The sequence below is a fragment of the Indicator indicator genome, chromosome 14 (assembly GCF_027791375.1).
Source record: "Indicator indicator isolate 239-I01 chromosome 14, UM_Iind_1.1, whole genome shotgun sequence".
NCBI lineage: Eukaryota > Metazoa > Chordata > Aves > Piciformes > Indicatoridae > Indicator > Indicator indicator.
Genome location: NC_072023.1, coordinates 12,573,371 through 12,717,549, shown reverse-complemented (window position 1 = coordinate 12,717,549; position 144,179 = coordinate 12,573,371). Strand labels below are relative to the sequence as shown.

The following is a 144,179-nucleotide window of genomic DNA, read 5'->3' as shown; positions in this document are numbered from 1 at the left end:
ACTGGCCCAGTTCCCAGTAGGCTAGCACAGAGTGCTCTGTACGACACAATCCAAGGTTATTAAAGATTACGGAAATCATTGCCATCATTGACTGATCCTTTCTCCTGACTGCAAGAGAAGCAAGAATTGGATGGATGAGTGCAACGTGATCGAGACACATAGGCTTCAACTTCACTTATTCACACCTAAAATAACCCTTATATCTTTCTATGTGGCAGTAAAATGGTTATTTCTTATGAAAACTGCAAATTCTAGCCAGGAGGACTGGCTAGGATCAATCCAATACTTCCCATGGATGGATAATGAGAAGATGCCTCCCTCCTCATTCCTTCTTACCACGCCCTCCACCTCTTTTACCATGATGGTTTGGGATCTGTTTAACACAAGTTTTGCTATTGGGGATTATGATCTTCTCACACCCTAGCCATAAACAACAGCCTTTTCTTTAATTCTCAACTGAAATATTTTTATCTGGTTTTCTCTTTATTATTGACCAGTCTTTTGAACCACCTTCCTAATAACCTGGAGCCATCTTCCTCAGCTTTCCTCAGAGTGGCTGAAGGAGGCAGGACACCAGAAGCATGGCAAGAAAACTCTGTTCCAAAAAAGATTGGCAAGAACTCTGTGCCCTGAATAGAGACTGTGAAATAATGGCTGTGCCTTGCTCTCCCAGGTAGGACTGCAGTGGGTCTATGGGAACAAGCAGCCTCACCACAGAAACATGTTTCAGTGAAGACTAGAGCTCAGCAAATCCTAGGTGAAATTTGTGCTAAAAAACAAGAGACCCTAAAACTAAAATAGATGTTAAGCCTAAAGCTAAACTATACCTCATGGTGAGAATCCCATTCAGATTCTACCTCTGAAGCTATCTGAACAGGATTCAACCTTGTATTAAACAGATTACAACCTGGCTATCCTAATTAGTGGCACTCATTCCACTGGGGTTGTTCTCAAATTTTTTTTTTTCCTAGAAAGTTCTGAATTTCATCCTAACAAGCTATTTAAAATGTGACATTTTTGATAGTATCAGGTATTTGTTCCCATTTTTTGTTGTTCTTTTCCAAATCGTTTAATGTAGCAGCCATTCCTGGGCAGCTGTTCTACTGCCTGAGAGTAGAGAGGATGCTTTGGGCTTCTGGTTTTCCTCATAATTTCATATTGGCAAAGTTTGTTCAAATCCCTTTAAAACCTCTAAATCTATCTGCAAGCCAAAAAGGTGCAGCTTCAGAAGGCAAAAGAAATAAATCTCTTTGAAATGCTAATGCAGTAGAACATTTTCTGCTAGAAATAATCTAGCCTCTTAGAAAAGGGTTTGCTCTAATGAAGATATTTTAATTTATAACACGCAATTATAGTTCAGTGAAAACAATATTGCACTGTCACAGCTTTGCTTCTTGTGCTGTGAAAATAGAAACATCATTATGAGAGAGAAACTGCTGCTTTTAGGAGCGCACAATGTCAAAGACGAACAAAGCATTGAGCTCTGCATAGCTATCTGAAAGGTACAGTTTCCTTTTTACAGTGGCACTTCAGTTACTTTTCTTTAAGCTTTTTTAAAGGGAAAAGAAGCATCTAGCTTGAGCCTGTCAAGAACCTTGGGGAACTGGAACAAAAACATGTACAGGCAATACAACACTTGATACTGTAGCAGCCACTATGCGCATGATTAAAAGCCTACCTACGGCAACAGGCTAGATCTGGTAAGGGAGAAGAGATGCTACGCCTAAATATTGCTCTAACTGAATTATGGATCTGGGAACATGGAAAAAAAGGGGAGGGGGGAAAAAGCTTCAAAAGAAAAATAAAACAATGCTGCTAAAATAGGCCTGATTATGTGGGTCACTAAGTACTGTGTGTTTCCCCTGTAGCATTTCATAGTGGTTACTGTTGCCAGGGGAAGCTTGATCCTCTCATTATGTATGTTTGTCTTTCACATCAGAGCTCCTCTCTTTCTTTCCATGCCCCAGCACTGTAACAGAAATAAAAATAAGGAATGAACCCCCATTATTACCCAAATACCTACAAAGCAGAGGGAGTGACCCTGGCGGGTCGGTGGGTCAGCCCCCTCATCATTGATGCACTTGCTCCAGCAGACCCCTGCCTTTTGTCGCAGGGTCAAAGCCAAGACCTCTGCTGAGTGTCCTCAGTGAAGAATTAACAAGTGTGACAATTTGCAGTCCCTCCCCCCGTAGCCCCAGTCCTGCCTGTGTGAATGCTGTAAATAGAGACATCTGGATGGAGGCCTTTCACTGCAGTAATTGAAAATGAACATGGATCAAGTTCTGGCCTGTTGTATTCATAAATCTTCAGGCTTAATTACATTAAAGGGAAATCTAGGGCCCAGCTCTATGGAAACCACAGATCTTATCTGGCTTTCAGATCATGAATCTTTACAATAACTGGTTTTCCTCTCTTCAGGACAGTCAGATGAGAAATTTTGATCTGGTATTTCCAGCATTAGAAATCCAGCTAAGATCTATAATTGTTCTTTGTGTTTTTCTTTTCCTTCATAAATGAAATGTTTGCACCAATGGGGACCTGGAGGACTTGAATGTGCAAGGCATCAGGCTGCTGTCGTACAGGGCATTGAGGCAAATGATCCCAGAGGGCCACAGACCCCTTCTGCATGGAAATTCAGGAGAGGGGAAATGTGTAGCTAGTTCACTATCACAGCTTTTGTAGGTGCAGAGTTGTTGGTCCTGTTTCCCAGTGAAAGTTGGGACACCACAGGCAAATAGGGTCTGCAGTTCTGCTTGCTTATCTCCACATGCTTCAAAAAAGAAGGAGTTCAGCAGAGGCTTTTTCCACTTGTGCCTTTCAAAAACTTAACTCTTGCTGAAGGAACAAACAGAGGCTGTGAAATATCAATAAACAAACAAGCCAATGGCAAATATTTTGGTTTTCAAATGACCATTTCAAGTTGTTTAAAAAAAACACCCACATTTTCAACAGCATTTTCTGTCTCTGTAATGAGCTTTCATCACAGTTACAGACTCTACAGTGAGCTAGTATGTAACACAATACAGCAGAAGCTTTGACAAAAAAAAAGCAACACTGCAAATGGAACAAACCTACATAAGAGACAAGATATTTTTATGTGAAGTAAGGGCTTTCCTAAACCTTACTCAGAAAAAGATCTGGTGTCCCTTAATTAAATTCTACTTGGAATTAATTTGATAGTATCTAAGTTGACTACTGTGTTCACAGCCACTAGACAATGCCAGTGAGCCACAATATGGTCAAATGAAATTCAACTCTCCTGTTTTTATAAGACTATAGGAAGAACATGGTACAGCAAATAGAAAATCATGTATCTAGGCTTTTATGCACATTCTTAATACTGCATTGTGGTAGAGTTTTAGTTTGGTGGGTTTGAGGGGGTTTTGCTGGGTTTTGTTTGTTTGTGGGAGGTTTTGGTTGGTTTAGAGGCTTTTTGGGGGGGTTGGGGGTTTTTTTTAGTTTTTTTGGTTGGTTGGTTGGTTGTTTTTTTTAGTTTTTTTAAAGCTGAGGAAATATTGAAATCCATCTTGAAGGGGCGAAAAAAGTAACCAGCTTGAAACCAGCACACAAGCTGAAGACCTTTCATTTAAAAAAAAAATAAAAAATACAAGGGAAAAAAAAAAGAGGGGAAAAAAATCTGCCTACTTCCCAATTGCAATTTTGCTTCCATAAAATTTCAGCCTGAAAGAAGTTTAGTATCATGGTTACAAATTCTCCCTTATTAATAACAGGGTGATAATTCTGTCCTCATTCCTCACATCTACAGGTTCCACCCTAACCACACTGATTTCTCTACACCACTTCTCACAGTACAGGCAAGCTCTGTAGCAGTTAAGTGGCAGCAGCTATCAAGCAGGTCCCTCCAAAACAAAAAGCTTGTCCTGTCTTTCAGCTTAGGGGCATACTGCAAGAAATAAAAGTTCCTGGAAAATATCTCCAGAACTGGAAATGAAAGTAGTTCACCCTCTTTAGCAAATCTTCATTTTGTTCCAAGACTTACACAAAATGCTTTGACAGAAAACTATCAATAATGTCTGTTTATCAGATCAGGGTTACTTTTATCCTTCAAAGAACCAGTGCTCCAGCAGCAAATAGTTTCACTGTCAGCATTTACTATTGTATTGACAAAAAGGGCTAGGTAATGGCTCAAGGATTATTTATATGAAACCCAAAGCCAGTGACACTGTAAGTTATGGAAAGAGGACAAGCTCACAAAGCAGCAGCTGTCTGTCTGAATGAGAAGGGACACGCTTTCTGTCAGAGGACTTAGGGACTGCAACCATGATCCAACCACAGGCTTGTGCCTAGGCTCACACATAGTTTCCAAGGCAGAAGGGTGACAACACTGCTAAACAATCCATGCTGCAATGAGGCCAGTTCTCCTCTCTGAAAGGCTTTCTTAGCTAACAGGTTTACTCACATGCTTTTTCTTATTCTCCAGCCGCTCTGCTCCAGGATTCTAAATTTCACCTTCATCTTAATTGTAGGTTTAATTGTTGAACTGTTTAGGTGCAGCCCATTTTATAGAAGCTTTTCTGTCATACGTTTGAAGGGAACTACAAATCTTAGTCACCCTTTCTGTTGCTTTCACTACCATGTAAGAGGGACTACTCTGGCAGTAAAATTAGCAAAGGTGACAGAATCTGGGAGGTTTAACTACCCACGTTGTTAACAGCAGGGGATGCCAAAGTTGCTTTCAAATGTGATATCTCTTTCTCAATTCTGAAACTTTGAAATCATGCAGGTCATCAAGGGTAATTTCTACCACACAGGCTTACTCCTATTCCACTCCTTCCTCTCTCTCACCAGCATTCAGACTCATACTGCCTCCTGTACAGCCTTTTTGACTGAGTGGGTCAGAACTCAGCCCCTGTGCCATGCAGAGAGGTGCCTTTGATACAGGCTCAGGCAAGCCTGGATGGTGGTACTAAAACATACAAATGTCATGCAAATGCTTTGAAAGCAATTTAGTAGTTTTACATTCCTCTCCTTCTGGCAAGGAATACACAAAACCATCAAATCAGTGAAAAAAAAAATTAAACTAACATTATGGATTTAGCCCTGCTCATAACTAATCAGTGTCTGGAGTCTTTGGGAGCTAGTCAGTCTTTATCAGGATATTTTATTTGCCTTAAATTATTAAACAGCCATCACACATGTACACTGCAGCATGTACCATGCCTTGCTGCCTGAGTTGATGCTAGCTGTGAGTTTATTAAAGAAGGTAAATTGATGTCAGTTTGTTGGGGTGTTTTTTTAATTGTACTATGTGGTAACATATGAACCAAGAGACATCCTTTCTGAACAATTGTAGATAGATGTAGTCTATCTGAAGTTTCAGTAAAACTTACTAGAGCCAAAAACCAGAAGCCTCTTCCATCTCATGGAGGCCTCACAGTATCTCTGCATATGCTGAAAAGATCCAGTGACAGCTGGCGAGGTCGTTGTAAATGAGGGAAAAAGAGAGTCTTGTCTCCATTACCAAACAGTAGTAACTAATCACTGTCACATCATGATGTGGTTCTGGACTGTCCACAGGTTTATTGTGGCCATTAACCTATTTAAATATTCTACTTAAGGAGAGGAAAAAAAAAAAAGTCTGGGGCGTTGTCTGGATCCTTAGATCTTCTGCAGTCATTTTATCTGCTCAAAGTTGCCATCAAGTATTACCAAATCAGATCATATTTATATAAAGCAAATACAGTGAGACAAATTAGAGCTTGGATGTTTAGTGTATTACTGTCTATGGTTCTCACGCATGATCTTTTACCCTGTAAGCAATGCAAAGCAGCTTTTGCAGCTTGCTCTGAAAGTCAAACCCTCTGGTATTTACTGCAGTCAGGAGAACTCACCAGGGAGTGACTGAGGCTTTGCAAGCTCACACACCATTTCACCCCACAGCAACCTGTACATGTCACCACACTTTCAGCATGGTAGTACCTTGTGTCCAACTTGCTATAGCACAGGGAGCAGAGAATGCATAAAACAGACTGCAGAAAGGAGGGACAGGAACTGCCTTTTTACTCCTGTTTTGGAGTTAATGCTCTTTTTCGTGTATTTACGTTATCTTGACATAGGGGGTTGATTCCCCCACCGATTTTCTTACAGACTGTCAACTTTGTTGAGAATTATACACAAGCAATGAATTTTTTCTCTAGCCACCACATACTATTTGGAAGTGTCCACAAGTTGTGCCAGGGGAGGTTTAGATTGGATATCAGGGAAAATTTGTTTACTGAATGGGTGATCAGGCACTGCAACAGGCTGCCCAGGGAGGTGATGGAGTCACTGCCCCCGGGGGGGTTCACAAAAGAAGCAGACATGGCACTTCAGGGCATGTTTCAATGGCCATGGTGGTGTTAGGATGATGATTTGACTTGGTGATCTTAGAGGTCTTTTCCAACCATAACAATTCTATGATTCTATTTGAAGTGACTTTCATGAAGTCAAAAAAGAATGTTAACTTAGAGCCATCCATTCTTTTGGTTTGTTTTTTACCTCAAGAAAACAAACTACACGAGTGTTAGACAAAACAATATTATATTTGGCTTATGCCCACACAGCATGAGGCTGATACTCTTCATACACTACATGCAGCCACTACTGTATCTGGAATAAAATCATATCTGGTAACCAAAAACACAACATGACATCCCAGAAGTGAACATCACACCAAACTTTAAACAGAGAAAAATTCTTAATGTAATCAGCACTCTGTGGTGGTTAGATAGTGGAAAGTACCTACATCTTTAGAGCTGATGGCAAAACCCAGTAAATCCTCAAGGAAAACTCAGGAAAGAAGGGAGGGTAAGACACAAGCCTTATCTTCAGAAACCGTGATTGAAAACTGCCATTGGCACAGCACTCCGTGTGATCTTTTGAGATTACATCAGGTTTGCCTGTTAACACAGCTGTAGTCTGTGTGGATGCAGTTCCAAGGATAGAGCCAACCACCAAGCTCAGGTATTCTGAGAAGGAACAGCCTTGAAATCAACCCATGGTAACCTCTGAAGTGGGCTTGTTCAGTCTCCCCAGTACTCTGTACTGCTACAACACTAGCAGTACCTAATCTCCCTAATGTACATCCAGGCAATACATGTTCACATGCCCTTCACAAGGACTTCCATGTCTTGGAGAGGCACCAAGACCATCTATCCAAAAGTGCCTCAGTTTACCCTCCCAGCATTCTCCACAGCTGAAGAAGCCATGCTCCTGACTCAATCTCCCAGACCTGTGTCTGTTTGAAACTGGCTTTGTGATGAACCTGCCACTGAAAATGAAGGAAAAATATACCTCTTGGTATATAGTTTATAACCACTTCAGAAGCTCAGTGTCATTGTGTGTTTTCATGGTATCTAATTCTGTAAAGATGGAGTATCAGATGAGCTTCCTAGGTGCAGCAATTTTAAAAATAATGATCTTTTGTAATACCCAGAGCAGTTATCTCATGGCCAAATACAGCCCATTGGGTTGTTCTTACATTGATGACATAGAAAAGCATTCAGCATAGAAGAAACTGCCAGGAAAATATCAATGAGAATTGGAGCAATATTTTTTTTTCTTCTAAACTGAGCAAGTCAAAGAATTAGATAAAACTAGTTTACCAGTGTATCAACCCAAACTCTTATGCACGATATGCAGTGTATTGCAGACACTCTATGCATCTGCTACTCTATAGCTGCATTTTATTTGGCGCTCTGGAAGTACAAATGCTTCCCCACTAGTGGAACCACATAGTTTCCAAAAGCTGTCTTCCATTGAGAAGACAATTGTTTTCTATAGAGATGAGAAACAAATACCCATGACCCACGTCACCTTGCCCCAGCAGGCTTTTGCTGCGGCTTCCTCTGTGCAAATACAACAAAGTCTGGCAGCAGTCAATCCTGCCAGCCCACACTGAGCCACCACAGAGTGCGTAGCTATTTACCCTTCCTATTAATCTGTCAGTGTTCTAGTCAAACACATAAAACAATATGGTGTGTGCATATCTGGACTAGTCATTGCTAAGTTACTGAGGAGCAACATGAATGAGTGGAAAACCATGCAACAAACTATAACACCAGATTTTTAAGGTATGGAATATTGGAGTTTTCAATTGTCGGTGCAAAGGAAGCAGCCATGGTGTTGGTAGCATGGTGACAATAATGCGAAAGCCAGAAACTATAGCCAGTCTGCCTCTTTCAGCCTACAATAAACGGGTCCTGTTTGTTTTGCTCAGATGCAGATTTAATCCCAGCTCTTTTATAGGCTCCCTGCTCTGTGTAGTCAGGAAACAATTAGGAAACTTGGGATCCTGTTCCTCACTTTACTCCGCACAAACAGACTGCTACCACAGTCCAGAAAACAACGACTGCAGTTACCAGGGATGTGGCACGGTTATATTTTAAAGCATTTGGAAGTTGAAATACTGTTTACTTACAAACCTTATTAGAGAAACCCATCTGAATTCAAAAGCCATGTAGTGGATAACACCGTAGCATCTACTCCAGTGCTCCTTACTTCAATAAATTCATCTCAGTGGGAGTAATTCTTGCCCAGAAAAGCACATTTTAGAGCAAGTCAGTACATGTTGTCAGGCTGCTGAGCTAAGCACAGTGCTTGCCCTTTGCAAAGTAATAATCTTACTTGATGATGCTTCAAAGCTCTGTCAGAGTTGAAAATTCACACTGCCTGCTATCTCTTTAATCCACTTCCTTACCATAAACAAAAGGAAGAGCATACATATGAGAAAGCAGAAATAGAGGATGTAGGTCAAAGGGTATATTCTGAGTGTCAGGAAGACTTTATCTCAAACAGAACAGTCTTTCTGCAGTCAGCAAACTCCCCAGAGCCAAGACGAAATGCAAAAAAAGCATGACTATAGACATCACAAACTAAATGACAAAGTAGAAATAATAGCATACAGGCATTTTCAAAACCCTTGACTCATTCTTTGCTTTATGGTCAAAAATGTTCTCCTTTGGCACCTCTGGAAGAGAAGATAAATTTTGCTTATATGCATAAGCATGTATATAAATATACAGGTCTGAAGCCAAGCAATTCATTATGAACAAAGGCAAATTAAAGAGTCATGGCTGCAACCACTTCCATGCATAGATTTATACTTCTAACTAGGCCCATCAACTTCAGTAATGCTATTTATATATGAAAGTATACAAATGGATAATCCTGAAAGATTTTAACCTCATGATCTCACATTTGATTGGTATTAGCAGAACCACACAAGGCTGTAAAGAATTCCTGGATCGGGCTGCAAACTGGTGATTTACAAAGTGATAAATCGCAATAATTAATTATGTTGTAATCGTCCTAGCCAGTATCCACTTGAATATGAGGTTCATTTTCTGATCAACTTCAAGTTGACCAAAATAGGCCATAGTATACATTTCTCTGGGCTCCTGAAAGATGAATGGTCCAGGAGTGTCCAAAAAAGTGTCTGGAACAGATCCAAAGGCAAAGAAAATATCTTAATCTCAGTCCAAGCTCAAGTGACAACTAGCAAAGCATACAGAAAGCAGATCTACCCCACACAATCAAGCTATCAGTCTCAAGTATTTACAGGCAAAATATCACCCTTCGAGTAAACCACTGATCATGTTGAACTTATTTAACCTCATTGTCATAAAGGACAGGTGAGCACAGCAGCATTTCAAGAGGAATTAGAGAACCACAGTTTAACTGGTACCATAATCAAGGAGCTAAAATCCCTGACTGCATATGGCACTGCAATTTCTTTAAACTTGCAAGGAAATGCCATTTATTCACAACCTTCTTCTAGTGAAGCCCACACACACTAGGTACAGCAGTAGCTCCCCTGCCCCATCTGATGCTGCATTCTAAGGTCTAGGAGTGGTGTTTTTACCAGCACACACAGTCAGAATCAAGTTTGCAAAACGTATCCCAAAGCTGTCCCAAATGAAGGAAAAAAAAAAATTGGTTATGTTTTAGCCAAAGATAACAGACTGCTGTTTAACTCAGGGTAATTAATGCAGTTACCATTTCTAAGATAAGCATATCTAACTCAAAACAGAAGAGGAACACATGCACATATTTGAAACTCCTAGATGTGATACACTCATTGTGGTAATTAGACTTACTGAAAGGGGGAGAAATGCACAGAATCACAGTAGTATGTCCCTGCACAGCAAGTTCACTGAAGTTTTAAGTGAGTCAAAGCCCATCAAGGCAACAGATAGATTGTTTCATGTGTTTCAACTCTACAATTAGGATCTATCTAAGGAGTAAAAAAAAAAAAAAAAAAAAAACAAAACACAAACAGTTATTCCAGTCTTCCTAATACAAGAGATAACTACTAGAAAAGCAAGAATTTTTTGCTAGGAAGCAATGTTTTCAACTATAGTACTTTAAACTCTAGGATTAATAGGACAAGCCAGACCCATACAGGGTTAAATTTCAACAGCAGTTTTCATAACGAATTCTTCTTATTCAAGTATATTCAGTGCTTAAATAAAACTGAAAAGTTAATAAAATATGTTCAAATTGTTTGAGGAAGAGAGAAGATAATTTATTAAGAACAAGTAGATCATGCTGTTCAGTTCCTCCTTTATCATAGCAGCTCCCAACATATTCCAGTTTGCAGGAAAGTTGTACAAAGGAGCTGCAGATCTCAAGCCAGTAATCTTAAAACTACAAAGTAGTTTTACCTCTATGGATCCCTCAGAATTGCAACTCTCTTTCAAGTGATCTAAAAGCCTGCTTGAGTTAAAAAAGTCATGCTTCACTCTAAACTTCCAAATCAATCAAGAGGTAATAGTTCTAAGCATTGAGTAGTGGCATACAAGAGAGGGGTGACTCTGAGTTCCCTACCTTTGTTTAAGGCCCTAGCCAGAATATCAGATAATTTTCCCAGTGAAACATGCAGCAATTTTCTGTGGTTCAGATAAATCATATTTCAATACATCAACAAAATTGCATGCATAATTATATTGATAATTGTAAAAAGGTAGGATGAAGCAGATGAAGTTTGGTAGCAGTTGAGGCTTCTTTTTTTTTTTAACAAAGATTTTAGCAACAGAACTAATGAAGAGAAGGATTTTTTTCTATATATAATTTACTGACATAAAACAGGTTTTGTTCAATTTAAGACTGTAGAGAAAAAAAAAGACAAAATATACAGAGAGAAATGTGGGGTCTTAAGGAGTTGCATACAAAAGGAAAAAGTGGGAACAGAAAAGAAGAATGGCCCAAGGATCTAGAGAAATGTAGTAAGTTATATCATTTTTTTTTTTAGTGGCAAGAAAGTCTGCTCCATACAATATTTTAATTCCCAGCAATAATGAATAACTTTGGCTGTTCTGGGGGCAGAAGAGGTTTCTCCCTGGGCAGAGCTCTCCTGGATGCTAATGAGGACCTTTGTTACAGGTTTTGAAAGAAAATAGCTGCCCATTCTGAAATGAATGGGGGTGTTTACCCCAAGAAGTTTGTGGGCCCTGACTCACAATACACTTACTGGAATGAGAAATCCAGGGGCACAGAGATGCCTATTAGCAGCCTGAAGTTGGTGAAGCCGAGGAGCATTTTTGTAAGTCCACTTTATCATATTTTTTTACTTTATTCCAATATTAAAGAGGAAGAGGAATGAGGTTTTTAACAGCCCAGTATTTAACTAGTTTCTAGCACACAAGCAAGTCTAGACTGTAATACTGGGCCCTATTGGACTGGGTGCTGTATGTAAGGATGCTCCTAGGACTCCAATGCAGGCCCTTGCTTAATAGAGCATGGTGATTTGGTAGCTATTTCAGAGACACACTTCAGAAGGAATAATTGAGTCTTAGCTCCTGCCACAACTTTGCAGAGCAGTACTGATATCCTGCTGGATTACTAGGCTGATATTTCCATTCCTCTTTTCATCTTGTTTCTCTGCCTCCCAAGCTCAGCATCATTTAAATGTTGGCATTTGTACTCAGTAATACTTCTGAAGCTTTTCTAAACTCCACAGTCTCAGATGAGTTAAATAACCCACCATTGTGTACAATTGTGACAGCAGTGTAACTTGAAAACAACGTCTTGCCTCTGCCCCTCTCTCTCTCTCTATATATATATATATATATTTTGGTGCATCCTTTACAGCTCCCTCTTTGCAAACCACAGGTGTTTGCAGGCATAGTGCTCCCAATATTGTAGAAAAGAGTTTATTGTGAGGAGCCTTTTCTTTGCCACTTGTCCTAAACCTGTTTGCAAAGTGCTACATGCGTTCTACCAATCACCATATAAATCAAGGAACAAGAAGTCTTCTGTAAGCCTCCCCAGCAGTGCCACTATGACATTGGTTGCGACAGCTTTGTGACCCTGCATTGTTTTCCTTCATTCACAAGCCTTTTTCTTTGCTTTTCTTGTTTTTTCTTCACTCCCTCAGACAAAAAAAAAAAAAAAAAAAAAAAAGAGTGAAACCCCTATAGGCATTTTTATCTACTGTAAAAGAAAAAAAAGAAGTGTGCCAGGATAATAGATTACAAAAAATAAAACCCCACAACACAATGTGACAGCTACTTTAGAGAACACTGTGTGGACTTACAGTAGTTAGAACTTCAAAAAGCACCTGCAAACAAGCACAGATAGCATAGCAAACTGCCCTTAGGATTTCTTTATTGTTTTTCCTTACATGGTCCTTCTTTTTCTTTAAGTTCCCCCTTGCCTAAAGTCAGTAATGAATTTATGTGACAGCTATGAAGCTAGTATTAAAATTGTGAATAGTGGCTAACAGTGCTCAAGCCCTTAGTGTTAGCATCTTCACACAGCAGTGAATGCAGGGTTGAGCCTGGTGAATGGAACAGGAGCGAGGCAGGCAGCCAGGCTGATGGCCTGGGTTTTCTCTCTTATTTATCTGTACATCAGCATCTGAGGGGAGGGCCGGGTGTGGGGGACATAATGGAAACAGTAAAATGCAAACCAGGGTTCCTTCTTGGGCTCCTGCCAGCACATGCTTTAGAAGAAGGGTTAAGAAATGAGCACAGGAAGAGACTGGGGTCATTTTTGGCTGGTTTTATGCTGGAGAAGGGACTGCAGCCAGGAGATGAAATAACAGGGTGTGAAAGGCACTAGCTTTTGCTTTTATTTAAACGTGTTTGAGTAGACTGAAGGAGTTGTGATCACAGGTAGGTATAGGAGAGAACATACAGGACAGCAAATAGAGGCAGGACTCCTAAAGGTCTCCTCGCAGGGCAAGTGGGAGCGAATTTCTCAGCTTCTCAGTCCGTTTTCTAAACACATGGACACAAACAAGATTAAGGGGGCAGGATGAAGAGAATGAGAGAGATGCACAATGCAGCAAAGGGTTCTGCAATTCTGTGTCTGGGGGCAGAACGGTCCGCAAAGTCTTCTCACCCCCATGCCGAATGGGAAATAAAGCGGGGGGGGGGGGGTAGGGGGGGGGGGGGGGTTGACCAGGAGGATTCACACAGAGAGTTACGGGGAGGTGGCTGCGTCTAGCGAGAAGAAAAACTGTGGGCAAACTTTAATTTCCCCTGCTTGCAGAATGCTTTCCAACAGGGAAGGAAACAGAGCTGGAGCTGGTAGGCAGGGTGAGAGCTCAGACTTCTCTCTTCTAAAAGAGCTGACGTCTCTGGTGAAGAGGAGGGCAAGGGGGAGGGAGGATGTTCTTAGCGGCGAAACCTCAAGACCAAAGTTGAAGCCAAAGAAGAGAAAAGGAGCAATATGATCAATATGGTTTCATTGTCGAGCCCCGCTTACCTCGGCGGGAGACCATCTGCTCCCTGTCAATGCATCACCTGCTTGTCTGGCCTGTTGGCTGGGCAACGCGCAGGCGGGGGGATTACGGGGGCGGGGGGGGCAGGGGCCCATCTGGGGGCTGCACCCCCACCGTCGGGGCAGGGGGAGGTTCTCCCAGGCTAGGTGGGATGCTGGGTGGGCTCCTCGGGGCTTGGCTATTTCCAGCGGAGGGCATAAAACAAGTGTGATGTTTCTGGCCAGCAGGGCAGTTTCAGGAAAGCCCTTCCTGTCTCTGGAAGTCGGCGTTTTGCTGCACGCGCTGAATTTAGGGATGCATGAGTGAGCCTGCCACAATGGATGCTCCGGGAGGAAAGGGCAGCGCATTGCTGCCGGAGTCGCCAAAGGAGAACAAGTCACAGTGCTCTCACCCCCCCCTCGGAATGAAAATTCTGTGTGGAAGATGACATTGAAAGAGTGCTAAAATTGCTAAGTAATTTTAGTATCACCACAAAGTCACTGCCTTTCAACAGGCTGCGTGCAAGGGGGAACAAAACTGATGTCTAGCAATGGCTGCACATAAGGCGCTGAGTCTGCGTGTGTGATCCAAAATTGCTTAATTTTTTGAATAATTTAATACTTTTGATATTAAACACCATCCACTTAATAAGCAGATAAATTACAGCTCCCTGTATATAGGTGTTATACTTCTAAGTCAGCAATACCAGGATCTTGGGACGGCATTACAGCCTCTTGCCTAATAAACAAATGAACCTCTTGCAAAACGTTCTGGCCTCCTGAGTTTCTCATTAGCAAACTTTTTGAACTTTTCTAACCCCAAAAAGGAGTTCTAGGGAACGACAAGGGGTGTATAAACAACAGTGCCTGAACAGCCAAGTAAAACTCTCACCCTTGCAGAGTTTTTCTTTTTACACATCACTCATCACAGGGCAGACTCCCCAGATGAAAAATCTAACAACAATTTTCTTTACAAGCAGTTGTATTTGAATATTGCTAGGCATTGCATTGCAAAGCTATAACTGAGTAGACCCAAGCAACTGTTTCCAGTTTTAGAAATACCTGCTGTTACAAAGAGCAAGCACAATGCAGCAGTGCAAGCACAGAGGGGCTGCAAAGCCTTCAGTAAATGTCACATCACCAATGTTTTAGTGTCACCATAAGCCAAACAGGATAGTATTTAACCCATCCTTCTGAGGTGCAATAAGGGCTAGTAGCCTAATGCTTGTAAAGCTCTAAAGCTGTGAGATGTTTTCATCAAATAATCTTCATGAAAATAACTTACTGTACCTACAAATGAAGCTTATTAGAGTGCCATAGATTTTTTCCAAGCAGTTAAATGAAAACATCCAGTGTATACAACCCATCAAGATGAAGAAAGGTGTTTTCTTGTTAGTGATCACCACTGAAGCACTTTTTTTACATGATGCCCAACTTGCATCTCTGAAATGTTAATGGAGTTTTCTATTGACATGCTGAACAGAAGCAGTACAGGCTTTTAGACATTATAGCTAATAGTCCTCACTGTTTGAATGAATCAATAAGAAGAAACCAGAGTCTTAAAGATGGATATTTGGTTTCCTAGAATATTATTGTTCTTTTACCTATCATACAGCTTAGACAAATCCACACAGAAGGAAAATGGAATATTTATGTTCTGGATTTACTTTGCATTTTAAAAAGTATAATTCTAAGGAGGAAAAAAAAAGGTTACTGCATCAATTACAAGGTAAATGTGGAAGAAATAGCAAGAATCACTTCTAGGAAAACTGAAATCAATCGTTGGATAACTATTAGTGAGAAACAAAAGTAAAGCATGCATCTCGTGACGTGTAAAGTACAACTTCTGCAATCTCTTTACCAACTTGTTTGGGAAAGTGTTTGTATCTCCACTATTAACTTTTTTCTTGGTTTTGGTTTTTCCGTAATGAGTATTTCAAAGGATTCAGTGCTTACAATTCAAAATGTGTAAAGCATTCAGGACAAGAAAGCTACAGGAACATCTTGCTTTATATAAAGGGCTTCTGTTATTTCTTCATTGCTTATACACAGTTTCACAAAGGCATTTAGAGGACTCCATCCACAAGGATGTGATATTCTGAACACCTTTTCCAATCTGAACCTTGGAAGTCTAAACATCAAGACTTATGCTGCAGAACGGGAGCAAAGTGAATATTTCTTTTCACTTGAGAAAATAAGTCATTCAGATCAATGAATTCTAAGGAGTCAAAGGGTTACTGCATCAATTACAATGTAAATGTGGAAGAAATAACAAGAATCACTTCTAGGAAAACTGAAACCAATAGTTGGGTAACTAATAGTGAGAACCAAAGATAAAGCTATAGGATAGTGATGTTGTTAGCTTGAATTCCTCACCAGCATTGTACCTAATGAACATGCATTGGATAACATAAGACATTGATTCATGGGCTCATTTCTCAAACCAGAGTTGGTAGTGACTAGATACTTTGTCAAAGCAATGAAAGACAGGCTTCCTCAGACAATTGTACTATTTGAAAAGGTTTGAACCAATCACGAAAGGACTGGGTGCAGATATGGACCTGGTAATTTTCTTACACTCACCTTCCTCATAGGGAATGGGCACTCTCAAATTGCTGAGTCTGCATGTGCAGGCTGAAATTGTGTCTCCTTTATGGCATCACACAGAATCTATGGAGTGGTACTTTCCTTAAACATATTAAAAATTTCATATGGACATTAGCTACAAAATCGAGAGACCTTTATTTTTTTCTATTAAACAATTCAAAGTTAAAGAAGTCCTTTAAAATTTGATGTCACAAGATAGAATAATTTTAATAAACACAAAATTAATGCACAGGATAACTTTGATTTTTTTAGAATTTGACTATTTGCTTGAAAAACTATCTTGAAAGCAAGCTCCTTGTTGATCTTATAATCAATTTTCTAATTCACTGCTTCAGTCATAAGGCATGACAGAATTATTGAATCAAAGCTGAAAGGAACCTTTTGAGATCACCTGGTCTAGACTCCTTCTCAACCAGGGTACACAGAAGCAGATGGCCCAGGATCATGTAGGTTTTATACCTACACAGATAAAAACTCCACAGTCTCTCTGAGTAGCCTTCACAACAGCCACACAAAGTGTTTCCTTGTGTTCAGACAGAATTTCATATGTTCCAGTTTGTACCCACTGCCTCTTGTCCCATCACCAGGATCAGCATGATATCAGGCTGATAACACCAGATATCAAGCAGGAATTATCCTATCTTCCCTTCCACTTGCTCACATTTATCAGGAGTTTTACTGTTAGTACTCAGGGCCCCCTTTGACATCAAGTCTGCATTAGATACTACTATCAGGCAATCTCTGAAAAGGACAACTTCTGATTCAAACAAGTTTGCATAACTTAAGCCAGTATCCCTTAAGAACAGCAACAGCAATACTGAAAGGATAAACAGAAACAGTTGCAAGTAAAATGGGTAAGATTTCTCAGTAGCACAGGCCAGCTGTATGCAGGCTGTCATGCATATGAATTATTTTAATGATCATTTGCTCTTAGCTACCCTTCCAATGAAGAAAAGATAAGGGGCAGACCTGGATAAAGAAGCAGCAGCAGAAAAAAAAAATGTAGCTGGGGACCATTTGTCATAATCAGCATCACTGAAGAGAATGAAGGGAACCTAGAGTATTTTAAAAGGAGTCTGGCTATAACAAATAACGATCCCATAGAGAACAAAGTGAAAGCAAGAAGCCAAACCAAGATCTTGAAATATGGGGAAAGCTGCAGAAATTACTCCATGATGGTGATACTCTCCATGTGATCCAAAAGAAAGACCTGTGTAGATACAGTGGATGGAGCAGACACTCAGGAAACTACAGAACTTAAATTAATATGTGGATAGGAGCCTGTAGATAGGAGCCATGGACTGGAAGGAGCAGTCTGTTTTCACGAGACATAACAGAGATGCACCAGATGGATTTAGACGTAGCATAAAGATGAAGGATAAATGAAAGACAAGCCTGAAGAATGCTTTGTTAATCACTTCACTTACAGTCTTCCTCATAAGAAGACCCACATCATCCAAAAACTATATTCTGTTCATGCAATCAGGGATGTACATTTTACTGAGGTCTCTAGAGGTAACCAGGGAGTAGCAACAGTACTTCCTTCATACTGCTATTAATTGGAGACTGGATGAGCAGAGACTTCAAAAAATCCATTTCAGAATATATTAGCATAAAAAAAAAAACAAACCAAAAAAACAAAACAAAAAAAAACCCAAAAAAAAAACCAACCCCACAATCCAAAAACCAAAACCATACAATCTTGAGTGACTTGTCTCCAGACAGGAGAAACTTCCTGTCATCCTCAATGCTTTCCAAACTTCTGCTACCCAAGACGTTATTTAGTGTTCCCAAGAAAAACCTCTGAACAACACATTTCAGGGATGTATTTGGTCATTTTAGATTTTCACTTGTTTCCCAATTGATATCCATGATGTTTATGTTATACCCTTGTTTGTTCTGCTGCTGCAATGACTCAGAACTGCACACTGTGTTCACGTGTAGATGAAAATCAAGTAACGCTCAAAAGTCAAAATATGCCAATACTGTACTGTCAGCAATTCTAAAATGACAGGTCACAATAGTAAATGGGATTTTAATTTTTTTGTTTGTTTGTTTTTTTACACCCCAGAGATCACAGGTATAGTCCTGTGAAACCCAGCCTGTATGGAACATGTTATCCATTTCCCCAAAACCATTTCCATCCCTAACACTATTATTTCCTAGAAGTTTATTGTTTGGAAGTACTGTACAAACATCCATAAAATCAGTACTAAATCCTTAAAAGGCAGCAAAATTTCATTTCACCCAACCACACAAACAGTGTGTTATATCCTCATTCACATTTAAAGGATCCATCCATAAGTAATAAAGTATATAATACCAAAGATTTTCTTTTAACTATTCAATTTCTAATAAATTAAACACTGGAAAGATAATAGTCTGTACATTTAAAAGTCCATTTAGAAGAAAATCTACAGTTCCCTTGGACAGATCTGTGCTGTCACCCTTTTACTGACTTTGATCTCTGGGCCAGGATTCACTCGATTTTAGAGAAACCCCAAAATTATTAATTTTCTGTATGAAGCAGTTCAAATTTTACTAGGATATAGCGAATGGAGCCCAGGATGTACTTGCCATCTTGCAAAATTATATATGGTTGGCAAGAAGAAAGCAGATCTCCCTGGTGTCCCCAAATAGCACAGGTCTAATACCATGGTGCAGCCTCTGCTCAGATTGGAATCATGAGTGCGCCAAGATGGAACGACATGAAATGCTTTCAAATATGAAAAATTTGCCAGCACAGGTAAATAAAAATATTTGGGCTGAGTTTAGTGATGAGGAAACACTACTTTGAAAGACAGTGAGCCGAATAATTAGGTGGTAATGAATGCAGAGCTGCGCTTGATATTCCACTTCAGCACACAGGGGGCGAGCACGGGGGATGCAGAGTAGGGTCTCCACTGCTCCTGCCATGCATCATTGAGGCTATACACAGCTTGGCCTCAAGCTGATTATTGCTGCTTTTCAAGAGGTTGTCAAAACATGTAAACTGCCAGCAGGAGACACACTTTTAATAAAACTGCCTAGTCTCCAGTGATGTTTTCCAGTTATGAAAACAGCATGTTTTCACATGCACGTGAGCAAGAGAGCATGTAAAGTAGTGCAGCAGTGTTCCCAGAGAACAGCATTTTCATTGCAAGTAGGCAAATTGGGTGTTTTCATAGACTAATGTACTCCATACTGTCTCTTACATGACAATGAGATGATTCATTGTGAACTGATGAATACATTGTATTTGCAATGTGACTAACCTGAAGGTTCATACTGTCAGTCAGTCAGTCACCTGATTTTTTTCAATTCTTGTGTCTTAGCTATTGTTTTGGATGAGGACAAGCCCAATTTGACATTGTTTGTTGGTGTGTATGTCCACACATATATGTGTGAAAACAGATGAGGACTTCAACACTAAGGTTTTGGAGGCATCAGAACACCATTATCACTCAGTGTGGCCCAGAACCCTCTGGATTCATTCAGGAGTGCCTCCTGACTTTCCCCAAGAGAGAGAGGTGGGGATGGAGCCCAGATGTCCCACAATGCCTGCAAAAGTAAGCTTCAGAGATACAGGGATATAGGTGATGCAAGCATGTCTTATATGTCCTACATCCCATTTCAAAACCAGAAAAAGCATTCAACAAATTTAAAATTCAGTAATTTCCCTGAGATTTAGGACCCTAAATTTCTAAGCCTCTTTAATAATCCTACCCATTTACAGGGGTAGAGGAACAAGACCTAAAGAGGTGCTGTGGATGCAATGGACACAAGAGAATGAAGGCTGCCTTCCTCCTAGGGAAGAATCATGCCTTCCAGCACCTGCAGCAATGCAGATTAGTGTATATATGACGTTACAATTAGAGGTCTAAATTTTGACACAAAGTCTGAAGGCTTGGATGTACACAGCTGTGAAGGAAGCCAGGAGCTCTTTTTTGAAGGCCTTTGAATCACAGCACTTCAATTCAAGAGCGTGGCACAGAGAGCAAGGGTTCCAGTGACATAGTGCATATCCATTTCAGTGCAGGGGAAGAGCAAAACCAGGATAGCAGACAAGCACTGACCTTTACCAAAAAATATGTTTTTTCCTTTATGACACACCTTGTTAAATGTGTCTTCTAGACAGCTAAACACATAAGTGTTATCCTGTTACTGCAGTCTATTAGCATACCTTTTTCTTTTCTTATTATGTTCTCCTGCCTTTCACAGTCACAGACTCAGTAATAGTACCAATGCTTCATTAACTAAGCATGTCTTTTTAATTCTCTGGTGGATGATTTTATCTGAAAACAAGATTTTCATTGTACTGATCAATACTAGTGGGAACAATAACAGTAGCCAGTTCAAGAAGACAAAGTAAAAAGAGCAAAAAAAACCAGCTCCACACAGCACGCCTTTCACAAACACGAGCCAATAAATACCTTTGCATTTGCAGGATTTGTCTTTTGGTCCAGTGTATTTAGGGTTAATTTTACATGGTGTCTTTAACCTCTTCTGTTAACTTCTTTTTCTACCACTTTATTCTTTTTTCATAAGTCATTCTTCTTTGAAGTTTCTTCCACCTATCCTTTGTCTGCTCATTGTATGGGCTTTTTTTTCCCCTGCATTGTCACAAATGTCATAGAACTAGCAAAAGACCATTTAATTTTTCTTTGTTATAGGATTTAAATTCATGTAGAAACATAAGCAGACAGCAAGGGAATTCTTTATTTAAAGGGGAAGGCTTCCTCTAAAGCACTGGCAAAAAGAAAGGGGGTTGGGGGGGGAAGAGAGAACTCTCATAATTTTCGATGTCTGCTCTTTTGTTCTTAGCACCAGAAATAAACCTTCTCAATCTCTGTTGCCAAAGAGGGCAAGGACTCCCATCTCTTTGCATCTCAGAATCAGAAATGAAAACAAAGATGACAATAGGTATACCTACACTAGTATTTCTCTTCATAAAAACTTGCTTTGTATTTAAATTCATCATTTTCTAAGCATTGTAGGCATTTTTTTTCTGCCCATAACAATGCCATGAGTAACCTTCTGTCAGGGTGTCCCATGATTAATAAACTATCACAACCAGACTAAGGTAAGTAAAGTACTGTGGCTTGATTCCTCTGCTGATGGAAATGTTTGTAAACATGGCAGAGAAGAAAAAAATATTACATTATATTGTTATGAGTAGTTAGAAAGGAGAAAATTTAAACACAGAAACACCAAGGAGCCCGGCAAGCACCCATAGCAACAGTTTCCTCTCTTTACTCAGCCAGTCAGTAGCAGGAATTAAAAAAAAAAAAAAAAAAAAAAAAATCAAACTTTTTCAGTGCATTCCTTCATGGAGAAACATGAATGTTAATCAGGAGGCTGATAGGCAAATCAATAGACAATGTCTCTCAGAGCTTTAATTAGCACACATAAACCAGTAATGCTCTCTTCATAAAAGACACGGCTTTACCACATTGGTTTGAGAATCATGCAGCAGGAAGAATCACTAGATATTTTCAGTCTGACTCAATCAGGAGCTCTGATTTAATCTCTACTGTTTTTAATGACTTCAGTTTTATCAGTCAGAGTCCTGTCTTTGGCAACACAGTGGCTTTGCACTGAGGTCCTCCTGTTCACCAATGAGCAGTGCAGTACCCACTGGGACAGCATCCATGGAAGCGCTGGCAGTCTTATATCCAATCTATTTATTAAATCTCTATTTCCAGCTTTCTAGAGAAAAAAAAAAAACTTTTTTTTAAAGAGCTTTTTTAAACACCCTGTTCACTTTTCAGTGGGACTGTGTTGCAAACAGTCTGTCGTTCTTCAATTAAAAGCTATATAATAACATATACACTGCAGGAAATTGCTGAACATGATTTCAGTTTCAGCGTTTCTTGACTCTTACATGTCTTTTTCACAATGTTAATGTTCTTGTCATAATTTGATGTAGTGTTTTTAAAAAGCTCACTCAAAATTAGGAAGAGAAGTGTAAATCCCAGAAGCAGAAGCACAATTGTCTGAGAAGCCATATTTTTGAGACAGTATCACATGCAATTTCTTCAATAAAATTTTATGGACAAAATGCTGAATATGAGATAGCACAAAGCAGAAACTTCCTTTCATCACTGTTCTCATGTCAGTTTGACAGTAAGACTCCACAAAGCTTTGTTCATAGAAACTGTATCACAAGCTGGAGGTCACAAATCTGGCCTCAAGGCAATATATAGAACCATAGAATAATTTAGGTTGGAAAAGACCTTTCAGATCATTGAGCCCATCCACAAACCTAGGACTGCTAGTCCCCATGAACAACATCTACATGTGTTTTAAATTCTTCAAGATACGGTGAACTCAGCTGCTTCCCTGGGCAGCCTGTTTTTCACTTTCAGTGAAAAAAAAAAATCCTAGTATTCAGTTCTAACCTTCCCTTGCACAGCTTGAGGCTGCTTCCTCTCATCACTTGTTACTTGGGAAAGTTCTTCCTATTTCCCTCCTTTCTTCTCCCCATCTAGTCTCCTGTTCTGCCTTTTCTCACCTCTGTGTCCCTGGGGCTGAGGACAGGTAACAGACTGGCCTGATGCAGCATCACAGCACCTTTGGAAAAGACCTTGCAGAAATGCTACCCAGTAGGAGATGGGGAAGCAACAAGGATATAAAGGAGGCAACTTCTAGTCTAGAAGCTTGTGGACTGTTTTCCTCCAAATGAAGTTAGTCAGCGTTCAGCCATACAATGTCAGTGGCTGCCACATCAAGCTCTGGTATGTTCAATTAACAGAAATCATTCCTTGATAAGGAAAGATGTTTATCTACCCACACTTGCCTTTTAAACAGGACTCTTCTCCATTCTCCAGTCTTCATGTTCCAACCCATTACTGATATGCTACCATGCTACCTTGGGTGCTTCGTTTTAGCCAGCACCACATGAATCTGAGTGCTCTCAGTGCTCTGTTCCTTGTACACCTGGCTTCATCAACTGAAGTTATGAATACAATATATATATTACCCATTTTTTTCCTCATTTTAAGCCATATTAGACTTCACAGCAAGGACCATTTTACACTCAGCTTACAAGCAACAAATTATTCCTTTTTCAGAAAGTTGCTCTTCAAAAGAATGAGCACAGTCAGGTGGGCTTTAGGAACTGTGCAATGTTCTGGTAAATTAGGTACACACAAAAGGGCATACAACACTTTTTACATCATTTTTTGGTTAATTTGGTTCAAGTTATCAAAAGCATAATCACAGTGTTTGTAGCCATTAAGATTTGTAGTTCACTTGCAAAATTAATTTTTTCATGTGTTACTGAAATCCTGAAAATAGAAATATGCCTTAAAATGCTTTGCTGATGGTCTAGAAGTATAGTAATTTCTCTAATGTTTCAGATTCGCATTCTACATTTTGCATGAAATGGGAATACAGGTTGTTCTATACACCTTAAAAAAAACAAACAAACAAACAAAAAAAAACCCTGAAGATGTTTGAAACAACTTAGTTTAAGTCACCTTCCCAGATGAGAGTATGGAAAACAAATGTTTCTTCTAAACAGTGGACTACCACACTTACATCTAATCCCACCCTTGTCTATGCTAACATAAATCAGGACAATAACCAAAGCCAATAGGGTGACACGGGGTCAAATAAGTTTGAAATCTGAATTAAGACCACACACTTTTCATCCTCTAGCAACACCCATATCATTTTGCTGTTGCTTCTCCTAAATAGGCCTCATTTTCTGTTTTCAACATTCCAGCATTAGACTAACACATATGCATTAATGGATTTAACCTGAAATGAAACAAAAATAAGTTCAGTTAAATGATACTCTTCAAGGGATAAGTCAGACAATTCATAAGCTCCTGATGCCATTTCCTTTGGTGATATATAGGATTATTAGAATGGTAGTCTTGATGTATATTTCAAAATGTAAATTGCCATTATAAAAATTTCTGCTCTGGTTCATTTTTCACAGTACAGTAAGCTTAGAGACCCTTCTCGGCTTGGCCAAGGCATCAGGGCAATACTTCCTGCAGTCTCTGTCAGCAAAATGTGATTGTCACTGACTCAGTAGAAGGGACATCATGCAAAAGCTCACAGAATTCAGTTATCAATGGTGATTTGAGCCAGGGGCAAATCAAAAAAGAAAAGATTCTAGCAACTATTCGTCGCCCAGAATGGCAATAGACTTACAAGGTAAGAAAGCAGCTCTCCTTTCTGCACTCACTGACATCTAAGAATCTCTGGATATTATTGTATTTTGGGGTCACAAGGTGATACATTAACTACTTCATAATTAAATGCATTTCACATGTTTTGACATGTTTTGCTGCAGTGGAATTTTCTTCCCTTTTTTATTTTCCTGAGACTTTTTCCCATGGCTGTTTAAATTCAGCTGAAAAATGCTAATGGAAAACATTCAGTTGTGGGGCAATGTGTTTCCTTGTTTCAATCTAACTGTCATGGAGAACTTTATTTAGATGTTTTCCTTCTTATATTTTTGGTTGTTGTTTGTTTTTTTTTTTTTTCAATTAGCCCTATGCTTTGTTTCAAGTTTTCTTCCCTTTTGTTTTATATATTGGAGCTCATATCTTACTGGTTTTGCCACACAGATTCCTTCTGCACCCTTGGATGGGAGTTTATCATGCCATTCAACTGCTTATAGTTCATTTTAGGCAGTAGATTTTTCCTCTTCAGCTCAAGATAAAAATCCTTTAAAATCAAAGGCTACTAGTTAGAAGAGCCTGCATTTGAAGTGCCTTGAAGCCTTAGGTTTTCCTTTGATTTCTATGGGTCTCGGATCAGCCTGTACAGTCGTCTTTGTTCATTTATAACCACAAAGAGGAGATTCTCTTTCATTTCTCAGAACCATAGCCACTCAGATAAAAAAAGATACTTTTTTTTTTTTTTATAAGTGATGTTATGGAGTTACAGTTATTTATTGATCTTATAAGCTAAAAGCTCATTATGCATTTCCTTTTAGAACCCTGCTAAGGATCTGAGCAAGACTAGCCTACACACAGAGACTGGGCTGGTCTAACCAAGCTGAAGCCATGTCTGCAGAAGACCCAGTGAACAAAACGTTCCTGTTGGAGCGTGTTGTCAAAGTGAAGCCAAGCACGAGCCTGAGGTGGCTTGCCAAAGCCGGTGGGGTAAATCAGGAGCTGGGCTTGGCCCCACGCGCCTGTGCTGGAATCTGAACTGTCACCACCACATGGAGCCAGGATTGACTTATTAAGAGTTTGACGAGAGGCACTTGGTATTCTGCAAGGAAGGCAGCCTTTGCGTGTGCGTTGGGAATGAAGGAGTTATGGCGTTTCTATGGGTCCTGCCAGTCTTTTATTTCATTCAGCTCTCCACTGCTGCACAGCATGAACTGACTGAGCCCCAGAAGAGGTTAACGAGCACAACAGCCATCATTTGTGAAGAGTGGGAAAGAGCCATGTGCTGCACCAGCTTCTTTTCAAGGCTCCTGATTTTTTTTTGTCTTCACACTGGCACAAGGGCAAGCACCCAGCATAGCTTGTCTTGAAGAGCTTGGCAGCACTCTCATCTCCTGGCAAACCTGATGAAGCCAAATAAAGTAATCTGTCCATTGTCTATTCCTTCGCTTGGGTGACTTTTAAGTTGCGGGAAAAAAGAACTGGGGGGGAGGGGGATAAGACTTCTGGATTTGATCCCCTTTACCATTCATACCATAAGCATCTTGCTTTGGACTAACTGAAATTGTCTATTGAAATCTCACCTATTAAGAAGAAATTATTTTTTGAGACAGCTCCCTCTCCCTTCAATCTTCTCCCCTCTTTTCTGAAGCCATCATTGCATAGATTTATTCTATTCAGCCTTCACATTAGCAGATGTGAATGAGAGAATCTGACTGAGCCTGTCAAGGCAAAGAAAGCCATGAAAGAAGAGAGAGAAGAAACATTACACAACCATAATGGCAGCCACAATGGAAATATGCTGGCGTGAAAACAATTAATGCAATCAGTGCTCTAAGTTCACGGCTTACCCTGAAACCAAGCAGCCCCTGGAAGCACGAAGCTTGTCACAGTGTTGGGGTAAACCCCAAGCCACTGAGGAAACACAAGTAAAAAGGCTTTGCTGCGCATACAAAGCTGGTCTGGCAAGTGACTTCTTTGCCGCAAGCTTTTGCGGCAACTGCCACATGCCAAAGCCTTGCTCAGGGTCCAGAAGGTGGTTGAGGTAACATACCACAAGCTTTGCCTTGCTGATGTATGTATATCCTTGCAAACACAGCATGGGGTGTGAAAGCTGGTCTAAGCAGCCTTTCTCTCCCCTGCCCATCCAAAGACACAAAGTCTTTCACTTCCCAATGAAGCAAAAAGCCAAAATCCTGAAAAGGTTTGCAAATCAGTAGCCCAGGGAAGAGCTGAAATGTTTTCTTTATATAATCTGAAGCGCTCCAAACCAGAACTATACAAATTGTCATCTAGAAACAATTGAAATAGCTGATTTCAATAATTGGTCCTTTCCTGAAAGCAGGCTTTGTTATAATTAAATACCATCTCAGGAAAGACGAAAGAACGTTTTTCTGGAGGTATCTAACTGGCTCTGTTACAAGTATACTCATCTACAACTGACTTCAGATGTCCCTCATAGCAGTTATGAGCCAGAGAGGGCCAGTCGTACAGTACAAAATTTGCATAGCGGAAGTGCCAGTTTCCTAAAGCTCACATTACTAATGATCCATGGTAACAGAAGCAATAACTGGACCAACAAAAATGCACCTCCTCACCAGCCTACATGGCAGCAGATCTAAAACAGGATTAAAATTCATAACCTCATTTGGATATTTTGCCTTCCAGAATTAATATAAACAAGGAAAAGGAAGAGAAGGGAAAGCGATGGAATGATGTTAGGAAGGGTTACAAAGAGAGAACTTCTGCTGACGTCGTTGGTCAGATATATGACCTTCTAAATCTCTAACCATCCACTGGGCTTTACAGGCATGCTGGGGAAGGAGTTGCTAAGGCTCTCTCAGAGCACTGCCAAAGATTTCACCCACCCATTTCCTTCATTTCCAGAAGCACCCCAAGAGGGCAATGAATTCTACCCTTTAGGGCAGCCTGATTTAGTGTCTTCTCCACAGCCTCAATTTTAGGGGCTTTCTTTGACCAGCCGCACACTTACAGCAGCTCTGACACAATTGTCACTACATCTCAAATCTGTTATGTACACATGTATAATTGCTCAACAGGGCATCCAGCAAACTTGTATAGCTCCTATTCCCTATTCTCATATCAGGATTTACTTTTAAAATACCTTAGAAATCTGAATTACAGACTGAATAGATTGACAATATGTTTGGGTGGTGTTTTTGTGGGTTTTTTTTGTTTTTGGTTTTCTTTTTGTTTGTTTGTTTTTTTTTTTTTGGGGGGGGGGGGGAAGGTTATTTCCACAGGAATGATTTGTCTTTTCTAAAATTGTATTTGCATATAATATGTGACAGGTTTCTAGCTGTCTCACCACATCGTACCATTTCATTTGCATCCTGTTTCCTTTTAATACATCAATAAAAACAATGGTGGATGTATTGTGATTCTATTTATAATCTGTGTCCTTATACAAATAGAAATGATTCCTCAAAATGCAAAGGAGATTCATCAGGGTCCTTTTCCTTTCTTTCTTTCTGTTTAAAATAATCTCTTTCCTTTGTAGCTATAAATAAGGCTTCTTCCCTTTTGTGAAGTATAGGGTAGCTATCAGTCACTGATGTAGGTCACAAACTTGTTACTCATTGCAGTGATAAATCACTGTCAGAAGGCAGCTACTGCGGTGTTAAAACAGGGTCCGGTCCCACATTAATGAAGCAAATTAGTCAAGTGGGCCTGCACTATCCCTCTGCACCTGAAAATCCTAAAATGCACAGTTGTTTTCCAGAAGTACAAGTACCCAGCAAGTCCTTTCTCCTTTCCATTTTCCAGAGGAGAAGAACTTTTCCCATTGAGCTCTGAAGGAGTCTGGGTGTCCCAGAGCAAGCTCTGTCAGAGAGCTGAGTTCAGAGATTTTGGGGGACTTTGTTGCTTTGCCATACTAGGTCCGGCCCAAGAATTAATCAGTGAGCCAGAGAGAAAGATGATAAGTGACACAGAAATTCTGGCACTGGAGAAGAAAGACTAACCAAAGATTTTTACTGTTACAGAAAATAAATTAATTTAGAGTCACTGCAAACATATGGTGCTAGCAAAAATACCTCAGCTTGTTAGGAGAAGGTCTGCTGAATGCCAAAAAATAAACCAGGGATTGAGTGCTGTACATCAACTTTCAGATGAAAGTCCCAGCCTCAGCCTTGGTACACAATGAAATTAGTTCATCTATCAAATATTAATTTCACAATGACAAAACTGTGTGTGCATCACCCAGCTACCTTATTGCCCTGCTTCCTGAGCAGTCCCTAAGGCATTACTTAAGTTATCCAAAGGAGCATATTTTCTCCATTTCTTCTTGTTCAGAAAAAGAGTAGACAACATAAACAAGATGTTATAAGCCTGCTATGCTAATTAGATTATTACTGGAATGCTCAACTTCTAACTATTTGACAAAAAAAAAAAAAAAAAAAGCAGAGAAAACGAGGAGAGCAGCAGCAAGCAGCAGTGTTTGCCAGCTCCCTATTATGACAGGGTGTAAATAGAGGTTAGGCTCATGCCTCCGTCTGCAAGGAGGTCACATCAAACCGCTTTCACCCCACAGGCAAGGTGAAAACAAGACCACACAGACAAAGAGGAATTGAGCTTCAGCTGGCATGACTGGAACCAATGCCAGTCAAAGAGTTCATTGAACAGTTCAATCATTTATCTTGACAGGATATGATTCTTTTCAGGCTCCTTCTAGCACTCAGGCACAGCCAGCTCCTTAAATACTGACACAGTATTTAATAGCTCTAATGATCCAATTGAATATTTAGTCTAGAAAATTAACTTTTGATAACAGTGGCTGATATGCCTTCTTATGGCATACTGTGTTTATCAGATGTTATGGTAATTTATCACAGGGGAAAACAGAGTGTTAGCTTTTATGGACAGACTCCTGTACTTCCTTTTAAATGTAAGTTTAGAGAGGACTTTACAGTTGTCCGTACCACACAGGTTGCCAGGGTATGAATTTGACATCCTTAAGGCCAAAACACATACCTCTGTCACTCCAGAGGAAGCAATATTGTTGCTGGACCTCCCATTAAGAAAGGTTTAAATTGTTTTACACATTATTCCTGCTCAGTCTGACTTCCACATCTGCAATTATCAGCAAAATTTAAGATTCTCATAAAATATATTATTGACATAGGGAAAACAGACCTCTAATGAAGATTTAGGTCTCATTTTTCTTGCAGCTTTGGTCTGAATGAGGAATTTTCAAGCTTCACAGAAGTCATGATGCAATAGGGGCTATATGGGGATAAAAGCATCTAAGTTTGCTGTAGAACTTCTTGCCAGATACATCCCATGCTGTAGCACATCACTGTGCAGCTTTATGTGTTTTACCACTGATTTTTAGGGGAGTGCATCCAACACTAATCATTTTCATGGTCCCCTCTGTAACATCTCTAGGCCAATTGGACACAAAGTCAACAGTCTGTTCTCCTTTTTAACCAACGTTTGATAAGCCCCCTGTTTTCTTACAACTAACTGGCTCTCCCTCTAGCTGCTATTGAATAGATTTTTTTAAATACCTCCTTAAGTGACAAATCACAGATTTCCTCCCCTTGTTCTGAGAACATTTCAATTCCATTCAGGGGAAATTTCGCTACTTTCTGCTGCCATGAAACCACTTTTTGGACTACAATGAATACAGTATTCAATCTACCTGATAGATTCATCTTTGGCATCATTAACAGCTTTCCAATAACCACCAAAAATCAGGTTAAGTGAAATGGGCCATCTTACCCAGTTGTACTTCAAATATGCACCTGAATCCAAATCTGCAAAAAGGGCTAAAGGTCCAAAGTGCAACTTGGGCAGCAGTTAAAGACCAGTCCTCACAATGCACCTTAAACCCTATAGCACAGCACTAAATCCCATTCATAACTACTAGTACAATTACAGCACCTGCTTTGAAAAGATACATAACATCTTCATTCAGTGCTTAGAGAACCCAGCTTACCCCAATAGATTGTTATATACATTACTTTTCTCTTCTGAAATTGTCTGCCTATGCTCTCTTTCCACATTACTGCCTCTATTATAAGAGGTAGCAGGTAGTATTTTTACTATTAATTACTTCTTGGCTCTGTGTGATAAAACAGACTTAGCATCATTAATCTCTTACAGAAAACCAGATTTTCCAGAGCTTCATTTTAATACTAACACATTGACACTAGTGCATTGTGGTAATTATTTTTTAATAGCAATAAGACTTAAAGTTATGCCATTTGCTATGTGTTCATGTCAGAATTCACATTTGCCACTACTCATAACAGAAACAGGCAAAATATTTGATCTGATGTTTTTGCATCAACAGCATCAATATGAAAGCTTTCATGAAAAAAACATAATTATGCTTTATATTCCTAGAATAATTTTTTTTAATACTTTTTTTAAAATTCTCTATTTCCCATAAATTTTACATGGTGTTTAGAAAAATAAGTGCTTCTGACCAAACATTTACAGAGATACCTTTTTAAGAATACAGTTTTTCAGCATGGCAGCATACCCAGAGGGGTGGCACATTTTGCAGAGAAAAGATGATGGAAAAATAACCAAAGAGAGATCAGATCCCCCATTTCCTGAATGATTGCTCTAACAGCTAAGCTGTTCAAGAGAAGGCAAGGGAAAAGTAGTACCAGCAACACTCACGGCATGTGCAAACAAAAACACACATAGCATCCATGAACCATGTACAGCCTGAGTTTGGCAGAGACCACACCACATGGGCTACTTTGCACTGCAGGTGGGGAAGAGCTGTTGTACTCTTTGTTGGCAGCCAAGGACTAGAATATCATAGAATCATAGAATAATAGAATTGTTTTAGTTGCAAAAGAGCATTGTCCAGGGAGGTGGTTGAGGCCCCATCCCTGGAGGTGTTTAAGGCCAGGCTGGATAAGGCTCTGGCCAGCCTGATCTAGTGTGAGGTGTCCCTGCCCATGGCAGGGGGGTTGGAACTAAATGATCCTTGTAGTCCCTTCCAACCCTGACTGATTCTATGATTCTAAGTCCAACTCCGACACCTTACTCTGCCAAGTCTTCTGCTAAGCCATGTCCCTTAGCACCCCATCTGTGCATCTTTTAAACACCTCCAGAAATGGTGACTCAACCACCTCCCTGGGGAGCCTATTCTAGTGTTTTATAACCCTTTTCAGGGAAGAAATTTCTTCTAATATTTTATCTAAATTTCCCCTGGTGCAACCTGAGGTCATTTCCTCTCCTCTGATCGCTTGCTACAAGGGAGAAGAGACAAACACCCAAGTTGCTACAACATCCCTTTCAGGTAGTTGTAGAGAGCAAGGAGGTCTCTTCTCAACCTCCTTTTCTCCAGACTAGACAACCCCAGTTCTCTCAGACATTCCTCATAAGACCAGTTCTCCAGAGACTTCACCAGCTTCACTGCCCTTCTCTGGACATGCTCCAGTACCTCAATGTCCTTCTCGTAGTGAGGGGCCCAAAACTGAACACGATACTCCAGGTGTGTCCTCACCAGTGCTGAGTACAGGTCCTGCTTGCCACAGTGTTCTTGATACAGACCAGGATGCTGTTGGCTTTCTTTGCCATCTAGACACACTGCTGGCTAATGTTCAGCCAGCTGTCGATCAGCATCCCTGGGTCTTTCTTCGCTGGGAAGCTTTCCCTAACCATAACCCAAGCCTGCAGTGTCACATGGAGTTGTGGTGACCCAAGTGTAGGACCAAGCATTTGTCCTTGTTGAATCTCCTGATTAGCTTCAGCCCATTGATCCAGCCTGTCCAGGTGCCTCTGCAGAGCCTTCCTACCTTCAAACAGATCAATGCTCACTTCCACCTTAGCATCATCTGCAAACTTAGTGAAGGTGCACTCAATCCCCTCATCCAGATCATTGATACAGATGTTAAAGAGAACTGGCCCAGATACTGAGCCCTTGGGAACACCACTGGTGACAAGTCACCAACTTGATTTACGTCCATTCACTACCACTCTTCAGGCTTGGCCACCCAACCAGGTTTTTACGCATTCTTAATCGTTAGCAATACAAATTAATACACCAACTAACACAGGCCTGGCAAGCATTTATGAGAGACAGGGAGAGACCTGTTCACCTCTCCACCAGGTTACTCAAGCCCATTAAGTGCAGCAAGCTCTTAAACAGATGCTTCACCCCTCTTCAGGCTATGCTCCTTCCAGGCTGGCAGTGATTCCAGACATACACAAACAGAGAGCAAGAGGCCCCCCAGACCTTGGGACAAAAGATGGGTGAAAGCAGGAACAGAGGCGTCCAGGTATTTGTTGTGCTTGCTTCTGGGGCTTTCACTGTTTCTACTGCACAGAGAGAGCAGGGTGAAGAGGCACCCAAATGTTTTGTCATCCATGGAATCTGCATCTTCAGCTGCACTCAGGTAAGTCTTGAATGGATATGGCCATACACTCAAGCACTTCCTAAGTGTTAACTCAGTAAAGAGAGCAAAATCCAATGCCTTTCTAAAGTCATCAATAACAGAATGAGAGAGATTTCTAAATACCTCTGTAAAGGACTGCATGACCAAGAATCTGAGAGATAAAACATCTCAGTGCATCTATCACATGGGAAGCAGTTACAGACAAGCAATCTGTAGCACTTGCTGGCAAATAATAATTCAGGAAATAGAGAATAAAACACATTCTACCAAGTACCATAAATTGTAGTTTCTGCAAGGGATTTTTATGGTGTTATTAAGTTGGACAGACAAGCTCAAGTGGTTTAAATAACAGAAAAAAGAAAATACAACTTTCACAACATTATGTCTCAAAGCATACTTCCTTGTACGGAATATATAGAGCAGTCTCATTCCTAACACATTTGAGATTTTCTGTTTCGTGTTCTGCACATGATGTTTACAGCTCTGTGAAGGTATCTAATTTCCAACCAATCTAAGAGATTACACCAGGGGCAACCTGAGGTTAGAGCAGCAAGACAGTCTGAAACCAAATTATTTAAAGACTGCTCAAAATAATACTGTAATTCTTTCTATTGTGCAACCTTTGCTTTCAAAGGATAGACCAATATGCTACTCACTGGACAGGCTTTTCATAGAAACCAACAAAATATAGTTTAGATATTCTTATCCAACTTTAAGTAAAAAAGAAAAAAATCACTTTATGAGGTGACCTTATTGTGGCCTTTCAATATCTGAAGGGGGTCTACAAGAAAGCTGGGGAGGGACTTTTTAGGATATCAGGTAGTGATAGGACTAGGGGAAATGGAATAAAGCTGGAAGTGGGGACATTCAGACTGGACGTGAGGAAGAAGTTCTTCCCCATGAGAGTGGTGAGAGCCTGGAATGGGTTGTCCAGGGAGGTGGTTGGGGCCCCATCCCTGGAGGTGTTTAAGGCCAGGCTAGATGAGGCTCTGGCCAGCCTGATCTAGTGTGAGGTGTCCCTGCCCATGACAGGGGGGTTGGAACTGGATGATCCTTGTGGTCCCTTCCAACCCTGACTGATTCTATGATATCACTACCACAGTTGTTTAGCTCTGAATGAGTGTCAGATGACCAAACACTCTTAATTTCTCTACCTCAAAGGGTGAAAATAAGTGTTAAGTCTGCACTAACATCTTGCTTTTGGCTGAAGAAGTGATAGTGTGTTGGTGTGAGCTGAAATTCCCCCCCCACCAACAAGTAACCAGGCTAGCCCAGTCTGGAAGCAGATGAAGGCTGTATTTACAAGCAGAGTCTAAAATCTATGATGAAATGCAATGAATATGTACAAATATACAAAATTCACAACATTCACAAATATATACAATCAACAGAAAAGCACAACCGATCTCCCTTTGCTTCCCCCTAAGGGGACCCTCCCAAAGGGGACTCTCTCTCCCAGGAGCTTCCCCCCAGAAGCCCCTGGACAGAGAAGCAGAGTTAGTTAAGCAGAAAGTTGTTAACTTAGCTGCCAAGGTCAGTGTGTGTTATCTTCAGCCAGAAGAGAAGAAGAAACAGCAGCCAGACAGTCCAGCAACTGCCCCCACTGCAGAATGCAGAATGTGCAGAATGCCTACTTTGTTTTGAGTAATAGTTCTTAAACATTTCTATCCAATGGAAGTGTTTAGAACAATCGTTATTTTGCTTTCTTACACCCAATAGTGACTTATTTACACTCTTTCACTTTCTCTGTTTTGAACTTTGCAAGGAAAAATTAAAAAGACAGTTTCAAACCATCACAGATAGATGAAATACAAAGTTTTTATGGCAAGATGATGACACATCCAAGGAATTTTGGCTGAGAAACTGACATAATAGGTTTTCTTTTGCAGCACTGGCAAGAATAGGAATAGGTGATTGAAGATTTGTGAATCCTTTAAGGCAGACAGCCTGCTCTTCCAAGGAGTGTAGATTCCCAACTCTGTCAGAGCTATACCCATTTATATGACTCAGACATCTAAGCTGCAGAGTGCAGTAGCCCTTTATAAAAGCCTCTGAAAGAGATAAGTGCATACAGAATAAAGTTCCTCCAGTGGATCAATGTCTGACCAATACATAATAAAGGAATGGAATAGACATTAGAGAGAATTTTTTGACAAGGAAGTGAGATGCAGAAAGTGTAAGTGAAAACGGAGTTAATGACACAACAAAACAGATCATGTTACAAAACAGTATTTGGTGAGGACAGTTGGGTGAATAGTGGCAAGTTGGGGACAAGAAGCAGTGAATGAAATCCTGTGTTAATCCACACAAACATGGAAAAATAACCATGACTGAAAGACAGTTTTCAAGGCAGATGTAAAGATCTGGGAGCCTTGTGGTTCCCTCTGAAACATCAGTTCAGTGTTCAACAGCAGGCAGTATACACAATATCAAGAATTTTAAGGAGAGCTGAGAATAAAACAGGAAAAATAATGTTATATAGCAACAGAAATCTGAGGCACAAATATCATTAATGCAGCTTGACTCAATCAATTTCCAAAGCAAAAGAGGTGATCTAGAAAAGGTTTTATCACAGAGAAGGGCAAATCGCAGAACAGAGATCCTGATAGACTTCTATATGAGGAGAAACTAGGTAAAACACAACCTTTGTGCCTGGAAAAAAATAACAGGAGCAGAAAATTGAGAGATATGATACAATTCCACAAAGTCACAAAGAGAGTGTTAGCTTATTTCTCACACTTCAGCATGTAGGGACTTGCAACCATATTATCTGACAGGACATCTGAAACAAAAGAAAGATGCTTTTTCATGCAGTGTGCAAGCACGTTGTGGAATTTGCTGCCACAACATGTTATGGAGGAAAATAAAGAATAAACCCCAAGTGAAAATAGCTGCTTACAGGTGGAATCCTGGAGAAGTACTTTGAAAACATTTTTCTACATTTGGCCTGTTTCTTATACTCTTTTGCTAGATGTCCGGTACTGAGCTCTGTCAGGAAGACAAAACCAAATTAAATGGGTCTCTAATTTTTGATGGTGTGGTTGTTGCTATGTTTTTGCATTTTCATATACATTAAGGGTTAAATTCAGAATACTGTCTTCACTCAGGAGTTTTGCCAAGAACACAAATTTGGGCATTTTGCCTCTTAAGCACTGTGGCAGGAATTAGTTAAATCCAAGCTTGTAAAGGACACAATGCTTAAAAACTTCAGAGCTGTCCCTGGGTGCAAACTGTGTGTCAACACAGCCTCTTTTTGCCCTTATTCTTTGGTCCTGAGGTATAACTCTAACTGAAAAATTCACTCTCACTCTACCGTATTTCCTTTTGTTACTTATCAACAAACCTGGAAACTTTCCTCAATAATAGTGTTAAAGTTTTAACGTGACAGATCCATCAATGGAAAAAGGCTGCATTGCCATTGCACTGATCCTGAACTAACATTAGTACACCCAAGTGCAAGCTATAGTCTTTCTACTATGCTATTTTTGCTGAAATTTTGTTTAAAACTACTGAAATGTTGAGAGCATCTAAAGGCAAATGACACACAGGAACCAAGAAATTTTAAGGTTGATAACATACATGGCTTTGTGATAAGAATTTCCAGAAAGAGACAGCTTTTACAACATGACTCAGATGCTATTTACTCACCTAAATAATTACTAGGTTTTCAAAGGAACTCAGCACTCAGTGTTCTGAAATCTTTTGAAAACCTAGTCATAATAGTCACAATGGGAACTGAGCTCTTTTGAAATACTAGCCACAGCTGAGAGTGCCAAGCCAGTGAGAGCTGGATCTCAGACAGAAAACTTGCATTATAACATCTCTTGAAATACTCAGCACTGGTTGATGGGAGCAGAAGAGTGTCTGCACTACCCTCTGATTGCAGTCTGCATCACATGAACAACCAGTAGTGATTTTTCTACTATATTGATTTCCCAGTGGGAAATCTGGGTCCAAAAATACTTTCTCTGAAGGAAGATACTGATTTTGAGGCATACAGTTTTATTTTCCTTCAGAACATCATCCCCATGCTCTGCAGCTTCCAGTACCTTCAGGCAGCTTGTGCTTCCCAACTTGTGAATTCACATGCCCATGGAGTGTATTTTAGTTCAAATCCAACATATTTTCTGCAAGAAAGAGGAGTTTGCTTCTTACAGGCTCTAGCTAAATGCTACACTGGAAGTCTGTGAAACTGAGGTTTGTGCCTCATTTCTCTCAACAACAAACTTATAAGAAATATGAAAGCTTAGCTATCTACAATTAGACAATAAGAAAAATAAGATGCTGCACTAGTAGAAAACAGGAGGGGCATGGTTTATAGGTGACTTGGCAGCATTAGGTAATAGCTGGACTTGATCTTAAAGGTCCTTTCCAACCAAACCGATTTTGTGATTCCATGTAAATGTGTTCCCACTTTCAGAGCCCGGCATGTCTCCTCTGGGTTGCAGTGGAGTTCCCCACGCAGGGAGCTGCCTCTCGTACCACAGGGACCCAGGAAAGCCTTCCAGGTGGTGCTGCCTGCGGGTTTGGGGCAGAGGGAGGTTGAAGCCGTGGCTTGGGCTCTGCTGCCCTCCTGTGGTCCCGCGAGGAGGGCCCGGGCTCTCGGAGGCAGGGGGCTGTCGAGGGTCCTGGATACGCTTCCCTCCTGGGACTGCCGCCTGCCCGTATCCACTGATCCCGGTGCAAAACAGCCTCAGAGCAGGGCAGACTTGCCCCCGGAGATGCCAGTTAGAAAGCCCACCCTTGTCTTTCCCCCTCCCAGCAGACTGCTGCAGGAAAGACTTAAGAAAAACAAATGCCTGCACCAAACTGAAAAGCGATTAGGAAATGACTGGAGAAACTGCATTTTATTCTTCTCCTGAAGATACCCAGGGTGATTCTTTTGAAGGCACTGACACACCCATAGTGAAAGGTAGAAAGGAGAGAAGATGTACCCAAGGCAGAAGGGAGCGCAGCTCCTCCTCCTCCTCTTTAAGCAGTGGTGCCAAAAACACATCCTAAGCTTCTTTATCCCAAATCCACGTCTATTTCTTAGGGCAGAGGTTTTCAACCTTTGGTGGCTTACAACCAGCTAAGACAGGCCTGGCAGCACTACACGTGCTGCAATATCAGATGTCCCTGTGGGCAACTTGCTGCCCTTGGGTCATGGCTTAGGGATTATCATGCTGCATGTCCACATTGCGTTACTCATCCAGCACAGCACAGACCAGATCCCTTTAGATCCAAACCAAGGCAAGGACGAAGACTATGAAAGATGGCAGTGGCTTATTCTATTTGTGGAAATTATACCATCTCTTCTTATGCATGATTTCTTTTTCAAACAAGTTTAGAGATGGCATTTCCTAGAGAAGATAAATGGCTGAAATTGATTCACTGTAGCTGTAAACACGCACATTTGGATGATGTTATAAAGGGAGCACTTAAAAGGAAGGGTTAAAAAATGAGCAAAGGTTGATTGCTCCACATCATTATCTTCAATTCAGTTCTATTACTAGTAAATTATTAACTATATTAAGCTAACTTTGTTTAAGTCTGGCTGGTCAAAACAAAAGCATTACTATGAAAACATACAAGCTCTACATAAACCCAAATTACAGCAAACTCCCTTCATTGTGTGGAGCAAGGAAGGAAGTCAGCAGGTAATAACACCACAGTGACAACACAGCCTCTGCTGCTTCCCTCTACTCCACAAGCTCCCTTGCCTTATGGCATCTGGATTTGCCAAACGCCCCAGTCCTACCATGGCCAGCAGCTAAGATCTGAAATTTATGTGCTGCTCTCTGTCCTTCTCTACCATGGGTTTAGAGAAATCAATATAACATTTACAGCACCAGAATTACATCTTCTATGTCCTTCTGTCCATCCCAAATCCTGAAATCTCAGGGGTTTCATAGTATTTTGGCCTGACACTCCACAACTTTAGCAGAACTCCAGAAGTAGAAGTCACACATATAAACAAACTCAGTCTTCTTCCTGTCTGGATGTTTATAAACTGGAAAATAGGTTTGCTTGAAAGTTGACATCAAGACCCATCTGAGCTACCCTCCTATCTTGTGTAAGCTCTTCATTTGTTCCTGGTTCTTGATATCCTTTTATTATGTCTTAAATCTGAAGCTTCTTACATGCTGACATTAAATAAGCAGGCAGATACTAATTCAAACTACAAGTTTATTTTGGTGCATTTATCCAGTAGCTCATAACTGCTATTTATTTCATTCCAAAGCTGTGTTATACTCCATGACATATGAGATTTAATGATTCTGAAGAGCATTATATTGCTAGAAAGTGCTACAGTGTTCAAAAAACTCAAGATTTTGTGCCATGGCAGGACCTTCTGTATTTTTCAAGCTGGCAGTAGTGTGGGATCAGAGTCTATGCATGGCCTATCAAGAGCTACAAAGCAGGAGATGCAGAGTAGAGACAGGGACACAAAGATAGCTTTGGTATTCTTCTACGCCATCCACATCTCCAGTTCCAGGTTACTTCACTTCACCCCCATGGCACCCCAAGGAGCCCTATAGCTTCATCCCCCTGTACATCTTGACCTGCATGTCTCACAGCTGAACATGAGGAAGGATTCCTACAAATTGAGGACTTATATAAGTCTATATCCTCCTGGACCTACAGGACACAAGGCCTTACTTATGGCTTGAACATGACTCTCATTTTTTAAGCAACATCTTATTACAGCATCAAAGGGTAGCTGAGGCACCCATGAGCAGTTCCTGAATTTGTGGTTGTTCATTTCAGAGCATGGCACTTATTTTAAGCTCAGCCTTATAGGTCCCCCACCTATTACATTGTCCAAGTTCGCACCATGTACGCTACTCTCCTCGTGTCTCCCTCACAAAGCCCTCTCCACTATGGCCTCAGCTAGAATGCCTTTTGTTTACAATTTCACCAGCTGAAAGACTCTTTTGAGAACAACAACAACAAAAAAAAAAAAAAAAAAAAAAAAAAAAAGAGAGAGAGAGGAAAGAAAGAAAGCTGAAGAGGCCACTATTAGGATCTAATCTATGGCTAAGACCACCCCTTGACTGGCAGTCTGCAATGCCATCAGCTGTATGCAGCATGAACTCATTTGGGTTTAGATCAGCTGTCTGTGGCTTCTCCCTCATTAACATTGATAAAAGCGATGGCCTCTGCCGGGCGTGAGGCATTCCTCAGCATACCAGCTGCAGCTCTATCTTCATGCATCCTCTGGGCTTGGAGAATTAATTAGTTCTGATAGTCACCATGTTTCAAAATGATGGCTGTCATAACCCCACAGATAAAATTACACACCCCTAGAATTTTCTACATTGCCCATTCAGACTCTCCATAGGCCACCGTTGGCTTCCTCAGATGTATGGCACTGGAAAGATTTAACTTGCCAACCCTTTTTTTTAAATCTCTTTGTTATGTTCCAATTAAGCCTGTGTTAATCAAAGGCAGTATTTCCCAAATATCCCCCCCCTCCCCCCTTTTCCCCAAGCCTCCTCCTAGGCAACTTGATGGTTTGTGCCCCCCTCCCTCCCACCTACAATTAGCATTCAGACATTTCTCTTGGCAGAGGCTAAGCTTCCCTCCTCCCCCTAGGAAGCTTTCTTCTTCTGAGCACATTTTATCTTTCTCTACCCCTCTGCAAGGTGCTTTAGCCAGTTTCTGAACAAAGAGCAGAGTGACTTTCCTCAGACATGTGGAGCCTCAAACTGTATTCAAACACTCCCAGGACAGTTTTCCTGCTGGGACTAGCTCTAAAACAGAAGCCACATACAGTAAAAAACAGTAATTCATTTATTTTCTGTTGCTTACTTTCAAATTACTAACTAAGGATATTAAATTTAGCTCAAGACTGCCCTCACCCTCGACACTCTCTAAGACCTCACTAATGAAGCTGATTCCCTGGGAGAGACCTTAGCTGCAAGTAGGGTGAGATGTACCAGAAAAGTAGTACCAGATTTTGTTGTGCAGAGCTCTTGAATGTTCAGACTGCAATTTCTGTTTAAAAATAGTCTTCTTTTTTATTTCTTCCTCTAAAATGGTGCTTTTGTCTTATGCTTGCTTATGAAATGGCTGAGCTTTGTGCAAATTTCTGAGAGGTCACCATATGCTGTTCAGCCATCTCTAGTTCAGAGAACTTGACGTTCAGAAATTTCAAAGGAATGATATACAATAATCAATTTTTTAAATGCAAGAAATTATGCATTTATCCAAACTGAGGTGAGTTCTGAAACCACATATCTGTATCTCCAGTGTTTTTTTATTCACCTTCAATGTGACTTCATGCTCCAGACACCTTTCTCTGAGGAAGAACCATGAGCTTATTGTAACGCTGAAATAAGTTGCAGCACAAAAGACTGTTTTCAAAAACAGCTACATAAGTTTACCATCATGTTTTCTTGGGTTGGTTGACGTTTTCAGCACAGAATCAGAAGAAGCAATTTTGAAGAGAAACAGTATGTGGATGAAGAATGTAGAAAAATATCCAGCTTACATCTACTTAAAGTAGGAGCATCCAATCCAGGAATGCAGAGCAGAGGAACAGCAGAGCAGAGGAAGGCTGTGATGCACACAAGTGTATGCCATAGCACATGGTATTTGTAGTATTACAGCATACAAAGTGACTCCTGCTAGTAAAACTTTTTCACTGGACTGATTGCAACCTGAAGGTTGCCAGAAGTACAGAGGTGACTAGCAGCTGAAATACGCATCTGAGTAGCTGGGATATCCCCAGGGAGGCTTTGCTAGGCTTCTCCATGTCAAACTGATCCCAGCTTTCAGCTAGTTTTGTGCTCACACTCATTGTTACTCCCACAGTCCCTGATCTCACTTCCCTCACCTCTACCAACATTATTTAAAAAATAATTAAAAAATCCAAGGGGACCAACTCTATAAATACATTTGTACTTTGATATTTCCTATTTAAGGCTTCCAAAATTTCCACTTTTTTTTGGTAGGAACTAATGAGACCCAAGACCTCTCCACCACTCCAGATGGGCACAGAAAGAGGCACAGCACAAAGCTAAAATAAAATATCCTGCTAAAGCCAAAAAAGTCAGAGTAAGAAATGCAAGAGCACAAAGGTCTCAGCTGAGCTGTATAAGCAGCAAGATAATGTGTATGTGACAGCTTGCCATGATGACCTTGGAGAAGGACAGCCCCAGAAATATGTGGGCTCCATGGATAGCCACTACAGGATACAAACACATCCAGGACAGGAGCTGGAGGATGGCCAAGACAAAAGTCAGCACATATGCAGTGATACACAGGGTAGCACACTGACAGGTGAAATCCCCACTGGGGATCCCAGAGGTGTCCATACCCCTTGGTGCATTGTGACCCAGGGAACTGGCAGGGGAAGGGAAGGAGGGATGAAGGTTTCAGGCTCTCGATACCATCACCATCATGCTTCTAAAAGCAGAGGGCAAAATCTGACAGTCAGGGCTTCCATACCTCAAGCACTGGCCAGACCACCAAGGCAATTTCCACCTGAGCAAGGTGGTATGCCAGGTCCCTGGCTGGCTGACAGGTACACTGCCACACTGCACATGCTGCTTTGAGCACTAGGGTGTCTCCTTCCCACCCCTTAGAGAGCCCTGTCCCAAGTGCCAAGGGACATATTAGCTTTTTGAGCAGAAGCTGGCCAGACGGAGTTAATGCTAGAGCCTGGCACAGTATGTATTTAACCTCAGTAAATGAGGAAAATTCCTGTCACCAACATGAGAAAAGGGTGGTCCAGTCCCTCCAGAGCAGAGAAAGCAGCCATCCTGGTGGTAAGCAGGGAAGCCACATTCCAAAGGGAGAGGAAGGAAAGAGAAAAAAGGTTTACTTTACACAAATGCCTATACGGGAGGTAACAGCAGATAACAAGAGAGCTGATGTGTGTTGCTTTTTATCTCAATCTACAGCACAGGAAAGGGACATGCTTGATTTACAGCTCCTTTCATCACTGCACTGCACTTGCCACTGTAGTGGCAACAGGCAAGAAACCCAGCCGACCCCTAGCTGCTGCTGTAGAAGCTGTCAGCTCCTGCCCCCACGCACACAGGGACCAGGCATACATGTTTTGCAGACCATGTAGTGCAGACCATGCCCAGGCAGCCACCCTGTGCACACCCCAACAAGGCACAGCTGCAGAAAAGGGAGGTTAAGATTTACTCCCAAACAGCCAATAGAGGATGGGATGTGGAACATTGGCTACCATCACATGGGAGAAGAGATTCTCTGCAATTCTGCTGTTCGGGAGAAAAACAATCCACCAGGCCAGATCGCACATTGTCTTCAAAACCAAAGCAATGTGAAAGACCTTGACCTCAGAAAACAGCACTTCTCAGGGCCACACAGATCATCAGCATGTACATCATAAGCCCTGGTTGCTATCTTGTCTGTATAAACAAGAAATTATTTATGTTCCTCATTGTATAGCAGAAAGTAACAGGATCTAATGAGGGCACAGGAAACATCTCACCCTGACATCTCTTACCAGCAGTGTTACAGTATTCAAAGCATATAACAACAGTAGAGGAATTTGTGTATCACCAACAAGATTTTAGAAAAACAATATGGGATTCAAGATGATAGGTTACAACTGCATCAAATATTGCTTTCGTGGTCAAAAGGGGAATGCAACATCCAGCCAGGACTGCAAATATGAATCTGGAAGGAAGTGTTATATTTACAACCACTGTGGACTCTGCAAAAGCCTGACCTAGCATCAAGGAACACCTTTGTGTTAGGGCACCCTTATGGAGTGTCTTCAAACCACTGAAAAACTGTTATGTTAGGGGTCCAAAGTGAAGTTGGAAAACTAGCGGCCACCAAATTATAGACGATCCTTGAAGTCCCTTCCAACCTGGTATTCTATGAAACATGGAAGAGGCTGTGCTTACACAAATGACCAGAGCAGCAGCAAAAAGTAGCACTAGAAAACAGATGAACAACTTAATTTTGGCAACTTAAAATGTCTGCCTGCTCATCCTTCTTCATCGCATCCAAGTAACACAGCTGAGTTAATTTTCCTGTGCTTAGCTCCACGAAATAAGTCCAAATGATTTAACAAATAGAACAAAAATAATTTATAAAATTAAAAAAAAAAAATCCTCTTTTTATCTGGCTAGCCAAAGATGGAAGATGTTCTTTTGGCCTCCTGAGATATAGTTGGTAGCACTTCTCCCAGAACTACATTCAGGAGACCCACCCTTACGTTATTGGAGCTGATAAGACAACTTCCAGAGATTCTTTGCTCTGCCTGAGATCGTTTGAATAAATGTAATGATAACAAGCACAACAGTTACTCCAGTCCCCTATCCATGCCCACCTAAAACAAAAAAACATCTTCTGTCATAACAGTTCAGTGTCCTTGGTTTTGTACTGTCAACAGCTTCAGAGAAAGGGATAAATGAACAAAGTCCTGTCAGGATATCCTGTCATTCAGTTAGGAAGGGTTTATTCAGCTTTGCAGAGAAAACTTTCAGCAAACACTCTGCATTTTGGAATTTTTCCTGCCTGCAGGCAAGCTTCACATGCTGTATCCTTCACTCATTTTTCTTGAGGAAGAGAAGAGTCCTGTTAAACTCTTCACCTAAGGATGCAGAAGAAATAGCATCTCTAACAAGCGATCAGCTCATGTCAGAATTTTAGTTCTCATGTGTAGAGGGCTCTGAAGGAAAAAAAATTTTATTCTTCACAATGGAAAAAAATCCTGCTGTTTTATTGTTTCTGGCTTTTTTGGCTGCAGTGAAAATATGTTTGATGTCACAAGTGCCAAATGAGGTAAGACACAGCTTTTTATTTAAGTAACAAATTATTATGTGTTGGTATCACACTATAGGGATGGGGGTTGATTCACTGTTACAGAGAGAATAGCTATCACATACAGAGAATAGTTATCTGGTAGAATAAAACCCCACTTTAACAGTCACTGATGCATGTGACACTGAGTTGTAAGTGAAGAGCTCTGTAATTCAGTCCTCTGAAATAGCAGAAATGCATCTGTTTATTCCACAGGAGAATTTGACTCAACACATATGGCATGAGAGCTCCACAAAGTCTCTAAAAAGTGCAAACGTGGCAAAAGCAATTAAAGAAAAGCAATAGAAGTTCTGATAAATCAGAAGACGAAAGCAGTAATTTTTCCATAATGGAAATTAACTGCTCTACTAACCACAAGAAGGAAAAGCTATTTCAGACAGGTGGGCAGGAGGGAAATCTGAGGAACTGAGATATTGGAAGTGATTGTATAAAGTTAGAAATTTAAGAAAAATATTTGTGGTGCTTTTTGTCACTACAAAGCCTATGGATTCCACAAAATCTGTTTTTGCCACCCTTGTAGAGAGGCAGGAAATGTTGGGATCAGAAGCAGAAGCTCAAGTGAGACATTCACTCATTTAAACTGTACTAAGGATGAAGTTTTAAATTACTGTGATCTGGAGGGAAAAAAAATATCTTGTAGAAGAGGAGACAAAAGCACAGGGAACAAATAGGGAGGGAAAACCACTTGTGGAGATACATGATTGTTTGGTTGGGTTTTTAATGTAAAAATCCTTTGGAAAGTACAAACAGGTGGTAAAAAAAAAAAAAGAAGAAAGAAAGAAAAAAAGAAAGAAAAGAAAGAAAGAAGGGGGAGGGTGAAGAGCCACTAGCAAATAACTTTTTTTCATTTTCTCTTACCACAAAGAGTGAAAATGAGGAAAAGAGAGAAAGTGGAAATAACCCCGCTATTCTAAAAAAATGTGGTTTGTATCTGGTGCTAAGGAAAGCATATAACTTGTTTTTTGTCCCAAAACAAACCAAAATTTTCTGGGGTGCCTTTTCAATAGCAACTTCTGCAATGAGATGATCTCAACCACCCCTATCAACAGCTTTTTTCACTTCTGAACCTCAGTATGCTACAAGCCCAGCAGTTTATCCAGCCTCAGACTCTTAATGATTTATCCCAAGCACCTGCCAGGAGCAGGGCTTCAGGAGTGTACTTGGTTAAAGACTCAGAAAAATCAGCCAATGTCCAGTTTATGGTTGCTCAACTCTAACAGTACTGGTCTGATTTAGTGGGAGTGCACATAGAAGTTAAGGTGCCCACAATTTGCTCTCTGTTGGTTCTTGCTCTGGTGCATTAGTTTAGGATAGACTGTGAAGGTGGTGGAGTGGTGTTGAGCATAAGGGTTTTGAAAGGCTTGAAGTGTTCAAGCCCCCTTGTGCTGGTGCCTCATGCACTGGTTTTGAATGAGAAGCAAGGTACAGAGATGCTCTGGTTTGAGTTTGTGGGGACCACCTTAGACCTGAGGCCAGCAAAGCCAGGCCCCTACAGACATACACACATGCACACACACACAGTGGGCAGGTACAATTATTCAGCATAAACATTATTTCCTCACATTGGCTTAATAATGGATTCAGGCACTGCCTTAATTGACTATTCAACTGCTTAACTGAAATCCCATTCAGAGAGTTAATTTCAATTCTATTGTGTCAGACAGGAAATCTCTCATGGTCAATATTGCTTGAGTTAAAACTACCTAAATGGATCCATACTTAGAGAACATCAGATAAATGGTTATCTTGGAATAGAAAATGGAACACTTCACAGTACTTCCTCTCCAAGAATTATGATTACATTTATTGCACTTAGTTTTTTAAAGATTATATTTTGCATTAGATCACTTCTCACTATTTTCCCAGCTCCTACCATTCTGTAATTTGTGAATTGTGAAATTATTTCTACAAATCCTCATCAGGAAGAAAGAAGATGAAGACAACATTATATGGAGTTCAGCAAAGACTTTTTGCTTTAAAATCGGTCAACTGTTCTAGTAGTAGGAAACAGACATTATTTTTGGTGTATAGACATTTTCAAATCTATCATTTCTACAACCACAATATACGTCACCACTGTGATAATACCCTAAGCCCTTTCTCCTTTTTGCCACCTTCTCAATCACTTGTTAGATTTGCATTCTTGAAGCTGGGACCTCAACAGCAAAGGGCTAAAGCCCCTGGCATTTGAGCTAGAGGACTATGACCAGGTTTCCCAAACTAGGCTGGCTCCATCTGGGGATTTCTCTAGGTTCAAAAAACAGGAAGCTGTTCCTCTCAATGTATTTTGATGAGGGCAGGCCCAAAACTCCTACCAGTTTTGAATGCAAATCCAGATGTCATTCTTCTATGATAATTTGAAAATACCAGCCACGGTCCTTTAGTTCAGTAGGGTGGCACAGATAATATGGAATCTGCTTTTGACAGGAACAAAGGCTTGTGATGTGCTCTGTGTGCACAAATCCATGAGCAACTTCCTTCACACCTGTGTTTAGCTTTTGCTATTGAATGGAGAAAATATTTGTCTGCACTTGTCTTTCTCCATCCTGCTCTAGGTTTGCAAGACAGCTTCAGAACTAACACTTTGTAAGCTCCTGCTCTTTAGGTAACCTGGCTTTTAAGTCTGCTGAATTTAGTGTTTTCTGATGAAGCAGTCTTAGGAGAAACATGATGCTTAGAAAGGTTTATCCCGCAGTGGTTGGACATATTTTGTGCAGACAACATACTGCAATGCCAAGTTTAGCTCCAGAATAGGGAGCTCCAGCTGAACAGGGTAGAGCTTGGAGCTGTGAGGACAACAAAGCTAAGCTAAAATTGCTATTTTTCGGTAATGTCACTGGAGGCAGAGATAAACCAACTCTGAGATATTTTTTCTTTCTTTTTCATTAATCTTCTTTGATTACAGATTAAGAAGCAATGTGATCAGAAGCTGATCATTCGAATGAAAACTGAATGTGTCCCTTGCTCTTCAAACTTCGAAACCCAGTGCCCTGCTGGTTACACCAAAATGACCAATAGGAGTGGGATACCAGACTGCAGGTATCTCTACTGTCAGAGCTTTTCTCCATTAATATTGCTCTCCATGAAGTAGAAAAATGTTAATTCATATTACAAATGCTCTATTTCATGCTATTTTCTTGTCATTTACCATTGCCTTAACCAGTTCCAGTACTCAAGCTTTGGTCAGAGTACTTCAAGCCTAAAATTAATCAACATATTTATATATCATGCATATAATGTATTATCATATAAATAACAGATTTTCAAACTGCCATATTGGGGAGAGGTGTGGGGTGAAGAGCAGGAAGAAATATCTCAAACAGATTTTAAATCTTGCCTTTCAAATTTAAAAAAAAATAATTCCACAACAATCTTTTAGGGAAAATGTAACTATTGTGAGCTTACTTAGTATTTAATGAACCTTGATATTAAATAATTTCTAAAATGATAATTAAAAACTTAGAGAAAAAACGCTGTGTTTAGGCTATAGAAGTAAAAAACAAACAAAAAATATAAATATAAAATGCATAAGAAACAGCTCTAAGTATCTTTTTAGACCTTGATGTGTAACATATATTTTAATGAGGAAAAAAGCAAGATCAATACAACTAAGTGTAAAGAGGTCTTGTCTGGAACTGAAAAGATAAGAGGAGGTTAAGAATTTCACTTTTCCTCACAGAAGGCTTTTAATTATTTTAAAGCTGCTCTTAAAACTTCTTTTCCTCAGGTATTATCTAGAAACTAAAACACACACACTTTCTTTTCCGGGATGTCGGCATCATTGTATGAAGGAGTTTGAACAACCTGAGTGCTGCCAGGGCCACTGGGGCCCAGACTGCATGGGTAAGCTCTAGTTTGTTTTGTTTGAAAAGATTTTAAAGTGAACCACTGGTTTGTCTTCTCTTCAGAAAGTATTGCCATGAGAAGTTTGATGCTTAGATTTTATTATAGGAGTAGAAATAAACAGAAGTTTTCAGTCAAAACTCAGAAGATTTGGAGAAGAACACATATTCAAAGCTTCACTTAAAAAGAAAATTTCATAGAAAAAAAAAATAAATCAAGGAACCTCCTTGGTTTTGAGATTTTCAAGACAATTCATCTCAAACTCAATGCCTGAAAAATTGCTTTTCATTTTGGAGCATCTGCACAATGGATTTTAAAACTTAAAACTTTCAAGCCACAGGCTCAACTGTTTCATTTTAGGTCAAAAATACCCTCATCTGAGTCTGAAATATTTCCCAATCTCTTGAATTCTTTATTTTTTCGATGCAAAACTCGAAACAGTTTTCCCCTCCAATTTTTTTGAGCCTCCACTGAATAAGGCCATTCCTGAACCAGGGGCAACCAGGACTACTCCGCCCACTGCACCTTCCTCAGGAAAAGCTTTTCAGCATCACCACAAGCGCATCAAACCCCAGGCTACTGAACTAGGTATCAAGATCCACAAAGGAAGTTTCCCTGCCCAAAGAGAGCATTTCCTCCTTTATTTAAAAGGGTAAAGGTATGGTTCAATATCCATGAAGTTCACAAAATAAGTGTGAAAGCTATTTTAGTGTGGCTCAAGCTATGACTTAAACACCAGGCATTTATCTACTTATGCAAAACAGTCAAAAATCCAACTCACAAAAGAGATGTGCTAATAGCTGAGTATGTCATGTGTAGTCTTACCTTCTTCTGAAGACAGCTACTTGTGTAGTGATTTACTAATTTTCCATCAAATGTAGGCTAAGTACCTGGTAGAGGAAGGCAACACTCCATGTGGTTGTCATCCCATGCTTCAAGGTGCTCTGGAAGGCAAGAGGAGAAGCATCAGTATTTCTAGAGAGGAGCAGAGCTCACTTCTCCTGAGCTAGAGCATTGCCTGAACTGCTACATGAGGCTGCAGAGGCAAGGAAGCCATCTCTTCCTTCAGACAAACTACCCAGCCCCAAAAAGCAAAGCATCAAGGTCTCAGTGTTGTTACTGGCACCACTGGGAGGAAAATAGTTCTTTGCCCTAACAATATAAGCATATTTGTTGCACCTTGAAACGTTTGGAGAAAGCCAGTCCTTCCTGAGGCCAGGGAAAAATCCTTGACTAGAGGCTTACTTCACATTCAACAACTGATGGCAATGACAGAATTAGGTCTTAAATAACACTCTGACTTCCTTAAATGATAGCACATGCTGAAACAGTCTGAATGAATGCTGATGTTCTCCTTCTCCTTTCTACAAAATGCCCTAAGCCAACCAGTCACCCACCCATCCCTCTGTAAAAAGACATCAAGGGAAAAGGGAATGGTACAGCAGGGAAAAGGTCCAGGGAAAAAGAACACAGCATTTTAACACTGCCAGTACAATCTGATCACAGATACCAAAACTGACGGAGCTCAGATGCCCCACATGTGTAGCAGATGAGCTTAATGGGAAGTACTCCCTACCCCAGCTGTGGGAAAATATTTGCATGGCTCCAAAGAAAAGCCTGAGTATCACCTGAAAGGTGCACATGTATGGGTAACTGAGTAGAAAGCACTGTAAGAATAATGGGGGGGAAGTGAAAAGGAAAAAAAATATCAAGAAGAAAGATAATAAAATTAATTCTATCAAATTATAGGTCCAAAATACATCTTCCTTCCAACTTCTACTCACTGCCTCAGCCTGTAAGGAGTCAGGCAAAGTAATCTGAAATACCACATTTGAAAACACTCAGGAAGCACTGAATTAAACTCTGTGAGGGGAAAAAACCCAATAGATTTAAGCTATTTTAGCCTAGCTATAAAAATTTGGCCTAGTACTCCAGCAGCTGTAAGAGCTAAGAAGCATCACCTCTTTTGTAATACTTTTCAAAAAGTACCCTAAACAAAAGCAAAGGTTTCACTCCTCCCTGGCACTAGGGTGGTAGCAGGTGACTGTGTCAGCATCGCTCCAATGTCCCAGCACTGCCTCCTGCAGCCCCCCTGGCCAGGGGAAGCACATTATCTCCCTGACCAAACTCCTACAATATGGTAATTTGCTAAACTTCTGATAAAGCTGTCCCTTGCCACTGTTATCAAAACACAAGACAAGAGGTAGTGAAGACAAGAGGAAGTGTAATGAATGCCAGCTGACATAAAAACCTGATTTGTCAGCAATTAAAAGTATCTTTTCATAGAAATCATGCCATGCACTCTGAGTCTTTTCTTTCTTTGCACATTCCCAAAAAACCACTGCAGGTAAAATTGTTTCTATTCAGAGCAGATACTAAACAGGTTGCATCTGTGTTAGTCCTAAAGATGAAATCTACCTATCACATGGTAGCCTGAAAGCAAGATTCACTAAAAGCCACTTTAAAGTATACACATTTGTTACTTTACCTCATTTCTACTTATTTCATCTCAGTCCTTGATATATATTTTTATTACAGCACATATGAGATAAACTGCACTAGAAGTTTCATCTTTAAATTTCATGAGGTTTACTCAGAACAAACAGATCTCACAGACTCAGCATTAAGGGATAAATTAAGAAATATTAACAGACTGGTGTATTGCCAAAGCCTTCCCTAAATGTAGGTGTGTGTGTATACACACACACACACACATCCACTTATTTGCCCATCACTCTGTCCAAATAAAATTCATTTCCATGAGAACTTCTGCATCACTTAAACACTCTAAACCAGGATTAAGTTACTCAGAGGGAGCATAAATCCAATGCTGCCCATCCCTACCCACACAGAACTGAGACTCTTTTTAAGCAATAAATCTACCAGTAAGATGCAGCAGGGAACCTATGAGGGCAGTAGGAGTTTGATGCATTCAGATACCACCTGCATCAGGATTATGGTACCTAATGGGAACTCCAATTACAGGAAGGAAGGGCTTATGGAAAGAGGTTAATAAATCATTTCCCCAGAGAGGCTGCACATCTATAAAAAATAAGGATATGCTTAGAGGCAGAAAAACTTGACAGAAGAATCTAAGAGTCACTGTTATATGCATTTCTTATAGGCAACCTTTTAGTAAAAGTTTGAAAATGGACCTCAAAAACTGAACTCTTTTGATCTGGAAATATAGTCATTGTTTTTTAACCTCTCCTTCTGATTGAGGTTTTTGGTCAGACTCTTGTCTCACCTGGTATATCACTGCCTGTAATCATAGATTTAGTGCCAGAGGATCTGAAAAGCACAGCACATCTTTGGCATGTGAGTTTTACTAGTGGCCAGAGCACAGCGGACAGAAGTGGGTTGTCAGGCAACCAAATTTCAGTTTCTAAGACAATTTGAATCAAATATGAGTCTTATGGGAGGTAGCATGCAAAAAGAACTTCTTACATAAAGCAAATACAATTTGTGTGGAAAAGAAAAAAAAACCTTATTTTTACTTAAATACAGCATCAAATATAATTCTGCCAGCAAATTTTCCATCAGTCAGGGTTATATTAGAATACAGAAGCAGCAGTCAGGTAAACCACTTCTAACAAAAGAAAAAGATAATAATTCAGTGTCTGCAGATAGGGAAGGATCATCAGGAACAGAATCAATACAGCACTTTAGGATAAGAAAAGTATTTTGGGGGCAATCCTGTGATTACAGTCACTAACATAAGTTCCCAAATTAGAGAGGGTGACAGTCTCTGTTCTAGCTGAGATTCTAGTGATGAGATTCGAGCAGCTGTAAATCAGCAGCTGTCATTTGAAGCTCATGTCTGCAGCTTCTGAGACTGATACCTCTAATGTACAAAGGGAACATAAGGGTCAGAGTGAGCTGACTGATGGCTTTAATATTGTCATTTCTAGCCTGTCCAGGAGGAGCTGCATCACCATGCAACAAGAGAGGACGCTGCTCCCAGGGTATAAATGGGAATGGAACATGCACTTGTCAGGTACATCCTTTCTATTAAACAAAAACAATAACAAAACAAACAAAGAATCAAACAAACAAACAAAACCCACATAAATTCTTCTAAGGAACAATGCATACTCCATTGTATAAACACATTTTTTAAAGAATTTCAGAAACAGCAGAGAAGACCTATTTGGAGTCCTTTTTTTTTTTTTTTTTTCCCCTTGGATTGCACTAATCCTTACACTGCTCCTTCTCCAGATTTGAGCATGTTTGGGTGAAATTTTTTAAAAGTTCTGTCTTGTCTTCCTGAAACAGGTGTTTTAATTTCCTCTGTTTTTTAGAATGTGCTATTACTTACGACTTTGTGTCCTATTTAGAAAGTGCTTATACTTGAGACTGAACTCTCAGTACAACCTTTTTGTAAAGCATGCAACATACAGTGCTTACTAACTTCAACCAAAAAGATTTAAAAAAAGAAAAACTCTAGTCTTTTCTTCCTCTCCCTCTACTGGTTAATCTTTTCATTACACCAAAAGTACATCTGAGAACATGGTAAAAAGAGACGAAATAAAAAGTAGTCAGAAAATGCAACCTAACAATTGTAAGAATGATTTGTGCATTAAGATTAGTTACTGTTCTTGTTGCTGACTTGATATTTGAAACATCTGATTTGAAGTGTAAGATCTAAAGAATATTTTTTAAAGAGGCCTGGGGACGAGACAGGGTGGGTGTTGAAGATCATTCAAAAGACGTTTTCTACACTGCAGTAGTAATTTCTGATTTGCTGATAGAACCTTTCATGTTATTTTCTTTTGGCAACTGTTTCCAGGCTGCTAAGTATATATCTTTCCATATAGAGATAGATGAGAAAATTAAGTTTTGATTTCCATTCTGTAATTCACAGGAAGGGTTTAGTGGGACAGCCTGTGAAAAATGTGCTGCAGATAATTTATTTGGTCCTTACTGCAGATCAGGTAAGTTTGAGCTTTCTTTATTGAAGTGGGGAAAAGAAGTGAGTGAAAGTCGTACTCAGACACTAAGTAATCACAGAGAAATGGGCAGAGCATCTAAGGGCTTCCCATCAAGAGCTGTTGTCTGCTTCAGGGAACAAAATAGGAAAAGAAAACAGGCAGCTACTCAATTCCTCACTGACAGTAGGCTGGATTCAATTCAGGACTCCACAGACAAGACTCTCAGTGCACTGCTCCAAAAATAATTAAAGTAAGGCTTAGAATCACATGTGTCTTCCTCCAGGTATGCCTCCCTGCTAGCCAGTTATCATGTTGTTCACCTTTCACTCTAAATTATGGATTTGCATTTACTTGATCTAAATACAGGAGGTTGTTATGGGACTTAAAATATTGGGTGGGAACATACCAGATTTCCAGCAGCTTACAGTGTTTTGGTATGGTTTTTAAATACATCAACAAATTGGACCATCTGTACGAAAGCATGTGGCATTTACAGCAGTATATCTGACTCAAAAAAATTTCGTTTTCAATCAGGCCAAAAATCTTTCTAGCTTGGTATCCCATACTGGAGGCTAACAGTTAACAACTAGAGGAAGAGTGGAAGCAGCCAGAGACTGCCTTTCAGTTGCTGTATTAAAAGGCTCCTCCCAGATCCATCCTCCATGAATACCACCTTGTCTCTAAGTCAAATTTGGTTGTTCTCTCCCCAGTATTCTGTGCCATGCATATGTAGCACAGCTGTATATATTGTGTAATATTTTCCAGTTTTGCCTGGATTTTTTAAATTATTTCTAGTATTTGATTTACCTGTCCCTGCTGAACATTAAACTGACAAACCAGAAAATTGCCTAGAAAATCACACTAAGAAAATTCTCTTTCTTAAGTGTTAATAGTTGTTTATTTCTAAGTAAAACTCTTTTTTTTTTTCCCTTCAAGAGCTACCTAAAGTTGTTTCTACAAAAGAGTCACAAATGAGTCACAAATGTGACTCTATTTAAGTTACCCATGTTGGCTTTCTACACCAGTCCCACACAACTGCTGATTCAAAGGCCCTTTTTCCACCAGCTGTCCACTGGATGCCAGTGTTGATACACAGAAATGTAATTCAGCCAACATTTGCAGGAAAAATAGGGTACTTGAATGAATTCAACATCTTAAATGTAATTCTTTTCCAATAAGCTGCCAGAGGAATCAGCTACATATGAATTTAAGCAACATTTTGCACTTCAGTTTTCTGATATTCGAGCTCCTCCAAGTTCTTCTAAGCACCTATGCTGTGCATTTGTGACTAACTGCTTTTCAGTCATGCCTTAGACATTTTATAGTAGGACCACAAACACATGTAGAAGATTACCAGTTAATTAGTGCAGGTGATTTGCATGATTACACACAATGTTTGCAAAGGGAAGAGGATACGCTACATTGCTGCAGCTTAAACATGAAGTCAGCAACACAACTCTGTTCACCTTAGAAATTTTTCCAAGGGTAACTGCAAAGGGCCTTTTAAAAAAGTATTACCATAACTGAAACAGTTTTCATTATAAAGGTTTTTTGGGTCCTTAAGACTTCAAAACCCACTGATAAAAGGGTCTCATAGTTGCCTGGGCTCTGAATACAGCATCTTGTGCTCATATTACCACAAGGCCAGAAATGACAGGATACAGGAACAGATCCATAAAATAGCCTGAGATCTACACAGTGATTAATTATCAATTTAACTAGATAAATTCTGTGTAACAGGAGAAAAAAACTCACAAAGCTCATGTCTTCTGGAGGTGGCTGAGAAACAAAATTGAAGCAAAAATTAGCAATTTGCTAAGAGGTATAAAAATGGTCTATATTACACATTCTATTCAATTTTGGCTCAAGACTCTATGTCAAATTTTACAAGTTTTATGGCATTAGCAACTAGTTAGTTTGGTGCTTACAGTGTGTGTCCTGAAGATTTTCAGGCCCCAGGCTATTAATGCCGGCAAAAATCCAAAGTTAATTGACTGAGGTATGCAGCTGTGGGTGTTGATCTTTTCTTTTTGGAAGCCTACAAATTCAGAAAACCAGGTCAAAGCTTGGTTTTGGAAAAGCTGTTGGTCTGAACACTATATGCTATGGGTAACCACTAACAATGTCTTTTAACACCATTATTATTCAGTAAAGCAAATCAATCTCTCCATCTCTCCATCTAGTTTGTGACTGTGTTCATGGAGTATGCAACAGTGGAATTACAGGGGACGGAAGATGCATTTGCTTGTCTGGATACAAAGGGGTCAGGTGTGATCAGCGTAAGTAGATTGCTTTTCATATACAGTATACTCAACAGTTCTGACACAGAATTATTAAGGATGAGTGTAAAATTAGTCTCAGAGCAATGAAACACAATAAACATCATCACTGATGCCAGAAAAACGATGACAGCAATGGTATCGATGGTCCCTAGATCAGGCGTACGCTGAACTAGTTCACTGATGAGCACAATGCCTCCTGGCACAGTGTGCAAACACAGCTTAACCTTTCACCCTCTGTCCCTCAGCAATAGCTGAATGTGAGGCCTTGCAGTGCCCTGCGAACTCCAGATGTGCTGCCTCAGGTGAGAATGGAAGACAGCTGCAATGCATGTGTCTGCCCAACTACCATGGAGATGGTACACAATGTGAACGTGAGTAATTTCCATGTCCATTGAGTTATTTTTATACAACAGCATTAGTATTATAATTTAGATACTGAATGTGTTTTTGAACCAAATTTCATCATCTAATGATTCTTTCTTTGGTATCCCAAAGTAGTCTCATCCGCACAAACTAGATTCCTTCAGGATGGAACTAAACCCTAAAACGTGCTTCAGAAGCCCATCAGTCCTATTGAAATATATTGCAAAAAGGCCAGTCCATGCAACCAGACTAAAGCTAGTAAGCCCCTTTAAATACACAGTGTTGACAGGTGGGTCATCAGTGCTTACAAACCCCTTCCCATTGCATCCCCCTACTTGAAGTTCAACCCCATCATCTGCTTCCATAAAAATCAACAACAGCAACAAAGGGTTCATAGTTATTGAATATCCATCATGTGGCAGCTCAGCTTCATCACTAAACATAAACTCTTCAGACAAGTAAAGATCATTTTAGCCTTCCTGTTTTTCACTGAACAAAGGTAATAGCATCTCAGCTGGAGGTAAATATCTACTTTAAAGCCGTTTTTATAGACTACTCGCCTTGCCCTTGAATGTTCAAATTAACTATATTACAAGAGTCTAGATTTTTGTTTCCTCTACTTGCACTGCATCTTACTGCACTGGTTCTTTCTTCTAGACCAAGTAATAAAGAAAATGGTTGTACCTCCTGCTGAAAACACTATTTAGTAAATGTTGTCTTTAATCAGGTCAGAAACACAGTACTCATTATCCTGCCTTGGAATACTTACATTAAATCTTCCTGATCCTAACTATGGTGTTATCCTCTCTGAATAGGCTTCATCATCCAATAGCAAGTCCTCAGAAAGTCATTCCTCTGGGAATGGGAGGTTCTTCTTGTAGGCAGCATAGGCAGAGAAATTATATCAACCAGCACAGAAGGAAGATGCTAGAGTCCTTGGAATTCATATTGATTCAGCCCTCAAGGGTGTTGGTCCCCTGTCCTGGTACCCTTAGATACTGGAGTCACTAGTTAAGCTAGTGTGTTTTACATTGGACTGGCTGGGAAGCAGAGGACAAGTAGCACTAGTGCAGCTAAGTATGTAAGAGGGTAGGAGTAGTTGCCTCAGACCCTGCCTGGAAGTAGAATAACTTATAGTTGATTTGAGCGTATGAATGTGTGTGTGAATGATTTTCAATGGAACAGAAGAGAATGCTTGAAAGAGCAAAACTGAGAATTGCGATCTCTCACAGTCCCAGCTGAGGAGGAAGAACAAGAGGAAAGGGGAAGACAGGTGAGTCTGGGGCCTGCCACCTTCTAGATATAATATGTGCTTGACCATATCTTAAGCCAGACATGAATATGTGAGAAGGAGCTCTCCAAACACCACTGGGTTTGTAACAAACAAAGATACGGCCAAAAAATAGGTTCATGGAAATAACTAGTGAGCTCCCAGTCCAGTCCTGAAACTACAACAGAGTGGATGACTCAACTAAAGTACTTGTTGGCCAGTTTTCTGCATAGCTGAATGGATGACATTATATTGTTTAATTACCTGAAAGCAAGCAGCGAAGGTCTATTGTATTAAGCAATATTTTCCAACTGATATCACACACGCTTAAAGCTTGTATGGCCCTCGTATCACCTACCTGATCTTCTCTAGTTAAAATCTCAGACAGCAAGGAAGTAGTTCTGATATGTTAATGAGCACATTACATGTTTAATCTGTTTATAACCCAATTTGCCAAGTTAAGAGCTCATTTCTGTTCAAAAGAAAACAGTTGGTTGCTACATTGATATAAACACATTCCTCCCTTCTGTCTTCTTGCTGCTGCAATACTTTGGACCTGGCTGTTATGAGAAGTTTAGTCTGCCTGGGCTTTGTCTGGCACAGAGGTACTCTGGCAAATCCTCATCTCCAGTTTCACAACTGTGGGCGATAATTCACTTATTTCATTTATCTTTTCACAAGCTATCAACCCTTGCTTCAAAAAGATCTGCGATCCTAATGCTGACTGCATTTACCTTGGACCAAATCAGCACAAATGTACCTGTCAAGAAGGTTACAGAGGAGATGGTCAAGTCTGCTTACCCATAGACCCCTGCCAAGCAACAGATGGGAATTGCCCTGCACACTCCACCATTTGCATATATGATGGTCCAGGAAAGGTTGGTGTTGAATAGGTGCCCCAGCTATTTCTTAAGTCAGCTGCCTAGGAAGGAATAATGCTCTCTCTCCAAAAAGAAGCCATGAGAGTTGGTAGTTTCTCTGAGTGGATAAAACCTAGAAGGAATTTGTCTAAATATAGCTAAGTTTTATACTTGCATATGGACTCACCAGGCATTTAACTAAGGCTTTGGAAGCTCACTGTCTCTAGATTCTAGGTCTAGAAAGTATGCCAAAATGAACAATTTGTGTCTAATTTTTCTATGCCCTCTCTTTCTAATTTAGTCCCACTGTGAATGCAAGGAGCATTACACAAACTTTGTACCTGGGAAAGGATGCAGCATGACAGACATCTGTGAGACAAACAACACCTGCCATAAAAAAGCTAAATGCTCAATGGTTGCACCAGGACAGATTACGTGAGTCTTTTTTGCTTGTTGGAGCCTTCACCCAGTTTACCCTTCCTCCCCCCTAGGAAAGAGGCTGCTAAAACAAATGCAATGGGTTAACACCTCCTGAAGTTACCACTAATGGTTTCTTTATCAAGGACAGATTCCAAGATTTAATGAGGTTAGGGTCAACCAACTAGTCTAGTGTTTGATTTCATCAGTCCAATTGCTAATACCTGCCAGATTTTATTTTTATAGCACTCAGAGGTCATTCTACCCCTGTAAATAAAAAAGCTGGAGACCTCTTTTCTGTTCCTTAGGGTAAGCAGCATCGTCTGGCTCACAGCTAAAGTCTTCCAAAACAGTGTAACTGCCTCTTGGCAGAGGTCCCTGGCACACACTATCTCTTCAGCTGTGCCTGGGAAAATGCTATTTGGTGTGGGCCAGAAGCACACCAGGCAGCACACTAAAAAATAATCAGCATTAATTATCATGATACAGTGCTGGAGCCCTGTCTCTTTTAGTATACTAGTACTAGAGAATCTGACCTCCATGCTGTGAAAGTAACACCAAGCTCAGCAGAGTCCTCAAAATCACAAGACAAAAACATGGGAAACTGTAAAACCTCTGGCTGTTTGTTTTCCTGTACAGAGCTTTGCTGCACAGATGTTAGGAGGAAAGTCAGTTTTAACACTAAACTTACAAAGCTAACTTAAACCAAACCATATAGATGATGTGTTTCTATAGCCCAGTAACAGTTAGTACTACGCTTAATGGGGTGTCCCCAAAATGTTAGCTTTCATGAGCTGAAAGTTGGGGACATTAGTTTTAAGTTGGGAACAAATTATTTATGATATAGATCTATACAGACAAAGTGTTCCCACAGGAGATTATTCACATTGCCAGTTTGTTTTGTTTTTTCTGTTAAACTGTTCTTCAGCTCCTTTGAAGATTTTTTTCTTCTCTGCTCAGAAATGGAAGGGGCCATGTACATCAATAAAGTACATCAATAGTTACCCATCAGAAGAAAGGGGTCAGCTCCCAAGGATGAGCTGCTCCTCTCTCCCACCTCTAAACCTTTCATTTGGGTTCCACAGTCATACCCTCTGCCCAAGAGATTCCCTTAAAAAGGAGATGGCTCACCATCAGAATCATATCCTAAAAATTTGAGATGCTTAGACTGTTATTTTTACCCAGGACCAGGAGGAGTCAAAGCTTAAGCCTCTTGGCCAAAATCCCAGCACCCATCTAAATCTATAGGTAGCCCTCCAGACTGCAGGAACTGTAAGGATTTTCAAATAATATTGCTATGACCAGAAGAACAGCCATGATAGAGACCATGCACAGGATGATTTGGCATCAGGTTGATACTACTGTGTGCTGTGAGTGGTGGATGTGTGCTTGTAACAGCAGCATAAGGGACATCTTCTGCTTGTGTGAAATAACATTCCTTCTCAAACAATGCCTTTAGAAAAAATACCCAGAGAGATGAATCATGGACAGGGTTTATATGAATATTGATCATGCTGAGACTTAATTAGGAAAGAGACTATTAAAAGGCAGTGTTTGACAACATATGCCTCCTAAATCTAGTTAGGGTTTCTTTCCGTGCAGGCAGCATGTTGACAATTGAAGCATGCTTCAATTTTAGCACTGAAGGTGAGTTCATGACTGAGCTGACAACTTCAGCCAGTCTCCCAGGAGCAGCTGCTTTTCTGAAGACTGCAGAAGAAAGCTGATATTGACAAAACCAGCAGGCATCAATGGAGTACCCATGGGACAGTCAGGGTGTTACAAATGAGATGCTATTTCCAGTGCAGAGACAGCATCAGCATAAAGCATACATCTGAAAAAGCTTAAGATTCTGTGCTTCAGCAGCTTCAGAAAAAATAGATAATGTTAAAGAGCAATTGTCGTTTTCCAAAATAATTAAAGGTCAGGGTAACAAACAACCACTTTGCTTTGGTGAAAGGACTGATACCTCTGCCTGCCTTTTCCTACCAATCCCATTGGGCTATCACAAGTATTGATGAGCTGCCATCATCCCCTTCATGCATAACTACCATTAACCTGCTGAGTCTCATGGAGTGGGGTTTCACACAACTGCCAAGGGTGGCACCACACACCTTATATGCTGTAGCTTCTCCTTCCCACAGGCAGGCATTCTCGGTGGCTTTCTGGCCTCCAGCAACCACAACATTTGGAAAACAGAGGCTGCAACACAAACGAGGATATTGTGTACTCCACGTTCAAAAACGACCTGCAAAAAAGACCAGTGATTCCTGGCTCAGCATGTCAGACAAGCAGCCACCAAGCTGCCCTACACACTGACATACCTTACAGCATATAGAAGCAAAGGTTACACTAAAATACACGGGTGCTTCTTGAAAGTGCCTTCTAAGAAGCAATTAATTAAGCCTGGAGGTGGAGCTGGAGTCCCTCTGACACTACAGAGCATCATCACAAAGCTAAAAGGATGATCCCTTCACAGGTGTACATGCCAGGCAGGCTCCGTGGGAAATGGGTTTGTGTGCTATGGAAACATCATGGAGCGCCTCCAGGACCTGAATGCTGAGGTGGGAGGACGATGGCAAGGCAAGCTGACATCTGCCTTGTTGCTCATGGGTAAGTGACCACACACAAGCAGTGTCAGCTCCTTCTGAGTGGCTTGATCTTGCCGGGTCTTGCCTCAGTGCTTCCTGCTGCAGGGAGGTGCTGCTGACAGCATGACATAGCACACATGCTACTTACTGCAGGCTTTGCTCACCGTGCCATATGGATTCACAGATTGCATCCAGTTGGAAGGGACCCTCAAAGGTCATCTTGTCCAACCTCCAATTAGATCAAGCTGCCCAGGACCACATCAAGTCTGATTTTAAATGTCTCCAGGGACAAGCAACAACCACTTCTCTGGGCAACTTATTCCAGTATTTCACCACTCTCTTTGCAAAGAACTTTCTTCTTATGTCTAATCTAAATATACTCTGCTCCAGCTTCAAACCAATACCCCTCATCCTATCACTACAAGCACTTCTAAACAGTCCATCCCCAGTCTTCCTGTAGGAAGAATTCCTGTCTGCTAGAATTTCCAAGCAGAAGTGATAAACATTCCTACAATTTGTCATATATCATTTAGTGTCAACAGAGGGGAGGTTATAACCCCCACCCCATGAAGATTCATGCCCACCAGCCTGGTATGCATGTCATAGAATATGGAGTGCCAGAAGCATTTTGAATGCTTTGTTTGTACCAAACATGCAGCAGTGCCTGGATTTCGCATTCCATCTGCCTTTCTCAATTAATTGAATTTTAGAATCTTCAAATATTGTTTTTCTTTTGCATACCTGGCACAGATTACACAGTCCCTTCCTCCAATGAGATTTTCAAAATACATTTAAAGTTTATTCTTTTTTCCCCCCCTCCACCCTCTCTTCGAACAAGGAAATGCCTATGAATGGCCGCTGAGTACTTTGGGACCATTTACCGTGCTTGTAGCAACAAACAGAGGGCTCAAAGGTACAAATGTAAGTAAACTACAGGCAGAGTTTTAAATAGAGGGGGATTTAGCTCCTTCAGAATTCTTCTCTGTGCCAAATGTGTTTTGATGCATGGCTATGCCTAAGGTTTCTTCACTTGGTTGAGACAGGGTCTGAATTAAAATCTGAATTTTCAGCACCTTTTTTGTAAAGGTGATTTTTTTAAAAAAAATAGTTTTAGTTAAAAAAAAAAAAGGTGGCCTGATATAGAAGTTTTGAGCATCAGTACCTTCCCCTGAAGTCAGGACAACTCTGGAGGTACTTAGTGTTGATGCAGGGACATAAGGATTCAGTATGACACAAACTAAAACTAGGAGTAGTGTCTATTTTCTTCAGACCCTATCATATCACTTCAGAAGAAAACATTTCAGAATGTAACAGCTGAAGGAAAATAAAAAGTATTCACCATAATATTATTTTTAAGTGAAGCCTGTATTGAAATAAATCTCTGTTCTTCTGCTCTTCTAGATAAAAGATCTTCTGAATAATAAGCAGAAAGCACAGTACTTTGTGAAACTCCATGTAATTGCTGGTCAGCTGAACACCAGTAGCTTGAATAATACTAATGTAATATATACTTTGACTGGCAAGTCAGGAGAGATTTCAAAGGGAGAAAAGGTAAGTGGCCTTCCAGCCTACCTCAGCAAGAGTACAACTCTCTGTTTAGCCAACAAGGAGTATGAAAATTCTTTCTGCAGTGAGACATCAAGTTGCAAATAGCTGCTGAATTTGGAAAAGCCATACACGAAGCCATGTGTTACAAGGAGCTCAAGCGAAATTTTAAACCTATCAGCAAGCTCCCCACTAAAATCAGTGAAAACAGGAATGACTTTTGTAATGTATCACCCCTGAGTGACACCAGCAGTCTAACACAGACTGCTCCAGAAATACTTGTTAAAATTATGTCACCTTGAAGTAGATCAGTGCCATCTGAGGAAAGAGATCTATGTTATTTCTCTGCTGAGTACACACTCCATTTAGAACAGGAAAATATCATTGCTGTCTGAGGCCTGTTGGTTTCCTGCAGGCTACAGTACAATGCAGATTCAGCAATATTTTGTTGTTTAAATCTACATATAATATAAGGAAATGGGCTGTAGTCCTTTAAGTTTACAGGGATTGACCCTTTCAGTACAATTACATTCTAAATCATTTCCTGGCAGACCTTTATTACTTGTAGTCATCAGACCCCTTTTAGGCATACTGCTCTCCCCACAGGTCCTGTTCCTGCTTTTCTTCTGAACTTTGCTGTCCTGAAACAAAATAACGTGGTCCTGATCCAAAGTTAAGGGAATTTTTTTCTGTTTCCTTGATAAGCTTTGGAAGCAACCATTAGCCTTCCCAGATTTAGATGTCTCAGCTGTTGGTAATGGAAAGAGGAGTTAGACTTTATTCAACATTCGTACTCCATGGTCATTCCATAATAAAAAGCTCAGTGTCCCTTGCCTGGCTTCTTTCAGGATAATCAGTTAAGAATTAGAATCCAAGGAGGAAAGAAGAAAGGAAAAATTTTGCAGGGTAATATTATTGCATCCAATGGGATTTTGCACATTATTGACAAAGCCATGGACATTGTGGAGCCAACATTTGAAAGCAGCAAAGAGGTGAGCCATGAACTATATACATGCATCTTTTTAAATCGTTTCACATTAATTCAGTGTAAGAGAGGATGACTGACAGTAGCCAGACAAACTCTGCTGAGCCACCGTGTATCAGCTCAGAGAAGCAACAAGCAATGACACAGGTTCCACAGCAAACAACTGCTCACTCTTCTGCCAGGCTAGTCCATGGAGGATTTAGCATTTGAGTAGTTCCTTGTGAAACTGTCAGTCACAATTAGTACACCACACTGACTTCCAGTCAACATTCTAAAAGAGGAACATCTGGACAGATATCAGGCAAGATTTGCAATTCCTTCCCACAAAAGAATAACATTATAATATTTTATAATTTTAATGTGAAAGGCACTTTGGTGCCCTTCTTAACATAATTCCTTGAGAGTTCACTTCTTTATATATTTCATTTTTCAACTCTTTCTCATTGGGAATGAAGAGGTAATAGCACTTTCCCAAATACACACTCTTTGTATGTTCTATGACTACAGAGTGTTTCACAATAAGGACAAACTATAAACCAGTATGGCACCAGGTCAAGAGTGCTATCATCTCAGCCACTTCTAGCCATCCAAACAATAAGGAAATCCTAACATAGTCAAACTGCAATAACTCAGAATCCTACAGTAATTTAAAAAGTGTCTTTATAAGACTTGGTACTTATTCCATGTTCCCAGATAAAATAAATCTTACTTTCATCTTATTTCAGGAAACCATAATGTCAGTACTTCAAGATAATGAAAGATACAGCCAATTTACATCTTTGATAGAGGTAAGGATCCAGGAAGGCAATTCCATAAAGCTATTTTCAGATGTTATTCAATACTAATATGTCATTTCACTTTTATTTTTAAACCAAAACAGAAGACTGGCCTGGGAATGGATTTACAGCAGGACAACAGGCCTTACACAGTCTTTGTTCCAAGTAATGAGGCTTTGAGTAATATAAAAACTGAGGCTCTGGATTACCTGCTTTCTGCAGAGGTATTGTCTTTCTATAATGCAGATCTTAGATAGTAGGTATGTATTTAGATATATAGCAGATGCACACATACATTGTCCAATGGTTGTCTAAGCTATGTTCCTATCTTCAATTAAAGATCAAGATGACACCTAGGGAAGGACAGATTTTGGGGTCTCCCATCATATAAAGGGATGACAGTCCCTGACACCAGGTCCACAATCCTCTTGCCTGAACAGCATAGCCCCAACAGCCACATGGCAAAGCCTCAAACCCTCTCCTGGAAGGTGTCACCCTTGGTGGAACAGTCAAAAGGAGCAGATGCCACAAGGTCCCCATCATTGCCAGTGGGGTCGATGGAGATGGATATTGGAGTGTTCTCTGGACACCTCCTGCCTCTCCTAATACACATGACAAGCTGTGAAAGATGCATGCCAAAGGTGATGCAAGAATGAGAGCGCAGAGTGGCAGGGTGCATGCTGCAAGCTGAGCACTGACACAGAGGTTTCTGGTATACCAGCCAGCAACACCATTCTCACCCCCATACCCTCTCAGCAGGCCAGGTTGGATCTGAGTGACTCATCTTGTGCTAAAACTGTCTCTTCTTTTGCTTCATCAGGGTTCATGGAAGTTGCTGGAGCTGGTTCGATACCACATTGTCTCTGATACTGAGGTGAGCAGGACCACTTTACTGATCTGGAGCACAAGAGCATTTTCAAGCCCTTTGCCATTCTGAAGGCAGGGGTTTTCCAAGAACCTCCACCCAATGCTGCACAGGAAGGCTGTCCTGTAAACAGCAGCTATGCTACTGCCTTTACTAGGGGCAGTCACATAAAGGTCACTAAGAGAGAACACAAACCTTTCACCCCAGGGTCACTCATTAAAAATTAAACCTTGCTAGGAGCCATGAGGTAGTCCTTGAATCAAGGCAAATCAAAACCATTTTGTGTCACACTAGTGTGTTACAAGCAAGTAACTATTCCCACTTTAAAATATAGATGATGGGCACATGGTACAACTGGGGAAAAAAATTAAAATATATGATCATCCTGAACCTGAGACCCCAGGCCTGCCAGGGAGCAACAACTGCTGTCAGGTGTACCATCAGCTTGGCAGGGCTGCAGGAAAAAGTAACCAGAAAAGTATTGGCTGCTGTTGAAATTGAGCTCTCCCTCTGAGCCTGTTCTGTTAAAATTAGTCCTCTGTTTATCAGAAAGAGGTGGCTTTGTCACCCTCTAAGCAGCCTGTTTTTTCCTTTTCCTACTGGAAAAAAAAGAGCAGAACCCAGCAATACCAGAAAGGCTAGAGAAGACTGAAGTTCATTCCCATCCCAGCCCCTGCTGTAGGGAAGGAAGGATGTGCTCATATCCTTCACAAAAAGACCTATTCAGTGTCCAAGGTGGAGGTCACTCTCAGCACAAAGCAGGATCACAGAGAGCAGAGGCATGAGATCCACATGTGCCTTTGTGGGCTATCAGTGCCACCATTTCCACAATGGTACAAGGATGCAAACAGAACTACTTTTAGGAAGAGGTGATAACTTTACTTAGACTAGCTGCCATAATTAGAAGAAAAGTTAATATTTTGGAGGGGACAACAAGCACTTCACGTGCAGCAATCAGCAAGCTCACACAAAATTCAATCACTCTAAGTTTCTTACGCAAGCAGGTTAGTCAATGCAAGGTTGCCCATGTAGCTAATAAGGTCATTTGCTCTCCCTAAAGGGACAGGTGGTATTTCTTGTCAAATCCCCATGGATTGGAATGAATAATGATCTTACCTTTCTTTCAATCAATTTATATTTATTCCAGCTAGAGATTGCCAGCCTTGTCTCAATAGAGTACATCAGAAGTATGGCGAAGCAGTTCATTTATTTTAACAGGACCAGCACTGTAAGTCAAAGGCAGGTTTCACCTGCAAGCAGCTAGCTCTGATCTAGACAATCATTTGCATGCAGGGGGAATGGAAAAGGGAGGAGGGGGAATATTATGAAAGGAACTTCTTGCTATAATGAGGCAGAAATTTTCAACTTGGTTGGACTGGATGATCTTGAAGGTCTCTTCCAATCAGATATATTCTGTGATTCTGAGTGAATCTGTAACTTGTCAGTCCCATGTACTGTGAGAAATTAGTATTATAATGAAGCATAAGACAGCCTGCAGTTTCTTTCTTCTTATGGTTAGTCCCAGCTCATAAATGATCCTCATTTACACTCCGCTAGCTAAAAAACAAAACACAACTATTTCAAATATTTTCAAATCACTGTTATATATTATGGTTATTTTAAACACTTCTCAGTGCAAAAAGATATTCTCTCATTCCCTTTAATGCTGTACTCTCTGATCCTGATGAACCTAGTGAACACATTTTAAAGGTGTTAATTTGTCACTATTTTTGCTAAGCCAAGCTTATCTGTAAGTTGAACCTTTTTATTATTTATTTATCTTTTAGTCAAATATGAATGTTCCAGAAAAGAGAGGAGCAGCTGAAGTAAATGTAGAAAGAATAAATTTTTCTCCCATGAATTTGAATAGATCACAGATTCTTTCACCACTTCTCCCCTTTCTCATAGGGAGGACCAAAATTTCTTAATGCCTACCAAAATCAATATCTGAAGTCATCAGCAGTCATCCCATTTTGGCCAGTCTTTTAAACACCAGTTCCACAAGCTAACAGTGCAGCTTAAGAGGAAAACTTTTGATACCAGTGTTGTAGACCGGAATCAAGAAAATGCACAACACATGCATGATTCCTGCATAACACAAGTGTCATTAAAAATAAACAACTAAAAAGAAACCTGACTAGAAATTTGTGAAATTAACTTATCAGAAATTGAATTGCTTATGAAAATGTTATTATTAATGGTAATTCATTGTTTCATAGGGACAAGTCTTGGTGAATGGAGAAGAAATGGAAGAAACAGATATTGTTGCCAAAAATGGGCACATTTATACTCTTTCAGGAGTCCTTATCCCACCCACAATTGTTCCAATTCTACCACATCGTTGTGACAAGACAAGAAGTCAAGTTGCAATGGTAGGAAAATCACAACAAATCAGTAGTTCTTAACTGCTCCATACCTGGCACTCTAGCTCCTTCTTTACTACTTTTCCTGATATTGTCCATTAAAATCAAAAAAATAGGTATTTTTGGATATTAATATATCAATGGCATACAGCCACCTGGCTAGGAGTACTGCACAGATACAAATAACTTGCAAAAAGGAAGCTCACACAAGCATATCCTATACCTATTTAATGCATCTAGTTCTTATAGAAGCCCTTTTTAATATGTTGTTTCTCTAGTCAAGCTTTCTCCTCCAGTTCCTGAATCCCACCTGTGCATACATCTACATGATTTGCAGGGAAAGAAACCAGCAAGTTAAAAACATTAACATAACAGAAAGATGTTCTCTTTAGACACCACAATTTCCCCTAGCTCTGCTTTTTTCCAGTTTTCTTCAAATTAGGCATTACAAAGCTGTTTCATATTTCAAAGAGTGGATTTAGACATACCTTGTTCAGTTTGGTAACACAGTACAGGCCTTTACACTTGGTTACATTCAGATGCTATTTCTGGTAAGGAGAATGAGGATCAGACTGAGGTTTTTGCTTGCAGCAAGCATGGCTCCAACAAGCTGTTACTGGACTGTCTTCAGGTATATATCTGGGCCAGTAACAGTTCCAGTGCAGTAACACAAAACATTTATTACCTTACAACAGTCCAGATCCACAGCCTTGAAAGAGGTTCCCAGCAGAGCTGGACAGCATTAAAAATTAACGAAGAAAGCACAAGAGTTGGCAGTAAGGAACTATTACTTCAAAGCGCTGTATGTGCAATATAATCATAAACCAGGCAAGGTGCTGAGCTGCAGACTCTGATACAAAAAAAAAAAAACAGTCAATGCCTTATAAATTCAAATTACACTCCAGTAACTTGATTTCACTACCAGACACCTATCTACAACCTATGTCTGACACAGATCAATTCTAAAGCAACACTGTGAAAAGTTATTTAAAGACAAAACAAATATTACCTGTCACAGAAATTCTCGAAGCTGAAGTCAGAAACTTTTGTCAGCTTTGAAATGTTCATGCATGTTTTAAAATGCAGTCAGATATCCAAGCCTAAAAGCAGAGCACTGCTACTAAGAAAAGTAGCAGAGGGAGCAGTGGGTTTACTGTTCACCTGCCACCTCCTTCACTCTCAGAAGAAAAATGTCACCTTGTAAATACTACTCGTGGTATCCAGTGAAAAGTGACAGACCTTATAGGACCTGGAAGTTGTACACATTTACAAGAACTATACATGTGATCCACCACCACAGGTGGGAAAGGGGAGCAAAGAGGTGACACTGAGTGGCACTGAGCATCAGGGAGAGCAATGCCAACAGCAAGAAACACTTTCCACAGCCATCAACCAGATTTCTAAATTCTAAAAGAACAATCAGACACTTGAGAAATGCAAGGAAAGCCAAAAGCCTAAGTCAGCTTCAGCCATGACTACACAGCTTATCAATAAGCTTTTATAATGCCCACATGTATTTGCCAAAAATATGTCTGACTCAGACATAGTAGTGGCATTGGTACCTCAACTATTTGATGCTCAGATGCTTTAAGTATTGTCTTTTATTCCTTTAAATGCTGGAAAATGTGAGGGACTACTAAATCCAAGGTAGTATCTAACTCTTTCCCCACAATTCCAGTGATAAATCTTTGGTGAAAATACTATAATCCACATTCATGGCTATTTGCCCACTGATTGTGAAACATAGTGAAACACTGATTGTGAAACTCATCAGATTCTGGCTCTAGGATTTATTCTGACTTGATTAAAACACAGGACATTAGCAGTCACAAGTTACATGGCTTTAACAAACTCCATATCTACACACTGGAAGGCTCAACTTCTCTGAACTTACTACACATGGAGCCTGTTAGAGGATACACCTTTGAAACTGTCACTGGAGTTTAAATCTTCTCAGTGCTGTAATTGCCAGCCTCTGTCACCACCACATGGTGATAAATTAGCTAATAGGTAGAGACAACCAAATATAGCTAAACACTGCTGGATCACAATGCAGGACAGGATCTATGATATGGAAATAAAGAATATTTTTCTCTTCACAGCCTATGCACAAGAGAAATTTCTGTTCCAACTGTCTATATATGAGACTCAACTAATTTATGATATTCCTGAGAAGAAATAAAGAATTCTCATAAAAATGTGCAGGCTGCACTAGATTCTCTGACAATATCAGTTAGTAGATTATGCTGGGTTGAACAAAAGATGCCAGTGCATTCATGACTCTGTTTGTCTTTGGTTTAGGAATCTTCCTGTTCTTAAAAGAGAAGGGTTTAGGGGAAGGACAAATTAAACTAAAGAGGGGAAGGTGGAAATTAACAACCACGCAGCAAAAATCAAAGCCAGCAGATACCACCCTGGTGCTACTGTTCAGTTCCAGATTCATGCTGTAACAGCTAAAAGTCATAGAACAGATATACTTATTTACAGGGTACATCATCTGTAAGTATGCATCTCAGTACTTCACATAATACCTTTTCAAATTACTGTTTTGTTGTTTCCATCTAGGGTGTCTGTACAAGTTGTTTACCACATGCCTTGGCTCCCTGTCCCCAGGATTCAAAGCCCATTGTAAGTGACATTTGCTGACAGATTCCCCAGTTCTACAAAATGCATAGAGGGACAGGATCCCCATATGCAGATTGCTGCTCTTCCAATACAGTGAGCAAAAGAACTAACAGTGAACACAGGAGATGACATGAAAAATAAACACAGATGGTACTTGGGTCTCATTTTGGTAATGAGTGCATCACCAGGCCACTTCAGCATTATTTTTTTCCTGGTGCAAGTTCTCTTACAGACTTTATCTAGAATCTCTGACTCTTTTCCCAGGTAAAGCCAACATCTATTTCAGAGAGACTTTGGCAGAAGAGAGAGGCGAGGAATGAGAATTACTATGATCATGTTTTGAGAGTTAGTAAATGAAAAATAGAGGAGGGAGACATGTAAAATAGACCTCACATCTGCTAAAAATTTCCTTTTGACTAAGAATCCTCCCAGAAGCAGCTGCCTGTAGAAGCAGCTTCAGAAAGGACTGAAAATCTTTGCATCTAAGAGATGCAAATCTGTCTGCATTAAGTTCAAGTCTAGCTACCACAAGAACTACATTCTCCATGTTGGTAATTAATCCTATATGCCATATTCTGTAATAATGAGAACAACATTCACATTATTAAAAAGTATATAATTTTTTTTTTTACTGTGACTCTATAGCAAGGTGCTTTCTCTTCTCCATTTAAATTATGTTGCAGTATTAAGACTGTATCACTGAACCATGTGTTGCTTAGAAATATTAATGCTTCCATCTCATGCATGTTCCAGCCTTTCTCAAAACGGAGATGCGTCATTGAAGGCCCAACCTTCCAAAAAACCGGCTGTGCCAGAGCCTGCAACATAACAATCAAGGTAGAGAGCTATGGATCCTTAAGGTGAAATGTATAAAAAAGTTTTCTAAAATACTGTCGTTTATGTTGTGAACTTTACTTCTGGAGTTGAGAGATGCTTGGAGATGTCCATGTAGTTTCCATACACTTTCGGAAGGGGTTGAGAGGAGCTGCTGTGAAGGGTTAGAGCAAAATACCAGGCAAACTCCAGTGAAGTTTTTAGCTGCCATTTGTTATTGATAACAACACTCTCACACTCTGTGATGCAGTTTTCAAGTAAGGCTCCAAGCCAAGATGTTGTTGTCCCATACAGAACCCCTGAAGAACAGGACAACTTGGTCCCCTCTGGTCCCAGTCGCTCTTTCCCCAGGGCTTCACTCAATATTGGGTAACAATATATGGGAATGTGATGGTTTGAAACTGTCTTTTTAATTTTTCTTCTCAAAGTTCGAGCAGAGAAAGTGAAAGAGCGGAGCTAGCTGACTCAGACTGAGCTAGCCTGGTTATTGTTGGTGTGGGGGGGGAATTTCAGCTCACACTGACACAGGGAAACATTCCTGAGAGCCATGCTCCACTTGCTCTTCCTGGCAAGTCTAATTCTCACAGAAGTCATTAGCCCCTGAGAACTACTTACACCTTTCTGCTGCTGGGGATCCTAAATAGCCTTCTGCATTTCATGACCACCAGTAAGTAACAAACAGAGAAGTCTACAAATCTGTGAGCTTTGAGAGCTTTTTGTTAATTCTTATTTCCCTTGAGTCAAGTGTGTAAATTAGGGATTTTTCTAATACATTTTCTGTGCTCTTGATAAATAAATGGATCAAGCAGCCAGTTCATGAATAAAACAAAAGATGCAGTTGAGAAAAATGTTTAGGACTCTGTCATGGCTAAATCCCATACTGGTGCAGATGGGAAGGAGGAAGATGAAACAATATGGCTAGCTTTCACAGTGTCTCCCTGGTGTGAAACATATCTTCAAGTTCCTGATCTCTGAATTGTGCTACACTCCCACTGCCAAATGTACGAGTACACACAGTATGAGCAGACACACACAGAAACACAAAACTGGTGCTGGACAGGGACTTTAATACTAATGAGTCTAATAAGAGCAAGAGACATATTTGGTGGTCTCTGCTTCACCTTCTTGAGCTGCCAACACCCTTCCTGGTTTTAAGAAAGCCATTGCAGAGGTGGTTCTGGTTGAACAGAAGCCTTAAGAGCCAGCTACACCTACAGACCTTTGCCATAGGGCCAAAACACAATGGAGAGTTTTCTTCCATGCATTGCCTCCACAGTAAGGCTCTGGAAAATAAAATATGTATTTTATTTCACAGGAACCAGAGTGTTGCAAAGGCTTCTTTGGTCCTGACTGCAGTCCATGTCCAGGAGGTTTTTCCAAACCCTGTTCAGGGCATGGACAGGTAAGCAGCAACCTGCATTCCCAAGGAGGAAATGGCAGACCGCATCCCGAAGGTCTCTCAAGCACTTCTGCACAACAGGCGCGTTAGGCTCCCCAAGTGCTACACCCTCCATTTAGTCCAGTGATAACCATGATTTTCAGGTTCAGTGATAGAGAGGAAGGAAAAAAAATCAGTCTCCTCTCAGATGTTCAAACTGCAGGTTTCTGAGGTTCCACCACAGAGCACATAAAGCTGGAGCTGGGTGACCCATCCTGATACATTTACTTAGCACAGGGCAATGACTTGGTTTACTATTCTCATTTTAAAATTGCAAAGGTAGAATACACAGCTACAAGCATGAGGAAAGCTTTTGCTTTGAAATGTCCTTTAAATGAAAGATGCACTTCTTCCTGGTAGTTTATCACAGTGAAAAATAGACAGGTATATAGTCTCTTCTCTGCGGGATGTGCAAAGCTTTATTTCAATTTTTACATAGAAATCACTTCTGTTCCATATCACAGTGCATGGATGGCCTGGATGGAAATGGGACCTGTGTTTGCACAGAGGCATTTCAAGGCTCACAGTGTCAGTTCTGCTCAGACCCTGGCAAGTACGGACCTCAATGTGACAAAGGTAAGTACAACCATACTTCTTCACTTAAGAGTATGGGCTATTTCTTTTGAACCCTAGTGACATTAAGATAGGAGTTAACTGCTTGCTAAACAATCTCTATGGCAAGTCAGCAAGATATCTCTGGCGTACTTTTATTTCTTATAAGGGATATAAATCCAGAGTCAATGAAAATCTTCTCACTGACCTAACTAGGCTTTCTGCAGGGGCCATAGCTTGCTTTATGTTAATTTACTGTTTATTTATGTCTCACTCGTGAAAGGAAATCTTTCCCATTCCATTCCCACATGGTATTGCCCACAAGAGAGCAGATTCTGCCTGTAATGACAAACATGTAATCTAAGAACAACTAGACCTATAAACACATTATGTTTAAAGCCACTTAATAACCATTACTGAATTATTTCTAATCTATTGAACGGTTTATAGTTTCAGCAGTCACCTTCTTTATACTGACAGATTTAATCCTGCTATGTCAAACCATTTGAAAGTATATAAAATATACATCAAATATATTCCTCATCCACAAAATAAGTTTTAGTCTTTTTTTTTTATGCTATGAAACAGCCTGTCATTCATGAAGCACAGCTCACTTGAAGGTTCAGAAGTACATGGCGGGGGGGAATATAAAAGGAAGACAAATTCAGTAAGATAAGGTGATATTGCCTAAGCTCCAGTCCTGTCAGAGCAGTACATGTTAAATCAATTAGTCAGGACTGGCCCTTCTTGGGACTGCAGAAGGCTTGCCTACTATACCCTGCTATCACTTCCAGCAGCACTAATGAGCCCAGCCCCAGCAAAGTGCTGGTAGATCTGTGTTGCTGCTTTGTGTATTAGTCCAGCACAGTGCAATTTGTATTACTTAGTATTAAAAGGCTTCCCATATCACTGAAAGCACGCCCAGGGCTGTGCAAGAAAATAACTCTACTGTTAATAGCCTAGGGCACAGTATTTTGCTCCAACTTCTCTGAAATTCACAATCAATTTTAAATAGTTATGCATAAAACACATCTGAAAAGACACAGGTGTGATAAATAAACAATAAGTCACCCAACAAAGTGATAATTCAAAAATACAAATATTAAGATTCTAGAAAAAAAGGAGAACCCAATTCACAAGAAATGCAATGTAAGGATCGGTGTACCACCATAGAACTATGTGCATTGTGATTTATCTCTGGTAGACTGCCTCTGCATTTATGGGAAGTGTGATAACCGAGTAGACAGTGATGGGATCTGTCTTCCTGGATCGTGCAGAAGTGGATACACAGGAAAACTCTGCAATCAGCAGATTGCTCCCTGTGAGCCCTCCCTACAGCTCTGCCATGCCCATGCAGACTGTCAGATTAGTGATGGTGCAGTGAGGTAAGTCAGGAACTTGCATCTAATTAGTACTAACTATGATGCAGTTCTTTCCCACTTGCTTGATCAAACAGAATCCTGTAGCAGTACACAAACAACAGCTGCTGAAATGCTGCTATGCAGCAAAAAGCATAAACATGCACTGCATCGACCTTGAGTTGCAAGATAGCAACCAAGAGCTCTTCATGCACTATCCTGTGCATATTTAACTCTGGTAATGTACAGATGCATACAGTTCTGAACCTTTTTGAGAAGACTGCCTTCCTATCAGCAGCTACAAAGTCTCTTAGGAACCACTTCTTTCTAATCATCCCTTTGTGAATTAGTTTGAGCCTCACTGAAAAGCAATGAAACTCTTAAAGAGCTCATTCTGGTCAGCTCAGGTATGAGTTGTGTGACACACAACACTGTGGACTTCAGCACAGCCTTTAGAGCACTGAAAGGACTGATCACAAAACACTGTTATTGCTACAGCTGCCTTGCGCTTGCCTCACGCTCACCTTAAATACATAGCAAGTTTGTCTCTCACTGCAGTCATAATGAGTCACCACAGAAAGCAGAATGGGAAATGCTGTGTAACTTGAGTGCTTAAGAAATTCCTTCTAATCTTGTGGTAGGAAACAGGGGTGTGCGTTGTCTTGCATGCATTTCAAGGAGAGAGCTATCTTCTGTGTCACTGAAAGAGCAAGCCCAGCTCCTAATTAATTTAGAGCTATTATCTCACCTTTGCAAATATCACTTCTATACAGAATTAATTTTACTCCCCAACTCACACACAGAGAAGGGATCCCTGATTTGATTCCCTGTTAATATTTTAAAATATATTATAATATATGCACTTAAACTATTTATATCATGAATCCAATGTTACAGATTTCAAGCTGCCTATACATAGCACATTACAGTGGAAAACAGTTGCTGTATTGGTTTCCTGTCATATTTAATGCCTCCTTCCTCCTCTTGTCTCTATAGCTGCATTTGCAAACCTGGCTATGAGGGAGATGGCATGAGCTGCAGCAAAGTTGATCCTTGTGCTGCTTTAAACACAGATGGCTGCAATATCAATGTAAGTACCTATTTTTCCCACAGGTATAGCAAATTAGGCAGTAAGAAAGGTTTGGACAGAAACTGTAACAGAAGAAACAGTTATAATTTTCACTGGAGTTTCAAGTTTATTCCCCAGACAGGAGCATCACTATTGCTTATGCAAGCCTTATATCTAAAGCCAGATGCCACCTACTGTCTTGATCAGATGTCTCTGCATCTCCCCCAGGCAGAGTGCATTCAAACAGGACCAGGAGAGCACACCTGCATCTGCCAGGCAGGGTGGACAGGTGATGGAAGGGACTGCTCAGCCATCAACAACTGTCTGCTGCCCACTGCAGCAGGGTGCCATGAAAATGCCACCTGCATATACATTGGGCCAGGTCAGGTATGTCCTCTTACATTCACTGCCACCTTCAGCAGTAGACCTCACCCAATTTGCCAGTGCTTCCTACCCTCTTTTCCTCCCCAGATTCTCCTCTCTCTCCCAGTCACAAAGTTATTTTGCCCCCGTACACTCAGTTTCCTTCAGTTGCTATCCCAATGCTCTCTCCCTCCTATGTGGTGGTGTTCTGGCATCAAATACTTTTTAGTAGGTACATTAAAGTAGATGCCAGGTATAAAGGTCTTTCAATCAGTGTCATTCCACTGAAGTCAAGGGAGCTATGCAGAAACAGCGAGGTGAGTTTGCCACATCTAGAATATGCATGCTATTTTAATCATTTTAATGAACTGCTGTGTTTTGCTGAAATGACAGAATGACTGCAAGTGTAAGGATGGATTTCAGGGGAATGGAGTTGAATGCACGCCCATAAACTCGTGCCTGGAACAAAATGGAAAATGCCATCATCTGGTAAGTAATTAATCATTCTCTGAACAAAGTGTTCAGATACATATCGCTCCTCTCCTCCCACACACACCATAAAATTTCCTTACCATTCCAAGGCCACAGTTTCTGTCTGAGCTGCAACAGAGCTTACTGGGCAGCACTACAAGCACCGGAAATGCTATGTGAGCCACGTCAGTGCAGCACGTGTGCTGAGGACAGACTGCAAGGGCTGCTCTCAACCATGCCTGCATAGAAGGACTGTGTCAAGCCTGGAACGAATGAGTGCTGCTTCTCTACCATGCTTTGGATGCACTAGCTTCTTGTCACACATCTCTGCATGGGCATCTATCAGCTGCATGTGTTCAGCAGACCCGCAGGATCTGCTGTGTTTTCTAGTGTCTGCAAGAGCCACACCAGCCTCAGAGATAAAGCTCAAGCAAAGAGTATTGGGGAGCAGAGGATGGATCTGCCATAGCCTGGGGAATGACCAGGGCCTTAAAAGAGGGTGGAGCAAGCGTTTAGATTCCTACAGACTTAGTGCACAATGGGCAGGCAAGGAAGTTAGTGCCCTTGGCTTGTGCAGTTTTTCCTATATGAAAGTAAAGACGTATGTCCATGCAAAATGGCACAAAAATCCTTTAACTTTATATCTGTATACAAATGGCTTTCAGGAAGAGGCTTTATAGGCAATTCTTGATCTTGAGTGGTCTCCAAAGCATCTAACATTTTCTCTCTTTCTGGTTCAAAGGCAACTTGTCAGTTTGAGTCTTCTCGTGGCTGGGAATGTGTGTGCCCAAGCGGTTATGAAGGAGATGGCAGAATATGCTATGGCAATGCTGCAGATGTGAGTAAGATGGTCGTCTTCTCTGAGCACAGGGCTAGTTGCACAGTTTTCACACTGGATCTTAACCAGAGATATAGCAAAGCCATTACAAACAGCTAGAAAAATATGATGCCCACCAGTGCTATCTGTAGACCATGTTCCTGCTGGACACTGTTGCCTGATAGAAAAATGATCTGTTGTGTGTTAGCTTGGAAAGGAGCCTAAGGAATATGAGCCTAAGTCTTTAAGACAAATTGAAGAATGCTAAGCCCAGAGGCCTAACATGCAGATGGGAGTGGGGAGCACCTGCACTTCTGAAGTTCTTCCTTAGGGTTATCTCAGTGGAAATGGCCAATTTATCGTGTTAAAACAAACCATGATTATTGGCAGGCAAATAAAACCAAAATAAGTAAATTGGTGAAATAAATATACATTTAACAGCATAGGAAAAATGGAAGTGTCAGCTGCCTCAGCCACTAGCAATAATCTTCCACAGCTCTTGGCAGGATCTGCTGTCCCTGCTCATACCAGCATCTATCTCTGTTCAAATCACTGCTGCAGAATAAAGACCCTCTACTAGCAGGATGAAATGTAAGATGCTGTACAAATACCAAGGAAAACAATATACCTTTTTAAAATTAATTTTGCATTGAACATAAGATTTAGGCTTGTATTTCCAGAAAATTAACACTTAGCCTGAGGTCAGTACATGTTACGTACCAAGGTGAGGTATACCTAATACACCTAAGCAGCAGATGACCTCATTTTCAGAAGTGCCCATTACCAGAAAGTGTCAGCACTACAAAAACATTCATGTCTTCCCTTTTCAGATACACTGAAAGCCTTCTCCTTCGTGTCACATCAGCCAGGCCAGATACAAATGGTTACACCACAAACTACAGCATGAGTACTTTAAGACAGATAATTACAACTGACATAGTTGTTGCTCTTTCTGTTTCTAATCAGGAGTTATCTACTCTGTCAGAAGCAGCTGCATTTAACCAGTGGGTTAATGTAAGTACACTTTATGGCTGTTTGGTTTTTTTTCTTCAGTATGTTCAAGTTTGCAGAAAAGTAGGAGTCTTTTAGTCTGTAGAAATGGGAACCTCACAGCAATATTCCCATCACACCACAGAGGATCAAGCTCCAGAAAGGCATTGTAGTGCCTCTCCCAACAGTCATAGCAGTGCTCATCATCTGGTTCTCTATCTCTGCCTGAAAACCAAATTCTGATCCCAAATTTAGGGAAACAAGGAAGCTTCACAAGCAGAAGAGCAGGACAAAAGCTCAGTCTCTGAGGCAGGGGGCTACATAACTCATGACTCCTCTTTAGTCCAGACAACAAGCAGTGTGGTGCAAGAAAGCCTGAATACACCAAAGTGACTCCTTCCAACTTCCCTCATGCAATAAAATTACAAACAAGAGGAAAGGGATGGCAATGCCTTACATTTCCCAAAAAAAGCCAAGTCTGCTTCATCTTGACTGAAGTGTAGGACATGAAGAAACAGATTCGTTTATTTGGCTTTAGATTAGATAAGCACCAAGTTAGAATAAAAATTGTAGATAGACTGATTGTCATTGTCTACTTCTTATTTTCGCATGCAGCGGTAACATTAGAGGTCCTGACTCACTGTGAATGCAACTGTAAGAATAAAAATCAAAACCAGTTTTTCCCACAAAGAGCTTAAAGCCTAAATATAACATGTGTATAGCAAATACATGGCAAAGAGAAAGGAATTAATGAATACATCAGAAGTAGAATTCATAGTATTATATCTGCTTTCATGCTTTTCAAGGTTAGGTATCCCAGGGATCCTTAATGCACACAATTGCAAGAGGGACCTCAGGGCGCTGCTTAAAAAAGAGGCCAGTGAGGGTAATTTAAATCTGTTATCTGCCTGGCCCTGGGCTCAGGCTGCAGCACTGGACACTTCCTAGAGAAGCTAATGAGGTTAAAGAAATGAGCACAATAGGAGAGGTTGTTCACCTGCTAATGTGCTCTTTAGATAATGAAGTGGGGTAGAAGGAGGAGGGTGGGGGAGCCTAAAGGTGCCTGGTGGAAACTAGGGAGCAGATTTTGTTGAATCTGTTGAAACAAGGATGTGAAAATTTATGCCACACTTCAGATAGATGTTATCCCTTAAATAATGGTAGCTACAAACATGGGCAAAATAGGAAGGTATATCCATCAGTGGGGTTTTTGACTTCATACTTGAGCAGGAATGTGATGTTTATCACTTTTCATAACCAAATATTTTTTTGATGGTCAGGAAGGATAAGAAAGGGAAGCCTGTTGCTGTTTCTACATTTAAATATTTGGAAGGTGACAGTGATGACAGATATAAAGAAGGATGATCTTTACAGAGACAAAATTCCCAGCTATTTAAGGGAGCAGGTTCCTTTCTCTGACTTAAAACGCAGTGTGGGTATCGAAGGACTATTCCAAATAAGCCAGCTTCCAGGCAGCATACCAGCAGCAAAACTGTAGAACCCAAGTTCATATTACTCCCTCAAGTTTTGTAGTATCAAGAATGGTAAGCTGTGGAGCCTGTGAAAAGTTTGGAGAACCACATCTTTTGCAAGATTACATTCCAATCTTTATCTCTCCTTTTCCTACCCCACAACAACAAACAAACAAACAAGCAAACAAAAAAACACAAAACCACAGACACACACCTGGAAAAATCCTCTCCAGTGGAGGCTCTCCCCATCTTCAAGTCAGATGCAAACATACAGAAGGTGAATCAGTCAGTGCACACTGCAGAGTCCTCATCCACCATCTAAAATTAGAGCTGTCAATAGCAAGCTCTACTGCAGTGCTAGTGGGAACAGATATCCCTTAAAGATCTTGAAAATACCAGCCATGGTAAAGTCTTATTCCACATGGGAACATTATGTCATGTGGGTTTCTTATTTCATGTTTCATAATCCTTCTATTAAATAGCATGGAGTGCTCTGTAAGAGCAGGTTACTTGAAGTTACCAGTAACCACTAGTATCTATCACCATGGTTTGGAGGCTTTTAAAAACATTTAAGTGTGTAAATAAATCCATGAGACAGACTAACTTTTATGGGAGGCAACTTATGCATTTCATAACAAAAAAATGATTCTGACCTAAACATTGCTTGCGCTCTTTAAATGCTGACAATTTATCCTGTAAAAAATAGACACTCATTTACCATTTCTGTGCAGCTCTATGTACTTTTCTTCCAGTCATTGCTCAGAGTAATAGTTTTTCCTCTCCAGGCTGGTCACAAAACACATCACATTCTCCACCTTGCTAAGTTGTCACCAGCTGCTATTTATAGATTGTCCTTAGGATGAATTCTTTCAGCCTCTTTACTTTCATGCAGGAGGCTGAGATAAACTCGGTGTTGTCCAAGACCTCAAACCTAACTGTCCTCGTGCCTTCTCTCCAAGCTATTGAAAACATGGAAGAAGATGAGAAAGCCTTTTGGATGTCAAAGAGCAACATCCCAACTCTACTGAAGTATTTTAATGGTTTGGGGGTTGGGTGGTTTTTTTTAATGAATTGCTTTCTATGCCAAACGAGCCTTTGTTTTGAAGGCATTAGACAGTCATTTTCATTTTAAAGGATGGACATAAGATTCCCCTTCTAGTTACTGTAGTTTAAGTCACTGTAGAGGTAAAACAAAGGTATTATTTGTTGTATGTTAGAATTGTTTAAAGGCCAAAGTAAGATTGGAACATAGCTAAATTAGGTATTGTACAAACAATTACTGCTTTAAGCTACAGTTTTAGATACACTAAACATCTTTATCTTGAGGGTGGGGGAAAGGAGAAAATACATTATCTTCAAATATAGTTAATTTCCTTTAGGTATCATGTACTGACAGGAGCTTACAGCTTTGCTGATTTCCAAAATTTATCATCTTCTGACATGCTCCCAACATCTCTACAGAGCAACTTTCTACACTTGTCTAAAGAAAATGGGGTGAGATGACCTTTCTTGTGTTAAAAAAAGCACCAAGACATTACAAACCTGTATTTTTAAAAAAACTGTGTCATAAATTTAAAGGAATAGATCAGTTATACTGGGTGCTCAGGGAGATACATTAACTTGATTTTTCTTCACCACTTTACCTAGCAGAGATTTGTCCACAATATAATTTATTCCTAATGTGTAACAGTGGACAGCAGCCAAGCAGAAGCATAGTCCCCACATGAAGCAGCCTTTGTGATCTGCCTAAAGACTAAGAACACCAAATAAACATCTAACTTATTTCAGGGAAAGTAAGATGTCATGCATATGTCTACACATGCAACCTGATAGTCCCAAACTACCAAAACTAGTACAACTAACAGTCCTTCCCACTCAGCCTTTCCATTTAGTACACCATATTCTCAGGACAATTTTCCAGAAATATATATGGTGCATTTAAGTATTTCACCCACATTAAGGGGAGAAAAAGTTCCCACTTCCATACCCTGGAGGAAAGGTGCACAAAAATGAATTGCATGAATCAGTAGAGGAGCTCATCCTGCCACGGGGTGGGGATGAACACACCTACCCCAAGCAACCACCCCGATGCCAGCAACCATGGCTTTGTCAGTCTGCCTGCAGGGAACAGCACAGTCTCACAGAGCCATCCCTTCTGGGAATGGTACCCTAAGAGTAACCCGGCCTCCGGTACAGACAGGCACAAGTGAAACCAGGGTGGAGCCCCAGGAAAGCATTTGGGAGGGTGTGGAAATCCACAGCATGAACTACTAGGACAACACTGCCAACGTGTTACAAAAAGCCCTCTCTTCTCTCGCTCTTTCAGAACCTCACCCTTGAGGGCGCTCACATCGTGGCTGGCGACATCGCATCCACAAATGGGATCATACACGTTATTGATAAGGTATATGGTCACATAGGGAGGATTTGGTCATCTGCACTACAAGCAGTGGAAAATTATTAACAGCTCTTGGGAAAAAAAGTGCTGGCACAGAACAGCATTTTGTCTTGCATTTGGTTCTTGCAGCTGCGACCACAGCACAGCACAGATGCGCTGACAAGGCTTATCTGCTCCCTCTTCAGGTCCTGACACCGCTCCGCAGCACTGTCATGCCGCGGCTGCTGGCCCGCCTGGAGCAAATGCCTGACTACTCCATTTTCAGGGGCTACATCATTGTAAGGTTTCACATTGTTTTAAGAGTAGAAGTGATTCTCTGCTTTATTTCCATTTGGTCTGTGATCAGACTATCAGTGGTCATTCTGATTTGGTTTTATGTGTTTCACAACAGCAATACAACCTGGCAAGTCAAATAGAAGCTGCAAACACATATACAATCTTTGCCCCAGATAATGATGCTGTAGAAAATTACCTAAGGGATAAAAAGCCTGCTGCTTTGGTATGTATTACTCACAAGACTTAACCACTCAGTATCTTATCTCAGTTTCAAATAGATGGATTGAGAGGATACTAAAATAGGAAGAGGGATTTGGTTTCCAGAAATCCAGTAAATATGGTTTTGTATTTAACACCAGAGAAGGTGAGGATGGATGGATCTACCCATATTTTCTGAGGCTGCTGGAAGAGCCTGTCTGTGTGTTCCGGGTTTCATCCTTCTCTAGATCAGAACTATGCTGATATTATCCAAGACAGTTAATCAGTAAACTCATTTTTTGTTATTGTTTGGGGTGGTTGCTTGGTTTTGCTTTGGTGTTTGGTTGTTTGGGGGAATTTTTGTTGGTTGTTTTGTTTGTTTGTTGGTTTGCTTGTTTGACAAAGAAGATCAGAACAGGAAGGGTCATGAATAACACTGCAATGAGTTTCCTAGGTGAACACGTGCAAGCCTTTCTCATCACTGGCAACCCAATCACTAATAATACCACAAAATATTCTGACTCTTTCTGAAAACTATCCAGATGCTTGTTCTGTCACTCCTGCAGAAATGTTATTGCCCAGCCACTTTCTGCAAACCATTTCTAATCTCAGTTTACAAGCACCGTTGGTCACTCACAGAGCTCAGAAGACTTTTCAAAATTTTCCTGGCTTGAAACATTTCCTCAGGCAAGTTGCTGCTGCCCAGTCCCAGGAGACCCACATCAGACTCATGCCTGACCTGGCCATCAGCTCCTCCAGCCAGCAGGGTCTTGTCCATCCCACCTCCCCTGCTGACCTGAGTCCTCGTGCCCAGAGCTAGTTTATATGATTTTGACAGCATACCTCTGGACAGTTTATACCTCTTTATTCTTATGCCAGGAATGTGCTTTAGCTCAAACAACTTTCTCTGGCATTTGTGCCCTGACATATTTACAAGGCCAAGTAGCCTTCTCAATTCTGTCAGTCTCTGCCCATGATAAGCTGTTCCCTGCATCACCACAGTGCTCACTTCATATTTAATGCAGTTAGAAACAGCTTTATCAAATGCATGTACCAATAACCACAACTTGCAGAGGAAGCTTCACCCATAACTGTTCAATGACATTAGTACTTCTCTGCCTCTTCCATAAATATTTACCCTGTCACACTCTGTCCCTACTTGCCAGGAAGCTAAGGAGTTCAAATGACTCATCCCAAAACATTTACCACCAACTGGCAGACCTACAGCAAAAGTCCTGCTTGCTGCCTCGCCAGAAGAATTTGTGCATCATCAAGCTGTGTCTGCTCAAATGACTTGTGAATGCTCTGTTAGGTGATTTGTGACATGATGTAATAATTTCCACATTACTTGTAAGCAGCAATTATAAGAAACTGAGAGACTCATAGGACATCAGTCCCATTGGATTCAGGTTACACACAGAGAGAAATTCTTTTCATTTCCACTACTTAACCAATGTTTCCTCTGCCTTTCTTCAATCCTCCCAATCTTGCCTAGCATGGCAATCTGATGAAGGAAATCAGAAAACTGTAATGTTGACTCTGCCTAAACCTTCTCCTCTTCATAAAACACCTTGGGAGAATTCTGCCACATAGGGAAGAGCTCTGCACAGGGAAAACACCCCATTTTTTGGTCTGGATGAAGTAAAGTTTTGTTTTCATTTTGGTGGTTATTAAAGACAGAAATGGAGATGGATGAGAGTTAGCTTTTCTTCCAAAACCTCCAGGTCAGAAGGATTAAAGAGGGTTGGGATATAGATGGAAATTATCTCTATCTTAATTCTCACTTTCTTGCCTGCAAATACTTTGGTCAAATCTGTGGAAATCAAAATATAATGTGTTCCACCCTAAAAGATATAAAGACCACTTTTGATGGCAGAACTCACAAAGTTCAGAGTCCAAAAAAGTGACCTGACTAACATTTCCCAAAATCTGTCAGCAAGCCCTATACACAGAAATAGACAGTACCAGACTCAAGTAAACCTTGGTCCCACAAATTCAGTAGCCTCTTATCCCCTGTGGTCAATAGAAGTTTCATTATGAGAGAAATGCAGGCTCAGTAGGAAATATGAAACAACATGCAAGCTGGAAAAACTTCTCCCTAAATTCAGGCAATCTCTGTTTAGCTTACACCTTTTGAGATAAGCTATCCCTAAAAACTCTTCCTGCTTTGCTATGCATCTGTGAATGTAACTGTGTGTTTGCAGGATGAAGGGCAAATCCGCTATCACATTTTGCTGGATGAGAAGCTCCTGAGGAACGATCTGCACAATGGCATGCACAGGGAGACCATGCTAGGGTTCTCCTACCAGGTCGGGTTCTTCCTTCACAACAGCCAGGTACTACTGTCTGCACTTGTTTGGAGAAACAGGTTTCTGCTTTCTGTGAATCCAGCTTGAATTTAAACTAGAGTGCAGTCAAAAGGAGTTGTGCTCCCCCCATTAGCTTCTGAGATTTAGCAGCACAGAAATTGTCACTCACATGAAATGCCTCTCTCAGACCTGATTAATCCAAAGTCATTCTTGAAGGGATCTTTGATTGAATTTTATTTCAGTCGTGCTCTTCACATTTAGCATTGCAATTTAGTAGCTACTGTGGTAGACCTCTGTCTCTTGCAGCTGCAAGTCTGCATCACAAAGCAGTCATTAATCTGACTTTCAAGAGCTAGTAGAAACTTGCCTTCAATTATAAAACATTAATACTGTTTTCAATCCTAAGAGCTGAAAGCACTAGACAACAAATGTGAATTGTCTTTCAAGACCACTCCTGGGAAAATCAGGCACAGCAAGATTAAGCAACACACCCAGTTCTGTGGCACAGAGAAGGAAACTTGATTCTCCTTGTCTGCTCTAGAGCTCACTCTGGGCACAGGCAAAGGAGGAGAGAAAGCTGCTCACCAAAGCAGTTTCAACCCTTCTGTTTGCTCTGCCTATGGCAGAGCCTTGAAAAAGCATCTTGGGGACGTGGCTGGTGAGGACACCATGGGAGTGCAGGGTAACAATGAGATGATGAAAGTCCTCCTTGAAAGAGCAGCTTCTGGGAGGGCTTCCCTGAAGCCTCTCATTCCCTGCATACAGCAGTCCCAGCTCCTGTCTTGCTTTCGGCTTCTTCTTCAAACCTTTTATCTTTACACCCCATGGTGCAAAAAGCTGCTCTGCCAAATCCTATTGCTAAGAAATTTCAACAGGCTGCAAGTCATCTTATGCCCTTCAGTCCAGTCAAGCTCTTAAATGCAACAACTGGGATGTGAGCAAGTGCTTGAAGTTAACTGCATTCAGTGGTTTTCCTGAAGTGAGACTTGCTCCAGTTACCACATAGCTACCAAACATCTCTGGTACTTGTTAACAGGTTTCATTTCTTTTGTAGCTATTCATAAATGATGCACCTATAAGCTATACAAATGTTGCAACAGACAAAGGAATCATTCACGGGTTGGGAAAAGTCCTGGAAATCCAGAAGAACAGATGTGACATCAATGATACTGTGATCATTGTAAGTGGTTCTGTTTCTTAAGTGCTTCAAGGCCCATCAGAGAAATCTGTAGCCAAACATTGCTCAAAAGTACAGGATACCTGGCACTATTTCCCAGTAAGGAATGCACAGATTTTCCACAAAGGATATTCCTACCAGATTTTTATTTTCTAGTAAGACAGCTTTTATCTTGCAATTGGTGTACTGATAGCTTGGATAAAATATAACCCAAATAGTACAGGAATAAGCAAATCCTGAGTTTTAATTTTCAGAAAATAATAGTAATACACTATTGTAACATATGTTTTTAGCCAGGCCACTTGTTTGTGTAAAAGGGGGAGGAAAAAAAAATCTTTTTAGTAGAGAAAAAAATTGTCTTTGTATTCCAAGTGCAGGTTACCACTGCACATACACATGAACTCCCTGTACCCACTGAGTAAAATGTCCTTTTTTTGTTCCTTTACACATGGAATATAAATGGTTGTACTTTCCTTTGTTTTCCCATGGAAAATTGTTTTCCCTGCTGTGTTCAAACGCAGCAACATACTTACACATTCTTTTAAGCCTTGCTAGAAGCAAGGACATAGCTGAACAGAAATAATATTAACCATGTGTCTAAGCATTTTGCAGAGGCTGACCTTACACAAGCAGATGATTCACATGCATATAAAGCATGGGACATACACATGGTACAAGTTCTCCATTTCCAAACTACCCTCACACCACAGGCAAACCAAATCCAAGCTCAGGACTGACTTGCTTATTATGCTTTAAACGGGGAGGACTTTGGGAATTATTGCTTTAGGAAAGCAAAAGGAAATATTCAAAAGAACTCTCCTTCTTCCCCTTGGAAGAAGGTGTCCCTACAGACTTACTGCCAAGCAGTGCAGCTACCCTCACCACCTTTACCAAAGGAATTATCCTGACTGTGCATGCTAATGTGCATATATTTAAAACATAGCTGGAAGTTACACAAGTTACACATTTTCTGTTGAACAACCTGTCTGCAGCTCTATAAATTCTACTAATTACCTCCCATTTGTGTTGTTTAAGGAAAAGTGCAGTGTTTGTTCAAACCCATCAAGTTGTCCCCGAGGAACAAAAGAAATTGTAAGTATTTTATCATTCCTACTAATTTTTAATTTATTTTTTTAATCAAAAATGAGCATAGATGCATTTGATCCTGGTTTTAATACCATTACTTCAGCTTCAGTAATTTATGCGAGGTATTTCCTTTACTAGGAACAGCTGAATGGATGCTTATCTCAACCTCCTAGCAAGTGTACAATGAGATCAGCAAGGCTTCTTTAGCAAGCAATCTTTCCCCACTGTGTCCCAACCTAGAAGATAATGTTTGAGTAGCTGTTTTTGCAGAACTTCAGCAGTCCCTTTTCAAAGAAAAAGTAGAAAGAACAAGAAATGTGTCAGGAAAAAAAAAATATTTGTCAGACTTCAGAAAAATAATCTGCTCAATTCTGAGCAAAGGCAGTATTAGACACATCATTAAAATGCCACAGGCACTAAGCTAAATTGATCCCAGGTTCACCAGGAGAAAATCATTTAGCTAATGTATTTTTATTTTGAAAAGTATTTCCTTCATTTTAATTGTGAATGCAAGTCAGTGCACAGCATGCATAAAGTTAATGACCCATTTTTCAAAGCACTTGATCAATATTACTCAGAAGTGCAACTGTTTCTCTGGAGGCTTTTTTTGTTGTTGTTTTTCTTTTCAGACAGGGGAGAAGAAATACTGTGTTCTCTCAGAGAACAATATGAGAATATACACCATCCAGCTCAGGTGCTGGACCAAGTGTGCTAAAACCATCATTGTGAGTATACCATTTCTGTTATGGTGAAATCCAGGAACCCACATTCCAGAGCTTCACCATCCTCATAATCCCCATTAAACACACAGAGCATGTCAAGGTGGTCCCTGACAACTGGCCTTTGTTCTGGATGCAGCAAAGACTGGAAAGTTAAAGGCTAATGATAGCTGCAACACAGGAAGGGCTGGGCGCTGATGTGGTGCAGAGGGAGCACAGATTTGGAAAGGGTAACCCCATGCTTGTCCCTAGCAATCCCATCCAGAGGTAGCACAGATTTGGAAAGAGTAACCCCATGCTTGTCCCTGTCAATCCTATCCAGAGGGAGCACAGGTTTGGAAAGGGTAACCCCATGCTTGCCCCTAGCAATCCCATCTAGAAGTAGCACAGATTTGGAAAGAGTAACCCCATGCTTGTCCCTATCTATTCCATCCAGAGGGAGCACAGGTTTGGAAAGGGTAACCCCATGCTTGTCCCTAGCAATCCCATCCACATTTCCCTGGGGTGGTGGAGGGCAGCTGGTTCCCACCAAACACTTGGGGTAGCAAACAGAGCCCTGGCACAGTAGAAAGCACAGCCAGAGACAGGGGAGATGAAACACTGCTAAAAATTCAGTTTTCCAGTTCACCCTCAACCAGCAGCAGTTCCAAAAGTCGATATTCAGCAGCCACGTGCTTGCTGCCATGCTTGCTACCCTGACCTTCAGCACAGCATTTCTGGGCTTACAGACAAGGGAGTGCTGCGCAGGTTTCTTCGGGCAGCAGTGCCAGCCCTGCCCAGGGAAAGCAGGGAATGCTTGCTTCGGAAACGGCGTCTGCCTGGATGGTATCAACGGCACCGGAATCTGCGAGTGCGGAGAGGGGTTTGTGGGTACAGCCTGCGAAAGCTGCACTGAAGGCAAATATGGCCACAACTGTGATCAAGGTACTGAGCAGCCCCAAATCACTCAGGCACACCTGCTAGTCTTGACAGATGTCAAGACTTTCCCCTTAGGTCTTTTTAACCATGTCCGTTCTAGATCCTCTGCGGCAGCAGGCCAGTCTCAAGAGCATCATTAACCCTTCTTGTTCCCCATTATGGCATTTCACCTGTGCTCACTTATTTGGAGACAAGACCTTCTGAGCCACATCCAGCAAGACTAACCCTCCATAGCACTGCTTTTCCAAATACAGTTTTAGTCTCTGTATTTGGGAATAGAGGAAAGAAAAGCATATTTTGAGTTTAGATTTACTCTGTAGGTAGAAGTCAATAGGCAGAAGCCAAAGCATTTCTTGAAATAGCCCAGAGCAGAAGGTGCCGTCAGGAGAAGACATCTGAGCCATCTCCTTTGCCTTCCTTTCCCCTCACTGTCTTGCTGTGCACACTGCTACCCTAATCAGGTTTTTACTCCCATATCTCCCCACAGTCTGTGCTTGCATCCATGGGAAATGCAGCAGTGGGATCAATGGGGATGGCTCCTGTGAATGTGACGTTGGTTGGAGAGGAGTAAGGTGTGAGACTGGTAAGTGTGCCTTCATTAATTTATTTTTTTCCTGGGGCAAGAAGCAAGCATTTTAGAAAATGCCAGAACTACAGTTGTGATCAGATCCCATTGCACTACCAGCTATCCAGCAGCTTTCCACGTGCAATGAAATACAAGTGACACTCCTGTGCTATTAATTACTGTACTAAAAGAGAGCCAGCTAAGATTGTGAGACCTAAATGCCTTACTTTTAGCTAATTCCCTACCTGCATCATCCTGTATCTGTCCCAAAAGAATAGCTCATTTTTTAAGGCTATATGTTTTTCAAAGCAGTTACCTAGCTCATTTTGGACACAAATTAAAATCCTCTCAACTGCTTCAATAAATTGATTCAGCTATACAACACGTTATTAAATAACTATTTCAGAACTCTGTGTATAATAGTACAAAATAAACAATGCTATAAGCATGTCAATAATACCATTCAATATGAGTTCTAAATTTGCCAAAGGAAAAAATACTACTGAAGTGGACTTTAAAGTGATTAAATTTCAGTTATTTTAATTATGCAAGTGTAGGTTTTTCTAAACTAATAATGTGCAAAACTCATCAGACTAAATACAGGTAAATGACAACAGGAGAAATATTTTTGTGGTGATACACTGTCATGCCTCCTCCTCACAAAGGAATTTAAGTGGCACCCACTGGTTTGTGCAGATGGGGTCTCTACACAGACTGACAGCATGGTTGTCTGCTGCAGAACTCAGATTCCAGGTCTGCATGGTGGGAATGAAAGACTGGGAAACTAGAAAGAGGTTGACCCAAAAGGTTTTGATCTCTGCTTCATCTCTTATTCTCCCTCTTGCAGAAATCAAAGATGATGCATGCAACACCTCCTGCCATACCAGTGCTAAGTATGTATGAAATACACTTACTTGAAGGACAGGAGGGAAAAGGGAATAACTTGCAAGGCAAAAATATAGTCCATTTTGCTTTTTTAATGAAGACTTCTCAGTAGCATAGACAACACTCATGTTTTCTGCCACAGAGATAAGGAGCAATGTTAACAACATATTCAGTGATGAGGCCAAAAAGTTCAGAATGTGTATGTTAAAAGGGGAAACAAATGGGATTTTTTTTTTCTGCGGTGGTGGGGAGGGTGGGGAGGAATGAGACTTTCTGCCGTGCTATGCAATATACAAAGAAATAGAGCCTGCAGCAAGAGACCAGGGCAAGACTGATCAATGGACTTTATCTGCTTGTCCTAATTGCCCCATTCATCACCACACATGACTAAAAAAGAGCAAGTCAGTGATCCATTTATTGAAGCGCACCCACCTGTCATTATTGATCAGAGAGTGAGATTTACATTGCCCAATAAATTTGAAGAAAAAAAATCAAAAAATAAAAGGTGGCTGGAAAGGCTCCCCATTTTCAGCCACGGCTCTTCCATAGGAGCAGAGAAACTAGAGGGGCAAACCCCCATTTTCCCCATTCTCTACTCCACTTTGTGAACTGCGGTTTGCAGCAATGACATTTTATCAGGTTTTTTTGGCAAAACTCCACTCTCATATTTTCTTGGGGGGATCCTATACATGTTGGCATCAAGACATTTCTGAGCTGAGAAGCAAAATGTTCTCTTGAGCCTTATTCATCCACTGCTGTAGGTATGGGTGTAGATGCAGGCATAGCAAAAATGGGAGGCAAGGACAGGATTGTGCTGTGTTGTGACATCGTCCCTGCATGACATCATGAAGTGATCCCTGTATTATACAAAGTTCATTTGGCAATAAATCCACACTTGTATACACAAGGGCATACTGTCCAAAAACCCAAATCTGAACCCAGAAAACTCAGACCTGTGGCTCCCATGCCTGCACATCAGTTCAACCGCATCCCTCAAAAAAGTATGTGCACAACTTTCAGGTAAGGAGGCATGCAGCTTCTAGGGTTCTGCATAAGAAAATAGGACTCTTGCTAACGAAAGTGTGCAATTTTAATATTTGAAATGGTGCATCCAAAATGTATTTGTAAATCTTGGTCCGACTAGGTTCATTTTTATGGTTGCAACCACATCATACTGTATGGTTAAATGCCTTGTTATTTCTGTGCAACATTAGGTTCAGAACAATGCACAAAAACAAGGACTGTACAGCAGACCTGATTACTTTGGGTTTGTTCTTTTAATGTCTCCATTTACTTTTTCAGCTGCCTTCTCCTGTCAAATGGCACAGCCTATTGCAAGTGTGCAGCTGGGTTTGAGGGGAACGGGACATTCTGCACAGGCAAGTGGACTTTGTTTCTTCCCCTTTAAAAAAGAAAAAGACAAAACATGCTTGAAGCAGTCTGTGGTCATTGTGGAGCTGGTGAGAGATGACCACTTCCCTATGCACCAGTTAAAAAACAGGAATTGTTGCCAATTTGCTCAAAATAAGTAAGAGCCCAACAGGTGCAGATTCACAGCAAACAAAGGGCTCAAACTCTCCAAGCTGGGAGGCATTGTGCTAAGGGAGACCAGAGAAAAGGGAACATGCTGTGCACAACTCAGGCCCCATTGTTTGCAGAGTAATGAAACCTGGATTATGACTTTTACTCCTTTTCCCAACAAAGCCCAGCAAAGGGAGGCCAATTCAGGGTACAATAGCACTTCCAGCTATTGGAAGCTCTATAGCCCTACTGTTTCCTCAGCTTTCTGAACTTGCACAGATTTCTGAGATGGTAAAATCAGCTTCTTTAGACAAGAGAGATCTGAGACCCTCAGAAAGGGGCAACAGCAGCTTATCCTGGATGTCTCTCCAAGAGTCTGGGATATCCAGACTTAGCCTGCTTCCAGCTACAATGATTGTAATTAATTTTACAGTTGTTTCAATTAATCCTTAACTGATTAAAGTACTCATGCTTTTGAGAACAGAAGCATAATTGTCTATTCACAATAGTTGGCAGGGTCTTAATCCAAGATTTTAACGTTCTTATTGGGGCTGCTTTCATTTTCTCTTCTAGCACAAATCAGCCAAATCCATTTTAATCTACTGTTGGGAAATTCCCCATGTGCAGGAAAAGTTGAGTGACACACAGGTCACCCGTAGTGGCTCTGCACTCACCCTTATTCCCCTACACATAATTCCTGGGCAAAACCAGTTACAGGATAAGTAATTTCTCCAGTCTGGCTATTACAGCTGCTGAAACAGCAAGTTGGAATTTTTGAGGCAAAAACTAAAGTAATATTTGGGCTGATTTTATTCACCCTTGCTCTCAGAGTAATCCAAGTGAGCCTCTGACTTGTCCAGAGTTGGAGAAAAGACATGAATATCCATCTGAATAGCAACCAGAGAATTTTGTCACTGGAGGGATGAATGGTATTATGGTCTAGACCACTTGCAAGAGAAGAAATGTGATCTGTGTGTGGAAAAAGGCAAGCTAAGGGAAAGCTTCAAATTTAATCAAGAGAAGAACCTGAAGGTCCCTTTTTTTATGCTTGGTTGAAATGAGCAGAATCTGAACACAAGAAGTTACTGTAAATCAGTTCTGGGTGAATTCAACAAGACTGGTATCTTCTCAGCTTTCAGTCTTGTATTAAATACCTGGTACTAATGAAGTATGTGGCCTCTTAAATCAGAAAGATTCTTGTTCAGAAGATGTTAGCAAATCTGTTAAAAACATAGAGACAGCTTAACCTGAAAAGCAAAAAGCCATTTAAGCACATGGGTTTAGTCTGGATTGTTTTCACTGTTCAGCTATTGATGCTTGCAAGACCAGCAATGGTGGCTGTTCTGCCAAGGCAGAGTGCAGAAGGACAACGCCTGGCAAGAGAGCGTGCATCTGCAATGCTGGGTACACAGGAGATGGAATTGTCTGCATTGGTAAGCATTGCAATGTCCCATATGTCACACAGGAAAATTACAGCACTGGGAGTTCCTGTGCACTGAAGATCTTTCTTTTGCTATGACCCAGAAGTGAGGTTTCCTGATACCATAGATCTTGATGCCAAAGATATCTCTACCTGTCATATGGTCGGTACCACTTGACAAACCATGCAACCACAGCAGTGTGGTGTGACAACAGTGCTTATTAAAACAGATGTACCTCTCAGTAAGGATAGGCCTGTCTTCAGCAGCTTGATGCACTGAAGTTCCTTTTGCCATTACAAACTTTAAGACATTTGACACTCTGGTACCAATGCCTCCCCAGATACGGTTTTAGAAATGCTGATAGCAGGGGTTTAGCCTTCACCAAGACAACTACAAGACCTAGACTAAGCTGTTAAGTAGTTAAGGGAATTGGTTTCATTGATTCATAGTTGCCTTAGATCTGCATTCCTAGTATATTTTACTTAAAATTCTCCCTACTTGGGTTTTCAGAAGTCACTCCTTTTTACCATATTGTTTCTGTTTCATAAAGAAATCAACCCTTGTCTGGAGAACAATGGTGGATGTGATAAAAATGCAGAATGCACACAGACTGGACCCAATCAAGTGAGTACTTTGCCAGTACAGATAAATAAAATTGGCCAACTGTTTGCAGTCGGGTAAAGAAAAATTTGTCCATCTCAACTTTGTTTTTAAATGGAGAAATGGATTTCGTTTAAAAACCCTGGAAAGTATACATTTCCCTCAGAAAACTATTTGAGAAGGAATGTGGACAAACATGAAAAAATTAATTTCAGTAAAAGAAATCCAAAGTTTTGGAGGAAAGCAGAGTTTTGCTATTTCAAGCAGTTGTTTTTCTCTACTGGGAGGTTTTGATATGAAAACCTGTCAGTTTAAAAGTATTACCAGATAATGTTTCTTTCATTGTTATAGAAACTGTCCATGGAAAAATTCCATTACAGACTAGCCCTTTTTCCAGCATAGCTCAAACATGTTCACATGAATACAAAACAGCCTGCATCATAGTTCTCTTATAGGGGTTACAGCTTACCAGCATCCACTCACTCCTTCACCTTTCTGCATCTCACATGCAGAAGTGCTACTTACTCTCCAAAGAAAAGGATGTATAAAAAGACAAGGGATGAAAGGAGAAAGAAATTGGCCCAGGCAATCAAGTGACACAGATTAGTGTTTCTATTTTTAAAGTATCCTCAGAAGAGGCTGAACACCCTGATTGCAGCACTTCTTATCATCCCCCTGTAGTGTCATATTGGCTATTGGCAGGACTGTAATCCTGTGAGCACTGCACAACAGAGTCTCCTCAGAACTGATGCACGAAACAGTGACCAGAAGTCAGAGGCCACGTCCTGACTTCTGGTTATCCCAGGACAGGAAGGGCAATAACCCTGTTGGTCCACTTTGCCAGTACAAATCAATTAACTTTTTGCCTTGTCTATCATTTGCAAGTCAGTACATTTCCAGTGGGAGCACAGAGCCAATGAACTCCTTCCCCATCCCTTTAGATAAGACAGGTGGTAGCTATTTTCTTCCACATACCCTCACTGTGGATAGAAATAGCTACAGCATGATTATTTACACTTCCTTACCCATAAGAATATGGTTAACAATAGAGCAGCACTAACTTTCACTATAAAATCCCAGCACTGCAGATCCAAACTCACAGAACAGAATAGGGCTTTCAGTCATCCGGGTACATAAACCACTGCTATTACACTGCCTAGCAGTTTTATTTCTGATGCAGAAATCTCCTGGAATTTTCAGAACTGTATATATTAAATGTGAAATCTAAATTGAAAATCATTAAGCTGTGAATTGGAGAGGAAATTCTTTTGCAGATGGGTTATTTTTTCATCATTGTAATAACTGCAAGTGCAAAACAAAGTAACTGTGATGTGTCAAATGCATTACTGCTTCATCAGTAATATCAGGACACAATTCCAAGTGTGTTTTGAACATATTTCATCACTTTAAAAAACAAACAAACAAACAAAACCCCCATACAAGTCAAAACAACCAAAACAGGGGAAGAGAAGAGAAGGGAATATCAATCCAAACAAATAAACTAAGGGAAACATATTAGTGGGTTAGCCTGTTTTGCCAGCAAAATAGCCATGTGCAGACATCAATGGCATCATTTCAAATAGCCAGGACAGCAGAGGAGAGACAAGATATAGTCAGTCAAGGAATGGGCAGATAGAGCCTCAGAGAAATTGTTATTACCCAATCTCAGTCTGTGGTTGCTCGTGATGGCAAAGTAACTTCTGTATGATGCAATTTTAGCTTAATAAATTGTACACTTTATCACTGTGAAATAATGTGTCAAAAAAGGGCAAGTTAAATGTGTGCTATGTATTTTTTAAATATCTTCTTTCCATGTATGCATACTCTTTGGTTTTGCTTTGTAGGCCGTATGTAATTGCTTGAAGGGGTACTCTGGAGATGGCAAAAGATGCACATATATCAGTCTGTGCTCACAAGTGAGTATCCAGTTAAGGAAAGGATTTAAGGTCTTGTAATCATTACAATTTGGGATTTTATATGCATTTAAAACTAAGTCAGACATGCCCACAATCAGCTTATGTTAATTTACCTGATTTTTAAATGTGCTTGGTTGAAAATAGATTTTATTGCTGTGGCTATTTCAGAAACTATGAAGTAAAGGTTTTTCCTGGACCACAGCCTGGACATAACAAAAGTGAGGGCTTAATAAACCACAGCAGATCAGGTCTAGACAAACAGACCTCAGTCAGTAGTGGTAAAATGTTGCTCATATCTTCTCAGCATATTTTTGTCACTGCTATAGTTCGTATAAAAAGCTACTATCTAAATTTATGTCTGTGATAGAGGGATTACCAATATTTCAATTACTACTAAAATAAATAAATACAGTTTCTAGGCAAAGCAATTCAAGAGCTTGGTTCAAATGATACCTACATACTACCTGTAAGGATTAAAATATCCAAACCTACAGTTCACATTGTTGATGCTCAAGGGCTACTTCTAGCTGTTCTAAGAGCCAAGTGATTGGGAGCCAAAGAGTCTACAGTGGATCAATGCACCTGTTTATTTTTAATATTCTCTGTCATTAAGTCTTCTGGTGCAATCTGGGGCCATGTCTGTGCACCCTGGACAAGAGAAATGAACAAGTGCCAGCATACACATTGCCTTCTTGGTCTGAATTTTTTCTAGTCTAGTCAGAATACCAAGTCCTCACACTGCTGCAGCATGACCAGTGAAATTCATATTAGGGCAAAGAGGTGCTCAAGGACCTGGGCTCCCTGGAGTAGATGTTTCCAGCAGAGGTCCCATCTTGCAGGCTCACTTAGGACACAGCTCCCATGGGGCAAGTCGAAGAGCAGAACTCCACAGCCCCTATAGCCAAATAGTTTGAGTCTTGAGCACATCCCCATGGATGCATGATAAAGGATAACAACACTGCCAGCTGCAGCAGAAGCAGCTCAGTGAATAGTGAAACAGAGAGGTGAAGAGGTGGATGGGGAGAATGGAAGCCTCTCTTGATGAGAAGGTTAACAAGAGGGAAAAAAATAAAAACACAACAAATATTCTCCACACCAAACATTTCCTTTCTTTCCCTCCACAACACACAATGTAGGGCTTCCTATAGCATTCCTCATTTTGTCTGTCACCACTGCAGGCTGAAATTCAGCCACATTCATTTCGCACTAGCTAGCTCACATGCTGCAAGCCACATATTTGCAAGCGACATGGTTCTCTGCACCAGCTGCATTGCTTTACTTCCTGGCAAGCTGCAGCAGGGGCATACCCACTCTCCCATGCACGTTAATCTGCTGCTCTGTGCACAGTGACAATAATTCTCACCCTCCCAGCCTGACCTGTCAGCAGAATTTCTATAAGTTTGAGAGGCTGCAGACATGAAAGAGCAAGGGTTAAAACAGAAGAAGGGGAACTCAAAGTTATGATCTACTGCTTCTCTCAGTTTTGCATGCTTTTGCCTTTTCTTATGCCTTATCCCAGCAACATTGCTTCCAACTGTCTAATTATGCCAGGTTAATTATGTATATAAACAAATGTTATGAGAGGTGTAACTGTCAGACTAGAGACTAAATTAACTTCACTTTGGCAAATCTCTGTGCAGTAAACCTTCAGGGAAAGCTATAATAAACCCAAGACTGCAAACTCTTCACCTAAAGCTAGCAAATAAATAACAAATGCACCCAAATCCACTACTTACCATGGTCAAGTCAAGCCCCACTAGTAACTCCCAAAGAAACTTCTACTCTCATTCATGGCCCATGGGAAAAGATCCATGAAATGACCATTGACAGAAAGGACACTATGAATAAAAGCGAAATTGAAGGAAACCAGATGGCTCCTCAATTTTTCCTGATTTGCTCTCAAGTCCGGGATAGAAACTTATCTGCAAACTGAGGTGCTAGCTTACTTCTGCCTGGGCAGAGCTCTGAACCCCAGCATCTTACTCTTGGATGAGGAAATTCTCCCCTTAGCACAGAGAGCTTCCTGGAGGCAGATGGCTAGGTGAGGTGCATCATTGCTGCTCCAAGTCTTAGGTCACACTGGTGGTGCACCCAGGGGTAAACAGTCCTATGATAATGCTTATCTAGAAATCCAGGCTCCCAGTACCATGAAAGTGATTTGCAGCTATAGATAGTTCCCTTCAGTGTAAATCTCTGCTGCTTTGCCAGATGAGATAAATCAGACCATCCCCAAGATGTAGAATGAAACCTGGCTGGAAATGTTTTGGATCCTTATAACATTATGAACTGAAGATATAATGAGAGAATCAAAACTACATCCTCTGTATAAAAGGAGAGTTATTTCCTGTGAAACTGTAATACTCTTTATTGTTTATTAGAAAGTAACCACTGTGAGAAGTTCCAGCAAGATTCAGTTACAAAAAGATGTTCTGATTAAGTCTTTCTAAGCTACAGACATCGAGGGTAAAAGTGGTTAACTAGAATTGTTTGTGCATCTGGCAACGAAGGAATTAAATATTTCACATTTTAATCTTACAAGAATAATGGAGGCTGCAGTGAATTTGCCATCTGTAATGACACAGAGTTGACGGAAAGGACTTGCACCTGCAAACCTAACTACATTGGGGATGGATTTAAGTGTCGAGGAAACATCTTCCAGGTAAAGTGCTGCACCTCTTTCTGTCCCTTATTTTTCTTCAGATAGTTATTTCATAAAATGGTTCTCTTGGAATACATCAGGTTGGTTTTGCTGGGGTTTTTTTCTTGAATAAATTGGTAAATCTACCCCAGAATTTGAAATAATCCCAATCCAAGAAGCCAGGAATAGGAACAGGATGCTGCAGGATAACATTACCTGCCTCAATGGAGGAAAAAAAAAACACACAACCAAAAACAATTAGTACACAATTGTTATGACTGCAGTAGTTGGGAGCTAATATTGGTATTTTTAGATTTCAGAGAAGCATGTTCTTTGATAGAGCAAGGAAAGAATAGAACAGGAGCAGGTGGGCAATATCTATTCTAAGCCAGAAGCTCTCTTTCCTTCCAAGTGCTGCATTTGTTTGCACTTCACAGATGCTGTCCCATGTTTGCAGTACTGTAACAAAGTCTCATTTCCTGATTGCAGGAACTTCTTAGGGACTATAACACATCTAGGTTTTATTTCCACTTAGAGGTAAGAAAAAAGTCATGTACTTTTTTTTCCATCTTTTTTTTGGGGGGTGGGCTGAATGGGTGGGTGTTCCTCTTGGGTTTGGGGGCTTTTTTAACTTTAAGGAGAGGGGCATGCACCAGTATCTTTCAACTTAACTGGAACTGGATTTGGATCACCAGCCACTAATATTGGAGAAGTTGTAGTGTAATAGTTTAAACTATTAACTGTCATTAAAACCACTACAGAATTAATAATAAAGACTAAAATCCTAGAGAAATGTAGGTGTCTCAGATTTTCTAGCACAACTCTCATTATTTTTGATGTGAGAGAATACCAGACTCCTTCTACCCCTGCTGCATTGACAAACTGCAATGTGGATTTCAGTTGCCTTTCAACAGTGTCACAGGATGCTGGTGTATGTTGCCAGAGAGCAAATATGCACCACCATGTGCTTTTTGGAGACTGGCAGAAGTAATTCTCCATTCACCAGAAGTCTTAGGGCAGCACAAATCTGTATGGTGGCCTGCTAGTCCAAAGACTTATTCTAGCTTTGATTGTGCTACCATGGTAAACTGCTTCCTCTCACTTGAGCAGAGCTCTTCTTAGTTTGTCAACGGTGATTGCAAATTGCCTGCACTACTCCAGGTCAGTTTGGACCTCTAACAGAAATTAATCTACTCTTAAGTACAAGCAATGAGGTATCGGTTAAATGCATGTACAAGCACCTGCACTCCTCAGTATCTCAGAATTAAAGTTTTATTCATCTTCCCTTGCCAAGGAGGGAATAGCCCTCTTCCACCCTCCCTCTGCTTAGTGTTAGTTGACAGCTTTCCCTCCTCTTCTCCTGTTCATTAGTGCAGAGCAAATGGAGACTTGGCTATAAGCTGAACCTTCCATTTGATACCTATGGGCACTGGTGACAGACAGGGCTGGGAAGGAAAGCCAACACTGTATAAGAGTTTCTCTCACTTTCACATTGCAGGGAAGGGAAACCAACATGCATCAGGAACAGTGCTGTAAGCACTACTTCCCACTGAGCAGGGATGTCCCCCTTGCTGTATGGCATTATGTGCATTAAAGACTCATTATTTCTTTGTCCTCTTAAATTTGGCAGACCTTGTCTATCAGAGATGTTGCAGGTCCTGGCCCTTTCACTCTGTTTGTACCTCACACAGACATACTAAAGAGTGACCCACGAGTAAGTAAGAAAGCCAGAATGTTTTGGTGAGCTGGCCACGAGGTTTTGGACTTAAAGACCTTGCTCATCTGCTGTTCACCTCCCCCACTTTTGGCTGCAGGTCAAAGACTGGATTGACAAAGGAGTGATGGCTCAAGTCCTCCGCTACCATATGGTGGGTTGTGCTAATCTGTTGTACAGTGACCTGACAACAATCACCAGCATCACCTCTCTCCATGGGGACCCAATACACATCAGCTATTCTCAGGTAACAGACCATGAAAAGGCATGGGACAGAATAATAAAATAGTCTGTTATCATTCCATTTTCTATGGTTTTTTAAACCAGAATGATTCCCTTTCCTCCTCTGATGTGCAAAAATAAACAAAGAGTATTAAACCAAGATTGTCCATTCAGCTGAATTGTTTACCTGCTGTGCAATGTTTTACAACCCTTGCTTTGACATCCTGTTTTATCCTCAGACTCTGGCTTTATTTGTGTGAGGAGAGCTTTAAAAAACGAAGGACAGTTTATTAAAACCAAAGTTGTTTGCTGCACAGAAAGGATGTTCCAGACTCACTGTATCAAAGAAATCTGGCATCAGCCTCACCCACCCATAAGGTTCCACAGAAAACATAGTTTTGTTGCCTTTCCAGAACTCAGTGGTTTTGAACAACAATGCTGAAATCATACTCAGTGATGCCGTGGGCACAAATGGCGTGATCCATGTCATAAACCAAATTCTGGTCCCATCACATACGCAGGATTTCCCCCTTAAGAAGGTATGTGCAGTTCATTGTCATTTTCACCCTAGGGGCTTTCCACATTTGCTATTAGATATACAAGTCATGTAAGTCACAAAAAGCAGTGGTACTAAATAAGCCTTATATAAATTGTTTGGCACTGCTGAACAAGTTAAAATTAGAGATAAATTTTACATTTACATTTTATTCAGGGACCACATTTATTTTAAGAAGAGTATAAGAGGATTTCTATAAAGGGCACTGATTTAGTACCAAAAAGTGACTTACAGGGTAAAGCAATGCTTTTTGAATATCCATATAATGTATTTATGAGATAAATTACTGAACATGCCTTTCATTGTAGGAAAGCCTTAAGATGGTTGCAGCTAAACATGGATACGTCCTGTTCAGCAGTTTGCTGGAGGTAAGGACACAAGAGACAGCAGCCACTGGGCAAAGGTTTTAAACACTTTTCTTGAAAACAAGAGCACAGACATGGAAAGAAGCATCTCTGGCAGAAAGGTGGTCAGTGGAGCCAAAGGGTTCACAACACAGCACACAGCCCTGGTTACCATGAGGTCCATTTCACACAGAGGTGGAAGGATGTCAAGCAGACCCGCAGCCATCTTCCTCCTCCCCACTCAGCTCCATCCTACCATACATCAAATTACATGGCCAAGGTCTGATCCAAGTAGCACTTTTCTGAGAACAAAGCTGGGCTCTCATTCTGCTTTTCAATGGGCACTGGGTGATGAAGCACTTCTGAGAACTGGATCATGAAACTCAACTTGGACACCTCAACTCTGGCATGTTTTTTGTGGTCATATTGCTTTCAGGCTGCTGACCAGGCAGCCTACAGGCCATTGCATCCCAGTTACACCAGACATGCAATCAGTAGGGTTAATGTTAGTTTAGAAGGAGCATTAATCTCCCACCCTGAATTTTGGTATGTTGCAGAAAAACAACCTTCTTGGGCTGATCAATGATCCTATCCACAAACCCGTCACGCTCTTCTGGCCCACAGACACAGCTATCCGTGGGCTCCCACAGGAGCAGCAGGATTTCCTCTTCAAGAAGTCCAACACTGACAAACTGGTGCAGTACCTCAAATTCCACATTGTCCGTGACGCTGCAGTAAGTCTTTGCTTTACAGGATCATTGCCAAGGCCAAGACACACAAGCCCAGACACGTGCACACCCTCTCTTTCTTTCCCAGGTGTTGGCCTACCAGCTACCGAGCTCCACCTCACTGAAGACTCTGCAGGGCTCCAATCTCAGCGTTAGCTGTGGAGATAACAGGGAGATTGTAAGTGTTCACTCTCCCCTTGACCCTGAAGCAACATCTGTTCATGCAGACCCCACTGTGCCTGTGCATAGGCCCAGAAAGGACCAGTAGCATCAAAATTCAAATGATATTATAAGTCCATGCAATAACTGCAAAACTAGGAAGATGCTTTGTAAGACTCTTTAGAGCTGTCATTTTCTCTTTTGTCAAATGTTATTTTTCCAAACAGCTCTCAGTTACCTCAAAACTGAAGAACCAGCACATTTTTAACTTCTCCTACAATGAAACACACAATAGAAAACTAGTAAGATGAACCTGTCTTTGGCAGAAGCCCCATCTGCATGTAAACTCTAGTTTGTGAGTATTTACAAGCTAAGATTGCAGGTGTGCATACATCCTGCTAAGCCAGAACAATGGCAGACTTTTTCTTTGCAAATGTACAGGATCCTACCCACATAATCCCTGCCATACATCTGCTTCTGAAAATATGGCTAAGCCTAAACATGTGTAAGGTAAAGTTGTGGACATCAAGTTGTCATACTCTATCACCTTCAGGAAAGAATAAAGATATGCCCATCTGTGATGTTACAGCTTTCAGCTGTAGGAGGAGACGTCCTCAATTTTTTTTTAGAGAAGAGAGAGAATTATCTCTAACACCCATGCAGGGATACACCCTGGCCCCAAGGAATACTGTCTCATGATGTGTCACCCCCGCCCTCTTCTCCACATCCCATCTCACAGGGCACACTTTTCCTGAATGACAGACAGTGTAAGGTAGTGCAACGGCAGCTGGAGTTCGATGGGGGCATCGCCTACGGCATCGACTGCCTGCTGACAGACCCCAGCCTCGGGGGACGCTGCGACAGCTTCTTCACTGTGGATTTCATGGTCAGTCCCATTTTTTGGTCCCCTGCTCTGGCAGAGACACAGGGCAACCCTCTCCGGCCTCAGAGACCAGGGCAACCCCTGCAGCAGATTTGGTACTACTGAGATTGAGCGTCACCATTTCAGGCTGGTTTCACAGTATCATAGAGTGTTAGGGGTTGGAAGGGACCTCCGAAGATCATTGAGGCCAACCCCCTTGCCAGAACCATGGAATCTAGCACAGGTTGCACAGGAATGCATCCGTTTCATCTGCCAGACTGTCTAGAGCTAAGGTTAAGAAGGACAGCACAACACTTGAAAGGTACACAATGGAAATCCTGCACTCCACACTAAGTAACTCGCCTTTTATTCCTCCAGGGACAAAACCAAACCAGTTAAGAGCAGTTTATCAAGCCCTAACCTGTTTTCAGCAATTTTGCTCAGACCAGAACAGTACTTTACAAATGCAAGCATGAGTATGAGCACAGATGGATTTTCCCAAGATGCTTTAAAGTCAATATATATTCACACTATGAATCTGGCCATAGAGACTTCATCTATGAAGATCCCAATTACAAAGGAACAGCACTGCTGCCTCCACTGCACAGGGCATTAAGGACACATGGTAGAGAGATGCCTGGACTGTAACCGGGCTCTCAGTCTCTCACATTTCTTGTTTTCATGGTAGTATCCTTTAGCACACCTGAACAGGCAATATTAGTGTGGAAGAAGTTTTCTCCATGAGCTTTGATGTGTCCTACAAACAGGATGTTTTTGATACCCATTTTAAAATAGCTTCAAGACCAAATTTTCTCCCAACTAATTAAAATGTATTTTTAAAATTACCTCAAAGTGAAAAAAAAAAAAATCATGTGGTCAGTCTTTATAAAGCTTACTAAATTTTTATTTTAGTTGTAAACAAAACTGTTCAAGTTGCCTTTTGTTTCCTGATTTTGTTAAATTAAATAGGTATAATTTGCTCAGATCTGGACAGCACTTCCCATGAAGTAACCATTTACTTCTGTTCCAAATTACACATCCAGATTTGATGCAGCCCATGTCAATATTTGAAGAATATCCACCATGTTGTTTAAATCCAGAGCAAAGTTTCCTCTCTCAGAACTTGTATTTCAGTATCAAAACTAATTTGCTGCATTAAAGGGCACTAAGTTAATGCAAGTATTTTGCTGTCATTCTCTTTTCTTTCTCCAGAGCTCTTACATATCAAGCCTACACTTTCCTCTACTCATATTTGCTGCTCTCATAAAAAAGAGTTTTTGTCCATTTCTAATAGCCTTTGTTGCCATTATTTTAATATTTTTTTGTGTTCCATTTTGTACAACAGGGGCATTGTGCTAGCTGTTTTCGTAATTCTAAATGTCCTCCAGGGACAAAACCAAAGGTAATACATTCAAATCTTGCATTTAAGCAGTCTAACCTGCTCTTCTCTGTACTTCACATAAGCAAATTAGAATAAGTTGCTTTGAAAAAGTTAAGAGAGAACCCTCAGCAATGAAACCACACTGTTAAGCTGTTCTTGAGCAAACATACAGGTACCACTGGTGAGGGACCCTTACTGGTCTCATGTAGTATTCACTCTAACAAGTGCTTCAGCTGACTTCAGAGCAGCCCCTCTCTGCTCATTAATGGTGATTGGAAAGTTGGGAATTGGAGAGGTGAGGAACTCACACCTGCCCTCTTCACACATCATATTTTGATTCAGCATGTGTCAGAAATCATGATTTAAAGAGAAAAAAAAAAAAAAAAAACCTCCACCCAGCACTCATTTTCCTGTGTTTTTTCTCTCCTCCTGTCTGTGTTGGCACACACAATGCCCAGGAAGGGATCGACTTTTGTGTCTATGAGTCCTACGGGCTGCAGAGGAATGGCTGCCGTAGGAACTGCTCCATGGTCATCCACACAGCCAAGTGTTGCAAGGGCTACTTTGGGCCAGACTGCCAAGGTAGGACCCCCCCTCCCCACCACTTGCCAACAGGCTCCCCAAGCACAGATGGGTTGTGCCCAGCAGGCTGGCCTGTGGGATAGGGAGCATGAGGAAAGACCAACCACAACACAGAGCAACTCTGTTGTGAGAGTTGATGTAAACAGAAACTATTATTGCTTTTCCACTCCAGATAATCTTTTTCACATTTACAGCAAAGTTAAAAACTCCATGCTAGTGGCAAACTAAGTGAATGCTACAGACAGTACAGACTTCTCTGCTGCACCCAAATGAAGCAAGTTTTAGCAGTAACCAGCTGAAAGCCCTTTCAACACAGGAGCAGAAGTAAGGCTCATGGCAGTGATACCAAAATACACCAGAGACAGTGTACAATTCCTCAGCCACCTGCAAGCACACACAGTCCTGGTGTAAGCTCAGAAATTGTAGCTTTCACCAGGTATGATAATGTTTGAGAAGTTTTATCTCTAGCTGTTAGCAAACTCTGTGCTGCTTCTCTTACCAGCCTCACAGGGGAACAGCACTGAGGCTCTCACAAGGGCATGTAGGGTCAGGATACGTGTTAGAATCTGTGCTGACAGACAGGTCCAGGGACATGAGGCCATGCTGGCTCACACTGTCCAGATTTCACAAAAGACACATGAGGATCCCAAGCACTTTTGGCCAGCCCAGCCTGCCCTGCCCTTCGGGCTTACCCCAGCAACACACAGGCACAACAAGGCTGGGCAGGGGCTGGGCAGTACCACTCATTGATGGGTCTGAGTGAGAAAGCACCCAGACCCAGGGCTGGAAGAGTCCACAACAGCTTCTGACGTGAAAGCACATCTCAGAATTTGGAGCATGAGGCTTGCAGTCACAGCCGTTTTTACAGCAGAGATGCGTTTACAGGTGTTCCCCCATTCAAGGCTTTTCACAGAACAATTAATAGCAAACAGTGAAAACAAGCAAACACACTTAAGCTCAACAGCTAAGACATGATTTCTCTAAACCTTTCAGCTTGCCCAGGGGGCCCAGAGACCCCATGCAATAACCATGGCTCGTGCGATGAGGGGTACGCAGGGACGGGAGAATGCCACTGCGACAGCGGCTTCAACGGCACCTCCTGTGAGCTCTGCAGGCCAGGCAGATACGGCTCCAGCTGCAGGCGTATGTTCAAGGTTCCTTTCCATGCTGTCACCCATGTCATACCTCCTTTATTTTGTCGCAGATGGGTTAAGTAAACCAAGAGATGCTTCCCCCTTTTAACACCAACATTTTCCCCAGGTGGCCCCATGCAAAGGGATGCCACAAGATCTCAGAAGGGAGGAAAAGGAAGGCAGCAGGGGGAACAGAGGCTTACTTAGCTTTCTCTGCAAGGCTCTTCCTATTCTTATATGGTAGATAAGAAACAGGGAATGGAGATAAAGCCTCTGCCAATAAGGTTTTTCAATTACAGTACAGCCTTCTTCACCCACCCCCATAAAGAGCAAGACAGTATTTTAGCAATGTGGTTCCTCAAGGATTGCAAGACACCAAGACCATACACTACTTTTGTGGAAGAGAAGAAAAAGGGCAGAGAGATGAAGGCAGTTTCTGAAGAGGGACAGTAGCTAATAAACTGCTCACATAATCCATTTTGCTGTTGTTTTAAATGTAAACTGCCTGGAAGCAGAATCAATAGTGCCCTTTAAACTCAAATGTTTTCCCAACATAAAGCCTTCATATGGGAAGCTACAACATTAACCCTTCCATTCTGACCATATGTACTTGGGGTGTTCATGATGCACATATAATGGAGTTTATAAAATAGATATCCTGAGGTGGAGGCAAGACACTAGGCTTGGACTGCTCTTGAAGAAGTTTGCTACTCTACAATAATGCAGATCGATACCCATTTTCAGAGGCACATTGAATCAATGCCAGTTATAAAATCATAGGATCACAGGATAATTTAGGCTGAAAGGGACCTCAGGAGGTCTCTAGACCAATCCCCTACTCAAAGCAGGGTTAGCTCTGAGCTCAAACCAAGTTGTTCAGTGTCTATTCTGTCAGGGCTACTAGATTTCCAAGGACGGAAAGTGCCCTGCCACTCTGCATGGTCTGGCCCATTGCTTGACTGGCCTCATGGTGAAAAACAATGAGGCTACATTTATCTAAATCACTAAATACTGACAGTCCAGGTGATGTTTCTCTAGGGAAATTTTTTCCCCTTTCACAAAGGCAGCTCTGTAAGAGATCCCTCTGCATTTCCTTTGCAGCCTGTGAATGCAAGGCCACCGGGCAGTGTGATGAAGGATATTCAGGAACAGGACGGTGTTTCTGTGAAACAGGATGGACTGGACGGCTGTGTGAAACCAAGCTAGGTCTCTGCCTCTTCTCACCAAGCTGTCATGTGGAACCATGGGTTGCTAGCACTTGCAATTCAACAGAGATTTTGTGTAGAGGAGAGAGAAAGGGTTAATAACATCAGAAGTCCTCACTAGAGGCTAAAGGACTTTGCTCTGGGCTCTGAACATGTCCTTATCTCCTTCCTGTCTCCTCCTTTGTGAAATGGGAATGTAAGTGTTTACCTCCCCTGTGGAGGGGTTCTGGGCAATGTGAGGGAAGGTATCACCCCAGAGCTAACAGTTAAAAAATAATTCTTAAAGGTTTTCCAGTTAGCAAGAATGGCATGAGGGCTTTTCTTTCAGCAAAAAAAAAAAAAAAAAAAAAAACAAACAAAGGCATTGCAACATAAATAGCATCTTCATCCCAGTTCTTATTCTTTCCCCACAGCCCTGCAGCCAGTGTGTTCCCCAAGCTGCTCCACCAATGCAGTTTGCATGGAGAACAACACATGTCAGTGCAAGCCATTTTACAATGGGGATGGGATCACATGCACAGGTGAGCTCCCTCTAGGCACCGTCTGCCACAAGAAAGAAACTTGTATCCTCTTGCACAAGCACTTGCACATAGTTACCATCCAGTATGAAACAGTGGCTAGCAAACCTAAAAAACTTCCACAATGCAGCAAGCAGAACAAATTTAGAACAGATACAGATGTTTACCAAGAAGGAGTATGAGAAGGAAGTGAGCTTCAATCAGGTTTTGGAGACATCAGGGGTTTATCAGCAGTGTTTTACTTACAGGGTTTTCTTCACCTTAGGCAAGGCAGTTCCCCAGTAACACCACTGCAGAAACGGTCGTTCTTTCTAAGCCAGGTGTCTCACATCCTCTGAAATCACCCTGACTAGAGCAGAATCCCTCAAAAGAGCAGCTCTCTTGGGCTGACAAAAGGTGGAACAGAATCTCTGGGGGGGTGGTGCCTTGTCTCTTAAATTAAGGGTATCATGACAAGGGTTTCAGAGCCCTACAAGATAGCCTTCACAGAACTTCAGAAAAGTCACACAGGTTTTTTTCCCCAGACAAGTGTTGAGGTATTGTTAGTATGTCTTTAAAATCTGAAAGTGGTTTGTCATTGTGAAGAACGTCCTCTTTAAAAGCAGACTTTACTCGCCTCTCTTCTTTTCCCCTGTGCAGCTGCAGACCTTTGCAAACAAAACAATGGTGGATGCCACAAGGCGGCTGAATGCACCCAGCTGGAGGTTAAAGTCTTCTGCAACTGCCAGAAAGGATACAAAGGAGATGGCTTTACATGCCTTCCAATAAATCCTTGTGCTGATGGGTTCAATGGAGGCTGCCATGAGCATGCCATTTGCATCGTCATAGGACCTGTAAGTTGAATGACATCGATCTCCAGCAGGGAAGACTGATACATTTCCTCCCAGTGCCAGCAGAAGTCTTTTCTCTGGCTGGATCACACTCCACACCTCTTAAAGTCCCTGTTTTCCAAAACAGCCTTTACGTAGCTCCAGCCTACTTTCCACATCAGTTTGGTATTCTTTTCGCTGAAGGGTGACAAACACTTTGACATCTTTGCTCTAGGGAAAGAACTACAGCAGATAAGATATTTTGCATGCATAATTTTTCTGTCCTCTTCTTAGCTCTCCCTAATGTCCCTATTTGTAATGGGAGTTTGCTGGATACTTCAGTAGCTAAATCTAAGGATATCTGGATGCCTAGTGTCATTTATTGATTGGCCAGCTTAAAAAGCTCTGCATCCACGTGATACAAATCCCTTGGCCTGCATGCTCAATGTTGTTGAGTCAAATTTGTGCCAGTGACTTGATCCAGCATACATATACCTTGATGCTTTTGTGATCACCTGTCCATTCTCTTTTGATGGCTTACCTAATGTGCCCTCCAGGTGCTATCTAAAAAAGCCTTCCCACTGGTGTGTTCCTATCTGCCAACCATCCCTGGATCTCATCAACTCCTGTTTGGTTTATACTGCTGTTTATTATTACCAGTGCGCTACTATATTGTTTTGACATTCCCACACCCAGTCATTTAAAATATCACTTTGATAGGTTTGACATCCATTTTTGTTAATTATGTGCCCCGTAAATCTCCAATGCATGTTACTAATTTTGTGCATGGGGTTATGCTTTGGTATTAATTCAGCAAAGCATCCAAGTGTATGTGTAAATGTTTTGTTTGGAAGAATAAATGGTAGTGTCAGAGTCTATGGTCTATTAAATCACAGCCGTTAGTAGCAACTTTCCTGTTTGTCCACTCCTGGCTATATCAAGTGAAATTTTTTCAACATTTCAGAATGTTGCTTGGAATACCACTCTTATGTCAGCTAAGCACTTAGCCAGGCCTTTTTTATTCTCTCTCTGACCAGGACAAACGCAAATGTGAGTGTAAAAATAACTACATTGGTGATGGGCTGAACTGCTCCGTGATGCAGCTTCCTCTCAACCGCTGCTTGCAAGACAATGGGCAGTGTCACGCTGACGCTGACTGTGCTGATCTCCACTTCCAAGGTGAGGATGTCACACACAACATCTTCATCCATGTGCCACTGCACTGCAGCCAGTGGCCACAATCCTTGTGTCTGTCAGCTCACTCAGTCCTCTACCTATGTACCCTTGAAACAACAAGATTAAACTTAGAACACATGCTTGCATACTTTGCAACACCACATTTATGAAACAACAGATGAGGACGATCCAGGTAGGAATTACAGGTTACCTCTAAGTGATCACTTTATCCTAACTACATTTCACAGTATCACAGATATTTGTATGGCATAGCTGTCAGCATCCAAAAATGGAAACCCCTTCAAGAAGAGCTGGTTCTTCTCCCTCATTGCAGATACCACAGTTGGAGTGTTCCACTTACGGTCCCCACAAGGGCAGTACAAGATGACTTATGAGAAGGCGAAGGAGGCCTGTGCCAATGAGTCAGCCACTGTTGCTACGTATAACCAGCTGCTGTATGCACAGAAGGTGAGGCAGCCTTACTAGTGGAGGAGATCCCCAGACCTAGCAGCAGTATAAACAAGGAGGGAGGAAAAAGGAGACTATTCTGTGCTAACAAGTTTCATTTTCCCTCACTTCATTTTCCCATGCCCCAGGGTATGTTTGGCTGGAAGCAGCTTTCAGACTGTTTACGTGTTTCATGCCTGCTCACAAAGCACCAAAAACAGTTGCCAAGTTCTTTTTCCCAGTCATACTGGGATAAAATGGTAGAAGCAGGATTACAAAGTGTTTTCATGGTGGTTTTAATTATTAACACTTCTTAAATAAATGTTTCCTGCAGAGTTATCCTCAGAATATTTATTTATTTTTTTACATACAACACTAGGAATCTTTTCCTGAAATGCTGTTAAATTAGCAAACTGATTTCCAAAATATTTTCCTTAAATATGTTATAGACCACACATGGCTGACATCAGTGGGATAAGCATCACACCTGGGGTTTGTAAAACTTGGTTTAGAAGTGTGGGTCAGATTGCCTGTGCCTTTCTGGCTCTTTGCCATCTGTGGAAGGAAGAAAGATACCGTTTAGAGACGCTTCTATCAAAATGTGAGCCTGAACCAGAGCCAACATGTAAAACTCCTTCTCTTGCCTGAGAAGATTCAGACTGTAGCCAGAACTGTGTGTCCCTTATGCCTTGTAGTTTAGCTGTTGACCTCAAAGAAGTGGTAGAGCCAGCTACAGTGCTCCTGGAAACATATTTTCCACATTGAGCTGGTTTGTCAGGCTTCCTGCATTGACAGAAGGTGAGCTGGCACACAGTAGGATTGCACACTCCCTTTTGTCCTTCAAACCCACCTCTGATCCTGCTCAGCTTCAAGCTTGGGGGAGCTTTTGCCAGGAGAGGCTCCTTTGGTCCATGTGGAGAGCCTCTGACTTTCAGAGGAGCCTCTATCTCTGCAGCCCCTTGGGAAACAGCTCAGCACAGGGCAGCCTGCAGGACAGAGCTCCCTCAGAAATAGCGTTGGCAGGTTAGGTGCTGCCTGAGGACCCTGGGAGGATTGTTATCTGCAGCACCCCAGCACCCAGCTCTTCCCTCTGTGTTTTTCCCTACGGCTGTGCTGGCTGCAGGCAAGGTACCACGTGTGTGCTGCTGGCTGGCTAGATGGCGAAAGAGTAGGCTACCCAACTGCCTTCTCCTCCCCAAACTGTGGAGCTGGGTACGTAGGCATCGTGGACTATGGGAGAAGAGTCAACCTGAGTGAAACCTGGGATGTCTTCTGCTACAGGGAGAAAGGTAAGAGGGTTGTTTGCTGTATCCCTCTGCACAAAAGGGAGCAGCAGGCCTGATTTTCTTTCCTTTGGTCAGCCACAGGCTGCTAGATAACAGTGTAAGAGACTCTGCCTCTTTTGAACTTTAATTAAAAAAAAAAAAATCTCCTGCCTGCAAGTTATTTTCCAGACACAGGAGAAGCCTAAAGCCTTCTGGCAAAGGACATTTACCCATGCAGCTATTTGTATTTGTACCTTCCAGATGTGAACTGCACCTGTAAGCCAGGCTACGTGGGAGATGGCTTCTCCTGCAGTGGGAACTTGCTGCAAGTGCTGATGTCCTTCCCAACACTGACAAATTTCTTGTCGGTAGGGTCCAACGCTAGCATGCTGCTTGGTTGAGAGAGCAGAGCAAAGCAGGCTCTGCCACCAGGTTCTACCTAGCTCAGTGCTTGCTTTACTAGCATGGCAAATGCAGCCGACACTAACACACCAGTGAAGCAAGCTGGAGTGGTCTAAATCTTCATTGTCAAAACCAAACCTAGTTACTATTTTTTTTTCATTAGTTGCTCCAAAGAAGTTTCAGGGGTTTAAAACTTCTTTGGAAATAAAATGCTGCAGCAGCTTTAGTTTAAAGGAGATTCTGTGCACAACTGCTTCTGGCTTTTTAAGCACCACAAGGAGGTCAGTGCTTTGTAACTTTATTGACTCTCTGCTGTGGAAAAGCAAAACATTTAAAGGGTCATTTAGTTGCCACTAGTCAAAAAGGAATTATAGGTGCAAATAGCCTTACAGCCAAAGAGGACCCAACTCTTAACAAGTCAGTTTAAGATGTGCTCACCAACTCAGCAGCTAAAACTGGTGTTTAAATACAAACTTCTTTTGTAATGTCACTCCAGAGCTGCTACATGGTTCTGAAAGCCTCTTTGTCACTATTTATATGATCTCATCTCTTCAGCTCCCTACGCAGGAGCACACAACTGCTCCTTAGTAAAGCTTGATTTTGTTTCTGTCTAGGACATCATGGCTTACACCAACAGCTCTAGGAAGGGGAGAGAGTTCCTGCAGTACCTCACAGATTTGTCAGTGCACGCCACTCTCTTTGCTCCAAACGACAGTGGATTAAGTGAAAATGAGGTCAGGGGTTCTTTTTTTTTTTTGCTTCCTTGTTTTAGTATCACTTTTTAAACAGCCATTGTGGGTTCCTGTACCCTGGTGAAATTCGAGTTAAAAAAAAAATCTTAGTATGAGAGAACTTCTGTGTAACCCCACACAGTTTAAACTGTGCATCTGAAAGAGGTGAGTTCACGGTTTCCACAGTATGAGTATAAAAGGTTATCAAGTGTTCAAGTCACTACACAAACTTTTCCATTAGGGCTTTTAGTTATCCAGTTATAAAAGAGTTTGCCTAAAATGAAACTTCTTCTGTCTTATTAATATCAAGAACAATTATTTGAGAAAACCAGTGCACAGCTTTGGTATTTCCCACAAATACGTTAAAGGTATCTGTTCCTAGATTCATTACTGTGCTTATCCCTTCCTCCCTCCCTTCCTGCATTGTCTCAAACAATTTACATGGATTTATGCCCTAGCTTGCATCTTCAGACTGTTTGGAATAGCTCCTCAGGTTATCATACAAAAGAGTAACATTCTTTCTCTATCAGAGGCCATCAAGGACAGAAGATCCCACTGTTCACATCCACATTTCCCAAAGCCTCTACCCTATATTGCACTTCCTGCAACATTAATACCAAAGAGGGAAAAGGTCATGGGCACTTAGCCTACTGTAAGTCCAGAGTACTAACAAGATCAGTTAAAATTCTTCATATTTTGCTCTCATTTGCAGACACTTTCTGGGCGAGACATTGAGTATCATTTGTCTAATGCCAGCATAATGTTTTATGAGGACTTAACCAACGGAACCACTCTTCTAACACGTCTAGGGGAAAAACTCCTCATTACAAACAACAGGCACCAGGAACATCAAGCCCCCACTGCTGAGCAGGTACCTTTTTAATAAATCTCCCATCTTTGTATTTAGCCCCCCACTCTTATGCTATACCCTGCAGTGGCTGGGGTTCAGCCCACACTTTTCCCTGCCTCCCTTGCAAGAGAAACTGGAAGCAAAGTTTTCAGTAGCGCAGATGCTCATTAACCCATCCTCTCAAAACAGACTAGAGTGACTCAGGACCAGCCCAGAGCAGTCAAGGACTCCTATTATGGGCAGGGTTTAGAAAAGTGTTGGTGTTGCAAACACCTCCCTTCCTGATCAGCTGCCAAGCAGGATCACCTTCTAGATCACGGACGCTAGACCACCAAATAAATTGCAGGCAGCAGCTCTCGATCAGTGCTGACACAGTGCTTCCAAGCCAGCAAATTCAGTGGAAATGGCACTCTCAGCACAGCAAGTAGCTGTAACAGAGGCAGGCTGCCTTGCACAAAGGAGTAATAGCACAACTACACAAAGCTTGGCAACTGTATAAATGCCATAAACCCCTTTACTTAAAAAAAAATATATATATATATATAAACAAACAAACCCCCACCAAACTGGAGAAGGAAATTCCTGCAGGCAGTACACAAGTGATGATGATGGCTACTTCATGTGCTGGAGAGCCATGACCACCCTGGTGCTGATGTCCAGGGAGGCAGCAGTGTAAACCGTCATGTGATTTTTCTCAGTGTCAGTAACTGAGGTGAGAAAACAATCTCAAAGTTTACTTCGGTCCCAAAGGGAGAGGGGTCAAGGCTCAGCTCTCATTGCTCTTTCTCTTGGCAGAGCGAGATCAGATACGTGGACGGAAGTGCTATTGTTGAGTGGGATATAGTCGCTTCCAATGGGATAATCCACATCATTTCAGAGCCTTTGAAGGCTCCACCAGCACCTGTAAGTACATAGTGATGTTTTTCTCTAAGGGGTGGTGGGAGGCAGCCATGGTTTATACCATCCCAAAGCTATTGCTGACATTTCTCCTGTATATGCAGCTTCGGTTTAAAAGGTTACTTTGAAATAAAATTAGAAGTTGAGAACAAGGTGCTAGTGGAGCTTGTTCAAAATGTCTCTGTCTGGACAAGTTCTTCCCACATTTATTTTATAGAAATGACTTCGTGTTTGTAATGGAGGTTTTACGAAGCTCCAGTTCAGTTCTTCCAAAAAGATCTTCCAAGCATCTAAGGAAAATGCTTTTACTCTTGCCTTTGCATTCATTCTCATCCAAAACAACAGATATTGAAAATAGATTGTTTTTCCCTCCTGTATAAATCCCAGCAATGGTCCCAGTTATCCAATTATCTCTCCCATTAGAAAGACCAAACCAAACTGTGCATGGCAAAAAAAATCACAGCTCAGAAAGGGGTGCTGTCTTTCTGAGGAGGGATCTTGAGTTAGCAGCTGCCCTGCTTCAAGCTGGAATCACAATGTCACATGGCCCCACAGCAGGGAGGCAAGAACATTGTCCTTTTTGGCTTTTCACCAGCAAAGTTTACTGCTTTTTATGAAAGGAAGGAAAAGCATTTTCTCCACCTGCAGTACAACTGTGATGCCTTACAAAAGCAACCCCTGCTACCCCTGGGCAAGGTGCACAGCAAGCACCATTTTTTCCAGTACAAAATGTTTTCCTTAAAGTAAATGTTCAGATGCACAACGTTAGCAGTCTTCACCTCTGCTCCACACAGAGAACTCTGTGTCAGTCCAACAGAGACACAAGCTGACCTTGCAAAATGACCTGCCATTTATTTAATATGAAGAAATTCACTTCCACTGGGGGGACTCATTCTGATCCTTCTCTCTCTCTTTGTGCTGGAGGGGGCTCACTCTTGTTTACAACCTATTCAGCCCAGCTCTGACTTTGGAAGTGGCTAAAACTGGCTGCCTCCTTAGTCCATGAGATCAGTCCTAGGTATATCTCATTTCTCACCTCCATTTTGTTCTGAGTGACCTTTCTCAGTGACAAACCAGCCTTCTTGCTCCCGGAACCTCAGTAATATTCCTGTATAATCTCATTCCACAAAAATCTCTTGCAGCCTACAAACCTCAGAAGTAGAAAATGACACACTTGGGTAAAAGCATAAATTACTGCTATTCCATTTCTGTCATTCCACAGAGGCATGGTACCACGATCTTTATAATGCATTTCACATGCTAGAGGCAACTGAAAGTTTTCTAATATTTAGCTCTGCAGCTGCACTTTGTAAATTGCTTTGTTTTCTTAAAAATAAATTAAGAGAACCTATCTATTAAGACAGCAATGTGATTATTTTTGCCAAGGTAAGTTTAATAATTACATTTTCTAGGCAAGAGGTGACAAAGCTGAAGCATCACATGGGAAATCAAAAGTAACAGCAAATGAACCTTCTGCCCACTTCCAGACCCCTCTTCACCTTCTGGATTGCCAGCACAGTGCTTTGGGGAGACAGTAGCCTGAGTGGCTGCATGCCCTGGGATGCCTCAAATTTAGCATTACCCCAAACTGCCAGTCACCCTCACAATATCAATCTGTCAGACCACAGAGCTATAGAAGGCAAAGCAAATTCAGACTGGTGGCTTTCCTCTCCTTTAGATTAAAGCCAGATCATGCATGAATTTCTTTTTCACCTACATATTTATTGAAATACTTATAACCAGTTATTTGGATTGGCACTTTACCTGCTTGATCAAGGAATGATTTCAGGTCAAAGGCATCACGTATGTTGAGGCAAAATGACCTACAAAAGGCAGGTGTTGGGCCACTGGTGGAACCCAGCCCTGTGTACTCTGTGCACAATCTGGTGGCCCCCTCACCAGCAATGAGATGGACCTCAACTCAGATGCAGGGTGGTTGGAACCCTGGTAAGCAGGACTGAGACAATAGTAGAGCTGCCAACAGCTGGCAATAACCAACCCCTCCCCAGTTTACAAAGCAGTGGGGAATAAGCTTGATGCCAATACAGAGCCCTCTAGGGTTTTCCTTAAGCAGTTTAAGGGAATTTGGTGCCAATTTCTCCTCCTCAGCCTCATTGTAGCTTCTATACCTTGAAAAACCTGACCAGAAAAGGTCACTTAAGCATGCTCTGTAACTTCAAAAATCACAAACAAGATGAAGCCATGCTAGAGGCAGTGTCCAGAACCCCCAAAATCTAGCTTGTAATTACGTGCAAAAGGCCATATTTAACTGTCTCTAGAGAATATGTACCAGGAAACTGGAGCACAAAAGCAGTTCAGGGTATATCTGAAAAGGACATGTGTGTTCTCATGTGCTGGAAGGTGACCAGTGTCCACCTATAGCTCACTCATCCTCTCTCATTTCCAGGTTCTTCTCCACGCCAGTACTGGAACAGGAATATTCTTTGGCATCTGCCTGGTTATAGGAATTGTGGGATTTATTGGGTATTCTTACCTCAGGTTCAGGAAGAGAAACACAGGCTTCCAGCACTTCAAGGTAAGCAGCAGACAAACATGAAAAAGGGGGCAGCGCTTCCCCAGACCCATCATACCTCCCAAACTCACAGCCTTCAGTTTCTCCTTGCATTTTATTAATCTTAGAAACATTCCCAATTGCTTCCCATCTGTTTAGACTCAGACACAGATGAAGTGGGGAAGGCTCACACACTTGTTTTGGGCATGGCCCTACATTTGCCTTCCACTCCCCCAGACCTCTCCCTCCAGGGTACCCAACAGTGTCCTTGCTCTCAGAGACTGAACACCAAGAATTGGCCAAAAGTTTAACTACACAGGACCACTGCAGAGGCCTTTACTTCTCCAGAAAGCTCAGTTAGGGAAGCAAGTGATTACAACTACTGCAAGGGCACCTGTTCTCTTCTCCCTCCTCTTTGGCATTGCTAACAATTTTATTGCTCTGGACTTTGAAACTTTTGGTAGAGAAAAGGCCAGATTCAAAAGACAAGCAAATTGAAATTATTACAGGATTGAAAGGTCCAAACTTTTATACTGATGCACTCTCGTGCTTCCTTTCTCTTAACTACTTTGCTAGCCTCACATAGCATCATGATGCAAAACCAGCAAGCAGCAGCCAAGCTACTCAGATGAGAGATGACAAAAAAATTAAATTAAAAAAACCTCACAAGAATCAATTCAAAAGAAAGTCTACCTATGAAGTAACTAGAAATCCCTTCCTATTCTTGTCCCTGTATGTAATGTGAATCATCTAGCAAACGCTTCCCTGGGGAAACACTTGTATTTTTATAGAGTTGCCAGGAGAATGCTCAGGACCAACTAGGTAACTTTTACCCCAGGCATGATGTCAGGGCAGCACTTCCTCTCCCAGTCTTTGCTGAGGGTTAAAAATAAGGGAAAGGTACAAGCGTTATGTGACCTGAGATAGCACAAAAACCCAGAACACTGTTCATGGCCAGAGAAACTGATTTAGATCATAAAACCAGTTCAGTCACAGCACTGCACCAGCTAGTAGTGAAGCTTAAGTACCCCACTTAATGCACAGAAGCAGGAAGATGGTTTTTAAGCAGGTTTGTGTAATTTTGTGCAGTCAAAAGATGACACTGACGTAACACCACTGGACAAGTCACAGCCTTCAAATATCACCAACCCCTCCTATGAAAGTTCTTCTGCACTGACTCCACCAGAACCTACGTACGATCTTTTCTCAGTAAGTGTTCATTTTGATTTGAGATTGAAACACTATTTTAGTAGTGGTAAGAGGAATTGACTTTATAAAAAGGAAAATATCTAACTGGGGGGAAGAGGGGGGAGAAATGGGGAAAAACACTATTCGAGTTCCTGGCTTTCCTCTCTCCTCACTGCTAGAAACTGGGCAGCCTCACTTGTAGCAAAATTGAGGCTGTGGTCCTCAGCTGTATCTCAAATTTACCTCCAAGGAGAGCTGAATTAAACTGGACTTCAATTTAGATGCCAGTGATGTGTCTATACAAACTTAAAACCTGTCTAATTTTCTCATCCCCTCTCCTTGCTCCAAAAGCATCCCAGTACTATGCTAGCACTCCAAAGAATCTCAAACATAACAGAAAAGGGGCTGGGAATCAAGAGAAAAAAATATTGAGTAAAGCCAGAGTAACTGAATAACTTCAGTGGTCTAGCTGAGCAATACCCTCATGGACACTCAAGAGTCTAAAAATGAAAACAAACCTTTCTGCATCCAGTAAAAAGACTTGTTTGGTACAAAAATATCAGGTGAGAACTTTGCCATCTGCATGGCATGGACAAATTTGCCCAAAAGTGACTTTCATTACTTAATGCAATGTTCAAGTCTGATTTTCTTTTTGTTCTATTTTACAGGACTCGGATGATCAGCAGCTTGTGATGAGTGGTCCTCATGATCGGAATTAAAGATTGAATTTGGCATTGGTCAATTATAAAACAAGTTTCCATTTATGCTTACCGTGAGAAAACATCACCTACAACATCTCAGGGAACAGAATTTCACAAACTAAAAAGAGCACAGCTTTGTTTAAGAAGCAGTGTAGAGAGTTCACAGTTACTAATCTCAGAAGTGTTGGCTTTATCTGAGCAGTACCAACTATGAGTGCCAAATGCAAAACTGAGTCTTAGCTAACCTAGCCAGCAGCACACAGACACCTCTCTGTGACAAATAGCTTTTCACGAGCCTGCAATTTAACTGCTTCTGTTCTTCACAGACTTTCAACTGGTCTCAAACACACAGGGCTGCTAGCTTGGAAAATACCCTGAATTTGTTAGTATTCCAGCTCTGTGTTTTCATTTTGGCTCACTTGCAAGTACACCTGGCAAGTGTGAAACAGAATATGCGTTGTTAAACCTGTATTTTTAAACTAAAGGGGCTTTTCTGCTAGTATAATTTCTTGCAAGAATTTCAGCAGCAGGAAACACAAGCATTCTGTCTCCCTGCTTGCTGCCTTTAGCTTTTCTTTCCTCAAACTTGACTGCGTTTTGTTTACATCTCACTTCACTGCACAAAGGGAAACGGTAATTCTAGCATCTTTTAGCAAGAAATGCAAGTGGTAAGAGAGCATTCAAGCAGTGATCAATTTTAACTTGAGCCATTTTTGTGAAAAGTGGAAAATGAAGATGAACAAATCCTGGCCAGGTCATGTTCATATTCCATTTTTTAAGGCCTGAGAGAAGCAGAAACCATCTGCTCGTTCACACACTGTATTTTTACCAAGCACACTGCCTTTCAACTGAGGCACAGCAGTAACAGCTGCAATCTTCACCATGCTATTAGAAGTGACTCAAATTTAGAACACAAACACACATATTTTGTGGAGTTTTCCCCACAGAGTTTTGTCATTAACACAGCTCATGTTCTTTTCTTTTCCCCAGTCACACAAAATCTTAAGGCTCATAGGGACCAGAAGATAAAGTTCAAGCATTTATTTTTGTAATAATCATTAAATTTTTTTATCACAAAAAAGTGCAACCATTCATTAAACTCTTCTTTTACTGACAGAGTATTCTTCTCTGTGTTTTTTGAAAGAACAGAATGAAAATTTCTTCTCGCTTTGGTGTTCAAATGAACTATACTGCCAAAAAGAACATAAAAGAGACATTGCCCTTTAAACATGCTCAAAAAATCTCTGTGAACTCAGTAACATAACAAGGTTAAAATAATTAGTGGAGAAAGTGCCAAAGTGAAACCATTTATTAAAAAAGCAAGACATTTTTGAAGTTGAAAAAGCAGCATTCTAGCACTGCAAAATAAATAACACACATTGAAGTTCTCACCTAAATTCATATAGTTCATTTGTTTTAAGGGATCAAAGCCCTCCCATAATTATTCTCTTTTTTTTTTCCCCATGCAATGTTGTTTATTCCAAGAAGTCATGCAATACAAACGAGATTTTACTTCAGCTGACTGTTACAATTTAGCTTTGTACAGAAGCTTGATTTGTAAGTTAAGAGAAAGGAAGGAAGAGAGGAAAAATCATCTTCAAACAAAATGCATATTATTTTCTTGTGGATAACATCATCCAACCCTGCCTCACATAGGAAAATCAGGCAAACTGACTGACTCCTAGCCAGCTTTACAAGAATAAACATCACAGAACAAAAACCATTACCAAAAAGATGTGGACGTGCTGGAGCGTGTGCAGAGAAGGGCCATGAGGATGATCAGAAGGCTGGAGCACCTCTCCTATGGAGAAAGACTGAGAGCTGGGGTTGTTCACTTCGGAGGAGAGGAGGCTCCAAGGAAGCCTTATTGTGGCCTTCCAGTATCTTAAGGGGGCCTAGAAGAAAGCTGGTGAGGGACTTTTTATCAGGTAGTGATAGGACTAGGGGAAATGGAGCAAAACTAGAAGTGGGTAGATTCACACTGGATGTTAGGAAAAAGTTCTTCACCATGAGGGTGGTGAGACACTGGAACAGGTTGCCCAGGGAGGTGGTGGAAGCCCCATCCCTGGAAGTTTTTAAGGCCAGACTGGATGGGGCTCTGAGCAGCCTGGTCTAGTGTGGTGTCAATGCCCATGGCAGGGGGATTGGAACTGCTTGATCCCTTCCAACCCTGACAATTCTGTGATTCTATGAAATCCAGTAATGCAGAACTGAGTAACACAATAGTAGTTGCTGACAGTAAGATAGAGCAGGTACAGTGATTTGGGTTTGGGTTTTTTAAAGAGTGCATTGAAATCTCTGGAGCATGAGAGGTGCCACATGCATGTAACACCAAATCAGGTTCTAACTAAGCACTGGGATAAAGATCTGAAGGTAAATCAAGAATATTTCCATCCCCATCCTTCAAGCTAGGTTAAACTTCTTGCACAGCCCCACCATGTCTCCTGATAAAGGCAAAACAAATTCCTGCCAAACTCTTTTTCTTCCAACAAAACAGCAGAACTGTTAGACCTTAGTTCAAGTACATTCATTAGTTCAAATACACACACACTTCAGGGGTGTTGCGCATCAAGTTTGAAACAGGAGCACAAGAAAACCCATGAGCATAAAATCTATAATCACCCACCTCTGAAGACTTGAGACTAATTTCAAGCATACAGGAGAACAGGCTAGATTAAGATACATTCTTTACTTTGCAGACACGCTTTTAAAAATAGGAAAGATGCTGTATATGAAATTCGATACAACATAGGCAGGTTCAAACACAAACCAGAAAACTTTTGGTCACCAAAAGTTTGTTTATCTGACAATCAGGGTAAGAAGCAAGAAATAACCCAAAATTAGTATCAAATGTTATATGTGTGTGTGTGTATATATATATATATATATATATTGTTATGTGCTTTTAGAAACAGAGCCTTTAGTAATTAAAATTTGAAGAATATGAATCATAATATGCCTTTCTAAAATGGCTAGGGTAGAAAGCACCACTTAAAAAAGAAAAAGGTTTCCTTTTGATGAAGAGAAAGGAAAACATGCTTATTGAAAATTAACTATACAGCAGCTCTATAAAGTGCCTGTTGGAGGAAACACATCAACAGATGTTTTCCTTGTGCAAAATAGACATTTTTCAGCTCAAATCTTTGGAACAGATATGCTACCCAGAGTTTGTGTTCAGGCATTACCTGCAATTTCAGTAATTCAATAAAACTTCTAATTTTGACTGCCAAAATTATTTCACTTGATACAAACTGTCCACCACCCCTGGTTCAGGTTTTAGGGCCTGAGCTCTAAAATTGTCATCAGAAAACTCCAATTTTAATTTTCTGATTTCTTCTTTTTTTTTTAAACTCATTTGTCCATTGTGCGTGTTTTCTTTTGACTGCGGAAGTCCATTACTGAAGGCTATATGAAATACATTCTTTCCTAGGGAACAGCAGAACCACATTTACACCACTGTAAGACACTTAAAATTTTTAAAGCAGCATTTAGGATCAATCTCAAGCCAGAAAGAGATCTAGTTCCACTTTAAAATGCAAAATGCAAGACCTCTTGAAATGGCTTTATCAGAGAGTGCATAAGCTGTTTTGTAACTTAAAAAGAAAGACGCCTAAAAGTTAACAAAAGGAAGCTAAAGCAGCCTAAGTTACTGTCACTTTCAGTTTTAGGCTCAGGTCCACCTACAGCCAAGCAGAGAGAGTTAAAAGAACATAAATTGCACAGGCAGGAGAAAAAGTCCATCAGCCTGAGCCCAGCAGGACTGCAATCACTGCAGTGCAGCAGAGCCCCACCAACTCAACAATGGTTAGGTCGGTTCCAGGTAAGGCTCTAGCTATGGTAGCAAGGAAAGCAAAGAAGCAAAGATGCATCTGCCCTCCCTTCTCAGTCTCACCATAGACTGTACTAACCATGTATGACTGAATTACTAATACTGAATTACAGCTTTTCAGTGCCAAGATCCATTACTGGCTCCAGATGGAGTGCTGAACAGGGCCAGAACAGAGAGCGCAAGTATTGCTTCGTAAACTGCAGATCAAAATACCCAACGGGCTAACAAAACCACCCACCCTAGAACACCACCACTCCTTCCCCCCAATGCACTCTCGCTTCCAGCCCACTACTATTTTGGCAGTTCGACATCTCTTCTCTGTGCAAGAGGAGCTTTCACATCTCCAAGCAGGAGAGGAGAAAATATGTACAACACTAATAAGAACAAGTATGAATTACATCTAAAACAAGATAACAGATTCAAGTGACTTAAATAAAATACACATACACTCAGAAGAAAAAAAAAAAGTGTATTTGCCAATTTCTGAGGGAAGCCACCAAGGTTTATTTGATCTGAACTGTCTCTTGTAGGAAAGGTATTCTGAAGGTACCAGTGCACAACTGGTCTGACCAGCCAGGAAGTTCATGCTGCAAAGGAGTCCTTCTTGGATAAAATGTGTAATCAAGCTCATAGTTCAAAAGGCAACTCAGGGATGCCATGTAGATGTCTGCAAATCTAGAGAGACGCCTTAGGAAGTAAGTTGGATTCTCATCAGTTCTGAATATGCTTCCAAATTGTGCGTTGAAGAAATTCCTGTTCGTTTCCCTGTTCCAAAACCAAAACAAAACAAAAATTCAAAAAAAAGAAAGTGAAGAATTCTGAAGAAATCATCCAAGAAACCTAACGGAGTTACCCAAGTCTTGATACAGAAACACATTTCTAAATCGTGCACAAGTAAAGCTGTGTAACCAATACCAACAGTGACAGCTGAACATAAAATGACAGGAGAACTGAGATGAGAAGCAAAATTATTTGACATAATGTCACCCTTTCACTCAGAGAATGAACATCTGTTGCAAGGAAGGGGAACAGGGAAAGGGGGGAAAGGAGAGGAAAGCAGAGCTGCTCTAGAGACAGGTAGAATATTGCTTTACACGGATAATTTTAGAAGGCCTGTAACTATCAGAGAATATAAAACAGGGATGGAGAAAAATGAAGACGAAACCTGTGGAAGACATCACATAGAACATTTAGCTACCACAATGCATACTGCAAATTCTTCATCTCCTATGTCTTACCTCATTTCCTTTCTTTCCTTCTTCCATTCTTCTAAAATCATTTGTGACTCAGGATCACGGTGAACCTGGAACATAAAGTATGGATAACAGGTAACTGAGGAAGCCTTTGTAAAGGAGCCTTTCCATTAATAAACCCTAACTAGGGAACAAAACAAGAGCAATGCTTCAGAGATCAGCATACCAAATTTTCCCACGTGCATTTTATACAACCAAAAGCAGGAATCAGTCCAGGCTGAGCAGTGGAAGAAGAAGACAAGATTTTGAGAAAACCCTTATTAACTTAGCCACAAAAGTAATTGTATTGTTTTGTTTGCAGTCAGACTGGTGAACTTTAATGGAACAGAAAGCACTTGCACTGTCTGTGTCCAGCGTTCAGAAGCTTGGCTGGATCCCTTCTGCTAAACAGAGCCGATTACACACACAGAGAACAAACCTGCATGTGTTCTAGTAATCCTGTCAAGGTTTGCAGCCAGGTCATGGTCTGAATGTACTTCTCTGTGTTCATGATTTTAATCTCTGATCGCAGCTCTGGAATAATTGCACCAGTACGCCAGCCATGTTTCAGGGTCAAATCCTATTTACCAAGAATTATAAAACACAAGTATTAGTCTTAAAGAGAACTACTTAAAAGAACTGAAGAATCTGACCATTGTGTGTGCCAAAAGGGCACTAACTTAATTGCTTCTTATGCATAAACAGAAATATTGAACAGTGGGACTGTGCCACCAGGTAATGGAATTTCATTTCAAAGTAAGCTTTAAATCCCATCTTTTCAAAGACAGAGAGACAAAGAACTCAAAAGCACTAGCAAATAAGCACTAATTCATTAGGTTTAAAACAAACAGTAGGAAATTAATCTCGTAGATGAAACCTCTGCTGATGTCAGAAGGAAACAGTGCATTGGGTTTGTGGTATTCACCCATACACTCATCTGACAGAAGGGTCCTATCAGGGCCCCCAGCTATTTAAGCTCCTCCTGACAAGCACAGGATGAGACAGCTGCCATCTGTACCAGAGATGCCAGAGAAGGATAGAGTTGTCTCCTTCCCTCAGCCTTTTGAAGCACTCACGGAGGGAAAAAAAAAAAAAAAAGGAAAACAGCAGGCTGGAGCAAAAATGTTAATATCTGCTGCTAGTGAAACATGTTACCACAGCATCTAAGTGGAAAGTCATGTCCTAGCATTTGTACTCAATGAATTACAAAAGAGTTAAGTGGTGGTCACTTACTCTGAAGTACTGTTGTACATTCATTTGCTCACAAATTAGTAAGAAAACACCTGCCTAGTGGGTCTACACACCATAGCAAGATCTCAGGAATAAAGGAAGCTTACCATTAATGATAAAAAGATTACCTCCTGCACTGAAAACAGAAATTCATTCATCTCTTACTACACTTCATAGTAAATGTCACCCAGAGCAGCCACATCCTACATGTTTGGGTACTTGTGGATTACTCTGTTACATGTGACACAGTATCTGGATCACACATTCCCGAGCACAGTTGGTAAACAAGTTAGATGTTACAAGTCAGGTGGAAAACTCTGTTTTACTCTGTTACATGTGACACAGTATCTGGATCACACATTCCCCAGCACAGCTGGTAAACAAGTTAGATGTTACAAGTCAGGTGGAAAAGAGAGTCCACCTATTATGGCACTGATTTTCTCTATTGGAAGAAAAGCAATATGGCTTCATTAGCAACTCAAATTTGGTTGTATTTAGATATCTCAAGTGAAAGTGTGCTCTATTGAATAACCAGGAAAATTAACAAAAAGCCTCATCTTTTATTCCTATTTTGTGAAAGTAAACTACTTACTGCCAAGTCACTGTAAATGTGATCACCAAAGTAAAGAACCTTAGAGCCCCTCCAGCCAGTAAGCTTCAGGAATTCATATAAATTACCCTGTGGAAACAATGACATTGTAGTGGCATGCAACTTGCAGCTTCACAGGCATGAAAAAGAGATTTAGCACATCCCTAAAAATATTTGCATAACAGGAATTGTGTCCTCAGTTTATACATTATGAATCTCATCTTTTACAGGCAATTTCAGTAGCACTGTCACTTCAAGAAGCAAGTAAACTGCAGACATATGATACCAATGTGTACCACTTTGTACCACTCCAATCATTAAATTTGCTCTCTTACAGAACACCCTTACTTGTTTGAAGCCTTTATGATATCTGAAGAAGCCTGGAATTTTAGGTGTTAAATCTGAACTGAGGGTTTATTGAAAACACACCTGTTTGTAAATCTGGCCTTTCTGCAGCTTATGAATTTTATCCCAAAGCAACACTCCTCTTTCATTTACTTTCCGAAATGGTCTGGAATAGAAGCATACACAATTGTTACACAGCTGTGGAGATTCTGTCACATTTTAGGAGGAAATTAAAATTTTATTGAAAATACCTGTCTTTCAAAAGGAGAACATGCTTTCTAGCATATGAACATTTTGTAATAAGACAGGAAAAACCAAAGCTCCAAAACTTCTCTTTTAGCCAGTGAAATGCAATGCTATCTACACAGTGCACCCAAGACATTTATAAGAGTCGGAGAACACATGTTGAGAACTAAGGCAGGGATCCCAGACAAGACAGGAAAGACAGGAAAGAACAGTGTGAATTGTCTGCCATTAACAAGGAGAAAAAAACAACAAAAAAAAGTGAAGGCGTGTAAAAATATTGCCCAACACCTCATTTTGCAGAACTGAGCAACTGAAGAAGGGGGCAGAGGATTGAGAGCAAAACATACAAAGTTGAGGATTTTTTAATCAAAGGAAAAAAAATGAAGGGAAAAAAAAAATCCCACTTCCCTCTATGTCACTTTCAAATCCTAAGCATACACAAAGGAATAGGTCTTTTCAAATTCAAGAGCAGTGCGCAGATGTTAAAAATGTGTTAACTGAACAACTAGTCCAAATACTCCATTCTGTCAGCCTGTCTGCCCTTTAAATATCATGTGTGACTGAAAAAACAAAGCAAAACAAAAACCAGAAGCAACAAAAGATATTTCCAGATAAGGGGCTGATTCTAAAAGAATCAAAAAATTGCAGGTTTATGAGGAAAGGACCATACTTTAGTAGCTTACAGCCAAGATGCTAAAAAACATCTTCTGTAATTTTAGTTCAATTCTGTAGACGTGTAATAGCTACTGGAACTTTATTAGGTAAGAAATGTTAAATATTTTGGGGTTCAGAATTAGGTGTTGCTGCATTCTGTAATGACCTTAAACAGGAGTTCAGGTATGATTTCACTTTACGTTGCATCCAAATTAAAGTATTTCATTAACACTCTATATAGCCTTATATGGAATAAGCTGCTTTACCAAATACCCACCTTCGCTTATCATTGAAAAAGTTGGGCTTCTCAGCCTGCACAATGACAACATCAAAGAGATCCCTCCAGTCCTTGCCAACTATGAACTTCATGCCTTTGTCCCTAAAAAGGACAGAGGGATAACAGCGAAGTAACAGAAGTGCAGTTCTGCGCAGTATATTGAACTCGATTTGAGAACCTCATTCTCCCCATCCTTTAAAAACACGTCGTTGAACAGCAAAAACCTGTTCACTTACACAAAGCTGCTGGGACTGTTTGTGATGAGAAACATCTTCTTGCCATGATCAGCCAGCTTTGCTAGCACCGCACGAGTCTGCTCAGCGTAGCAGATGTATTTCTCTGAGAGGATTGGGGAAAATACAGTATTAATTGAGAAAAAGGTTCACAAGAGCTTTATCTGCATTCAACCAAGGTTCAGAACATGAGTTCATATGCCTAACAAAGGCACCTTAGGCAAGTGGAAATAACTCTTTCAAGCTTTAAAATTTAGGACTTGTGATCTTGAACAAGAAAGCCAGAAGGATCATCATACCATCAGTTAAAAAAGCATTGATAGATGACCTCATTAGCACTTACCAATATCTGCTTCAATTGCTCTGTACATTATTCCTTTGATGTGGACATCCCTGATGGAATCCTGTCAGGAAAGCAACAAAGCACTAAAGAACTGGAAAATACTTTGATGTATAAATCCTGTGCTCATTGCATAGCCGTAATAATTTGATTTTTAAACAATTCCTTTGTCTGAATCACACTTTGAGCTTTACAGAAACACTACGTGACATTCACTAGATGTATGTCATTCCTAGACAAAGAGTAAGCCTGTCCTCCAAGAAACAAACTCAATACTTTTGGGAAGTACAAAACAGTATGGTGCAGGAACTGTTTTGCCTAAGGACTGTGAAAGGGTCATTCAGAAAGGTGAAGTGGGGTGAAAGCCCTCTGCAAAAGCAGAGTCATCACAGATTTCCAATGACCTTTGAAGTAAAACACATTCCTTTCCTTTTGGAAAAAAAATTTTAAAAAAGGTTTAAGTCAGACAATTTTTAGATTATGTTCACTTTTAAATAACTGGGGCATTTGTGAAAGAATTTTATGGACAGAGGAAACAAGCTAAATGCTTAAGCAAAGACTCATAAAGCGCTCTGAAGGTATTTGGCAGCTCTCCTGAGCCAGCTCTGCACCAAGCAGCTTTGTTTAGGATGTGGTACTGCCATTTCAGTACTTACATGGAGTATGTCCTAAAACTCCTCCAAAAATGCCACTATAAGGCTTCAAAGCTAAGCAGTACAGAATTTTCTACATGCAATTCAGCAGAAAACTCAAGAACTAGCCCTCTGACTCTTAAGTAACCACAGGCAGAAGTGAAAACTACTCTGGAGGTCATAAGTTTCTCAAAACCCATCTGATTCACTTGAGAAAGTGAAGTGAGAAATTCAACACTGAGGTACCTTAACAGATGCTGATCAACTACACAAGTTTAATACATGTCAACAAGGGGCCAGGAATAATTTTTGTGTGGAAAGCCTCTGCAGATGAATATATCAACTTGAGCATGACCTCTTCTCTTCTTAAATAACAAAGACAGAAAATTGCCTCCTATGCAGGATACATCCGAAGGAATAAAATTAATCATTATTACGGTCTTTTTTTTGGAGGAGAGAGAGGAAAGCAAACAAAATAGATATGCCAAAAGCAATCAATTGCATGCTAGCAAAGATACAGAGACAGGGCAACTGAAAGTTCCAAACTGGAATTCCCTGTAGCTTCTTATAATTCTTGCTAGTGAAAAGAAGTATATGTTTAATAACAAGCAAAAGAAGCTTTATGGATGTAGTAGAAGCTTCTTCACTTTCTTCCATCTACCCCTCAAACCTATAAAAAGAACAACAGTTCTCAAACATCAGATTTAAAACAAACTTCAATTTATTTTATGTTTCTTTTCCAAGGCCCACCTTCATTTTACTTACGTTTTTATGGTTGTATAACAATAATTACTCTATAGAAAACCTAAAGTTGAGGTATTTCAGTGGAGCTGACACAACAGGTTGAAGCTTCCTGAAGCTCCACATTGGTGCATCAGGGAAGATGCACCAATGTATAGGTTTATCTAAATCTTCAAAGCTAGTACCTTGACATCTTTGTACAGATGAACAGGCTCATAGTCTATGTTGTTTTTTAGAAAATATTCATTCACACAAGAAAGGAGTGACATTTCTGGCAAGGAAAATATATCCATGAATTGCTTCATTGTATTTCCTTGTGAGCTCTACAGTGGTGGGGAAAAAAAAGAAACAGAAGGAAAAAAAAAAAAAAAAAAAAAAAGGTCAAGCATTTCTCAGATCAGAACACTTTCATTCATTTAGTATAAACACTTTCATCTCAGTTGCAGATATTTAGCTTTTGTCATCACTGTTCACATTGCTTTAGATTATTTTTGAACTAACAGACTTTCACAAAAATAACAGAAGTGTTGGCTTTAAGAATTAATCATGGCTCTGAGGAGTAAACACATGAAAAACAGCACTCAGTTAAAAGTCAAGAGAAGGACTTAGAGACCTTTGCTAGAAGTCTGCACTTCTATAAGAAGCACTAAGTATTGTGATGGACAGGTGGAGACTCTGTTGTTTATTTTGTTGGCGTTTAGTAAGTAAAATAGTGATTAGGACTGCAAAGCAATTTAGGTCCTTGAAAAGAGAGAATAAAAAGTTTTAAGAATCTAGAATACCTATTGCAGGAACAGAGGAAAAGATTTCTAGTCTGCAAAAATTGTAACTATAGTTAAGTTTCACAAGAGTAGAGAACCTCATTATAGAAGAGCAAATGCACACCAAATACTTCTCAAGAGGACAGGTAAAGCAACCAGCTCAAGACACTACATTGGTCAGAGTCACAGAAACATGGAATGGTTGGGGTTGCAAGAGATCTCTGGATCCAACCCCTCTGCTTAAGCAGGCCATCTAGAGCCAGTTACCCAGGCCTTGGCTTATCAATGCAAGAATGGAAACTCCACAACCTCCCTGGGCAACCAATCCATGCCAGTGCTCAATCACCTACACAGTAAAGGATGCATTTCTTGATATTCAGAGGAAATCTCCTGTGCTTCATTTTGTGCCCATGGCCTCTTATCCTATTGCTGTCCTTTCCAAGATCAAAGAAAGCATAGTCCTGCAGAGACCAAGGCACCCCACAGAGAATGCCAGGGTGATACTCAGAACTGCTTCAGAGAACAGATTTTTTTAATTCTAAGTTCAGCTCCTTAAAATAAGAACAAGTGCAAGAACAACAACATGCTCCACAGCACAAAGAAAGGCCTTTCATGTCAACCCCATAAAGGGGTAAAATAAATTTGGGGTTTAGTAAAAAGACAGCAATGCTTTTTGTTTGAGAAAGAGGAAGGACCTTACCAACAAGAAGATGAACTTTCCCAGCAAAGTCAAATCCTGAACTTAAAAGCTTCATCTCTTATTGTTCATCTTTTGTCATCTTTTTTGTTCATCTCTTACGGTCACTCTGTCAGTTTGCATGAAAGATACGCCCCCATACATTTACTTGCTGCTACATCAGCTAAGCCTTTAGACCACTGAGGAGAAGCACATAGCCAGGGTAGTGCACCAGATATGGTTCATTTCCCAGCCTTTATCAGATTTGTTGTGCCACACCGAGCAAGTCACTTGATTTTTTTTTTTTTATGTTCTACTTCTCTGTTGATGACTGGGCAAGGGACAGTGGAAGAAAAAACTACCACAAGTAGGAGAAAGAAAAGATATTTTTCACTTTAGAGGGTAAACCTCAAATCTGGCACTGTAAGTCCATCATGTATTGAGAAAACATAGCTTCCAGTAACAAGAACAAAATACAAAGACCACTATCCTCACCCCCACCAAAAAAAAAAAAAATTAAAGGAAAACCATTTTTAGAGCAGTTTGTGGCTTTACCTTTCCATAAAAGTCACTCATTTGTTCTAATGGGACATGAGAACCATCATACATTGCAATGACTTCTTCATCTGGGACAACACTGAGGCCTCTGGAAAACAACATTAGCTTTAGTTCAAAAGTCGTATCAAAATTTTGAAGTAATTACAGAATTAAAGTCTGACAGATTATCATATAGATCTGGACCTTATTAAAATATAAATTATGTCATAGGAACAGTTTAGTCTGTAAGTTAGAACAGCATCTTTCCTTACAGAACATGTAACATTTTAACCAGCTGACTCACACGGAACACATTACAATTTTAAGTCATTTTTTACTTTCTTATGGGAAAAGCTAATTAGTCTCTATTGAAATTATGCCTCAAGGGTTTGTACGAAGTAGCTAGAGCTTTCAGTTTCTTAACACAAAGTAATTCCTCACTCTGCCTTTGTTTCATACAGCACTGATGATGTGATAGTGTTTCGATCAGATTATTCTGCAGCATGACCTTGAAGATGCAAGGGAACGAAAAACAAACACAACCTTGAACTAAGTAAGAACTTATTTTAAACTGCATCAACAGTTCCGTTTCCCAACATTTAAGACTACTTGAAGGATTGTTGGTAAGCAATTAAAATATAAAAATATAACAACAAATGAGGAAGGAGACAACATCATGTCTGCCTAGAGTGCCTTTATCAACCATTAAGAGATTAAAGGCTTTGGTATAGTTTTGAATGTTTACAGTATCGAACATCTTGCAGCAAAGCATCTAAAATACTGCAGGCATCTGAAGATTCTCATCAGAGGACACAGAAATCTTAAAGTTTTCCTTAAGATTAAAGATCATGAACAAAAACCAGAGCACAGAATCATAGACTGCTTTGGGTTGGAAGGGATCTTTTAAAGGTTATCTAGCCCAACTCCTCTGCACTGAGTAGGGATATATGCAACCAGATCAGGTTGCTCAGAGCCCCATCCAATATGACCTTGAATATTTCTGGGGGTAGGGTTTCTATCCTCTCTCCAGGTAACCTGTGTCAGTGTTTCACCATCCTTACTGTAATACATGTCTTCCTTATATCCAGTCTAAAATCATTACCCCTTGTACTGTCGAAACAGGCTCTGTTAAAAAGTCTGTCCCTGTTTTTGTTATAAGCCTCCTTTAAGTACTGAAAGACTGCAATAAGGTCTCCCCAGAGCCTTCTCTTCTGCAGGCTGAACAATTCCAACTCTCTCAGCCTGTCTTTAGTAGGAGAGCTGGTTCCAGCCATTTGATCATTTTTGTGGCTTTCTTCTGGTCACTCCAACAAGCCGACACTTGTCTTACACTGATGACTCCAAAGCTGGGCACAGTATCCTACGTGAGGTCTCACCAAAGTGGAGTAGAGAGGCAGATTTGCCCTCCTCGACATGCTGGCCACACATCTCTTGATGCATCCCAGAACATGGTTGGCCTTCTGTCCTGCAAATTTACATTTTCAGGTCCTAACCAACTCTTTATCCACCAGCACCCCCAAGTTCTCCTTGATGGGGCTGCTCTTAACCCTTCATTCCCCAGCCTCTATCAATACCAAGAACTACCCTGCCCCAGGTGCAAGACCTTGCACCTGGCCTTGTTGAAGCTCACAAGTTTCACAGGGACCACTTCTCAAGCTGATCCAGGTCCCTCTGGATAACATCCCATCCCTCTAGCGTGTCAACCACACCACTCAGCTTGGTGTAATCTGCAAACTTGCCAAGGGTATACTTGATTCCACTCTATCACTGGTGAAGATATTAAACAGCATTGGTGCCAGTACAGGCTCCTGAGGGACACCACTTGTCACCAATCTCCATCTGAACATTGGGACATTACCTATTACTCTCTACATACAGCCATGCAGACAAATCCTCATCCAGCAAACACTCCACCCATCAAGTCTGTAACTATCCAGTTTGGAGAGAAGGACATTGTGGGGGACTCTGCCAAAAGACCCAAGTCTACTTCAGTTTTGCAGCCTTGTTAAGACAAACAATTTCAGTGCCTCCCTTTCTTGATCTTACCCAGAAATGCTGTGAGGCATTACAAACTAAATTAACTAATAAGTCCTAGTACTTTCACTGTTTAGCATCTGCATCAGCTTTGCAGTGGAAGGGCAGGGCACATGAACTTCCTCATAGTTGCTATAATAGCAAGAGTCCCATGATGACTCCTTTACTACACTTCTCAATTCTACATCCACTTGTACACAGCTCTGTGCTACAGATACTAGGACTCCAGCATTCAAGCTAGTACTGAGCACAACCAGGGCAGATGATAATTTGGGTTTGTAACATACAGAGTTCAGCATCACTCTATTCCACAGAAGAAAACAATGAAATACAACCAAAATTTTAAACATACACCAAGTAACATAACTAAAATTGAGAAGGACTCATCTTCTAGTCTGCAGACAATTATACCAAGTCGTATTTGAATGCTGCTAACACAAATGCCTGTGGATCAGGAGCTACCCAAGCACAGACCAACAGATAACAATAGACACACATAAAATCCAAGGAGGAGAGATGACTCTGTAGGCAAAGCTGTAGGTTAGTTTTACCAGAAGATACACAGCTCATAGTCCAGCTGTGTAACTACAAAGTTGATTTTATTCTGCTGACAGCACGCACAGATGGCACTAAGAGCAACACAGCTCCCCTACAGCACTCCCAAAGCTGCTCTTGGAAACATGCACTGTTAGAAGGATACCAGAATTGCTTACATCTCTCGTTGCAAATGATGCTGTACACCTGGGCAAGCTGCCTTCAGCTATATAATTGACCTACGTGTACAGAACACACAGAAGGTTAAAACTGAGAATTACAGATATGCAGCAACTGACAGCAAAGCTCCATGTTCGCACAGAACAGTAATTTTAAACAAAATTAAGATAAAATATTCAGTGAAATGGTAGCTTTCACTCTCACCCTCACAAATACAAGTACCAGGACGTGTGGCCTAACAGTCTGCCCAGAATTTGGGTGATGCAGAGAACAAAGGACACCAGCTCTTCAATAAGTATCAACACTTTCCTAGAGTTTCCTTGACCAGTCATCACGTTCAGGCTCTGGATGTGCCTTTAGCTCTAGCAGATGACAGCAGCTGTGTTCTTCTACCTCTTCCTTTTGTCCCACTCCTAAGTGGGGAACAAAAACCCTACTGACAGACTCACCACCCATTCACCTTCTCATCTAAGTTATTATACAGTTCCAGACATATATTTATTCCTCCTAACATCTTTCAAAGCCTTCAGCCTCTTTTTAGCTCCTTCCATCCCAATACAGATATTTGGAGAAACAGCACGCAGATGAAATGATATCCTGATGATAACTGATCAGCTGATCCAGGCACCACCAGCACATGCTATCCTTTTGTCCCTTCTATCGATATTTCTTCTAGTGCTTTCACCCATACACATTTCCATTCTTACTAATCTTAGCATTTCTTCTGCGTACCACTACAGATAAAAGCACAGTCCCCTACGGTCAAGGGGGGACAAAGTCCCTACAATTCATTTTGAGATTACATTATCTTTTGGCCCCAAAAGAAAACTTTCTGTCCAATGACATTAAGAAAGGTGCAATTTAAAATCTGTTACCATGTGTGCCGTTCCTGTCAGTCAAATGCAAACTACTTCATTACAGCAAACTGAGCCATACTAAAAATTCTCCTATCACAAAGAATCACATGTAGTAACAAAGTACAGAACAGATTGCCAATTTTACATCAATTCAGTAAACTCAAAAAGTGTTAGGCTGTGCAGGCACAGGGCAGCTGTGCTCCGTCCTGCAAGTATGATGCGGCTGATATGCCCAAACATAAAAGCTCTGTGCAAACACACCAAGACCTCTCAAGAATCCCCACAGCCACACCGAAGTCATGCTAACAGGTACACTGTGACAATTATTCACATTGAAAGCAACAGCAGAGAAGCCATCAGTGTATTTTTAGATGTCTTTCAGCACAATTTAACAGCCGGAAACAAAGTGAGTCAGCACTATGTGACCCAACAGCTTGCCAACTTCCCCAGCTCTGAACCAGGGAATCAGCTGTACTGTATCAGTCGGTAAACATGTGCATGTCTGTGTGTACACACAGAGGTGCAAAGAAACCCCCTTCTGGTAAGACTGAATAATTCTTTCATTTCTGTGCTTGTCAGGTCACTGTTCATGATATGAACCTAAGATGTACAACGTAAAACGTAAATGCAACTAAGAGGTTAAAAGGAGTATATATTTTTATTACAAACAAGAAATCATTTTACACACCTGTAAACTGTTCCCAGCTGAATATAATGAAAAGCATCAATCTTCATTAGCAGTGCCTTGCAGGGGAGAAAGAAAAAAATTTAAAAATTTAATAACATCAACTATTTCACATGAAATTATAAAAATCAAAGCAATTTTATTGATAACGTTTCTGTCAAGAGCATCTGAGCACCTTCAACTTCCTTCGCATTGTCCAAAATATTTTTATCGATGGCATTTATTTAAGGCTTCTCAAACCACCAAGGAAACATTGTCCTGAGTTAAGTCATGAAGAAATAACTTCTCCTACTAGCAAATGCCTGCATAAGTTTATTCTGTTGCACTCTTTCTTCCCCCACCCACCTTGAAAACGAAACACCCAAAATATTTTCTACTTAAGAGCCATTTAAAAAAGTACAAACCCCAAAACCACACCATAACAAAAAAAACAAAAACAAACAAAAAAAACCCCAAAACAATCGAGTTTGATGAAGAAAATTATGAAACAAAATCCTTATACATCAAAACAGAGTGAAAAGTTGGAAAACTAAAGCCCTGTTTTTTTGGCTAGGTCCTCAGCACAAGTCATCACGAAGTTATTTATACACACACAGAATCACTGCAGTCGGAAAAGACCTTCAAGATCATCAAGTCCAACCATTATCTACATACCCGGTGCACATCATAATGAAGTCCTCTGATTGCAAAATTAGGATCATAATCGTATTTTCTTATTTCAGCAGGATACTGAGAAGAGAGAGCAATGATTTGAGTTTAAATCCAAATCCATAACAAAAACAAATTACAACCTGATTTTGCATAGTTTTAAAAGCCTACATTTTCTGTGCTTCTCACTTTCGTAAGAGGCTTTTTGATAGGTTAGAGATTTGCAGGAATGTATGTACAATGAAAGACAAACATTTTTCCAAAATCCAAAATCACTGTTTTAAATTTAAGTCAAGCACCTGAAGTTGACATCCAGGTACTCTGTAGCGATTGCCTTTGGACATTAGCTTCTTCTTCAGAAAGTTATTTTAACACTATGCACCTTTGAAAACAAAATAATTAACTTTCTAAAAATGTAATAGTTTTATTACCCTACACTGTGAAGTCTCCCTATGAAACAGACTATACAAACACAGTTTCTAACTCAAGTTTCTAGCTACAAACCCAAGAATATGCCCTGATCTACAGAGAACATTACTGCTCACCTATACTGCAGGAAAAAGCTGTTCATCATCATCCATATTAACAGAAGCAAAAAAAATATCTTTGGCATGGCACGGTTATCTGTTTTGACTCCCTTTGGGCAGATCATACTTCTCATCTTAGATTATCAAATTTGAAATGCAGACCCAGAGGTGTTTAAAGATACAGATTACACAGCTTCAACTCAAACTCTGGCTACTTTTACCTAAATAAATAAAACTCAATTTCTCCACAAAGTTTTTATCTACGCTGCTGTAGACTGTGCTTTGTACTGAGCACAGGCATCTACAGTTAAAGAAAACAGACCTTTCTCCTCACTTTTGAACTATCACCCCTACTACTGCTTCCAGAAAACATGGGGGAGGCTACTGATCTGAATGAAAAATAGCATCAAACACCTACAGATAGGCTGGAAAAATGTATAAATTTGGCCAGGAAACATGAAACAGAAAAAAAAGAAAGCACAAGAGGTGGATGTAGCATGTGACCAATTAAAAACTACAATGTAATGCACACACCCCAGAGCATTCTGACTTTTCAAATTTCTGCATACTTGACTATCCTACTTCAATCTATTCTACTAGAAGGTTGTCTTTTGGATGCATGCCAGTACATTCAAGAAAGACTGAGCCTATCTTGGCACACAACTAAATTTCCTTACAAGCCAAAAAAGAAGATAAAAGTTGCACTGCTTGCATACCCCACTCTTGGAAGAGATAAGATCTCTATCTGGACTGCAACAGCAGCCAGATAAGGTGGCACGAACCTGGGACATCAGGAATGAAATAAACCCAAGAGCAAGAGTTTACATGCAACACCTGCTGCCACCTCTGAGATTACCATTAAACTGATGTTTATTCTCTTGGACACATTTCAAAATTCCTTGCTTCCTACACTGCATTTCGCAATTACGGATGAATTACCTTACTCTGCCATGACCAAAATTGGCCATCTTTTAGGTTGACTCTGACAGTCATAACGGGCAATACCATCTAGAGTTTTCCCTCTAATGTTGAAGGCAATAAAAACATTAACACTATAAGCAGCTACAGAGATAGCACTCATAAAAATTGTTGTCCCTCAGTAAATTCCAACAGGAGATTATATATTTCAATAAACTGTCTCAAAGAAGTAATTATGGCTTCTTTTACTAGAACTCAAGAGATTTGAATTCAGACAAACTGGAAAGTTACTACTACCTGAATTCATTCCAGTAGTAAAGCCAAGCCCCGTTTGAATTTTTGTCTGCAAGAATCAATCTTGACTCATACAGTGACATCAGGGTTTGCAACAACCACTTAGTTTTAACAGAGTGTATTTACACATCCTACAGAAATCACTACACAAACCTTAAGAGGATCAAGTTGCGTATGTTTGTAGCGCCCATCAAGTTTTGTTTGTTCTTCCAGGGATATTTATAGATGTTTATATATAGTTCCTAACCTTTAGCTTCAAATATGAAAGTAGGATACCACCACCCATTCAGATTTAGACTGCATAAATTACGCAAGCAATTTTATTAAACTACTCTGTGGACTTGATTTTATTTTCCAGCAAGTCTTACAGTTCAATAAACTTTGCCTCTCTCAGTACGCTGCTTGGTGGCAACACTCCCTCTTAGGGGACTACTGAGCTGGGCACTTACTTGGGTCTCTCTTTAGCCTCCAATCAGCTGCCCCTTCAGTAACTCAGCTGAAATGTGAGGCACACACAGAGCACCTCACAAATACACACTGCAATCAAAGACCTCCTAAGAAGTCAGGCTAAAAATATCTCATATGGAAATTAATTCCTGCACTCACAGCAATGCATAAAATCAAGTGACAGCAACTTTTAAGCTTCTTATTTATTTAGATGACTCCAATAATTGATAATCAGAGGGAAAAAACCCCACAAAAATAGAACAAAAAAACAACACACCACACAAGCGCCACCAAATTTAAGAAATAAATAAATAAAATAAAACTCTACTCCTTAACAATTGTCAGACTGCTCTGCTCAAACCTGCAGCTGAGAATAAACCAGGACTTCAGTGGTTCATGTGTAGCTGCTGTACAGAATGTGTTTAAGGATGCCAAAGTAGAACTGAGGCATGAAAAGATGAGTTATGCCCTCACGAATATAAATCATTTGTTATACTCTTTATTTAGAACTATATTGTTACTCCATTAATTTTACTTACCCGATGCTCATTAACAAGAAGATCTCGAGCAGCATTGAAGATCAGTGTGTGCAGATGTTTTGAATAAAAGACCAATGTGTAGTCATAATCAAACCCATAAATTTCAATGTCTGACAGGCTCATTTCATTGTTTGAAAAAATTGCATCTGGATTCAGCATGTTACTCATAATTGAAGGAACCAACTCTGGGAACAGGAGAGAGTAAAAACAAACAAAGAGAAAAAAAAAGGAAAAAAACCCACTTGCACCAGCCTTGTAGTTTTATTTAAATAAATAACATCGATATTCATTAGCAATTTCTAAATATAGATGAATGATGATGGAAGCTATCAAACTAATACACACTAACCAGCTAATCCTTAACACTATGATGATGCTGAAAATGCCACCCTTGACTCGTCTTGGTGACTCATAGTTTTCATCTGAAGCTTTTCTCTCTACATTTCAAGCAGGAGAAAAGATGTAATTTGGTATCTTGTTCATTGGACAACTTCACACTCAATAGACACAATTTTTTGTTAACTCTTTTAACACATCTATTACTGTTTCTGAAAATGAACTCTGGAGTTGGAGGAGGATGACATTATCATAATCACTATTATTATTATAGGAGACTTGTCTTCTTCGCCCGTTGTTTGGTCCAGCTTCTGTGCCAGAAGCAGAACTAGCATTGTTTTAATTGGATATTGCTTTAATTTGACATTGCTTAAAGTACTACACTAAACTTTGTGATTGCCATACTTTCCAAACAACACAGTTACATACACACTGCTATGCTTACTAACTTTCTAACAAATCAGGAAACAAAAAAAATTCTGCTTATCCTCTACACACATGCACCTACTGTCTGTAAATCACTTCCATTTTTTAAGGGTGTGTTTCTCTTTATATTTGTTTGAAAAGTACAGTGAGAAGGACACTTGCATTGAGACACAGCATGTTAAGTAACTTTAGGACAAATATAAACATCAGTCTGAAGGATGTTTGTATTTCTTATTTAAAAAACTTGACAGAGCAACATTAGTAAGATAAATGCTACCCTCCTGAAACCTGAGTATGTATTCCTTCCTTCCTTCCCTTCTCATACACTATCTTTATAATCCAGCCATCCCTACCAGTGCAAAGGAGAGATTTCATTTTACATTTTGGAAGACTGAGCTTAAAAGGATTGTGCTTTGTTTGGTTACTTTCTGCATGTAACTCTAGCAAGAATTGGTCAGTCTTATCTCAACAACTTCAGCTCTGAGGCTCTGAGGGCAGATCTACTATATGCTCCACCATGGGAGGAAACCATCCCAACAAGACAGGTAGGCACAGGGACTACAGATCTGTTAGAAAGATAGTACCCCATTCAGAAAACTCTGGCCAGCTCACAGAAAGAGAAATACCAGTTCTTTTGTAAAAGCAGCATCTTAAACTCCTGCACAGTTGATGGGTAGATACAATAAGAAACATAAACAGATGCCAAAGAGCAGATGGTAATTTGAAACCATTAAATTTTATCAGATGTAGTCTTGAGCCTTTTAATTTAAGAGGGAGAAATAACAGCAATTTCGCTGAGTTTCATTCCAAGTTTCAAATAAATCTTTCACCAAAAAAGATCCCAGGAGTTTGCCGGCGTAAGCTGATATGAAAAGCTGTATCTCTCATTTCAGAGGATTTAACAAAATAAGCCTCAATCAAAACATTAGCTCCTACGACCTCCAGTTACCACTTATAGTAATGTAAGAGGTAAATGTTATGCTCAGTTGAGGTAACAAAATAATGAAATGCAATTTGACACACTACTACTAAGGCAAATAAGTCTATAAAAAGGGCCATGAATCATGTACATAACTTGAAGTCATTTGAGTGAACTTCCAAAATCGTGTTACAGCACCCATTTCTGTATTACTTTTTCAAATGTCAGTTGTGCAGGCTGATGAGTCAACATTTGTTTTAAAAATAAAGATATTAATATACCTATATATAGATATGGAGAGAGAGTTATTTCAGATTACAAAAAGCTTGACTTTGCCTGTCTGAAAACAGACAGTATAAACACTTTGTAACTATTAGACATTCTGGTTAGCAGACACTATCCCAAGCGCTATAAACCTTAGTTCAAAAATCAGGGAAGCTTTGTCACCTCAACACTGCACCTAAGCAAAGCATCACATACTTGAAGCCATTGGGTGACTCTGGTTGCCACAAAATTTTCTGAATTATTCTACAAGCACTTACCTCATCTTTCACCAATCCACACCCACTGACTGACTTTTCTAACATTACCCTACTCTCTAACCTCAGCTCTTAAGTACTACTTTAACACAGTTTAGAATAAGAAAAAGTTAATTCCAAAAACGGTTAAAGAGATTTAAAAGTCCTGTTCCTTAGCCCACTCTCCAAAATCCACAGCGTTATTCTGAGATCTCACACAGCTTATTTCATTTGTGAAATGCTGCCACTATTTTATGTTTGGTATGTTTGTGCCCAGCAGAGTGAAGCCTCAGTCCATAATCAAGACTCTTAAGTGCTGGACAATACAGTCATTAATTGGCTACCTTTTTTTTTTTTTAATTTAGTAAGGGTAAAATATGCAAGACTAAAGCGCTATCCAATGCCATTATAGGACAAGCTTTCCTACCTCATGTTGCAGAACACAGGCTACCTCTTTCCTTTCTGGCTCTCTAAAGAGATCACATATTCAAGTAACTTGGTAATGCTTTTCCCATTACAGCAAGGACAGAAGCAAGCATTTGGCCCTTAGCTTTTTGCCTAGGTGGCCTGGAGAACAGGCCTTCCCCTAGTCATGCATGTACCAATATAATTTTAGCCTGGCTTCGATGCTTCACAAAAATTTAATGCAACCTCAAGCAAAACGAAAGAAAATCATCCCCAACTTTGCAGCGTTTTAACTTTTTGGAAGAGGAGCCTACTGCAAAAAGTCCCTCAAACTGACAATCAACTTTCCGATTTTCTTTTTACATTTGCTTTTCTCCCCACATCTCCAACACCAGCCACTTTGCCCAACCCTATGCTTTATAAAACTCTTCTTCCCAAGGCCATGTCCCCCGGTGGGTCAGACGGATGATGGTCTGATGGGTTCACTCCTTCAGAGCAGCTGACCGCCAAGTGTCCGGTCCTCAGGACCTACCGAGATGACGGTCTTAGCCGTCCTCGCAGTTTGACACTGGGAGAGCACTTTACCAGAGCCATGACTCCGGGAGCGGACGGCAGCTCCGCCAGGACAGTCGCACGGCTGCTGGCCACGGCGACCCACGAGGAGAAACCCCACGAACACCTGGCTTCGCCGCCACGGTTCCTACAGGGTTCACCTTTCCTCCTCTCCGAGCTGTCAGCACCTATTTCTAAGCGGACGGCGCTCTGACCTGCAGCCGGAGGATGGCTGGCAAGCTGGGGAAGCCGTGCCGCTGCCGCCCGCGGGCCCCGTGCCCCGGCCCGCCGCTCACCCTTGGTGACTTTCTTGGCCTCCTTGTAGCGCGACCACAGGTAGCTCTTCATGTCGGGCGCCGGCTGCTGCCGCTGCTGCTGCTGCTGCGGGGCCACAGTGCAGTAAGGAGCGGTTCCCGCGGCGGGCAGGGCCCGGCACCGCCGCCCGCCTGCCCGCGCCCGCCCCGCCACCAGCAAGGACCGCGCCGCCACCGCTGCCATGCTCCGCTCCGTCGCTCAGCCCCGCCGTGCCTCTCCGCTGCCACCGCCGGCTGAAGTCACTTCCTCGGGCCCCGCCCCGGGGCTGCGCCGAGGCGGGAGGCGGGCCGCGGCCCGGCAGCGGCAGGTAGCGTTGTCCTAGCGACCGTCTGCTGCCAAAACGCTGAGACCGGCGCGGCATGGCCGGCAGCACTGGCCGCCCGTACACCCGCCCTGTCGCTCCCTGGCCTCGCCTCCACAGCGTTGGGTCGTAGGAAGCACAGGGGAGCCGGTGGTTTGGCCTCACTGGGAAGCGACTGTCTAAGGAGCTGAACCCAGCAGGCACGGCCCTGGAGGGAGCCAACCTGGGAGCGGATGGGGCCCTGGTCCTGCGGTCTGCCATCCCGACGAAGGAAAGTGACTGTTCCCTTACCCGTAACCGCCGGCAGGGTTTCGTCAGCAACTGATGAAGGTCAAGGTCAAGAGGAGCTGCACGAGAACGTACCCCGACTTTGCACCTCCACTGTTCCTTGAGTCTTTTGCTGCGCGCGGAGATGGCTCGGATCTCAATAACAACTACATCAACTTCTTTTCCAGCCAGGCTGTACTTGGGAAGTACATCCGCTTACATCCGCGGACAAAATACACTCACAACAAGAGCTGCATGTGAAATACAACAAACACCATGAAACCCACAAGAAGTCTTAGTGCTGTTTTATGCCGCCCTACCCTCCCTTTTCTCCCCTCCCGTCTTCTTGTTAAAGGCCACTGATAGCTGTAGACCCCGTCAGTCCAAGAATTTGAAACATTTTTTATTAATACCTGGAAATAACAAACATTTAAAAAAAAAAATGCTGCATGGATGAAGAAGAACAAATGCCAGACCACTGCCACAGCAGATGATGTGCTTGGAAACTTTCTTTGCAACAAAAGGAACACATTGTTTTTCCAATATAGTAAACATCAACCATGGCTTGTTCTTATACCAAGATCTCCATAATCCACTGTCATGTCTGGAAGTTACTGAGCTATTTCCCCCTATACATCTCTAAAGCAGCAATCTTCAAGGTTTTCAGACCAAATACTACTCTGAGCATTCTGGGTTTTTTTTACTAAGAATGACATCCACCTTATTTTTACAGGCAAAACCACAACAAACAAAGAAAAAGAATCAAGTCTGGATTTCAAAGTCAGTGAGTAGCTGCATGCTCTATCCTTCCCACTGAGGCTGAATTCTTGATTGACATTACAATTCCTATTGCCAAAAGTCTGATGCTCAACAGACTTTGTTACTTGTGGACACCATATACAGCTTTTGAAGTTCCTACATCATCATTTATGTTGCACTGTCATTTCGTTTACATTTCCACGAATCCATCATGATAAATTCCAGGAACAAGTGGAGAACAAGATGGTCAATGCTTAGAAAACAGCCAAGGTGACAGAAAAAAACAACTTCATAGAGAATCTCTTATCTGGTACTTTCTTTCTCTGATCTTTTCAGTCAGAGAAGATATTTTACAGAATGCTTTTGCTACAACACCCTGGGGCAGAGAAAATGAAAACTCCCATTCATCTTTCAGCATCAGACTTTCCATGTACAACTAGAAAACAAATAAAGAAATAAATGTTAAGTCACCTATGAAATTAGGAGACTGTGAAAGTCATTCTGAATTCACAGCATACTTCTAGGATACTGTTGGCTTTCTTGTCATCCCAACTTCTAATTAATCAATCACCTTTAAAAAAGCAAAAATGCATTAGAACTGGATAGCTTTTTCACTGCAACCTATAGGCTAATTAATCCCATGTGCAATTCAATTGAAATTAATATAAAAAGGCTCATTGTTCTCCTGAACACAGCCTAGCCTGGTAT

At 40.9% G+C, this 144,179-nt stretch overlaps 2 protein-coding genes across 2 annotated transcripts; one reads left to right on the top strand and one right to left on the bottom strand.

The window, feature by feature from the left end:
* The first annotated feature begins 44,476 nt into the window (after nt 1–44,476).
* On the top strand, nt 44,477–118,706 carry STAB2 (stabilin 2). The gene is made up of 69 exons (XM_054386474.1): nt 44,477–44,560; nt 47,505–47,638; nt 48,327–48,442; nt 52,354–52,439; nt 53,307–53,376; nt 55,557–55,652; nt 55,901–56,026; nt 57,970–58,166; nt 58,450–58,583; nt 61,045–61,178; nt 61,995–62,077; nt 62,558–62,707; nt 63,550–63,693; nt 64,412–64,474; nt 64,567–64,686; nt 65,283–65,336; nt 66,475–66,555; nt 67,547–67,699; nt 70,256–70,318; nt 71,069–71,152; nt 72,465–72,551; nt 73,052–73,163; nt 74,344–74,524; nt 75,494–75,587; nt 75,795–75,953; nt 76,323–76,418; nt 77,143–77,238; nt 78,184–78,231; nt 80,572–80,708; nt 81,059–81,173; nt 82,006–82,083; nt 82,263–82,355; nt 82,469–82,576; nt 84,756–84,887; nt 85,915–86,040; nt 87,073–87,129; nt 87,753–87,848; nt 88,571–88,766; nt 89,248–89,343; nt 90,173–90,218; nt 91,513–91,589; nt 93,039–93,164; nt 93,703–93,776; nt 95,597–95,668; nt 98,208–98,327; nt 98,796–98,843; nt 99,937–100,020; nt 100,121–100,267; nt 100,656–100,781; nt 101,107–101,166; nt 101,700–101,876; nt 101,959–102,048; nt 102,769–102,915; nt 104,237–104,293; nt 104,731–104,854; nt 105,848–105,997; nt 107,089–107,193; nt 107,606–107,713; nt 108,350–108,543; nt 109,557–109,698; nt 110,030–110,163; nt 111,266–111,431; nt 111,669–111,775; nt 112,424–112,543; nt 113,253–113,411; nt 114,186–114,293; nt 116,695–116,823; nt 117,889–118,008; nt 118,656–118,706. The coding sequence occupies exons 1-69, from the start codon at nt 44,477–44,479 to the stop codon at nt 118,704–118,706; spliced, it is 7,647 nt and encodes a 2,548-aa protein (XP_054242449.1).
* A 4,292-nt stretch (nt 118,707–122,998) lies between these two features.
* On the bottom strand, nt 122,999–142,192 carry NT5DC3 (5'-nucleotidase domain containing 3). Its single transcript, XM_054386583.1, has 14 exons — nt 142,126–142,192; nt 138,674–138,858; nt 135,955–136,029; nt 135,304–135,359; nt 131,029–131,119; nt 129,222–129,359; nt 127,667–127,727; nt 127,327–127,429; nt 127,091–127,192; nt 125,998–126,079; nt 125,572–125,658; nt 124,189–124,329; nt 123,756–123,820; nt 122,999–123,282 (listed from the first exon to the last, which is right to left on the bottom strand). The coding sequence occupies exons 1-14, from the start codon at nt 142,175–142,177 to the stop codon at nt 123,021–123,023; spliced, it is 1,500 nt and encodes a 499-aa protein (XP_054242558.1). The 5' UTR covers nt 142,178–142,192; the 3' UTR covers nt 122,999–123,020.
* Nucleotides 142,193–144,179: the final 1,987 nt, after the last annotated feature.

Excerpts from the sequence above, each read along its gene's own strand:
- STAB2 (XM_054386474.1), top strand. The coding sequence starts at position 44,477 with ATGGAAAAAAATCCTGCTGTTTTATTGTTTCTGGCTTTTTTGGCTGCA. Across the intron at positions 78,232-80,571 it reads CATTTAACCAGTGGGTTAAT|GAGGCTGAGATAAACTCGGT; the intron begins GTAAGTACACTT and ends ACTTTCATGCAG. Across the intron at positions 107,714-108,349 it reads GGATGGGATCACATGCACAG|CTGCAGACCTTTGCAAACAA; the intron begins GTGAGCTCCCTC and ends TCCCCTGTGCAG.
- NT5DC3 (XM_054386583.1), bottom strand. The coding sequence starts at position 142,177 with ATGAAGAGCTACCTGTGGTCGCGCTACAAGGAGGCCAAGAAAGTCACC. Across the intron at positions 136,030-138,673 it reads TTCTTGTTAATGAGCATCGG|TATCCTGCTGAAATAAGAAA; the intron begins GTAAGTAAAATT and ends CTCTCTTCTCAG. Across the intron at positions 127,430-127,666 it reads AGCAATTGAAGCAGATATTG|AGAAATACATCTGCTACGCT; the intron begins GTAAGTGCTAAT and ends CAATCCTCTCAG.